Raw genomic sequence first — 143,624 nt, 5'->3', positions numbered from 1 at the left:
TTTAAATCAGGACGACATCTCAGTGGCCCCTGAGCCTGACTCTCCGCTCCTTGACACACAGCGCTCACTGTTTGACCAGCTGCTCTCCCCACCTGACCTGGCTATCTTCACTGACAGCGAGCCCGATATGCAGCAGGAGGCAGAGTTCTCCCCACCTGCCTCTCCTCCTCCACCTCAGGACACGGCTCACAAGCACCAGCCTCAGTTTCCCTACTTCGTCCCCCTGTGGGCAAGACCTCAATTCTCTTATTCTATGCCTGGGCTTCAGTGGTACCCTTGGCTAGCTCCTGCTGCCACTCATCCTTGTGGTTCTTCCACCAGACTGTTCTGTGCCTCTATCTCCAGCTCCATCTACATCAAGAGCGCCTGAACCCGCCCTGAAGAGGTGGACTATGAACCATACCCTAATTCACCAACTCCTAACTATCCATCAGCTCCAGATGGAGCCCTCATGCCTCTGCCTCCACAAAACATGGATGATTTTAAACAATTTCAAGAACTTTTCAAAAGGGTGGCACTCAGCCAGGACATCCCTTTAGAGGAGGTCCAGGAGTCACAACACAGACTCCTCAAAATCCTCCAACCCTCTGCGCCCTCAAAGATCGCATTCCCCATAAATGAAGCACTCCTGGAACCAGCTGACACCCTTTGACAGATCCCAGCCTCTATCCCACCAGCTTGCAAAAAGGCTGAACGTAAATATTATGTTCCTGCTAAGAAGGTACACTTCTTATTTTCTCATCCACAACCTAATTCTTTTGTAGTAGATGCGGTGATACACAGGATGAAACAGCCACAGTGCCGGCCCACCCCGCAGGACGAGGACCTCAAAAGCCTTGACCTCTTGGGCTGCAAGGTTTATACCTCCTCCACTTTGCAATTCAGAATCGCGAACTATTCTGCCCTACTTGCAAGCTACAACTTTGAAAATTACAATAAGCTCTTTGATTTTACCTCCCATATTCCAGAGGACAGGAGAGCAGACTAAGTCAGTCCTGGTCGAGGGCCAATTGGTGTCCAGGACAGCCCTACAAGCATCTATGGACATGGCTGACACAGCAGCCTGCACTATTGCAACTGCAGCGGTTATGTGCAGATCTTCCCGGATGTCTGCATCCGGTATCCCCAAAGACCTGCAGACTAAAGTGGAGGACCTATCTTTTGATAAAGATAAGCTTTTTTCCAAAAACACAGACGAAGTCCTTCACACTATGAAAGACTCTAGAGCAACCCTGCGCATGCTGGGCATATACCCGTCCCTCCCCAAGAGACAATGGTATCAACCTTATTAGAGGCCACGCACACACCAATATCACTGACCCCAGCCCAGATCATGTGATATATCCAGGAATCGTGCTAGACTCTCTAGGCGCAGGCGAAACCAGCTACCTCCCACCCATCGGGAAACAAACAGCAATTTTGAAGTGTTGGTGGAGGGTCTGCGCGACCACCCCTTGACTCCACCGCCTATTTGGCCACCACCTCCAGGTTTTCCATCATGCTTGGCAACAGGTCACACAGGACTGTTGGGTCCTGGAAATAGTTCAGTCAGGTTACTCCATCCCTTTTCTATCCTACCCACCTACCCTTCCCTGTCCCTCTTCAGGGACCCCTCTCACAAGCACCTACTTCGCCTAGAAGGCTCATCTCCTACAGCTAGGTGCAGTAAAAACTGTGCCGACACAATACTGAGGGAAAGGGTTCTACTCCCACTACTTTCTGACCCAAAAGAAGGGCGGGGGATGGAGACCTATATTAGACCTAAACCGACTGAACAAATTCGTACATGTCCAGAAATTCAAGATGGTCACACTGGGCACAATAATACCCATGCTGGAACAAGGGGACTGGTTCACAGCCCTTGACCTACAGGATACCTATTTTCACATATCCATTTACCCAGCACACAGATGCTTCCTGTGATTCACACTCGGATATGACCATTTCCAATACAGAGTACTCCCATTCGGACTCTCCACAGCACCCGAGAGTATTCTCCAAGACCCTAGGTGTAGTTGTGGCCCACCTCCGCAGGCACGGGATTATTCTTTTCCCCTACCTAGACGACTGCCTCATCAAAGGCAGCTCATACAACAAGACATTACGAGCTACCCCTTTTGCCATCTCCCTCTTCCGTAGTTTAGGTCTACAAATAAACTTTCAAAAATCCACCTTGACACCCACACAACAGATCGAATTCATTGGTGCTCACCTGGACTCAATTCAAACCAGAGCCTTGCTCCCACACAACAGATTCCTAGCTATTACACATCTCATACGCACGCTTTCCATTCGCCCCAGGATACAAGCAAGAATTTGCCTATGGCTACTTGGCCACATGGCAGCCACCACCTTCGTGGTCAAGTATGCCAGGCTGCACATGAGATGTCTTTAGGGTTGGCTCAACTCCAACTACAAACCCAGCAGACACAGCCTCTGCATAATGTTGACTCCTCCAGTGAACGTATTAGCCTCCCTCCAATGGTGGACAAAACCAGACAACCTATGCATGGGCGTTCCTTTCCAGCAACACTTCCTGATGTTCATGCTCACCACGGACGCTTCCCTGATCAATTGGGATGCGCACCTCGGGGGACACATGGCACAGGGTCACTGGTCCCTGTCAGAAACACATCTGCATATAAATCTCCTAGAGCTCAGGGCAGTCAGACACACCTGACTTCACTTCCTCCCCCTAAGAGAGAACAAATCCGTCCAGGTCCTAATGGACAATATAGAATGTATCGTTTACATCACCAGATGCGGGGGAGCACAATGGCACTCCCTATGCATGGAGGCCACCCGGTTATGGAATTGGTGCATACACCACCACATAGAAATTACCACTTCATACCTACCTGGATGTCACAACACTACCACCAACACGCTCAGCAGACACTTCTTCGAGGAACACAAATGGAAATTACATCCCACGATACTACGACAGCTCTTCTCCCTCTGGGGGCACTCTGTTGATAGACCTCTTTGCCACAAACCAGAATCACAAATGTCACCTCTTTTGCATCAGAGGAGACACATTCCTCATCCTGTGGAACAACTCCCTCATGTACACTTTTCCACTGATCCCTCTGATACACAGGGTTCTCCACAAGATCAGACGACGGCAAGGCCTGGGTCATACTTATTGCCCCAGCTTGGCCCAGACAGACATGGTACCATTACTTGCTGCTCATGTCCATCCGTCCTCCAAGGACTCTCCCCAACAGACTAGACTTGCTGTCTCAGAACAAGGGACGACTTCTTCATCCGCAGCTCCAGAAACTCCATCTGATGGCGTGGTTCCTTCATGGTTCCAAATCCATGAACTAGCCTGTTCTGAGCAGGTCCAGTATATCCTCCTGCACAGTAGAAGAGACTCCACTCTTAAAACTTACCTGCAAAAGTAGAAACACTTCTCCATCTGGTGCTCCCATAAATGCTTAACGCCCCACGCCGTGACCCTCCCTAACATCTTAGACTACCTTCTGAAACTAAAACAGGATGGGCTCTCACTTAGCTCCATCAGAGTACACCTCGCAGCCCTCACCACCTTCCATGATTTACTGGATGGATATTCACTTTTTGCCCACCCCATAATAAAACACTTTCTCACGAGCCTGCAAAATCTCTACCCCGAGTTTCATCCACTGACAGCCGCCTGGAATCTCAACCTAGTTCTACAACACAAGCTTCCCTGCCCCAGCACCAATAGGAACCATACCTCTGTGGTCCCCAGGGGAAGACTCATCATTGGGTCATACTCCCGTCTGAGGAGTCACCCTTGTAAACCATTCTGTCAACCCTACTCTGCCGTGGACCTGGGCATAAGAGTGCCATTGATTGCTGGGCCCAGTGGTCACGGGCCTATGCATGCGGTAACCCTTTTGGAACCTGTGAGGATTCCCCCCGATCCCAGGATCCCACACAAGACGCTTTTACTTTGGGGCCTTTTAGAGAAGGGCTCCTCTGTCCCATCGGGCAGTGCACGACCAGCACTCTGTATCAAGCCTGGTGCTGACCTTCAGGATCCGGTTCCCATTGGTACAGAAGGAGAGAGAGGCTCCCTGCCGGTGTGGGCGCCTTCCCAGATGAGGTGGTCAAGGGTGGGCGTGTCACCCCCTCAAGATGACTTCAAGGCCTACCAAGAGCTGTTGAAGAGGGTGATCACAAACTTAGGCTTGCAAGCGGAGGTAGTAAAAGAATCCTCTCATATCCTTATCTACCTCCTGGCCACTGCTGGTCCATCGAAAGTGCCCTACCTCTCAATAAGAGCATTACAGGACCCTTTTCAGAGTTGGCCAGAAAGAAGGAACTGAGGTCAACTGGGCCTTTATACTGATGCTTTCAGTATGCAGCACCAGAGTCAACCCAATGAGGGGGAAAATTTCCAGCAACTGTGCTCGGGTCACGCACGCTTCTACAGTGAAATGGACATATGCAGCACATTTCAAAGAACAAGAGTTACAGAAAGGTTACTAACCGTTTGTTCTACACTTTAGAATGACACATACAAAACAGTAGATTATACAACAGTTCTCAGACTTCATTGCACTGTGCCTCCCTTCTGACAACAAGAATTACTACATGACTCCAGTGCCCCTGTTTTATTCTAGAATCAGGGCCAGTGTTAGGGAGTAGCAAGCATGGCAGTTGCCTGAGGCCCCACGCCACAGGGGGCTCCATGAAGCTAAGTTGTTTGGGCTTTGGCTTCACCTTGGGGCAGCATGGCTCAGGCTTCAGCTTTCTGCCCTGGGCCCCAGTGAGTATAATTCCAGCCCTGGCAACCCCATTAAAATGAACTCATGACCCACTTTGGGGTCGTGACCCACAGTTTGAGAACTGCTGGATTATACCAATTATAGTTATCCTAATCAATGAGAATTCTCCAAGTGTCTTGTGAATATGTCATAAAGTGTTGTCAGGACATCAGAGACAAGAGTTGGACAAAAATAAATTAACTGAGAGGGGAAAGGAAGTCATCCAGCACAGCTTTTTTTGTGGTGTTATACAAGTATCCGTTTTTTATCCCTGTTGCAATTTTCTTTTGATTATTAAAGTATTGAAATAAAATTAAAAGCCCCAGGATACATACCAAAAAGACAAGGTGGGGGAGGTCATATCTTTTATTGGACCAACTTCTGTTGGTGAGAGAGACAAGCTTTCGAGCCACACAGCTCTTCTTCAGGCCTCGCCCACCTTGTCTCTCTAATATCCTGTGACCAACACAGCTACAACCACACTGCATACAGGATACACATCAGACTTTAAATGTAGTCCAAGAATTTTGCATTTTGCACTTTTTCATGGGGCATAATATCAACACCATTCTTATTTCAAAAGGGTGCTTACAAGCATATTTATCATACCATGCCTTTTGTCTGGACTGACTGTCTTTGAGGTTAGTTTGTACAATACCCAACATGTCTTTTAATTAGTTTCTGAACCTTTGTACATATTTAGTTACTGGCTCTTACTCTGCTTCAATTTCCCCTTCCCAGGAGTCTCTGAGATCTAGGGGTTCCCTGACTTTCTGGCTTTATAGGAGAACAAATGGAGGAGAACACAGTTGATTCTTGATACCTCCCTATAAGTAAACAGGAAATATATTAATAATTTGTCCCAATCTTGAACCCTCTATTTGCATATTGTAACAGGGTCAGGCCAGATGGCTACAGGAGAGTGATAGAATGCAGATATATTAGCCCCAGGTTAAATAGGTCCCCTTTCCCTGGGTAAGGTAACAGGGAAGGTTCCAGAACAATCAGAACTTTCTGGAAACAAGACAGACAGGCTGATTAGAACACCTGCAGCCAATCAAGAAGCTGCTATCAATCAATTAAGGCAGGCTAATCAGGGCACTTGAGTTTAAAAAGAAGACTCTTTCTTCTTCTACAGGTGTAGAAAGGGTTAATCTCAGCAGGGAGCAGTGGAGGTGAATCCTCTGAGTGGCCCAGAGAGTCTGTGTGAGGTACAGCCAATCAGGGGGGATTTGAAGGGAGCAACGAATCTGGGCCCAGCAGGCCCAGATAAGAGGAGGTGCAGGACAGAGTAGCAGAGTCAGTAGCTGACTGGAGCTTGTGGAGTCAGTGTTGCCAACTTAGAAATTTTGTAATTAGATTTAGCAACTTTTTGGTTTCTATCGTGAGGAAATAAGTGTCAAAGTGACCAGTGACATATCTAGTGACTTTCACTGACAATTACAGTGACATTCAAAAGTTGCCAATTTGTAAATCACAAAATCATTCACAAGCATCTTAATAGTGTTAATAAAATCCATTCCATGCTCTTCTTACTATATTCTGTTGCACACCAAGTCAATGTTGTTATGTCTCACTTGGGCATGTCCTCAGAAGGAAGTTCATTTACTCCTGGGGGAATTTTGCACCAAAAAATTAAAAATTCTGCACGCAATATTTGAAAATTCTGCATATTTTATTGGTCAAAGTAACACAATATAATCATGCCAGGTTCAATTATTTTGGTAATTTATTTCAAAATATCTGTCAGCAAGTATATCTGTAACAATACAGAACACTCCTCCCCACCCCAAAAAAAAGATTTTGGTAATTTTTTTTTTTTTTTACTAATAGATTCCTTACTAGGCATATTAATACAGAACTTTGTGTAATTCATTTAAATTACAATACATAACTGTATTTCCTGCACCTGTCAGAAGCAGTGCAAAGGCTTGGGGGAGTCAGGGGTAACGGAGGAGCTGCGGGAGAGAGAAGGAGCCTAGGAATGAACCTCGAGGTTGCTGGGTGTGGGAGGAAGAAGGTTTTATTGCGGGGGTGGGGGGATGGTTGTTAGGGAGTTAGGAAGCCTCCCCTATGCAGAACCTGACTGACCCAAGCCTCTCCTATTCAGTCAGGCACATCTGCCCCTGTCCCTGAACCCCCCATTCCCATGGGTCTCTGTAACCTCTCTGCCCCATCCCCAGGCTCAATGCCGTCACCCCACTAACTCCTGAGCTCATGCTCCAGTCTGTCCCCCCACTAGCCATTCTAAACCCCAGTCTGTGACCCTCCCAGCAGCCCTGTGTGCCCCACTCTGTTCTAACCTGACTCTGCAAGCAGGGTGCTGTGATGAACTCTATCCTTGGGGGAATGTTGTAGTACAGGGCATAGAATTTGAACTTTCCCGCATAAAAAACATTTTGCTTAAGAAGTGTTGCAGTTCTGTCTTTTCCCCACCAGGCTGCTGTGGCGCAAGAACAGCCGGCTGCATTCACAGGTAGTGCTGTATGAAAATACCTTATTTAGGCTAATCTGAGGCATATCTGGCAGCACATTAAAACATCATATCATAAACACTTATAGTGTGTATCTGAGACATAGTAGGGTACAATCCAGACCCGTGAGCAGTTGTGTCACCCCTCCCCCTAACCCTGGGTACCTTGAAAAGTGACTTCCACATGCACTGCTCACAAACACCCTTTCAGCATGCAAGACACACCCTGAGTCTCTGTGTATACATGCAGCATGCCGCTCACAGCTGGGTTACATTCTGCTTCTCACCAGCCTTGCTCATACTCCAAAGTAAGGCCAGCAGAAACCCAGTCTCAGATTTCCCTCAAAAAATGAGCTCACTATACAGCCCTTAAGAGGCACTGTGTTGAAAGGATCTTCTTTCAAGGAACCTCAGTCCTATCTGGCAGTGCATTGATTAAAAAACCTGACCATGGTGCCAACAGGCATGTCTGAGAAAGCTCTCTGGGCAGGCTGCAGCTGTTTCAGAAAGACCTGAGAGAGGGGAACAAAGAGCAGCCACGCCAGGAAAACCTCTCCCCGTCGGGGAATCGAACTCTGGGGAACTGAGTGACATGCGGGGATACTCACCACTGTACTAGCGAGGAGAACTGGTGGGAAAACAGGGCCTTTTGGCTCACTCACTGTCAAGAGCACCAACTGCAGGCTCAGCATGGCCAAAGGGGGCAGCAGAAAAGGGAAAGGAGGAGACCACTGTACTGGAATGCTAAACTGTATTATCCTCTTCAGTCACTTGTTGGCACTGTCTAAAATGCCTGATTTCAACCAATCTCAGCCATACCTGGCAGAACACGAAACCATCTTATGGTGAACACATCTGCTGTGCATAAGAGAGCTCTGTAGCCAATCCATATATGCTCTGGAAGTAGAGGACATGGTGTCAGGAGTAAAGGGAGAGGAGGAAGAGAAGAGAAACAGCAACAACGGTTGCCAAGAAAAGGAACAAAGCTTACAGGATCTCCTCAGCACGCCACTCTTCAATGCCCCAGAGAACTTCTCAATTGACAAACTTTCCCGATGCTGCTAGCAGTACTTTGCCACGTTTCGAATGGCAAATAAACTCCATAAAGAAACTGGAAACAGACAGCTAGCTTCTTTCCTTTCTGCTGTGGGGAAGCAGGGAGACCAATCAACAGAGGAAACTCTACAGATGGAAGAGGCAGAACAAGAAGGAGAAGACCCAAGGATTCCAAACCCACTGCAGCCCGTCCCCATTGCAACTAATGGAGAGGCGCAGGGAACCCTGGGGAACCACATAACACACGGGGATATTCACCTTTGTAGTAACGAGGAGAACTGGTGGGGAAACATGGCCCCACAGTATGCCAACATTTTTATGGCTGACTTAGAACAACATTTCCTCAGCTCTCATCCCCTAATGCTCCTACTCTACTTGCGCTACATTGATGACATCTTCATCATCTGGACCCATGGAAAAGAAGCCCTTGAGGATTTCCACCATTATTTCAATAGTTTCCATCCCACCATCAACCTCAGCCCGGACCAGTCCACATAAGAGATCCATTTCCTGGACACTACGGTGCTAATAAGCGATGGTCACATAAACACCACCCTATACCAGAAACCTACTGACTGTTATTCCTACCTACATGCCTCCAGCTTTCACCCAGATCACACCACATGATCCATTGTCTACAGCCAAGCTCTACGATACAACCGCATTTGCTCCAACCCCTCAGACAGAGACAAACACCTACAAGATCTCTATCAAGCATTCTTACAACTTCAATACCCAGCTGCTGAAGTGAAGAAACAGACTTACAGAGCCAGAAGAGTACCCAGAAGTCACCTACTATAGGACAGGCCCAACAAAGAAGATAACAGAATGCCACTAGCCATCACCTTTAGCCCCCAACTAAAACCTCTCCAACGCATCATCAAGGGTCTACAATCTATCTTGAAGAATGACCCATCACTCTCAAAGATCTTGGGAGACAGGCCAGTCCTTGCTTACAGACAGCCCCCCAATCTGAAGCAAATACTCACCAGCAACCACACACCACACAACAGAACCACTAACCCAGGAACCTATCCTTGCAACAAAGTCCGTTGCCAACTGTGTCCACATATCTATTCAGGGGACACCATCATAGGGCCTAATCACATCAGCCACACTATCAGAGGCTTGTTCACCTGCGCATCTACCAATGTGATATATGCCATCATGTGCCAGCAATGCCCCTCTGCCATGTACATTGATCAAACTGGACAGTCTCTATGTAAAAGAACAAATGGACACAAATCAGACGTCAAGAATTATAACATTCAAAAACCAGTCAGAGAACACTTCAATCTCTCTGGTCACTCGATTACAGACCTAAGAGTGGCTATTCTTCAACAAAAAAACTTCAAAAACCGACTCCAACAAGAGACTGCTGAATTGGAATTAATTTGCAAACTGGATACAATTAACTTAGGCTTAAATAGAGACTGAGAGTGGATGGATCATTAAACAAAGTAAAACTATTTCCCCATATTATTCCCCCCATCACCCCCACTGTTCCTCAGACATTCTTGTCAACTGCTGGAAATGGCCCATCTTGATTATCACTACTAAAAGTTTTCTTCCTTCCCTCCCCCACCCTTGCTGGTAATAGCTCATCTTAAGTGATCACACTCCTTACAGTGTGTATGATAACACCCATTGTTTCATGTTCTCTGTGTATATAAATCTCCCCACTGTATTTTCCACTCAATGCATCCGATGAAGTGAGCTGTAGTACACGAAAGCTTATGCTCAAATAAATTTGTTAGTCTCTTAGGTGCCACAAGTACTCCTTCACTTCCAAAATGGCCAGCCATGAAGAGAGCAGCCAAGTTGGATTAAAAGGCTCACATTGCTTCCCAAGATTTTCACAAGGGACATCAATCAGTTAGGGAACTGCCAGCTCTAGAACCTGGGGGCCGTCAACTTGCATGGAGGAAAAGGACCATCAACACCAACTCTCGTAAAGAAAAAGAATTCAGCGCCCAGATGATAGGTGAGCGAGATCCACAGTGCAGACATCAACAGAAACCAATGACATCTACAGCTTGTTCTTCAGAAAGACCAGTCAACAGAGCAAACTCTACAGATGGAAGAGGCAGAAAAAGAAGGAGAAGACCCAAAGATTCCAAATCCACCGCAGCCTGTCCCCATTGCAATTAATGGACAGCCAAGGACCAAGTTGTTACGCGCTCAGGTGCTTTAATTAGAAAAGCTCTGCCATTAGGAGACTCTTCACAGACTGATATACAGTGAGCTTCAAAGACAGCATGAGAGTGGGCAGAGCGATGGAATGGAATGCTCAAGCGTACGCTACTGCTGATCCCTTAAGAGGCACTGTGTTGAAAGGACCTACTTTCAAGGAACGTCAGCCCTATCCGGCAGAGCATTGATTAAAGAACTTGACCATGGAGCCAACAGGCATGTCTGATAGAGCCTTGTGGGCAGGCTGCAGCTGTTTCAGAAAGACCTGAGAGGGGAACAAAGAGCAGCCACGCCAGGAAAACCTCTTCCTATCGGGGAATCGAACCTTGGGGAACTGCATGCAGGAGTGTGGAAGCAGGGAGAACCCCTAGATGTATCACACCTTAAGGAAGCAGCGTGCCAGGCCACCAGAGTGGTTGGTCAGCCCAGAGCTGGGGCTCCTCCTTCTGTCGCTGTGGCCACAGCCCCAGCGCCTCAACAAAGGCGCCCCTGATCAGACACCAGTCAGCTACGCACACAGTTGTGGATAGCCTTAAAGGACCATGGGGAATCCATGGGACAGTGGGATGGGAAACCCACAGAGACCCTAGCACTCTGCTGTATTCAGCTGGGGTTGAAGCTCCCGGAGCCAGGAGGCGATATTGGGGCCAAGAAAGTAACTTCAGATTGGGGGGGCCCCAGTGGACTGGGATAGGAAAGCACCCAGGGATGGACCTGGGTGGGACCTCTCCAAGTGGATTTGGGAAGAAGGTTGCGGGTGCGCCTTCGGGTTGGGGGGGGGCCACATGAGTGCTCTGAGACATCTGAACTAGATTTTGTGGTGCTGGTGGACACCGGCACAGCTGTTTCACTGCTTCCCTGTCCTGTGCCATGAGCGCCAATCCAGGGAACCATTGAGATCCAGGGATTTGATGGCAGCTCGGCACAGGAGCAAGTGTTGGGAGGGGAATATTACCCGAAGATGGCCCTGGATTTATATCCCCACAACTATAGAACCAATTTTGGGTAAAGATTGCTTGTGGGAGGAAGAAATAGTGGTTGATTGTGCTAACAAAGGTTTATGGAGGACCCCAAAGAAAGACTGGACCCCTGAAGTAAGGAAGGGAGATACCGGATTGCTGACACATAGTGTGTTGGGAGTGGCAGCAGTGACCGGGGATAGCAAGGAGGAATGGAGGAAGCGTTTTCCCCAGGCATGGGTGGCCCACAAGTTGGACTGCGGTAAATGGACTGGGAAACCAGTGAAAATAGAAGGACCAGCGGTCCCCACCCCCAGAAACAATATCCTATTCCCCACTGCAGCACGCCGGGCTGTAGCAGAGATAGTCAAAGAGCTGGAAGAGCAGGGAGTAGTGAAAAAAATGACTTCCCCCTTTAACTCCCCTATGTGGCCTGGGAGGAAAGCTGATGGTGTCTCATGGAGACTGACTGTTGACTATCGGAGAGTCAATGCGATGACCCCCAGTGGGCTCCAATAGTCATGGACATGACCCAGGTGTTGCAAGACATACCAAGGGAAGCTAAAAGATTTTCTGTATTGGATTTGTCTGTTTCTTTGCTATCCCACTCAAGGAAGGATCACAGGACCGATTTGCATTCCATGTGGATGGGGTACAGTATTGCTTTACCCATGTACACCAGGGATTTCATAGCACCCTTGCTACTGTGCATAAGGTAGTGACCCAAATGTTAGACCATCTCCCTCCAGGGGATAAGGAGTGGGTGGTCTCATATGTGGACGATATCAGATAATGGGAATGGATGATGTGGATGCCTGATGGAGGACTGAACGAGTAGTGGAGTTGATTCAGCTGCATGGTATGAAGGCATCCTTGGAAAAAGCACAATTAATACAACCACAGGTGGAATATCTTGGGGTTACTCTATAGGTCAGTGATCAGGAAATGTATATGAAATGGAACACTAAGCCCCTCCAAGAAAGGTGGGAGGGGGTGTTTACTATTTGTAATAAGGGAAGTGATAGTATTCCAAATTGACTGAGTCCCCTATGGGAAGTGGGTCCATCGGGGACTTGTCAAGCACACAGGGGGAGCCACCCTGACCCCATGTTCCTCTCTATGATAGCCTACAGTTTACAATGTTAGTCTTTTTCACAGCTTCTGTTTTTCAGAGCACCAGAAAGAGCCGGTACCAGCTGAAGAACAATTGAAATGTACCATGGTGCATCGTTGCAACAAAGTCTTATGTTGTCTTATGTTTTGTGTTTCATGATTTAGGTCTCATGTTTGTCTTACAGCGCTTGTCTCATTGCTAGCATTATTGTGTATGGGGTTTGGGAAAAGGGGAGTGTGATGTATTAGATCACAAAAACCCCCTTGGGGCTCCCAACTGATGTGCCAAGATTACTTCTGCCCCTGCTTTTCCTGCCAGCTTGGGACTCCAGAACCCTGTCTGGATGTGCCAGACATGCTTGCCGGCCACAAACACAGACCCAGGTCTGAACCACGTCCCACAAACTGCAAGCTGAACTGAAAGCAGCTTAAGAAGTGTTCCTGTCTCTAATACTCAGATGTCCAACTCCCAATGGGGTCCAAACCCCAAGTAAATCCATTTTACCCTGTATAAAGCTTTTACAGGGTAAACTCATAAATTGTTTGCCCTCTATAACACTGATAGAGAGAGAGATGCACAGCTGTTCCCCCCCCCCAGGTATTAATACATACTCTGGGTTAAATAATAAGTAAAAAGTGATTTTATTAAATACAAAAAGTAGGATTTAAGTGGTTCCAAGTAGTAACAGACAGAACGAAGTGAATTACCAAGCAAAATAAAATAGAACGCACAAGTCTGTCTAATTACAGTAAGAAAACTGAATCCAGATAAAACCTCACCCTCAGAGGTGTTCCAGTAAGCTTCCTTTACAGACTAGTCTCCTTCTAGTCTGGGCAGGGCCAGCCCACAACATTTTGGCACCTGAGGTGGGGAGCTCAAATGACGCCCTCATACCCCTTCGCTTGGGCCAAAATTTTGAAAGGTCTCAATTCTGCCTTCTTCCTGTTCTACTTCTCTCATGGTACTGCTCTACCATCTATTCCCAATAAAGGAGAACTAACAACTTAAAATGTTCAAAAATTTTAAGTAACACTTACATTTGCTGTTCAGGCATTTGAAAGTTAACTTTTCTTGTCTGCATAGTAAACACTGGAATTTTTATCTGTTTGAATAATCACCGTGGTGCTTTCTGTGTCTTCTTGGTTGCAAAGATTTGAACTGTTTCCTGAAGGTCCACAGTCTGGGCCAGCTCACGCTCTATTGAGATGGTTGTAAGGCTGACCAGCCTCTCCTGTGTCATTGTGGAGCGTAGATGTGGTTTTATTAATTTCAGCTTGGAGAAGCTGAGTTCTCCACTGGCAACTGTTGCAGGAAGTGTTAAAAGCATTTGGAAAGAGGGTGGTCATCTTATTTGTGCACATATATTCCAGAACAGCCTTTGGAGTTGATCCTGCTGAAATGTATCTTGAAAGGGCTTTCAGTTCGTCACCTAAATCACTCGCATCAATATCGCGCATGTCATCATGTGTCAACACTGTCTCTAGTGCCCTGCATTGCTGGTATAGTGAGGAGTTTTGGAATATCATACAACATCCCAAATATACTGCTGTGTTCTCTGAGCTGCATGAAATGTTCTTCAACTAACTGTATTGCACAATCTAGCACCTGGTTAAAGAGTTCAACTGTTTGAACAATTGGTTTGAATTGTTGTTTGGGGTCTCTTATGGGATTATCCCGTGCCTTGTAATCAAAATCTTGTCTTCTTAGGTGACTCTTGTATTCTTGAATGGGTGGGAAAACAGCTTCAGTGTGAAGTTCCTCTGCCAACTTCTGTGCACTCTTCAAAACATTTTGAAATCCCTCATCTGACCAGTAAGACTCTAGGTATGACTTTGCTTTGTCCAGTTGTTCCATTGCTTCAGCTATATCAAGGGCAACACCTTGGAGTTTCTTGCTTACAACATTTATTTTAAACAGTATGTCATGCCACAACACTAAGCCACACAGAAATTTGAAGTTATGTATGTTTCTGGTGATTCCATTTCCCTTTGCCACTATTCTCCCACGAACAGTTCCTGTCATAGCATTATCCTCCATAATGACAACTATGGCATCCTCTATCTTCCCAATTTGGTATTTGATAGGCTTTATCGCCTCCATTCGACTTTCCCATCATGTGGCACTCGGTGGTTTCAGTGTCCAGAGAGGATGTTCCCAGATGTTGCTTCAAAATTTTCCATCGAGTTGATGCAGAGGAAAAATACATTAAAAAATTCAGCAGCCTCACTAAAAGCTGATGCTGCATCACTGACCACCAAGCTCAATGAATGAGAACTGCATGGGACAAAAAAAGCTCGAGGGTTTAACTCTCGGATCCAGGTCTGCGCTCCTCTGTTCTTCCCTCTCATGTTGGCACCATTATCGTAGCCCTGACCTCTCATGTCAGCTATCGCAATTCCCATATCTTCCAGCTTTTTAAGAAGCATATTTGTCATACCAGCTCCTGTAGTATCATCAATGTCAATAAATTCTAGAAAATGCTCTCTGACAGTCACCACTGCAGGGATATTTTCACTAGGTTCTGTTATTACAAAAAGCACCATTAAAGTCACTTGTTTGGTATGGCTGATGTCAGGTGTGCAGTCCAGAATAACAGAATAATATCTTGCTGACTTCAGAATTGCCACAATCTTCTGTTTGACTTTTGTTGCCAGTAACTGTATGATCTCATTGTTTTTCCAAGGTAGTGGTGTGTGTACATTTCTTGGGTGGTGACTCTTCTTAGATGCTCCTGGAGTACAGGATCAAACTCAGCCATCAGCTCCACAATTTTAAGGAAGTTTCCATTGTTTGGCACATACAGCTGATCTGAAGTGCCACACAGTGCTAGGTTTTGGGTAGCAAGCATTCTCACAACGGCAATGAGCCTTTTCAGAACACATTGCCAGTAAAGAGACTCTGATGCAATCTTCTCTTGATGCTGATCATCTATAGTGGCCTTAACCTTAGTCTCATCTCAAGCTCTTTCCACCTATGGAATGCTCTCTGGTGATTTGCTGCCTTCTCGGGGCATGCCAGATTTCTAGCCAGAATCTTCCAGTCCTTTCTTCCTGTAGAACCCAATGTGGCTGGAACATTAGACTGGAAGAGTTTCCAACAAAAACAGTATGCAGCTTTCTGGGGTTTTGAGTACATAAGCCATGGCCTCTCCACTTTGTGACCATTGGGGATTTCATGCCAGTAATGTGTTGGATGGACACTTCTACTTTCATTGTGTTTAGGGAACATAAAGTTTTTCATTTGCTGTAGTCCATGCAGTACAAGGAAGTCCCTCAGGCTACTGCTTAAGTGGGTCCACAGTCCTGGATCATCTAGACTTAAAAAACTAAACTCAGCAGCAGCTGTTTCTTGTGCCTCCACCACACTCTTCTCTGATCTACACTTTTCTTCAGGAATGTGCATGGTTACATCCATTTGAGATGGAGATATGGATGCTGCAGTAGCTGCCAGGTCACCTGCACTCTGACTAACTGGAAGATCAGGCATCTCCTCGCCACTCACATCCTCACTGGGGCCGGAAGGCTCATCGTGAACATTTCTGTCTATGTATCTCAGAAGAGCTTCTTCCTGCTTAGATTGAAAAACTTCCTTTGCTTGCTTTCTTTTTCTGAATACTGCTCCAGAGAGAGGTTTTCTTCTTCTTTCACTCATGACTGCTGTTCTGTGTTAGCTATAGTGGCTCTCAACACTCATTTGAATGGTATTGGTGACTGAGAGATTAAGGGGCTGTGAGTGACCAGGGCGTGTCCATGACTGAGGAGTGTGTGGCAGGGTGGCCGGGGAGTGTCAGGAGGGGGGTGTCACTGACTGAGGAGTGGGTCGGAGGGTGGCCGGGGAGTGTCGGGGAGGGTGTGGGTGACTGAGGAGGGGGTGGCCGGGGAGTGTTAGGAGGGGGGGGTCGGTGACTGAGGAGGGGGTGGCCGGGGAGTGTTAGGAGGGGGGGTCGGTGACTGAGGAGTGGGTGGCAGGAGGGGGTGTGGGTGACTAAGCAGTGGACGGGAGGGTGGCCAGGGTGTGTTGGCAGGGGAGTCGGTGACTGAGCAGGAGGTGGCCGGGGAGTGTCAGGACGGGGAGGTCAGTGACTGAGGAGTGGGTGGCAGGGTGGCCGGGGGGCTGTCAGGGGAGATCGGTGACTGAGGAGTGGGTGGCTGGGGAGAGTTAGGAGGGGGGGTCAGTGACTGAGGAGTGGGTGGCAGGGTGGCTGGAGAGTGTTAGGAGGGGGGTATGGGTGACTGAGGAGGGGGTGCCGGGGAGTGTCTGGGGGGGTCGGTGACTGAGGAGTGGGTGGCCGGGGAGTGTTAGGAGGGGGGGTCGGTGAATGAGGAGTGGGTGGCAGGGGAGTGTCAGGAGGGGGGAGTCGGTGACTGAGGAGGGGGTGGCAGGGTGGCCGGGGGCTGTCAGGGGAGATCGGTGACTGAGGAGTGGGTGGCTGGGGAGAGTTAGGAGGGGGGGTCAGTGACTGAGGAGTGGGTGGCAGGGTGGCTGGAGAGTGTTAGGAGGGGGGTATGGGTGACTGAGGAGGGGGTGCCGGGGAGTGTCTGGGGGGGTCGGTGACTGAGGAGTGGGTGGCCGGGGAGTGTTAGGGGGGGGGGGTCGGTGAATGAGGAGTGGGTGGCAGGGGAGTGTCAGGAGGGGGGAGTCGGTGACTGAGGAGGGGGTGGCAGGGTGGCCAGGGTGTGTCAGGACGGGGGTGTGGGTGACTGAGGAGTGGGTGGCAGGGTGGCCGGGGCGTGTCGGGGGGTTTGGTGACTGAGGAGGGGGTGGCCGGGGAGTGTTGGGGGGGGTGGGTGACTGAGGAGTGGGTGGCAGGGTGGCCAGGGTGTGTCGGGGGGGTGTCAGTGACTGAGCAGGAGGTGGCCGGGGAGTGTCAGGAGGGGGAGGTCGGTGACTGAGGAGGGGGTGTCAGGGTGGCCGGGAGGTGGCGGGGGGGGGTCAGTGACTGAGCAGGGGGTGGCCGGGGAGTGTCGGGGGGGTGGATGACTGAGAAGTGGGTGGCAGGGTGGCCAGGGTGTGTCGGGGGGGTGTCAGTGACTGAGCAGGAGGTGGCCGGGGAGTGTCAGGACGGGGAGGTCAGTGACTGAGGAGTGGGTGGCAGGGTGGCCGGGGGGTGTCAGGGGAGGTCGGTGACTGAGGAGTGGGTGGCTTGGGAGAGTTAGGAGGGGGGGTCAGTGACTGAGGAGTGGGTGGCAGGGTGGCTGGGGAGTGTCAGGAGGGGGGTATGGGTGACTGAGGAGGGGGTGGCCGGGGAGTGTCTGGGGGGGTCGGTGACTAAGGAGTGGGTGGCCGGGGAGTGTTAGGAGGGGGGGTTGGTGACTGAGGAGTGGGTGGCAGGGTGGCCGGGGTGTGTCAGGACAGGGGTGTGGGTGACTGAGGAGTGGGTGGCAGGGTGGCCGGGGCGTGTCGGGGGGTTTGGTGACTGAGGAGGGGGTGGCCGGGGAGTGTTGGGGGGGGTGGGTGACTGAGGAGTGGGTAGCAGGGTGGCCAGGGTGTGTCGGGGGGGGTGTCAGTGACTGAGCAGGAGGTGGCCGGGGAGTGTCAGGAGGGGGAGATTGGTGACTGAAGAGGGGGTGTCAGGGTGGCCGGGGGGTGGCGGGGGGGGGTCAGTGACTGTGGGAGATGGAGACTATCAAATGTTCTAAGGAAGAATTTGCCAATGGAAGATATCAGAATTTGGCAGAACATAAAGCTACCCCACGGGTCATGAGAAACGAAGTAAACAAGATTATAAACGTTGGGAATTTGGCTACACTACAAAGCTAATAGCATGAGAAGCGGCTTCTAGGCTCCAGCACAGCAGAATAATGAAACACTAAGATAAGAACATTGGATAATGAATTGTCAAAAAGATAAACAACTATCGTATATATGTGACTGTATAACCAGAAATAAAATACTTTTACCAGCAACTGTCTCAGTTGTGCTGCAAGCCGGCCTGCTAACAGCGACAAGTGACTGAGCAGGGGGTGGCCGGGGAGTGCCGGGGGGGTCGGTGACTGAGCAGGGGGTGGCCGGGGAGTGTCGGGGGGGGGTCGGTGACTGAGGAGGGGGTGGCCGGGGAGTGTCGGGGGGGGGGTCGGTGACTGAGGAGGGGGTGGCCGGGGAGTGTCGGTGACTGAGCAGGGGGTGGCCGGGGAGTGTCGGGGGGGGGGTCGGTGACTGAGGAGGGGGTGGCCGGGGAGTGTCGGTGACTGAGCAGGGGGTGGCCGGGGAGTGTCGGGGGGGGTCGGTGACTGAGGAGGGGGTGGCTGGGGAGAGTTAGGAGGGGGGGTCAGTGACTGAGGAGTGGGTGGCAGGGTGGCTGGGGAGTGTCAGGAGGGGGGTATGGGTGACTGAGCAGGGGGTGGCCGGGGAGTGTCGGGGGGGGTCGGTGACTGAGGAGGGGGTGGCCGGGGAGTGTCGGTGACTGAGGAGGGGGTGGCCGGGGAGTGTCGGGGGGGTTGGTGACTGAGGAGGGGGTGGCCGGGGAGTGTCGGTGACTGAGCAGGGGGTGGCCGGGGAGTGCCGGGGGGGGTCGGTGACTGAGCAGGGGGTGGCCGGGGAGTGTCGGGGGGGGTCAGTGACTGAGGAGGGGGTGGCCGGGGAGTGTCGGGGGGGGGTCGGTGACTGAGGAGTGGGTGGCTGGGGAGAGTTAGGAGGGGGGGTCAGTGACTGAGGAGTGGGTGGCAGGGTGGCTGGGGAGTGTCAGGAGGGGGGTATGGGTGACTGAGCAGGGGGTGGCCGGGGAGTGTCGGGGGGGGTCGGTGACTGAGCAGAGGGTGGCCGGGGAGTGTCGGGGGGGGTGTCGGTGACTGAGGAGGGGGTGGCCGGGGAGTGTCGGGGGGGGGGTCGGTGACTGAGGAGGGGGTGGCCGGGGAGTTTCGGTGACTGAGCAGGGGGTGGCCGGGGAGTGTCGGGGGGGGGTCGGTGACTGAGGAGGGGGTGGCCGGGGGTGGCCGGGGAGTGTCGGTGACTGAGGAGGGGGTGGCCGGGGAGTGTCGGGGGGGGTCGGTGACTGAGCAGGGGGTGGCCGGGGAGTGTCGGTGACTGAGCAGGGGGTGGCCGGGGAGTGTCGGGGGGGGTGTCGGTGACTGAGGAGGGGGTGGCCGGGGAGTGTCGGTGACTGAGGAGGGGGTGGCCGGGGAGTGTCGGGGGGGGTCGGTGACTGAGCAGGGGGTGGCCGGGGAGTGTCGGTGACTGAGCAGGGGGTGGCCGGGGAGTGTCGGGGGGGGTCGGTGACTGAGGAGGGGGTGGCCGGGGGTGGCCGGGGAGTGTCGGTGACTGAGCAGGGGGTGGCCGGGGAGTGTCGGGGGGGGTCGGTGACTGAGGAGGGGGTGGCCGGGGGTGGCCGGGGAGTGTCGGTGACTGAGCAGGGGGTGGCTGGGGAGAGTTAGGAGGGGGGGGTCAGTGACTGAGGAGTGGGTGGCAGGGTGGCTGGGGAGTGTCAGGAGGGGGGTATGGGTGACTGAGCAGGGGGTGGCCGGGGAGTGTCGGGGGGGGTCGGTGACTGAGCAGGGGGTGGCCGGGGAGTGTCGGTGACTGAGCAGGGGGTGGCCGGGGAGTGTTGGGGGGGGTCGGTGACTGAGGAGGGGGTGGCCGGGGGTGGCCGGGGAGTGTCGGTGACTGAGCAGGGGGTGGCCGGGGAGTGTCGGGGGGGGTCGGTGACTGAGGAGGGGGTGGCCGGGGGTGGCCGGGGAGTGTCGGTGACTGAGCAGGGGGTGGCCGGGGAGTGTCGGGGGGGGGTCGGTGACTGAGGAGGGGGTGGCCGGGGAGTGTCGGTGACTGAGCACGGGGTGGCCGGGGAGTGTCGGGGGGGGGGGTCGGTGACTGAGGAGGGGGTGGCCGGGGGTGGCCGGGGAGTGTCGGTGACTGAGGAGGGGGTGGCCGGGGAGTGTCGGGGGGGTCGGTGACTGAGGAGGGGGTGGCCGGGGAGTGTCGGGGGGGGTCGGTGATTGAGGAGGGGGGTGGCCGGGGAGTGTCGGTGACTGAGCAGGGGGTGGCCGGGGAGTGTCGGGGGGGGGTCGGTGACTGAGGAGGGGGTGGCCGGGGGTGGCCGGGGAGTGTCGGTGACTGAGCAGGGGGTGGCCGGGGAGTGTCGGGGGGGGGGGTCGGTGACTGAGGAGGGGGTGGCCGGGGGTGGCCGGGGAGTGTCGGTGACTGAGCAGGGGGTGGCCGGGGAGTGTCTGGGGGGGGTCGGTGACTGAGGAGGGGGTGGCCGGGGGTGGCCGGGGAGTGTCGGTGACTGAGCAGGGGGTGGCCGGGGAGTGTCGGGGGGGGGTGTCGGTGATTGAGGAGGGGGTGGCCGGGGAGTGTCGGGGGGGGTCGGTGACTGAGCAGGGGGTGGCCGGAGAGTGTCGGGGGGGGTCGGTGACTGAGGAGGGGGGTGGCCGGGGAGTGTCGGTGACTGAGCAGGGGGGTGGCCGGGGAGTGTCGGGGGGGGTGTCGGTGACTGAGGAGGGGGTGGCCGGGGAGTGTCGGTGACTGAGCAGGGGGTGCGGGGAGTGTCGGGGGGGGTCGGTGACTGAGGAGGGGGTGGCCGGGAGTGTCGGTGACTGAGGAGGGGTGGCCGGGAGTGTCGGGGGGGTCGGTGACTGAGCAGGGGTGGCCGGGGAGTGTCGGGGGGGTCGGTGACTGAGGAGGGTGGCCGGGAGTGTCGGTGACTGAGCAGAGGGTGGCCGGGGAGTGTCGGGGGGGGGTCGGTGACTGAGGAGGGGGGCCAGGGACTGTCAGTGACCGTGTGGAGTCGGTGCCTGAGAGCTGACGGGGCTGTCACTGACGGGGGGGGGGCGGTGACTGAGGAGGGGGTGGCCGGGGAGTGTCGGGGGGGGTCGGTGACTGAGGAGGGGGTGGCCGGGGAGTGTCGGGGGGGGGTCGGTGACTGAGGAGGGGGTGGCCGGGGAGTGTCGGGGGGTGTCGGTGACTGAGCAGGGGGTGGCCGGGGAGTGTCGGGGGGGGTCGGTGACTGAGGAGGGGGTGGCCGGGGAGTGTCGGTGACTGAGCAGGGGTGGCCGGGGAGTGTCGGGGAGTGTCGGTGACTGAGCAGGGGGTGGCCGGGGAGTGTCGGGGAGTGTCGGTGACTGAGCAGGGGGTGGCCGGGGAGTGTCGGGGAGTGTCGGTGACTGAGCAGAGGGTGGCCGGGGAGTGTCGGGGGGGGTCGGTGACTGAGCAGGGGGTGGCCGGGGAGTGTCGGTGACTGAGCAGGGGGTGGCCGGGGGTGGCCGGGGGGGGTCGGTGACTGAGGAGGGGGTGGCAGGGGAGTGTCGGGGGGGGTCGGTGACTGAGCAGGGGTGGCCGGGGAGTGTCGGGGGGGTCGGTGACTGAGGAGGGGGTGGCCGGGGAGTGTCGGTGACTGAGCAGAGGGTGGCCGGGGAGTGTCGGGGGGGTCGGTGACTGAGGAGGGGGTGGCCGGGGAGTGTCGGGGGGGTCGGTGACTGAGCAGGGGGTGCCGGGGAGTGTCGGGGGGTCGGTGACTGAGGAGGGGTGGCCGGGGAGTGTCGGGGGGGGGTCGGTGACTGAGCAGGGGTGGCCGGGGAGTGTCGGTGACTGAGCAGGGGGTGGCCGGGGAGTGTCGGGGGGGGGTCGGTGACTGAGCAGGGGGTGGCCGGGGAGTGTCGGGGGGTCGGTGACTGAGGAGGGGGTGGCCGGGGGAGTGTCGGTGACTGAGCAGGGGGTGGCCGGGGAGTGTCGGGGGGGGGGGTCGGTGACTGAGGAGGGGGTGGCCGGGGGTGGCCGGGGAGTGTCGGTGACTGAGCAGGGGGTGGCCGGGGAGTGTCGGGGGGGGTGTCGGTGACTGAGGAGGGGGTGGCCGGGGAGTGTCTGGGGGGGTCGGTGACTGAGCAGGGGATGGCCGGGGAGTGTCGGGGGGGGTCGGTGACTGAGCAGGGGGTGGCCGGGGGTGTGTCGGTGACTGAGCAGGGGGTGGCCGGGGAGTGTCGGGGGGGGTCGGTGACTGAGCAGGGGTGGCCGGGGGGTGTCGGTGACTGAGCAGGGGGTGGCCGGGAGTGTCGGGGGGTCGGTGACTGAGGAGGGGGTGGCCGGGTGAGTGTCGGGGGGGGTCGGTGACTGAGCAGGGGGTGGCCGGGAGTGTCGGTGACTGAGCAGGGGGTGGCCGGGGAGTGTCGGGGGGGGTCGGTGACTGAGGAGGGGGTGGCCGGGGGTGTCGGTGACTGAGCAGGGGGTGGCCGGGGAGTGTCGGGGGGGGTCGGTGACTGAGGAGGGGGTGGCCGGGGAGTGTCGGGGGGGGTCGGTGACTGAGCAGGGGGGTGGCCGGGGAGTGTCGGGGGGGGTCGGTGACTGAGGAGGGGGGTGGCCGGGGAGTGTCGGGGGGGGGTCGGTGACTGAGCAGGGGGTGGCCGGGGAGTGTCGGTGACTGAGCAGAGGGTGGCAGGGGAGTGTCGGGGGGGGTCGGTGACTGAGGAGGGGGTGGCCGGGGAGTGTCGGGGGGGGTCGGTGACTGAGCAGGGGGTGGCGGGGGGTGTCGGTGACTGAGCAGGGGTGGCCGGGGTAGTGTCGGGGGGGGGTCGGTGACTGAGCAGGGGGGGGCCGGGGAGTGTCGGGGGGTCGGTGACTGAGCAGGTGACCGGGGAGTGTCGGGGGGGGTGTCGGTGACTGAGCAGGGGTGGCCGGGGAGTGTCGGGGGGGTCGGTGACTGAGCAGGGGTGGCCGGGGAGTGTCGGGGGGGTCGGTGACTGAGCAGGGGTGGCCGGGGAGTGTCGGTGACTGAGCAGGGTGGCCGGGAGTGTCGGGGGGGGGTCGGTGACTGAGCAGGGTGGCCGGGAGTGTCGGGGGGGTCGGTGACTGAGGAGGGGTGCCGGGGAGTGTCGGGGGGGGGTCGGTGACTGAGCAGGGGTGGCCGGGAGTGTCGGTGACTGAGCAGGGGGTGGCCGGGGAGTGTCGGGGGGGTCGGTGACTGAGCAGGGGGTGCCGGGGAGTGTCGGGGGGGGTCGGTGACTGAGCAGGGGGTGGCCGGGGAGTGTCGGGGGGGGTCGGTGACTGAGCAGGGGGTGGCCGGGGGGTCGGTGACTGAGGAGGGGGTGGCCGGGGAGTGTCGGGGGGGTCGGTTGACTGAGGAGGGGTGGCCGGGGAGTGTCGGGGGGGGGTCGGTGACTGAGCAGTGGGTGGCCGGGGAGTGTCGGTGAATGAGCAGGGGGTGGCCGGGGTAGTGTCGGGGGGGGTCGGTGACTGAGCAGGGGTGGCCGGGGAGTGTCAGGAGGGGGGTTGGTGACTGAGCAGGGGGTGGCCGGGGGTGTCGGGGACTGAGGAGGGGGTGGCCGGGGAGTGTCGGGGGGGGTCGGTGACTGAGCAGGGGGTGGCCGGGGAGTGTCGGGGGGGTCGGTGACTGAGGAGGGGGTGGCCGGGGGGGTGTCGGTGACTGAGCAGGGGGTTGGCCGGGGAGTGTCGGGGGGGGTCGGTGACTGAGGAGGGGGTGGCCGGGGAGTGTCGGGGGGGGTCGGTGACTGAGCAGGGGGTGGCCGGGGAGTGTCGGGGGGGGTCGGTGACTGAGGAGGGGGTGGCCGGGGAGTGTCGGTGACTGAGCAGAGGGTGGCCGGGGAGTGTCGGGGGGGGGTCGGTGACTGAGGAGGGGGTGGCCGGGGAGTGTCGGGGGGGGGTCGGTGACTGAGCAGGGGGTGGCCGGGGAGTGTCGGTGACTGAGCAGGGGGTGGCCGGGGGTGTCGGGGGGGGGTCGTGTGACTGAGGAGGGGGGGGCGGGGGAGTGTCGGGGGGGGGTCGGTGACTGAGCAGGGGGTGGCGGGGAGTGTCGGTGACTGAGCAGGGGGTGGCCGGGGAGTGTCGGGGGGGGGTCGGTGACTGAGGAGGGGGTGGCCGGGGAGTGTCGGTGACTGAGGAGGGGGGTGGCCGGGGAGTGTCGGGGGGGGGGTCGGTGACTGAGCAGGGGGTGGCCGGGGAGTGTCGGGGGGGGTCGGTGACTGAGCAGGGGGTGGCCGGGGAGTGTCGGGGGGGGGTCGGTGACTGAGCAGGGGGTGGCCGGGGAGTGTCGGGGGGGGGGTCGGTGACTGAGCAGGGGGTGGCCGGGGAGTGTCGGTGTGACTGAGCAGGGGGTGGCCGGGGGTCCGGGGGGGGGGTCGGTGACTGAGCAGGGGGTGGCCGGGGAGTGTCGGGGGGGGGTCGGTGACTGAGGAGGGGGTGGCCGGGGAGTGTCGGGGAGTGTCGGTGACTGAGCAGGGGGTGGCCGGGGAGTGTCGGTGACTGAGCAGGGGGTGGCCGGGGAGTGTCGGGGGGGGTCGGTGACTGAGCAGGGGGTGGCCGGGGAGTGTCGGGGGGGGGTCGGTGACTGAGGAGGGGGTGGCCGGGGAGTGTCGGTGACTGAGGAGGGGGTGGCCGGGGAGTGTCGGGGGGGGGGTCGGTGACTGAGCAGGGGGTGGCCGGGGAGTGTCGGGGGGGGGGTCGGTGACTGAGCAGGGGGTGGCCGGGGAGTGTCGGTGACTGAGCAGGGGGTGGCCGGGGAGTGTCGGGGGGGGTCGGTGACTGAGCAGGGGGTGGCCGGGGAGTGTCGGTGACTGAGCAGGGGGTGGCCGGGGAGTGTCGGGGGGGTCGGTGACTGAGGAGGGGGGCCAGGGACTGTCAGTGACCGTGTGGAGTCGGTGCCTGAGAGCTGACGGGGGTGTCACTGACGGGGGGGGCGGTGCCGTTGACGCGGGAACGGTCTGTGACGTGGGGGTGTCCATCGACGAACGAGGCGGAGTCGAGCGCAGCGCGCCCTGACGGGCCCCACCCGCACGGTCCCGGCCGCGCTGGCCGCTTTGCCCCGCCCCCGGGCGGAGACAGGCAGAGGTCGCGACCATAGGCTGGGCCCGCCTGCCGACCCCGGTGAGCGCGAGCGAGCGCGCGTTGCGCGCCTGCGCGGGAGCCACTCGGGCTGGAGCCGGCGGCTGTGGCGATGAGCCGGAGCGGGGCTGCCGTGGCCGGAGGCGTCGCCAAGCGTGGTCGGCCCGCCAGCCCTCCCGATGGGTTCTGCACCCCCGAGAAGCGGGTCTCCGCGTGGGGGGCCATGGACCCGGAGGGGCCCCACCCGCGGCACTGGGGCACCGAGCAGGTCTGCGACTTCCTCTGCCGCAACGGCTTTAGCGAGCCCGGCCTGCTGCGCCGCTTCCGAGGTACCGCCCGGGGCGGCTGGACCCTGCGGGGGGGGGGGGGCCGCCTGGCCCGGCCCGGCCCGGCCCGGGCTCGGCTGGTGGTGTGGGCGGAGCAGGGCAGCGGGCGCCGGGCGGGCAGGGTGCTGCGCTGGGCGGAGCTCGCCGCGGCTTGGTGTCTCCGCCTGAGCCCTAGACTGGACACCGGGCAGCGCCGGCCGCGCTCCGTTCCCACCCAGGCACGGTTTGGCTCAGTGCGCCACGCCTGTGCGTTAGCAATGGGGGTCCCGCCCTCTCCGACTTGTTACTTCTTCCTGGGCTGGAGCCCCAGGGAAACCCCCCAGAGAAAACGGCCCATGCCAGATCGTAGCTAGCGCCAGGCCTTCTTTGCATATTGCTATTATACCCCGTATGTATATGTAGGGCTTGATGTTAGCCAGGATTGGGCTCGCTGATGCAGCTATACTGGGCTCCGTTAGTTTCTGTGTGATTTAAACCTACGTTTATAACAAAAAGAAAAGGAGGACTTGTGGCACCTTAGAGACGAACAAATTTATTAGAGCATAAGCTTTCGTGAGCTACAGCTCACTTCATCGGATGCATTTGGTGGAAAAAACAGAGGAGAGATTTATATACACACACACAGAGAACATGAAACAATGGGTTTATCATACACACTGTAAGGAGAGTGATCACTTAAGATAAGCCATCACCAACAGCAGGGGGGGGAAAGGAGGAAAGGAGGAAAACCTTTAGCCTACCTGCTTGTCACCATGAAAGGTTTTCCTCCTTTCCTCCCCCTGTTGTTGGTGATGGCTTATCTTAAGTGATCACTCTCCTTACAGTGTGTATGATAAACCCATTGTTTCATGTTCTCTGTGTGTGTATATAAATCTCTCCCCTGTTTTTTCCACCAAATGCATCCGATGAAGTGAGCTGTAGCTCACGAAAGCTTATGCTCTAATAAATTTGTTAGTCTCTAAGGTGCCACAAGTACTCCTTTTCTTTTTGCGAATACAGACTAACACGGCTGCTACTCTGAAACCTACGTTTATAACCTGTCTAGGACAAGTCTATAGTACAAAATTAAGTCCACCTAACTTATATCCATGTCCAGCCATTACAGTAATGACAAAAAGAAAGGTTTCACAGTAGCAGCCATGTTAGTCTGTATTCGCAAAAAGAAAAGGAGTCCTTGTGGCACCTTAGAGACTAACAAATTTATTAGAGCATAAGCTTTCGTGAGCTACAGCTCACTTCATCGGATGCATTAGCTTATGCTCAAATAAATTTGTTAGTCTCTAAGGTGCCACAAGTACTCCTCTTCTTTTTGCGAATACAGACTAACACGGCTGCTACTCTGAATACAGTAATGACAGGTTTCTGAGTGGTAGCCGTGTTAGTCTGTATCAGCAAAAAGAACGAGGAGTACTTGTGGCACCTTAGAGACTAACCTTTATTTGGGCATACGCTTTTGTGGGCGAAAACCCACTTCATCAGATGCATGGAGTGGAAAATACAGTAGGAAGATATATATACACAGAGAACTCGAAAAGATGGGAGTTGCTGTACCAACTCTAATGAGACAAATCAATTAAAGTGGGCTATTATCAGCAGGAGGAAAAATCACTTTTGTTATGGTAATCAGGATGGCTCATTTCAAACAGTTGACAAGAAGGTGTGAGTAATAAAATGACTTTTGCATGCCCACACTATGCTGTTTCTATCACCACTGTGTGTGTCTTCACCAGGAGTGCTTGTACCAATTTAACACTCGGCATAGGGTATTGTGGGAAGGCTTCTGAAAGGCAGCAACAGTGGATTGCAGCAACACAGTGTCTACACTGACACTGACCTAACTACATCGACCTAAGTGCTTTCCCTCTTGCAGAGGTGGAGTTATTAAGTCAGCATAGTGGGTGAGTTAACATTGGTGAAAGCTACATTTTAGTGTAGACATAGATGCCGAGTTCTGCTGGCGCCGGAGGGTGCTCGACTCCCCTCTGGCCATGCCCCGACTCCACCCCTGCTCCTGCCTCTTCCCGGTCTGGTCCCCACCTGCCCCTATTCGATACCTTTCCCAAATCCCTGCACCCACATTCCCATTCCTCTCACATCCCTCCCGGAGCTTGTTATACTGCGAAACAGCTGTTTTGCGCTAGCAAGCAGTGGGAGGTAGGTCTAGGAGCAATCGGGAGGAGGCTGGGGTGAGGTGAGTGGGGGCGGGGAGGGGATGCTTCCACAGTTAGGTCGATGTAAACTGCTTTATATTGACCTAACTCTGTAGTGTAGATTAGCCCTTAGTAAAATCTTCCAAATGCAGCTAAAGAGTTGTTTTCCTTCTGAGTCTGTATGCTATCTGAGGCAATAGTCTTGAGAAATGTGAACTCCTCCAGTATTTTTGTTGGGGTGTTAAGCCTAATATCAATTTAAATAACTGATTTTTTTTTTTTTTTTTTTTTACATTTAAACACAGCTACATAGGCGCAGCTGTGTCACTTCGTGTAGAGCAGTGGTTCCCAAATTGGGCTAAATGTTTTGGGGGCTCTCGGGGGGGGGGGGGATTTCCTAATGGTGGACAGAGCTATCCCTAGGGACCCCGGGCAGCAGGGGTCCAGCAGCCTGGAGCCCCTGGACTTCTAAGAGACAAGCAGATCAAAGCAAGCATATCTAGCAGACTGAGAAGATTTAAACTTAATTTCTTATAAGGAGTCTTGGAAAGGGAGGTGGATATTTTTTGCTGTTTTTCAAATTAAATAGGCAGCTAGTGTTGTTCTTCATAATAATTTTAAAAACAAGTTTAAGCTTTGTTGTAACATGCGTTGTTTTCCTGGACTGCTCAAGACCTGAATGCTTGTGCAGGAGGAACTCTGAGTTGGCTTCTTAAATACCTTCATGCTGTTTCACATCTGATACTTGTTGATGAAACATAGGAGCCTTGTCTTATAACAGGCTTATTCAAAGTGTTACAAGCTACGAAAGTGAGATCTTGGAAGAGTGATGCTGTTTTCATAATGTAATAAAAATACTGTAATGATGATAAATAATTAATTATGTGTAATAAGCATGTAATAAAAACAAATTTTATATTTCCAAGATCACTGCTTTTATAATTTATACTCAGGTAAAGGAGAAAATCCCTGGAAATTTGTTTTGATGAGAGGGTTCATGAGACTTGACATTTTAGTAAAAGGGGTTCACAGGTTGTTACAGTTTGGGAACCACTGGTATAGAGACTACACATGTTGATGGGAGGGGTTCTGCCGTTGCCATAGGTAATCTGCCTTCCTCAGAGATGGTGGCTAGGTCAGCAGAAGAATTAGTCGGTCAACCTAGTGCTGACGGATTTGTCAGCTTAACTGTGCCATTCGAGGGTGCAGGTTTTTCACACCCCTGAGTGACATGGTTATGACCTAATTTTCTAGATAACTTTAAGAGAAATATCCAGTTACCCTGAGTTTTTGTAGTTTGAGTAGAGTATCAAAGAGTATTTTCTTTCTAAATTGAGGCTCTCTCTTAGCTAGAAATGCTGCAGCCGCAAAGCTGTAGCCCTTCAGTGTAGACACTTACTACAGCAAGAGTCACTGTAGTTAATCTCACTCCTTAAGAAGTGGTAGCTCGGTCGATGGAAGAATTCGTCCATCGACTTACCCCTGTTACACCAGGATTTAAATCAGTTTAACTACATCACTTGGATGTGGATTTTTCTCTCTCTCAACTATGTAGCTGAGTTGATCTAAATTCCTAGTGTAGACCTGGTCTGAGGCAATGTCTGCACTAGGAAGTTGTACCACTTTAACTTCACCGTCCCCCCCCCTTACTCTCCACACACCCCCCGTCCTGGTCTTGGTACAGATATATTGATGGTAAAGTATTTTATCCCAATATAGTTATTCCGATACAGGAAGATGAATAAGTTATACCACTAAAAACAGCTATAAGGGCTTGTCTACACTGGCAATTTTTGTTGCCAAAAACTGCCTTTGGCGACAAAACAGCAAGAGCGTACACGCTACAATGGGACTTTTGTCGCAAAAAACATCCAGTTTTGGCAACAAAAAATTTCCATCCCTACGAGAGACTTTCGTCTTTTTCCCCTCCCTTTATCATTGACAAAGAGCCAGTGTGGACACTGCTGATTGTTTTGGGGACAGAACTGTCTTCCACCAAAAAAAGAACAGGAGGAATTGTGGCACCTTATAGACTAACAAATTTATTAGAGCATAAGCTTTCGTGAGCTACAGCCCACTTCATCGGATCCCACAATACCTGCCCTAATTGCTCTGCTTAGTGTTTTGATCTCTGCTGCCCTGCAGACATGTGCCCCTCTCCTTTCAAAGCTAGGGGAGGTATCTGTGGGCTGCTCCCTTTGGGGAGGAAATCATTGGAATGCTCCTGTTCTGTTCGGCACTAGGATCACAGCAGCAGGCAGACTGCTGCTGCAGGGGGGAGGGTACAGACAGCCGTGCTGCTTTGCCATTCCTCAGCACGGAGAGCTCACAGAGCTACTCATGATGCTGTTCTCGGCAGCTGAGGGGGGCTGTGGGAGAACTTGGGGAGAATCCCAAGATGTGCAGCGATCAGATCTTCCTTCCCACAACACTGCACTGTGGGATGCGTACCCAGGGTGCATTGCTTACCCTGTCGATGATGGTGTCCCCAGTGTGGACGTAGTCTGTTGACGGAGGGAGTAAGTGTGAACACCCTTTGGCGATTTTTGTTTTGTCGACTTTTGGGTGTCGATATAAGTTTTGTCAACAAAACTTGATAGTGTAGACAAGCCCTAAGGGTTGTTCCAGTATTAATCAGTAAAAAAGAATCACCCCCCCAACTGGTGTCATTATACTGGTACAAACTCAGGGTGCAGACTAGGCCTAACCCTTGATGTTTGTGCTGATTTCACCTTCACTGCTTGTTGCTCTGATCACATCAACCTCTTTGAATCCCTTACCAAAAGCTTGTCTCTTTCGCTAACAGAATTTGGTCCCATTAAAAAATATTACCTCGCCCACCTTGTCTCTCTGACAGCCTGGAACCAACACAGCTATATCAACATGCAAACACAATACTCTTCCATTATGTTAGTCAAGCTTCTTGTTCTAACTTTCAAGGCCCTTCATAGCTTTATTCTTACTGTTCTGTTTTAGGGTTTTATATGGTGATCCTTAAACATAGTGTTGAAGAGTTTATCTAATCTTGTAATAATTAATCCTCTCATTGTATGGATCTCCACTCTACCACTTTTCCCAGCCTGGACCATCTACAGTAACTCCCCACTTAATGTCCTTAATGTCGCTTAACATTGTTTCGATCTTGCGTCCCTGCTCCATTACAGAACATGCTCATTTATAGTTGTACAATGCTCCCCTATAACATAGTGTGGCCTCCTGCTTTGTCCATGGCTGGCAGCCCCCCTACGCGCCCGCCCTCCCGCTCGTCAGTGGACCCCGCAGATCAGCGCCTTCCCTCTGCTCCCCCCGCCTCCTGAATTTAGGCTTTGTCTACAGTTGAGGGCCAAATGTTTTGCTAAGTGAATTTTTAAAATAAAGTAACAAATGGGTGAAAAGGATATTGTGTGCTGCATTATAAATGGGGAACCTTTAGAAAATCTCTAATAATTATATTAGAAAATACTTTACAAATCTTACAACTTTGACCTTATCTGGAGTTTTGATTTGACCAAGACTGGACACTATCATTGTCATTTAAATACATATGAATATGATTTTTTTCCCCCCTCAAGAACTTAGAGCTTTAGTAAAATTGAAGTGGATGCACTTGAGTTTCAAATGTCAAGATCTGAAATCTCATCCTACATGTGGTTCATAAATGAGATCTGGATATTTTAGGAGAATCCTATTATAAAGTGGATTATTTAGCTAAATTAAAATAAATGTTAGACAGCAGTGCTTAAATACTTCCATTGTAAAGTATTCCAGAAGCTTAAATACTTACACGAAAGCCTAGAAGTAACAGTTGTTCCTTTAACTCCTCAGAAAATCAAATCACCGGGGCAGTGCTGCCTTACCTCACTAAATCTGAACTTAAAGACCTAGGAGTTGGGTAAGAACAACTTTTACTGATGTAGTAACATGAGCTAAATGAACTTTTGAGACCATTTCCTGTCTGAGAAATTTTGGTCATTTAATAACTCTGGGATCTTTATTTCTCATCATTGGCTTTGTTTAACTGTCCTAAGTTTTGTCTATGCCTTAAAAAAAAACCCGATGGCGGTGGTATAAAGGAACTGTTGGTGCTGATCTTCACTGAAACTAACCAAGGTTTAATACTACATCTTGGGAAGAAAATTCATCAGGTGATTCATTGCAAATGTTGTCCTTTGATTCCTGTGGTATGATATTTCAGTATCTTGTCTTGGTTAGCTCACCTCTTATTTGCTATTGTGTAATTTCGGGTATTCATGTCAAGGCTGACAGCCTGTTAGAAATGAAACACCTTGATATGCTTGGAGTGATGTGTAAAAGTGTGTACATTTTGTAAAATACTTCTTGATTTAAAAATAAGGGTTGTAATTATTTGAAAAGAGATATATAAGCCAATTATTAAACAGAGCTAAAAACTGATTGAGGATGTCATTTTATGTGCAGCTGGCTTTGTTCTGTGACTATTGGGGGTTTTTGGGGGTAATATTGTGCCCTTTGGCAGAATGTATAACTATCACAACTATTATAAAAGAGATGTGAAAAACATTTGCAAGAAGAACAGGTTAAAGATGACAAGGAGATAACTGGAACAGAATTTGGGTTATTAGTTTGTAGTTGTATATTATCAACTGTTATGGATGCTGGCATATTCCATGTGTATGGCTCAGTGGAGAGGGTGCAAACTTTAGGAGGCATGTTTAAATGGGGTGGCTAGTGGATAGTGTTGATTAAATAAATTAGAATTTAACACTAGATTAAATACAAAACTGACTAAAGTTGTTTGTGCATCTGAACACCTTGATATACACTGATGCTACTTTGCATTAATATAACACCTTTGTAATTCCAGGATCTCAAAGCACTTTACAAACTTGAGAGTTTTAGTTATATGATCACATATTATTTTTTTTCCACAGGATCCCTGCTCATTCAGTGAACAGGCAGGATCTGTTCTAGGGATGAATCAGGTTTGTACAGTAAATGAGGCTGATGTCTGTAAGACTCCTATTTCATTTCTTACTGAAGTTGGAAGGTGTGTAGTGAATGAAGCTGAGGATTACAGTAGTGAGATAGTCTCATAGTCAGTTGAAAGAATCCATTCTCCAGGGAAGCAATCTGCCTCTGCCACAGAGTTCCTGTGTGGTGCTGGGCAAGTGACTTAGACCAACTGTTCACAGGTGCTCACTAACTGTATGATCCTCCTCTTCTGGTGCCTGATTTGAGACCCTTGGTCTGATTTGCAGAAGTGCTGAGCACTCGTACCTGAAACTGCTGTCACTGGGAGTTAGGTGTTGAACACACTAATTCCTAGTTCTCTGAAAAATCAGGTCTTGGGTATCTCAAATTGCACACCCAAAATTAGTGGACAGTTTAGACCTTAATCTCTGTGCCCCATCTATAAAATGAGGGATAATACCAACTCTTCACCTCAGCAGAGTGTTGTGAAAATCAATTAATATTTGTGCAGGTCTCAGATACTATAATGATTAAGCACTGAAGAAAAGTCCTTGAGGAAATTAATAATTCTATCTTCAGAGTAAGATTTGAATAGTGTGCAGTAAATAAAGTCTGGAGCCATGCACTGAACAACAAGGAGAAAACCCATGAAATGAGGAAGGCCTTCAGAAAATGAATGTACAGAGTAACCACCTGTAAAAGTGGTCTTGATTAGCATCACATAGGAACTCTGTGGCAGAGGCAGGGATAGAATCCAGGTCTCCAGGGCAGCATGTATCAGCCTTACCAGTGAACACCCTCCATTCTTTACATGGAATGAGGTAGGAGTCCTGTGGAAAAAGTAGTATGTGATTATAATGGTACTGACAGGTTTCAGAGTAGCAGCCGTGTTAGTCTGTATTCGCAAAAAGAAAAGGAGTACTTGTGGCACCTTAGAGACTAACAAATTTATTAGAGCATAAGCTTTCGTGAGCTACAGCTCACTTCATCGGATGCATTTGGTGGAAAAAACAGAGGAGAGATTTATATACACACACACACACACACCCGTTGTTTCATGTTCTCTGTGTGTGTGTATATAAATCTCTCCTCTGTTTTTTCCACCAAATGCATCCGATGAAGTGAACTGTAGCTCACGAAAGCTTATGCTCTAATAAATTTGTTAGTCTCTAAGGTGCCACAAGTACTCCTTTTCTTATAATGGTACTGTAGTTCAAGAAAGGTGAATTAGGTTGCATTAGCACCCTAATTCTGGCATTTCCTAACTTGAGTGCCTGACTTGCAAATTTAACACTGTATTTCTCACAGGTTTTTTGTGTAAAAAATGTGACAAAAACCTGGTTAAACTTTACTATGTAGACAAGTCCTTAATCTCATCTAGGAACGGGAATAGGCTGTATCAGTATAAGCCACTTTATACTGGTATAACTGCCTCAATAGTATGGCTTCTAATGGTATAAGTATTTCTGTTTTAAAAAAAAAAAATCACATTCTTAAACAAATAGTTATGTACAAAACCTATGTGTAGACCAGGCCTCAGTCTCCAATTCAGTGTCGAGGAGAAATGAATCCTATATTATGTTGTTTTATAAGAAGTCTTTTCCTGCTAGGGCACATTGTCCTTATGCTTCTACTTTGTAACTCATGTTTTCTTTTGCTATCAGAAACAAGTCTTAGTAAAGACTTCAAAAGCAGATTTTAAATTCTATTTTCACCTTGGCTTTTGGTGATTAGCCACATCAACACCTTATTTATAATAATTTGTTAAAAACAAACAAACAAAACCAAAAAAAAACCCCTACATTACTGTAGTTAAGGTTGGCTGGTGATAGCTTGTGCCCTCCCAAAATGTCAAATTCAGCAAAAGTCAAACTTGAGAAAACCAAGAAATACATTCCCATGCAACCGTAACTCTGCATCCCCTTGGTTGACAACACACACTGATAATTAGGTGCATGCCCTCCCGCTGCATTTACTGTTTCAGAGGTGGCTGTACTGAATGGTGGAGGAAAGCTCTTTTTCTGTTTCCTTTTACATTATAAACTTTGGTCTTTAGTCCCAAACACTCTGCATGACTGATCTATGCTCTCAGATTTAGTGCGTTTCAGCAGAGAGGCAGTAGTACTGCTGCTATGACTAGTACAGACACGGTTCAGATGTTTCAAAATGATTCAACAAAACAAGGAAAGATTAATTTTGACATTTGTCTTTTTTTTTTTAAAAAAAAAAGACAAAATTAGCAAATGGGGGGAGTAGGGGAGAGAGAAAAACCACATTCTTCTTCCTCAATTCACTTTGACATCCCTGATGCTGTCACGTGTCTTCCCTTCTGTTCCCTATCTCTCCTTTTCAGTCGTTTCCTGCAGTTGGATTAACACATTCTTCAGACTCTGTCATTGTCATAGAACTTTCTGATGCCAATATTCCGCTCCCTTTCTAGGGAATCTCCTTCCCTGGAGGTTTTCCAAAAGAGGTTGGATAGCCATCTGTTTTGGATGGTTTAGACACAACAAATCCAGCATCTTGGCTCTTGCAACCTTATGATTCTAACAGGACATGCAGCTTGTTAAATGGTGATAAGAGTGGGAAAGCATCCTTCCATGTGTACTTCATTGCACAAGGACCAATTAATATATCAGTGTCAGGCTAAAATTGAAAACTGCCCCCATCTTCAATTTCCACAGGCATGCAGAAGTAATGGGTAACTAAAGACACCAAGCCAATCACTTCAATGAACTTTTCTTCCAGCTCTGCTCACCCTTTTGTGCCCATGCTGCACTTTGGGAAGGGTGCAGGTTACTAGTTCTGGATGCTTTTTCTGTAGTATAGTAGAGGTACAGCTGCCTTTCATTGATATTTACAAGAAAATCAAATTCAGAAACCAGCTTTCATTTTTAGTCTTGGGCTGCCTCTGCTGACCAGGCAGTATTTCTAGGATATTTGAATGTGGGTCAGGTCAGATCAGCAGCTTGTTTTGGAAGGAGGGAGCCTATAATTTTTTTAAAATGTGATTATTTTTAAATTCACTTGAGATGCAAGTTGTCCTTGCTCAGACTGCTTGTGGGAGAGGCTAGCCTGTACTGCATGTATGCTGTGAGAAGGAGAAATTCCTGTTCACACTGTAGCATAAAATCCAATTACAACAGTGTAAGCACAGCCATGTCTGAACATAGTCCTCATGCTCAGCTCTTCCAGAACTTTGTTAGTGAGTTGTTTTGAACATGTTTTTATCTAACACATTTTTTTTGCGCTACTGTGGACAGGGCTTGTGAATAGTTATATTTAACTATTGTAGGGTATAGAATGAACCCACAGAATTGCCATGTGGTTCTCCGCCAGCTGGCTTATATGTTCAGTATTTTTGAATTAATGGAGGAAAAATGTTTCAGGCTTTATTTGCTTCATTGTGATGTAAAGGAATGCCAAAGGGTATCCTGCTCCACCCTTTGTCTCCTCTTCAGCATGGGATCCTCTGAGACAGAATATTGGACCTGAAGATTCTATAACAATTGGCAAATCTCAGTTGATAAAATAATAGGTTTGAAACCTTCAGCATCTTCAATCATCCTTATCAAGGAGCCATTAGTTTGTTGACATCGTAACTTTATCTCTGTGCCTGATTTTATTTTCCGAAGTAGCCAGTGCAGTCTGGCACTTCTGACTTTGCTCACTGAACTAGAATATTAATTTCTGTATCAGTTGACTGAGCCTGATGGGAATCATTGGCGCTGGCCTGGGATTGGTAGGTATATATTTTAGTCCTCCCTGTGCATTGTGATGGGATCCTGAACTATTCCTGACAAGTATCAAGTCTCAGCTTTGGGTATTTCTTGTGGTAACTCCACTACTTTCCTTGGTACACTTGGTGACATGAGACAAGCTTTCTTAAATATTACTTAACAGTTACGGGCTTAAACCTAAAGCAAAGACAAGTTATTTCAAGTCTCATTTACAAATCGGATCCTTTAGTTCCTGTCCTCTTTATAGCTGCCCTTTCTGTTGATAGTTATCACGTGTCTTGTCACTGCTATTTTCTCCAGATTAACCTTGCCCAACTCTTAACTTTTTCAGATATAGGCTTATTTTTCCAGTCAATTTTATTGTTCCCTGAATTTTCATGTCATTTTTGATATGCCTCAAACTGAACATACTACACCTCGAGCCACTCCTGGATAGAGCATGTTAATTATTGCCTGTTTCACTCAGTATAGTCTGAGTTTATACACTGCGTTTTAAAAGATAGTGTTGGATAACTCCTTTGTATTCTGTTGTCCTGTATAACCCCCGAGGACCTTCTCACTGACACTATTGTCTAAGCAGAATTACTCTCTCTAAGATGGTGTCGGTGTACTTTTTTGCATTGTTCAAAAGTCTTCTTTAATTTATTATTATACTTTTTGCTATATTTAGATTTAAGACCAGCTTTCTCTTTAAAGCTTGATCCTTCTAAGGGCTTGTCTACACTTAAGACACTACAGTAGCACAGTTGCACCACTGTAGTGCTTCAGTGTAGACACTGCTTGTGCTAACGGGAACGGTTCTGAAGGTAGTCTCTTCACTGAAGAGCTACAGCGGTGCAGCTGCAGTGCTGAAGGGTTTTAAGTGTAGACAAGCCCGCAAATTTCCTTGAAACTTGGTGCCTCTCCTAGGGGCATGGAATTCTGTTATAGCGATTCAGATTTGGGGCCATTCACCCCGGGGCTCCTCAGATACAGCACCTGAAAAAAAAACAATCCAGCTTTTCTTAAAGTTGAGAGATTCCAGAAACCTTTCTTTGGTCACAAGTAGAGATCAGACTAGTGCTGAGATCATTATACTAGGTTTCTAGCAGTTGTAGGTTACTCATGTCATGACATTTCCCTTGTTTTTCCTTTTATCTTTACCCCAAGGCTTTTAACAGGTCTGCCTCTCACTATCTCCACCTCAGTTCAAGTGTATACATCTCTGATGTACAAGACAACACCTCCTCCCCTTTTCCCTGCCTGTCCTTCCTGAACAAGCTGTACTCTTCTATACCAATATTCCAGTCAAATGAATTATTTCCCCCGTAAGTCTCTGTGATGGCACTTGTCATAATTTTGAGTATTCACTAATATTTCTAGTTTGTTTATTCCCCATACTTCTTGTATCAGTATATAGACATCTTAAATTTTCATTAATTTCCCTTCTATTCCTTTTGACTCTTCTTTGCCCTTGCTATGATTGCCCATATTCCGCCGCGCCCTACCCTCCGCCCCCCCAGATTCCATCCTTCACCTACGTGTCCATGTTCTGGACTTCCCTGTGGGCTTTTATCGCTATCCCATATAAAACCTACTTTAAGCCCACCTCACTAAGTTAGCCAGTCGGTATCCGAAGATTCTCTTCCCCTTCCTTGGTAGGTGGAACCCCATGTGTTCTCAGCAATTCTTTTTCCTGGAACGGCATCACATCGTCGAGAAAGCTGAAGCCCTGTGCAGCTCATGAGAAAATTTGTTATAAATTTGTAGTGCCCTTTAAAATACCAGCATTATCTTAGTTAAGGTTTGGGCTAAGCAATAGAAATAAAAGAAATATGGTTAACTGGGTACCAGGTGCACTAAATAATTGATTATATGTTTGCTTAGAAATAAATGCTTAGTTCAGTGGCTAGGGAAAAATATAGCAAAATGAGAAAAGGAAAAAAACCTCGAAGAGAGCAGAGTGTAGCCCTAAACTGCCTCATCCGTCTTTGGCTATTGGACCTTAGCCAATGACATCACTTGTGTATTATAGTGTATACAAAGCAAGGTTTTCTAGGGGTTTCTTTGTCAAAGTTTTCCTTACCCATCTGGAGTTACACAGTGATGGGAATGTACTTCCCAGGCCTGACCCTGTTGTAAGTGTGTTGGACAATGCTTATTGTTGCTAGGATATAGAATATAATAATGCATATTCTTAAATTGATATTTATTTTAGTTGTAACCATCACCAAGTGACCAATGAACTAATATAGTAGTACTGGTGTGGAAACTGAGTCTTGATGATTTTCATAAGTTTATTAATGTTTATTTCAGCGGGGATAAATGGGAATTGGTGACAGGGAAAGGAAGAAGGGTTGTGGGGCTTGGGTAAGAGTAAAGGAGGTAGGAGCTGGGGGAGAAGGAAGGAAGGAAGAAAGACTGAAAGGGTCGGAGAATGCGAGGGGTAGCAGAAGAAGATGGGGGCTTAGGGATAGCAGGACCTGTCAGCGGTGAATTCTTCCCTGTATTTGCTGTGGTCTGGGGAAGCCCTATGCTCTGTTCAGGGTCTGAGTCAATCTCCCTTCTTGCTGTGTGTTCTGGAATTTGCGGGATCCTGCTTCTCTTGAGGTGTCTGAGCTCCTTCCCCTGCCCCTCCATAGGAGCTGGGATCTGGGGTGGGGGAACTAAAGGTAATGCACATTTAAAAACATGAATTCCAGAAAATGAATAGTTAGGATACATCTAACCCCTGTGTAGGAAAAGAGGGGCTTGCGAGAGTGTGGGGGAAGGACCCAGTTTGGAGGAGGGGCGGGCTGTGTGGACCTGGGACATGGCTCTGGAAGCCTGGCTGAAGAGGGGAAGGAGTCCCACCTGGAGCTAGGTAGCAGGAATGAAGGGCCCAGCTTTAGCTACATAAGTAAGTAGAGTGCGGCCCTCCAGTAAGCTGTTGCCTGTGATATGTATAGAGCAGCGTAGGGCAGGAGACAGCAAGGAATAGCTTCTTACAAGCTAATGGTTTCTATGGTGCTAACTAATGGTTTGATGGGAAGGGGTGGGGGAGCTTAAATGTTGGAGTGGAGGGGCCTACATCAGTGGTTCTCAACCCAGGGTATGCGCACCCCTGGGGGTACTCAGAGATGTTCCAAGGGATACATCAACTCATCTAGAGATTTGCCTAATTTTATAACAGGCTACAGACAAAGCACTAGTGAAGTCTGTACAAACTAAAATTTCATACAGACAGTGACTTGTTTATAGTGCTCTATACACTGAAATGTAAGTACAATATTTATATTCCAGTCAATTGCTTTTATAATTATATGGCAAAAATAAGTAAGCAATTTTTCAGTAATGGTATTCTGTGACACTTTTTTGTATTTTTAAGTCTGATTTTTGTAAGCAAGTTGTTTTTAAGTGAGGTGTAGCTTGAGGGTTTGCAAGACAAACCAGACTCCTGAAAGGGATATAGTAGTCTGGAAAGGTAGAGAGCCACTGACCTATGTGTTGTGGGGCAGAGGTGGAGAGTAAGAGAAACACCAGTCATCTCTCATGTGTAAAGTTACTGTGACAACTATGGTTAGGGCCCAACCAAATTCACGGCCACAAAAAACGCGTCACGGTCCGTGAAATGTGGTTCCTCGTGAAATCTGGTGTTGTGTGCTTTTACCCTATACCATACAGATTTCATAGGGGAGACCTCAAATTGGGGGCCCTGACCCAAAAGGGAGTTTGAGGGGTGGCAACGTTATTTTAGGGGGGATCGCAGTGTTGCCACCCTTATTTCTGTGCTGCCTTCAGAGCTGGGTGGCTGGAGAGCAGCAGCTATTGGCCAGGCACCCAGCTCTGAAGGCAGCGCTCCGCAAACAGCAGCACAGAAGTAAGGATGGCAATGCCATACCAGGCCATGCTTACTTCTGTGCTTCTACTGGCAGTGGCTCTGCCTTCAGAGCTGGGCTCCCAGTCAGCAGCTGCTGCTCTCCAGCTGCCTGGCTCTGAAGGCAGTGTCGCAGCCAGCAGCAGCGCAGAAGTAAGGGTAGCAGTACTGCAATCCCTCCTCCCCCCACAATAACCTTGTGACTCCTCCTCCCCCAACTGCTTTTTGGGTCAGGATCCCTACAATTACAACACCCTGGAATTTCAGATTTAATTAGTTGAAATAATGAAATTTATGATTTTTAAAATCCAATGATCATGAAATTGACCAATATGGATGTGAATTTGGTAGGGCCCTAACTGTTATATGGACCATGGATTAGATTTCTCTCACCAGCCCTGTGAGTAACTACAATTTGGAAACATTTCAAAGTATGACCATTATCACCATTCCTCTGCATCAAGCATATAGGAGTGGGAACGAGCACTGAGGACTCGCATCACAACTGTGTGGCCTAGTCAGACTGGAACTATTCCTAGCTCTGTCACTGGCCAGTTGGGTGACCTTGGGCAAGTCATTTTGGCTCTGTGCCACAGTTTCCCAGGTATAAAATGAGGATAATGATGTAAAGTTCTTTGAGATCTGCTGATGGAAATCACTATATAAAAGCTAGGTCTTGTGATTATTGCCTGGCCATAGTAGCATATTGGCTGCAAACCTACATGGGGCCTACAACTGTCTGAATGACCATTAACTCCTTCCAACAAACACTTTTTTTTTTTTTTAACTCTAGGAAATTAAATGGCAAAAAAATTGATTAATGCAGAGGTAAGGTTACCTGGTGATGGCTTGTGCACTTCCCAGACATAAAATTCAGCAAAATTTAGACTTCTGAAAATCAGGAAATATAGTTAATGTGTAAACACTTGGGCAACCTTAACTCTGCCCTCTTTGAGTGATGCCCCGAAACAGCCATAATACATGTACTTGCACTCTGTCTTTTCACTGTAATGGACAGGCATCAACTACTCTTGCCTTATGCTCAAACACTGAGCCTCTTCCCCCAACAGAATACCACACTTATAAAAATTTAATAGCTCCTTCGTACCCTTTTAGAACCCCTTCACTCTAGCAGTATCCTGGGCACAAAACCTATACTTTCCCTCATCTATCGTTAAATCCACAGACTGTTCTCCTGTCCCACCTCATGACTGACAATACCCATGGCAAGAAGACCCCAGTGCCCTGCTACTGATACAATCTACACAATTCTGTATTGAAAAGAAGCAGACTGGAACCCAAGGTACATATGGGCCCCCCACTACAAGAAGGATGTTGAAAAACTGGAAAACATCCAGCGGAGGGCAACAAAAATGATTGGGGGACTGGAACACATGACTTACGAGGAGAGGCTGAGGGAACTGGGATTGTTTAGTCTACGGAAGAGAAGAATGAGGGGGGATTTGATAGCTGCTTTCAACTACCTGAAAGGGGGCTCCAAAGAGGATGGATCTAGACTGTTCTCAGTGGTAGCAGATGACAGAACAAGGAGTAATGGTCTCAAGTTGCAGTGGGGGAGGTTTAGGTTGGATATTAGGAAAAACTTTTTCACTAGGAGGGTGGTGAAACACTGGAATGCATTACCTAGGGAGGTGGTGGAATCTCCTTCCTTTAGAACTTTTTAAGGTCAGGCTTGACAAAGCCGTAGCTGGGATGATTAAGTTGGGGATTGGTCCTGCTTTGAGCAGGGGGTTGGACTAGATGACCTCCTGAGGTCCCTTCCAACCCTGATACTCTACAATTCTCTTTCCTTTAATATGACAAATGAGAGGGACTCAGACCCAGATCTCATATCACAATCACAATTCTAACAAGCTGCTGCAACTAATTCCGCCACCTTCCAGTACAGCTACACCAAACATGGTGAATGCAATTGGAACTCATGCAAATAATTGCCAGTTCCAAGGGGTCAGAATTAAGGTTGCTTGGGTATTTACCTTAACACTATTTCCTGGTTTTTCAGAAATCTGAGGTTTTACTGACCTCCATATTCTGGAGCTATTACCAGGCAACCGTAACTCTGCATTAACAAAGTGTTTTTTCCAATTCAAATTGTACTGTATGTGTGGTGTTGATTGGATTGTCCTCCACTGGGCACATCTGTTTGTATCTGTCATAGTATAGCTGTTCATCACGTACACAGGTAAAGTTTGAATGGCAGCTGTTTTTTTCTTCGGTTCTGGATCCTTCTCTAGGTTAGAGGTTTTTCTCTTTGTCTTCACCCACCCCGACCTTAGCTTTGTTAAAAATGTATATCTTGAGGTTGAATACTGACTCATTAGAAATAAAATGAATGTAGATTGCTGCGAGAATTGTCTCCTGTACTGTGTCCTGTGGCTACTCCCATTCTGGGATGTGTTCCCTGTGGATAGGGGCAGAAGAACTTGTTTAGGCCATGTCAACAGTGCAAACTTTGGTTGATGTAAGTTTCAGTGGCACAAAGTTCCCACAGTTAACATGTAGCTCAGGCACGTGCGTGCTTGGCCGCTTACATCAGCACTTAGCATCAACAAGCACTTCTGGTAAATATGCAAAGTGTAGTGCATCATGGATAGATATTCCAGTGTACTATGCACCACTTGTCGGTGCAGTGCCTTTTGAGAGATTTTCACAATATGTTGTGGAGTAGAAATCACTCTGGGAGCTGGGGTCAAGTTCTCATCATGCAACTGTCTCCAATACATAATGCCATCCCTATCTCATAGCTTTCATTTTTAAAAAAAAAAAAAAAAAATCCCACAAACCTGTGTGGTGCTTGTCGCTTATCTGTGGCAGAAACATGGAGCTCACGCAGCTCTGCACTGTTGTCACAAACATTGCAAACACAAAATGCATGATTCTCTGGTGTTTATAGAACCACAGGAAGTACCCCAACAACAGACATGACAATTTCTTAAGCACACATTTTTAAGGGCCACAGTGAAAAACAATTCCCATTGTTTGCATTCGCAGAGGAGCTACAGATGAAGGACTACCACTTTTGGGCCTGAGAAATGAGTACTGACTGGTGGATTGCATTGTAATGCATGTTTGGGATGATGAGCGGTGGTTTCAGAACTTTCAAATATGAAAGGTCATGTTGCTGAATCTGTGTGCAGAACTTGCGCCAGCCGTCCAGTGCATGGCACCAGAATGAGAGCTGCATTGCCTGCTGAGAAGCAAGTAGTGCAATGCTGGATTGCCATAGGTCAATGTGAAATCATTTTGGAATTGGAAAATCCACAGTGGGGGCTGTTGTCATGCAAGTGTATAGTGTACTAATCGTCTGGTATGCAGGATTCTGACTCTCAGTAATGTGCAGGACATCGTAGATAGATCTGCAGCTATGGGGCTTCTGTACTGTGATGGGGTGATAGATGGCGTACATATCTGTATTTAGGCCCCAGCCCGTCTTGCCACAAAGTACATCAATAGAAAAAGGGCTGCTTTTCAATGGTTATGCAAGTGCTAATGGATCACTGGGGATGCTTCACTGTTACCAGTGGGGGCTGGTCAAGGAAGATGAATGATGCTCGGGTTTTTAAGAACAGAGGACTATTCAGAAAGCTGCAAGCAGAGACAGGTTTTTCCTGACTGCAAATGGTAATCTACCAATGTTGAAAAGCCGATAGCGATCTGGCTCACGAAGCCATACACCGGCCACCTCAACAGTACTAAGAGAGGATTCTGCTACTGTCTCAGCAGGTTCAGAATGAGTGTTTACTCACATAATTAGATTTCAGTGAGAAAAATATCCCAATGGCTATAGCTGCCTGTGTCTTGCATAATATTTGAGAGGCAAAGGGTGAAAAGTTGCTCTCATGGTGGAGGTGGAGTAGCTGTTTGCTGAGTTTGAACAGCTATACATGAGGACTATTAGAAGAGCTGAACACACAGCTGTTCAGCTGATGGAGTCCTTGAAAGCACTTTAATGATCAGATACATTAATGTGCCATACCTGCCCTGAAGTTTTGGGGAGTGTTAGGAATTGTAATGTACATTACTGAATATCACACTGTCTTTTAATTAGCCTATGTATTATGTGGTGCTTACAGTATGTGTATAATTATTATGTATTTTCCACTAAAATTGCGAGTTCTGCAGTCCTGTTCAGTTACAATGAATGTGTGCTTGTGGCAGCACGCTGATTTCTCACTCCTGAGGGTAACAAAGGCATAGCTGCTACTGATGTTCTGAAGCTGTAGGGGCCCGTATGCCACTAGCCCAGTGGTGCCAGCCAAAGTCACTGTGGAGTGGCATGAGAAAGTGTTCTATTATGAAAGAAGAACTAAGGCAGCCATCCCTAGAAAGCTTCAGGAGAGGATTGCAGAGTACCTTCATGAAAGTTTCATGGAGACCTCTCAGGAGAACCCAAGGGACATCCCTCTGTACATGAACTACTCTGCATGTTCCTCTCCCCCTCACCCAACCCTACAGGGAAACGAAAAGCAGATAACACTACCGCTGTTTGTTGGCATCTCCAATCTTGGCTGCAATGTATAAATGAAAAGTTCTTCTTCGAGTGATTGCACATATGCATTCCACAATAGGTGTGCATCCTTGCCACGGGCACCGGTGCTGGAAGTTTTCCCCCTAGCAGTAACCCTAGGGGAGTGCCCCTAGCAACCCCTAGAGTGGCACTTCTATGGCATGGTGTAAGGAATGCTGTGCGCTCCACCCCACCCTCAGTTCTTTCTTGCCGCCAGTGAAGGTGCATCAGAACTGCTCTGCTCCAGCTTGGCTGCAGCTTCCCTCTTGGACTCTGTTAGTTCATAGTTAGTAGTACCTGTAGTTTAGTGTTCGTTTAGCGTCGTGTGACACTTGCAAGCCCAGGACCAGGCTGCCTCCTCCATGCCAACCTAGCGGCACTCCACCTCATGGTGTGGCTGCTCAATGGTTAGGCCAGGAGGAGAGGACTTGCTCAGAAGGGGTTCAGCACATTCTCCTGGAAAGCAGATGGCCCTCCACATGTCTGGCCTACCTGGCAAAGTGGTCTCGGCGGGCAGCTGATCAGGGCTTTTTGCCTGTGGCCGCTCTGATTCAGCTCATTTTGGATTACCTCCTTTACCTTAGAGCCCAAGGCCTATCACCCTTGTCCGTCAAGGTGCACTTGGTGACCATATCAGCCTTCCACCAACCAGTGCAGGGCCACACGGTGTTGTCCCATGCTTTGACTGGCTGATTCCTTAAGGGGTTGGATTGTCTCTTCCCGTATGTTAGGCCCCCCAGTGGGATCTGAACTTGGTGCTGACCAGGTTGACAGGTCCCCTATTTGAATCGCTAGCTACATGCTCCTGGTCGCACCTCTTGTGCAAGGTAGACTTCCTGGTGGCGATCACATCGCTAAACTGGTCTCAGAGCTCCGGGCCCTAACCTCTCAACCCCCATAAACTGTGTTCCATAAGGATAAGGTCCAGCTCCGACCACATCCCTCATTCCTCCCCAAGGTGGTTTCCACCTACCATATGGCTCAGGACGCTTTCCTTCTGGTGCTCTGTCCCAAGCCCCATGGGTCCAGTGAGGAGCGCCGCCTCCACATGCTGGATGTGAGGCGGGCTCTGGCCTTTTACCTAGAACATACAAAGCTGTTCTGGAAGTCCTTGCAGCTATTCATCGCCTCGGCTGAATGCATGAGAGGTCAGCCGATCTCCACTCAGCGGCTCTCCAACTGGATCACCTCGTGTATTCATACCTGTTACAACCTGGTGGGAGTCCCCCCGCCTCTGATTGTAAGGGCGCACTTGTCTAGGGCGCAAGCCTCGTCGGCTGCCTTTCTGGCTCACATCCCCATTCAGGACATTTGTAGGGCTGCCACATGGTCTTTGGTTCATACATTCACCTCGCATTGTGCGATCATCTCCCAAACCAGGGAGGACGTTGGGTTCAGCAAGGCTGTGCTCCATCCCAAGTGTCTGAACTCCTACCCACCTCCAACAGATATAGCTTGGAATCACCTATTGTGGAATGCACATGAGCGATCACTCGAAGAAAAGACAGATACCTTTTCTGTAACTGGTGTTCTTCGAGTTGTGTTGCTCATGTCCATTCCACATCCCGCCCTCTTTCCCCTCTGTCGGAGTTGTCTAGCAAGAAGGAACTGAGGGCGGGGAGAGCACACAGCGCCTCTTATACCGTTCCATAGAGGCTCCACTCTAGGGGTCGCTAGGGGTGCTCCCCTACGGGTACTGCTAGGGGAAAAACTGACACCAGTTGTGGAAAAGATGTCTTTTAGACATCCACCACCGTTAAATTCAACATGCAGTTCAGACTCTGCACTGGTACCAGCATGGCCCCAAAGGGATCAGACAACTACTCTGACCAGGGAAGCACCACTGGTTCATCCTGCACTCTAGAGCAGTCTGAGACTTGCATCTTCCCAGAAGACATCTTTGCTTTCCTTTGTCTTCAATCTCATTTCAAGTCTGACTTTAGAGAGAGACATTGTTCATATCAGAAGAAGATACCCCCTTGAGGACATGGGTCTGCTCTCCTCTTCCATCTGCAAACCTGAGTACCCATCCATTGATACCAGTGGTTCAGCTGGTTGACCAAGAACCAACCTTCTCGTATGGTAAATTGGAGAACTCGGATGAGACTTCAACCCTACATTGGGAAGTGAGTCTGGATGGAAGCTTGAGGTTCCGTTCTCCGCCCAGATATGATTTTTTCTAAGGGATGAGTGTTCCCAATGTCATGGGTTACACCCCAACCAGTTGACCCCTTGGATTGGCATTACTGGGGTCCTGGGACCCTTACTCTTGGCAACCGGTTCCATGTGTGCACCTTATCTACCCTCTCCTAGCCAATACCAGCCAGCTCTCGGACTATGAGGAAGAGGAAATGGAGCTGGATCCAGCGGTTAAGACAGATCTAGCAGCTATTTCATTGTCTTCCTTGAATGATATGGTCACCCCATCTTTGTCTCCACCTGACAATCACAGGTAATATGAGGAGCTCTTGCAAAGAGTGGTGTCCAAGCTCCTGATCCAGCTCGAAGAGGTTCAAGAATCTCAACTTGAACAGTTCACTGCAATCCTGGGGTTCCGGTCAACAAGGCTATTATAGACCCAGTCATGGTAATATGGCACATTCCCACTTCCTGCAGTCCCACCCCAAAAAAGGCTGAGAAGTGCTATTTTTGATCCACCTGTAGGAGTAAAGTTTTTGTTCACACCCAGCACCTAACTTGGTGGTGGTGCAAGCAGCTACTGAGAGATGCAGGCTGCAACACCCCAAACAGCACCTTTAAACAGGGTGCTAAATGCCTCGACCTCATAGGGAGAAAAGTTTTCTTCATGAGAAGCTCCGATTCAGAATTGCTAACCACTAGATCCTATCACAATTGGTGAAATAGTATTTTGCTACGTTGTTGGACTTCAAAGACCTATTCTCTTAGGAGAATAGAGCCCAATTCTGGAACTTAATTGGTAAGGGTGGAATAATTGAAGACAAAGATCCCAAGCATTATTCTGGACAACTGTGAGAAAACTTTTGGGAAACTGGCAGATCACTACATCTCTATCATTTTAGGTTTACGAACTTTGACTCACTCTTTAATGTATTTTACTTTCTTTAATCTCTCAACTTTTATTACTTTTCTTAGCTAGTAAATCTTTAGTTTTACTAGAGAATTGGCTGCCAGCGTTGTCTTTGGTTTGAGATCAAGAATACTAAATGATCTGGGGTAAGTGACAGTTTGGGATTGGGAGTAACCTAATGTAATATGATTTTTGGTTTTAATCATTTATCACAAAGTTCAATTTGTCTGGGTGGCAAGATGGGGTAGGGGGTCTAAGGGGACTGTCTGACTCCATGATAAGACTGGTATAGTGATCCAGGAGTTCACATTTGTTACTGGCATGGTGAAATCTAATGATAGAATATACCAGCTGTTTGGGATGTCTCCCCTTGTTTTCTGACAGTCTGCCCTGAGATAGGCACTCACAGTTGTGAGCCACTCCAGGCAGCATGACAGTGCATATGAACTGTTGAGGTTCTCTTGGACTCCCAGCCCATCTCTAAGGGCTCATTCAGCTGCCCTGGACTGGATTTATAAGAGTCTGTCAGGCTAAGAACTGATGCCAGGATCAGAAGCTCATGGGATAGGAGGGTACTATAGATTTTGAAATTCATGGATCTGAAGACTACTTTGCTACACAGCCTCTGCAGGAGGTATGGTGTCACAGGTTCCATCTGGTTCTCCAATAAGGACTGCCTATAGTCTACAATCTCTCTAACCCTTGAATGCAAAGACAACAGGATACCTGGAATCCTTCAGAGAATTAAAAGGTGCATTGCGGAGAAGATGCAAAGCCTGTATGTCCTGTTTCAGATTTAGAGCTTGTTATGGCAGGCTGTGAGAACCACTTTGATATTCCTTGAATCTGACACCATTAACATGCTGATGGATCTGTGCCTCTGATCTCTCATAGGAGGAAATTTTGTTAGCATATATTTGGACTCTGGGTTACCTACCTTCAATTATAACTAGTTTGTGGTTCTAAGCCAGGAAGGAGACTTTCCAGGTGTGCTTCTGGCTCTACTATGCAAGACAAAGTATCTGGGGTTGGTTAGTGTCTTTGGTAGGCCCTTTTATGTGCAGTAGAAACACAGAGCGGCACCCATCCTTTGCTTTATTAAGCCTGCCTTGGAACCAAGGACCGCATGAGTTCAGTGGAGTGTTTTGCCCAGCATCTCATAAGATCTCAGCACACATACCTTTGATTTCTCTCATCTTGGTAGGAACAGTTGCTCCTAATGATTCAGACAGCATCATCTACACTTAATGGTGTATGAGGTTTGCTTCCTGGCCACAATGTGAATGAGTTTTGCTACCTGTCATATAATCTGGACAGTGAGATTCATTGTATTTGGCTCTGGGATCCAGAGACAGAACTGTTTCTAATTTTCAGAAGTGTAGGAGTCCCCTTCTGTGCCTTAGCCATGTATGTCTCTTTACACATACCTGTGGAGACAAAGCTGGCCTCTCTCAATAAAACTAAACTGTACCTTACCCCTTGGTCTTCCTATGGCAGCAGGTGTTCCATTAAATTCCTAGCTGTCATCATTATTCTCCCTGAATGGTTGGGTGTCTCTTCGTGTGTAGACATGAACCTCCATAGAGTGTCCACATGGCTCTTCCCTAATAATTTGCATAAATGGCTACTTTCCTACTATTTAGAAGACGTGTGGTCGCTGAAGTCTTGATATATTCCAGACCTGAAAACTTTCCTGAAATGGACAGGTTCCTTATTGGTGCAATTACATGATAGCTCTAATACCAGGCCATATCTGAGGCCTCAGCATGGCTCTTCGTTACTTTACCAGCTTTTATTGACATTAGGAACACCGGAGCCACAATGTCTCAGATGCTTTATTTCGTAAGACACAGACCACCAAAGAGGTGTTTGCTCTAGTCCACCAGTTCTCAAACTGTGGGCCCGGGACCTCAAAGTGGGTCAAAATCCCATTTTAATGGGGTCTCCAAGGCTGGCATTAGACTTGCTGGGGCCTGGGGCCGAAGCCCAAGCCCCACTGCCCAGGACTGGAGGTGAAGCCCAGGTTACAGTCCCCCTGTGATGGGGTTGAGACTCACCACTGCAGCGCCTCCTGTTGGTGACTCTCTGGGAATTAGCTCAGTCCATGTGGCGCGCCCTCCGTTGGTGGTGTCCCGTCCATCTCTCACCCTCTGTTGGCGTCCGGACCTGCGTTGCTCCCTTCTCGCAGCGTCCTCTTCGGGACACCACCCCCCAGCAGTACCTCCTAGTCCACACTCACCCCCTTCCAGGCGGGGCGGGAGGGGGAGAGGGCTAAACAGCAGTCCTTCTGCTTTGTCCCAGCTACCATGGCCAACCACACCCCCAAAGTCTAACCCCTTCTGTCGGGGTTGGATGCAGTCTGCTATGGCCACTTCTAATGGCTGGATGTAATACAAGGAGAAAAGGGGGGGACCCAGGCCCACCCTCTACTCTGGGTCCCGGCCCAGGGATCCTCTGGCTGCAGCCTCCCTGCCCTCCTTCACTCCCCTTGTCCACCTCTCCTTCCTGGGCCGTTTCCCCTTTAGCCCCTTTGCACCTTGTGGGCCCTTCTATCAGGGCCTGCAGCCTGGCAAATATCAGGCTGGAGTTCCCTTCTGCTCCCCCAAGCCTGCCCAGCGCTGTGCTGTGCTGTCCCAGGTGCTGGTCTCCTCACTCAGGAGACAGACCTTCCCCTTTGAAGGTCTGGGAGAGACTCCCTGCCTCTTGCCTGGGCAGCCTTTATATAGGGCCTAGCCTGGCCCTGATTGGCTCCCCGCAGGCCCTCTCTGATTGGCTGCCTGTCTGCGCAGCCACTCTGGCCTGCTGTAGCCTAATCTGGCCTAGGGGTGGGGCACCCCCCCACACACACACACGCATGGGGCTGAAGCTCTTTGGTCTCGGTCCCTCCTCCTGGGGTTGGGTAGTAATTTTTGTTCTCGGAAGTGGGTCATAGTGCAGTGAAGTTTGAGAACCTCTGCTCTAGTCAGTGGTATCCAGGAAATTTCCTGTTCATACAGTTCAGTGTCGTCATTGGATGTCTCCAATATCTCATCTACCAAGGAAAGATGATGTATTGATAGCATATTTGAAAAGAGTTTTTCACTCAATAGTACAAGTGCAAGGGATCCATTTTATATTATCTTGTTCTACAAGTGGGGTAAATATCCCTGGGAAAAGTTTTGAGGTACTCTGCTTGTGTATGGTTCTGATCCAAAGACAAGCAAGTTGTAACATCAATATTGCACTCCTTTCCTACACCAAGAGCAGGAACTTGTTACGAGGTTTTTTGAATATTGGTCCAATTGGTACCAAGTTGATGTCATTCGCTATGATTCGAGATGGGCAATTCTGTCATCAGTATCATGGTGTTTGGAAAGCAAGACTTTATGGATATTAATAGCAAACATCTGGGTCCACTGCCTGTGAGATTAAGGCAGAAGTCTTCACGCAGGTTCATAGTTTCCTCTGGTCAACACCTTGACTCTAGATTGCTTGGTTTCTTGATTGTTATGCTGAAGTCCTAACAGAAAAACGAGTTTGTGATCAGTCAAACCTGCTGTGTCTTGAAAGAGATCTCTCATCTGGGCAGTGGACCTGATAAAGTCCTCGGCGGCTGTTTTAGACTGTTTAAATGAAGATGCCATTCTTGATAGCTTAGCCATTAGGCATGTATCTCAGTAACTATCTCCTTCAAGTTGCATTTTTACTGAACAAGTGGTCCTGCTCACATCTCTGTCCCAACAGACTAAAATGTCTGAGATTTCCATATCTTTCAGACTTCTAGAATGTCTGTGTGTTCCTGGGCCTCCTTTACGTTCAGGGAGAACAGGTATCATATTTTTGCATATTCAGAGCTTATCTACAAGTTTCCCCCATCACTTGGAGAAATGGAGCTTAACCAAGGAGCCAATCCATCAAGGTCCAAAGGTCCATTTATCACACTACGTCAATCACAGTTACTATGACCTGACAGGGCCTTTATATTCCTGGAATTGTCAGTCCTCATCTAGGACAAAGACAACATCCATGTCATGTTGTCTTCATCACATCCTGTTGTATGACTGATGCTGCAGATGTGTGTGTTTTGGCAAAAATTTTCCTTCATTAAGATGTCTCTTGGGATAGCAAGATCAGTCACTTCTATTCACTCTTGACCTGGCATCCAGAGCTGATTTTTCTTTGACGGTTTTGCTGTGCTTTTTACCTAAAACTCCTCAGCCCACCTTCCTGAGGGTATACTAGTTAAATTCACTCAAGTGGAAATATACACAAGCCACTTGAAGAAATGAAGGTTGCATACCCTGTAACCACAGTTTTTTGAGATGAGCCTCTGCCTTTTCACAGTCCCTGCCCACCTTCCCTACTTCTTCAGAATTCCCGAATTAGTGGAAGGAACTGACTGGTGGTTGGGGCCACCTCAATTTTGTACACTCAGAACCTTTCAGTATGTGAGGGAATGGGAGGGGGTGAGTGGGCCCCCGATAGTGACTGCTTTTGAGAAGGTTCTAGAAGCTCATGGCATTGGCGCTGTAATCCCAGAAGTGAATGTGAAGAGGCTCGTCTCAAAGAACTCTGTTTACAGGTAAGTAACCTTCATTTTCCTTATGTTCATGGTTTTGAGTTGTAGAACAAGTGGATTTAGCAACCTTCACTGTTTGCAAACAATTTTTTTTATGGGTATACCTGTGATTTTTTTTTTTTCCCCTTGCCTATCTTAACCTCAGTGAGGTGCTAGGTTTTATAAATGAATGTTTTTAAAACTGTTTAAGTTCCTTTCCTGAAAGCCATAATAGAAGTGTATATTGCCATTTCATTTACTGTAGTAATATGAGGTAAAAAACCATGAATTTATATAAGCAGCTTCATAAATGGTTAAATTAGTGTTATTTTGCTTTTCACTTTAGTAATTTTCAAATCTTCTTGATATTTCCAGGCCCTTGGACTTGAGAGTGAAATTGCTTGTTTGCCTGCAAAAATTAGAAAAAAATCATGGTGATATAATGAAGGTAAGTGTAATGTCATGTTGATCTGGAACCAGGATCCTAACTCTCAGGATTTTATTCCTACTTTGAAGATGAGACTCGGGTTTTTTCCCCCCTCCCTCCAGTGTCATGTGAGTAACTGTTTTAAGTGTATTTACATAAAGAATCTCAAGGTAAATGTGTTGGAATAATGATATTTAAGTGATATAAAAGTAGACAAAGGAAGATAAAAATGGCAGCTCTGCCTAACGTTTCTGGGCATGTTTCTGTACTTGAAATGGTCTTGTGCAGCTTTGTCCTCTCCAGTAGGTGAAATAGCTTCTTGCATTTGCAGGTTCCCATTTAGTATTATCATAGAAGGCACATCTAGAGAAAGAGCATTAATACTGAAAAGGTGGTTGTAAAGAGCTACTGAAATTAGATAGTAATAATTTTTGTTGCCTCAGTCTGCTTTACTTAAATATTCATAGTTAAGTCTTTACTGTGTGCTTTGGCAGAATGAATGCCCAGATGTATAAAGTATTTAAATTTGTATCTTTTGTGGGTCATTACCCAAATTTTTCTAAAATGTATAATTTTACTTAAAGGTGACCTACGAGAAACCTGACAAATTGGAGTTGCCTTTTTTTGTTGCTTTGTGTTGTAGAAAGGAAGCCTGGATAATTGTTCCCTGCTTATTGTACTTCCTAACCCTCTGAACTCTGTTTGTATTTCTAAAAGTGAGCAATGCCAAGTCTGCTCTTTCCTGGCACTGCTGGTGGACTCTTGTCTCAGAAATATATCGTGGGCTCTTACTTTAATTGATGGAGTAGGTACATTGACTCTACAATAAACACATCCTTTTTCCATTGTGTTAGGAATTTGAGTTAAATAGGAGTCAACAAGGTTGTAAGCTGGCTGGCTGGAAATCCCTTACGCTCTCAGTTATTTAGCTGTAACTCTTTTAATATCATAACTTCACTATTCTCTAGTACTATGGCATTTTCCAGGATAGACAAGAACTAAATTTTAAAGTTTAAAAAAAAAACTTGACAACTTTTCAGACTTCCTTTATCATAGAAAGTCAAGCCTTTTCCCTTTTGTAGGTCATATTTTTAAACTTTAGTTTCAATGGTGTTTGAAATTTTCTAGGTTTTTAATGATCCTATTCATGGCCATATTGAAATACATCCTCTCCTTGTTCGAATCATTGACACACCTCAGTTTCAACGCCTGCGATATATAAAACAGCTGGGAGGCACTTACTATGTTTTCCCAGGAGCATCGCACAACCGCTTTGAACATTCCTTGGGGTAAGGCAATATTCTCATGCATATAAATCTCCTCCATTTTGATTTCTCTGCCAAGGTTATCTTCCTTTCCACCAGTCTGGAGTGACTGTAGAGCTGGGTTGGTGTATTTTGTCTAGTTGGAACTTAAAACTAGCATTTTAGACAATGAGGATACCACTGTCTGAATTGTTACTTGAGGTTTGTTTCCAGAGGTGGGCAACAAAAATTACGAAAGGCTTTGAGAAACTTCTGTCTGAGAGTGAAAAGATGGTGGTACTTCTCAGTTTAGAGATGAGAGGATTTGATAGAGGTAATAATTTAATAGTGTAGAGAAGGTAAATCATGCATTAATCCTTCCCTTTTTTCATAACAAGAATAAGGGCTCATTCAATGAGATTGAATGACAAATGTAAAGTTGATAACAAGAAATATTCTTATATAATGCATAATTAACCTATGAAACCCATTGCCACAATATATAATTAGGGCCAAGAGGTCAGAAGAATTAAAAAATGCTTAGGTATTCTTGTGGATAATGAGATATTCTTCAGTTGCATAAAACAGGATTCAAAATAAGGGATATAAATTCGTGCTCTAGGCGTAAGCCAATCAATAACTGATTATGTTAGGAAGGAACTTCCATAATCAGGTTATTACCTAGTTGTCCGCAGTGATTTTTTTTGCATCCTCTGAGACATCTGATTACTGGCCACCCTCAGGGTGCTGCATTGGATGGACTGGTGTAGACCATTCCAATGTCTCTGGAGGTTGGAGAAGTTGAAGGAAGTAAGGGCAGAGATCCAAGCAAGAGCAAGCTTGTGCAGGGACGTGGAAAATGAGGATAAGGACTTTGACTATGTGGTAGGTGAAGGAACTCATTGAAAGGGTTTGAATTGGAGTTACAAGAGGAAGATGACTTTGGTAGCAGCAATTTTGACTGACGAGAGTGGGAAGAGGGGAGAATACTGTAATCAGTGTATTCTTGTGAGGTTGGGATGGAATTCTTGAGGAGAGGACTTCTTGGATGTGAAATCTGTTGCTTGTTTCCTTCAAATATATTTTTTTTTCTCATGGTGTAGGTTTTAAAAAAGGAAGTAGCTAGCTTCCATAACTGGACTGAAGTTTAGGTTTTGAGCATCTGTTGCTGTTCTCTACTGTACTAGAGCTATGGTTTGCAATAGCCAAGGCAGAATTGAATTGGCAATTTCTCTTGTTTGTTTACTCAAATTATTAACTTTATCTCATATTTTCTGCCTGGAACAGGGTAGGCTATCTGGCAGGATGTCTGGTCCGGGCATTACATGAAAGACAGCCAGAGTTGGAAATAAACCATCGAGATATTCTCTGTGTTCAGATTGCTGGACTTTGTCACGATTTGGGTAAGCAGCTCTTTAGAACAATTGTTTGGTAGCTTAAGTGGTTGCTGGATGTGACGGAATGCACCCATGTATTCACCCCCTACATGCTATTGTAATAATCTTCGTACAAGGTATGTAGGTATGAATTAAAAACTCATAATTTGTTTCTCAGTATTGTCCTGATAAAATGTGTGGCAATGCAGTATGTGAAGTTATAAGATTCACCTGTATGATAAGGCATGTTCCACACCCCACAGCCCTCCCCAAGCAGAAGATGGCCTAGGTCTGTCCTAAACAAAGGAATATGTGCTTGCCTTAATTTGCATTTAAGCAGTAAACAGAGATTCCAAGTAGGAAGGGAAAACAAAGAAAGCTCAAACAGGTGGGGAAAAAAAAGAGAGCAAGGAACATCATTCCACATCAACATTTTGTCTCTTGGTTCTCGGCTGGAAATGTTTTTCAAGAGTGAGTAGCCAGAACACTGCAGTTTTCCTGACACTTCTTGGAAAGTGGGCTAGGATCTTCGATTTCCACTTGGACAGAAGGGAGAGAGGATGAAGATGGACAGAAGGACCTTTAGTTTAATCTTTTATCTGAAGAACAGTGCCTGTAAAGTTGCTGTGTCCATTTTTACTCCAGTGTCTGCTTTTGTATAGTGTACTTACTGCATTTGAATCTTATTCTCCCATTCTGTGAAGAGCAGTACAATGAAATGAGAGAGTACAAATTCACACAGTTCCTACTTATGTTTTTGCTGACAAACATGTTTCAGTTTAAGCCTGTACACTCTTTATTTTTAAGGTCATGGACCATTTTCACACATGTTTGATGGAAGATTTATTCCACTTGCTCGCCCAGGGCTGAAATGGAAGGTAAGTATTTTACACTGAGAACAATATGCAAGCGAAATATGCCACTTAAATATTTTTTTAAAGGAAAAGGTAATTCACCTTTAAATATATGGGCAGCCAATACTGCCTGCTTTTGTGAGCAGACAGTGGTGTTCTAATCTGAGTGACAAGCATATTTACCATGATTAAATGTCAAAAAAGCTTTCTCTCTTCCAATCATGGTGATACCCTTGTTCTTTTTATTCTGTCTCATAATATCCAAGCTATGGAGGAGCAGAGGGAATTTTTTTCCTTTTCTTTGCACATGCTCCTGGCCATTCTTTCTTCATGTGAGCCTGGGGCAAGAGGGACTGAGAGGAATATTGGGGGTAGCCATTTGTCACCAGCTGTCTCCCTGAGCTGTGTGTAGGAAAGCTCAGAGACCCTGCTGTTCGTGCACATACACCCTGACTCTTGCACAACAGGGGATGAGGAAAGTAAAATAAAATCAATCCTGAAAACTTGGTTAAATGTCATTTTGTTTAAATTGACCAGTTCCAAGTTGGCATAGTCCCTTAATGTATATGGGTAGCTTTGCCCACAACCCAGATTTTATAGGCATAAAACATTAACTGTAGACAGAGTAATGAAAGCAGAAATTGAATATAAAAAGGTAACAGGATGTTCAAAATTTAGGTTTCAATTTTAAAAAAAGGACAGGTTTTCTAGAACTGTTTGGAATTTTTTTTAAATGTAACAAAAATGTTTCCCTATATTCTCTGCAATCCTCATTGTGCTAATACATGAGAAGTGGAAAGAAAACTTTGTTGTGAAGAATATTTTAACCTAATAGAAAATGAAGTTGGTCAATATCAAAGTTACGTTTCTTAGTAGCATAACTTTCCCAGCAGTGAACTTCCTCGATATTAAAATGCATGCTTAACAGCCCAATAGTCAAAATTCTACACACATGCACTGTGGACAAGTTGACATTAGTATGAGAACCGTAACTTTTTGCATTTCCTGAGGACTGCCTGGTCCAGTGGCTAGAACAGGTCCTTGAAATTAGTCTGTTCCCAGCTCAGATGTTGTTTGACTTTGGCTAAGTTTGTTAGCAGCTTGTGTGTTTTGATAAAGTAACATATATAATAAAAAAAATACATATACTTTCTGCAGCATGAAACTGCTTCTGTTCAGATGTTTGAACACCTGATTACTTCCAATGGGCTAGAAAAAGTCATGGAAGATTATGGTTTTGTCCTGAAAGAAGATATGGACTTCATCAAGGAACAAATAGGAGGACCACTAGATACAACCCCATGTCGAGGTTTGGTAAGTCAGTTCACCTCTTCTTTGGAAGTTATTTTAAATGCTCTTCAATGTAAGTGAAATGAAAATATCATTTTTGCTGCTATTCTCGTTTTAAGCTCTATATGTGTAGTTTCTGGGACACTTTCAGGCACTTAAGTTAGGAGGTCAGTGCGAAAAGTTGTTAAACTTTACTTTTGAGATACTTGGATGGAACATGCTCAAACTGCAGAGTGCGTTGTTGTTGTTTGGGTTGTTAGCAGTTGGTGGATTCATTGATATGCTAAGCACTCAAACCTTCAAGAAGTACAATCCTTGCTCCAAGAAGCTCAAAAACTAAGGCCAGGTTGAAAAGTAGACAACTACAGGGAAAGGAAATGAGGCAGTTTTTGTATACAAGTCAACTTGTTCATGACAAACAACTTTGTTGAATTGGGTCTTTAATGGGAACTTACATGTAGACAAGGTAGGGGCCTCGATGGGCTTGGAGTTATATCATGGATAGGGAGCCACAAGGAGGTGATTCAGCACGAGGCTGACCAACAGGTGAACAAGGCTGGAAGTACTGGAGCAGAGGACGCTTGACCCGAACAAGGGACAGAATTGTGTACAATCTTGAAGGGATGACCAAAAGGAAACTTGATAAAATGGTGATTGGGAAGCCAGTGGAGGGATTCAAAGAAGGGAGTGATGTGATTGAATTAGGCAAGGAAGGAGAGTTTACAATTATTAATCTTCATAACCCAGTGAAACAGCCAAATCTTATCCTGTTATGCAGATGAAGAAACAGAAGTACAGATGTTCAGTGACTTGCCCAAAGTTATACATTCAGTCATTGGCAGAGCTGAAACTAGACATCCTACCAGCATGCTTCTCTGATCAGACTGTTCCTTTAAAGGGAAGCTGTTCTAGTAGGGGAGATTCCAATCACTGCAGCAAATTACAAAGGCTTACACAAAAACCATACATAATAAATGGAAAGTCTCTATCTTGACAGCCTGATACAAAATAGAATTCTAAGATTCATCTTTGTTATGACAAACATTGGTGTTTACAGATAATTATTTGTATTACAGTAATTCTTAGAGGCCATCATCAAGATCAGGATCCCCTTGGTACTAGGCAGTATACAGACACTGTTGCCTGCCCCACAGAGCTTGTATTCTGAATAGAAAAGACAGACTGATAAACAGACAGACAACATAAAAGCAAAACTTTTGTTAATTGCATTTCCTTTTTTCAGGATCTTTTTACGGAATTTTAAAGTTGCCATGAAGGATAGTATTTGGTTAAACTCAGAAGAAACACTAATACACATGGAACATGCATCTTACAATAACTGACATTCTCTGATTTTTTCCAGTGCTTGGTAATTGCTGACTTCTTGAGTGCATCTGGCCCTAGACTGAAAGGTGCAAATTTTCCAAAATTGTCATCCCTGGCATTTGAATAGTACAGAGAGAATCTCTCTCCCCTTCTTCTTATGGTTGGCGGCTTGTGTCAGAGCTTGGAGGAGCCAGCAGGGACACAAACTGTCATCACCATAAACTTCAATTGAGTGGCTTAAAGCTGCAGTTTTTCCTTAATTCTGGTATAACTTGCAAATTAAGCACTCTTGTACCCATTTAATCATTTTAGGGGAGTTTGCTGCTTAAACACCAGCTCTAGATACTGATGTCACAAGCTCGGTTTCTGAAAGTTAGTCTTATTTCTTTGTCATATTTTCTTCATTAAATCAGTAGTTTTGATGTATTTATCCATACTGTCATGTGCAAAATCAAAATGTATTTTTGACATCTATAAACACATTCTGAAATTGCTGCTGACCATGAGTTAACCTATTCTGAATAAGCTGTTCTGGTTTTCCAGTGGCCATACCGTGGTCGACCAGAAGAGAAAAGCTTCCTTTATGAGATAGTGGCTAACAAAAGAAATGGCATTGATGTTGACAAATGGGATTACTTTGCCAGGTACAGATCTTATAATCCTAACAAAAAAAAATTGCCCAATGCTGCTGCTTTTACTGTAAGTAAAATTTCGTTATTGAATGCTTTTAACTCATTCTCTCTGGAATACTTTTAGGGATTGCCATCACTTAGGAATCCAGAATAATTTTGATTATAAGCGCTTCCTTAAATTCGCTCGGGTCTGTGAAGTGAAAAACAAGAAGCATATCTGTACCCGTGACAAGGTAAACTGCATGGGGGAGAACAGAGAATGTTAACTGGTGAAGTATTATACTCTTGTAGCAGCAGATTGAAAAGCATAACCTGTAATAAAAATGAACATGAGGTCAGTTCTGCTCAGCTAATGGAGTGCAATCCTGAAGTGGGTTGCATGCGGGAGCCTAGTGGGTTTGCTAACATACTGGTGGAGAAAGGAAAGCAGCAAAAATCCCTGGGTTGATGGGAGCCTGAGGAAGCTGGGCAAGGAATTGAAGAAGCAGTTCATTCTCTCCCCTTTCTCTTGTTGCTGCCAACATTTCCCTGAGAGCCTTTTGTAGTAAAGTGAGTGCACAGACCTGGAGCTGAGCACAAATCAGGGATTGGGGGAGCTGCGTCCAACATTAGCGCCCCCATCCCTGGGGGGGGACACAGTGATGCCACAGTGTGAATTTTTTGGCTGCTTTGAGTCATGGACGAAAAATGGATAAACTGCTGTCTTAGGTAGAGTACTTAGCAGGAATGAGAGGAAGTAGTCGCTGCCCCAGGAGATGCTGTCAAAAGTAATGCAAGGTGGGAGGGATAGGAGCAGTTCCCGCTGCCACTCTTCTCATCGGGGGGGGGGGAAGGGCTGGATGCGTAGCAGTACTATAGAGGTCTGACTGAGAAGCTGGAGCCCTTGGGGTGGTCCGCCTATCTCACACTGCCTGCCAGCCAGCCAGCTAGCTAGTCACCCTTCTCTCTAGTACCAGGGAAAGCGGTTGGTGAGTTGGCTTTTGGATGGGATTAAAATCATAGCCAGCCAGTCTTGAAGATAGAGGGTAGTTTCTACTTTTCTTGTCTCTTTCCCAGCATTGCTACAAGTAGCACAGTTTTGTTTCCCAGTTACTCTTGTTCACAGACATCCCCTTCCCTGCCAAATTATGCCTTGTCTGAGGGGATTGTATTTCTCCTTGACTTTCTAGGTTCAGGGATCCAGCAAGGATTCCAACCTCTCTCAGCAGTTCCTTTCAACTAGTTATTCTCAGGGCCATATGTATTCTACCATGCTTGAGCTGTGTAACTTGCAAAATCTACTTGTGCTACAGAACTTGTTGAATTTAAGATTTCACTTCTAGAAACACAAGTTTTGATTGATCATGGCTGAGAAGAGAACTAGTAGTTCAAGCCCTTCCCTCCCCAAATTTAGTCATCTCCATCTTTGCCAACACGATGAATTCCTTACCAATGCCAAAAACCTCAGCCAGTTCCCTAGTGCCAAAACCCAGCACCCACACATTCCTGGGTGCCCAAAGCCCTAGGCATTTGATACCCAGCCGCTTAAGCCTCTGGCTTCCCAGCAATTTCTCTTGTGCAGCTATGCATTTTCAGTACCAAATTCTGCAGAGCTTTGAAAGTGTATTAATTTTCATGTTCAATTCATCGAAAACCTCTATGTTAGCATTCCTGAAGCTGATGTGGAACTTTAGTTTGCCATCTCTCAGTATTGTAGAAACCAGGGAGCCTTGCCACAGAATTCTAGGTCCAGCTTGTCACCGAGTATGTGGGATGTTGGTCATTCTCTGTACCATACTGTTGACCTTGTCTGCTTCTCACCCCATATCTTCCAAAGCAGAAGGTGTCCCTTCATCTCAGCATGGAGGCTGCCCCGTCTAGTTCTTGATGGCCCCTGTGCAGCTGCCTGGAAACTGGAAGGGCTAGAAAGCTACTGCCACAGGACAAGTGGCAAGTAAATTTAACTTGAAAAGAAGACTTGTCTATGAGTGCTGGTCATATACATTATTTTGTAAGGTGTTGGCAAATGGCTGAGAGTGAAATGATACTTTAAGATACTGTTGTTTGTGTGTTACAGTGGGGAAGGCAGCTTGAGCTAGTGCATTTGAACATAGGACTGGAAGTGAGGAACTTTGCAGTTTATCCGTGCTCCAACTTTGACTCCTTTTGTGATCCTGAACAACTAGTTTACCCTTGCTGCTGTTTTCCAATCTATATAATAGAGAAAATACCCTCCTCACATGGGGAGTTTAGAATTAAGTAGTCAGTGCTACAAGGACTGTGCATGCTTTTACACTTAAAGTGCTAAATATTATTTTTATTTTTAAATACTGCAATACACATCTTACCTTATGGTGATAACACTTGAGAGCTATTTTCCCCTATATCTGGCTATTTTTAGAAGCCCAGATAGACATGGCAATTGTAGGAGCATACTCCCTTTATATGCAGAAGTTTTAATCCACTCTTTAGATTTATATATATAATATTTTGAAAATCAAACTGCTTTGATTACTGAATGGTGGATTAGCAGCTCATAAATAAAATAATTTGTAGTGATATCCAGTGTCAGAGAAGTTTAGACACCTGCTAGCCAGAGACTGGCATAGGCAGCAGTGTGTGTTTGGCCATAGGGTTTAGAGTCCTAACAGGGCTCAAAAGAATTAGAATCCTGATGAGAAGCCCCATCAATACCACTGCCTCTCCCCAGTTACTGGGAGGGGCACGTACTGGGCTTCCTGCCAAGGTGCCACACCTGGAATTTGCTTGTGGAGAGTGGAAAGTATTTTTCGTACAGTCTTAGCTAGTAAATGTCAGGTAATTTGTGAGATTGCTCTACTCCCAAGTCAGCTTCTTCCCATCTATAGTAATCATTCCTCTCACCTTTTCTGCTTTTGAAGTCGAACTCACTGACTTTTGTCCTCCTGATTTTGAGGAATTGAGCCACTGGGCATAATCTTTTGTACAGCCCACACCTTCCTGAGGTTATCAGATGGGAGAGATGCTCGGTGCTAGCTCCTTTGTTGAATAGCCAGTGCTTTCCTTTGATCTAGCATGAAAACAACGTATAGATCAGTACTCCCCAAGTTGGTGGACAGCCACTTCAGGGCAACATTATCTAGTCTATTATTGTATATCTACACTGCAGTTGGGAGTGTGCCTCCAAGCCTGGGTAGACAGACACGTCCTAGCTCTGCTCAAGGTAGCATGCTAAAAAGACCAGTGTGAACATTGCACCATGGGCCATGGCTTTGGCTGGACACCCAACTTCGCACGCAGAGGGTCAGTTGGGCTTGGACATAGGTGGATAGCCTAAGCTGCCACCTGTGCTGCAATGTCCAAACTATTATTTTTCGGTACACTCCGAGGTGCAGTGTAGACATATCCTAAATCTTGGCATAAAACCTAAGTAAAATGAATAGAGTTGGGTGGTGGGGGTGTGTGTTAATGGAGTACAGAGAAGCTGTGTGCTCGCAAAGCTTCATCACTCTTTCTCCCTGCAGAGGTATAGTGGGGATAGATCCCTGAAAGCCAGCTCAGACTTCCCTGTGTGCTTGTATATTGGTTCCTCTTACCGCTGGCTGCATGGGCAGTTTGGATGATACACTACTGCAGACTCAAGCCACAGTCTGCTGGCCAAAGTTTTTCTTCTCTGTTCCTCTGGCACTTGGATCAGCCTCAAATGCACAACCCGTGCAGTCTGACCTGAGTAGCATGTTGGCCTCTGAGTGGATTGGGAGGGGAGCAGAAAAATAGATCCAGAAGAGGAGAGAAAATAAGACATGAGGGAAAACAATGTGAAGGAGTATGTTTAGCAGAGCAGGCACAATGGAGCTAGGGCGTCGGACAAGGAGATATGAAGAAAGAGAGAACTAGAGGTTCAGCGGTGGTGGGGCAATAAAATGGGAGTGCCTCTTTGGGCCAGCTAGATTAGTGCTGCTTTTCTTTGCTACCACTTATTTGGAGCAGGCACACCAGGGCAGAGATGACCAGTTGCTTGCACTCACCAGTTGATACTGGTGAAATGGATTGACATTCATTTTAAAGTTGACACTGGCAAGTATGTCCCCCTCCCCTCCCAAGTCCTCATGAAGGAGAGATTGTGCAATCCTATTAGGTGCTTAAAGGTATTCTCCTTGTGCATCTTTGGGTGCTATGTTGTATTCCTCTGCTCCAGCTGGCTGTCGTATCTTTCCATTGAAAACACTGGTGATCGATGGTGATATGAAGTAAGAGGCACTTCTTTGGTTGGCCAACTAGTAGTAGTACTCCCTGCAAAGTACATCCCCACTGCGTAGTAAGGTTTGAATATTATAAAGTAAAGTCTGGAAAGATGTGTTCTGTGTTTCATGTACCAGATCCACACACTCTTGTCATGTCATGTTTTTGTCAGTTATAACTTGTGCAATTTTCAATTTGCTGAATATGTATCACTTTCTTATTTCTTAATTTATTTTTCTAATTTATTTAAAAACAAATATTAAATCTACTGTGTGACTTCCAGAGAGATGTAAAAGCACATCTTCTAGACCTTAAACAATGAATTTATATTGTGGCCATAATAGCATGATAGTGTCTGTATAATGACTGAATCCAGACTCCTTTTACTAAATATAGTATGTTGCTGTCTTCTAGTTCTTACTGTGTCCAGAAATTCTCATGCATGTGTATCAGGTATTGAAGGCACTGTGCTTGCCTTTCTGTGTTGTCTTCCAGGTTTTGATTTCATAAATGGGACATGACAGTTATGTACACCCAAAAAAAAAAAAGTTTAGCTAGTTTGTCTTTTTCTGTGTACAACTTAGCAGTATTTTGTTGAAACAGTTCTGTATGCTTTCTTACCCATCTAGCCAGAGTGATGTGGATTTTGCTGGACCTTGCTTATGGGTTGTAGTAGTTAAGAAATTGTCCCCATGATACATACAAAGTCTCCTGTCAAAAGCTTTTTGTGTTCCTGGATTGCTAGACTTCCCGGTGATCCTATGTGCCTCATCTCCAGGAACAGTAGATGAAGAGCACCTATTGAGAAAATTAGAGCAGATAAGGATAAGTCTGCAGTCGGTAGACAGGATACTGGGCTGGGTGGACCTTTGGTCTGACCCTGTGTGGACGTTTGTAGGAAAGGATGCTCAGTTTTCCTCATCCTGTGCCAGAATGGAAGGTTACAAATACTATTGTGTAATATGGCGTGTCTCAATTTTAAACTGAGCTCACAGCAAACTTCAGGTTTCTGGCTTCTGAACTGTAGTTATATTTGTAAATTCATGATGATCTTTGAGTGCTGTCCCTGTAGGTGCTCCACTTTTAGGTGTTGCTCGTAGCCTGTGCTTGTAGCCAGAGATTTAAGGTAGCAGTGTCTGGTTGGGCTGCACATGCGCAGACCCTGTCTCGCGTTTCCTCAGGCGGTTAACTGATGCTGTGTGTCCAATCCTCCCCCTCTTCCTTCTCTGCTGCCGTTGGCTCAAGTTGGAGCATTCAGCAGTGCCTCGCAGTTACTATTAATTCTCTCTTCTGTTTCCTTTTTACCTGTAGTTAGTAGTCTTCATTGAAATACTATCTCCTTTTTCTCTTTCCCCGCCTCAAAATAAATAAATCCTCACAGGACCCTAAGTGTCATTTACCCAGCGACTGCAGCAGCTCTACAGTTGTATCTCTCTCCATACAACCGAGAGACTACGCTCCTTCTGGGGCATGCCTGCCCCCCTAGGCTTTAAACGTTGCACTACCTTCCAGCTGTCAATACCCCTCTCAGACAGCCACTCACAGCGCGTCTGGTGTCTTGGTGAGGGACACATACAACAAAAGTGCCTGCACTGCCACAACTTCAAAGCATGCACAAGAAAGGCAAGAGTTTTTTACAGCTGAAGCTTTTCATGGAGAAATCTCTTTGGGAGGTATGAACCCCTCCTGGCCAGAAGTTGCCTATGGCCGGGTTGCACAAAGGCCCCTCTTCAAGGGCAAAGAAGCTCAACCAAACTGCCAAGAAGGCAGCAAAGAGACGGGAGACCACAGCCCTGACCTCGGAGTCATCTAAGAAAAGGCGCTCCGATAGCGGCCAAGCACTCCCAGTACCAGCAGCACTGGCTATATCCACAGCTGACGCACCAGGTCTCCCTGGTACCGACGATGCCAAAAAGCATAGAGCTCCTAAACACTTGAGCTCTGCCACAAGGGGGAAAGTTAAACCACACATCTCGGCACCTGCAACAGCCAGTAAACCCTTGGTACCGAGCATTTCCTTGCTGATGCTGCCACCTACTGTCGGCACTATGAATTTCAGCCAGACACCTGTGAGTACAATGCAGCATATGGTACTGTGTTCCCCTGTCACACCAGTACTGACCTGGCCTCATCACAGCACCTCCTGCACCACAGAGACTTATCTATCTCTTCGGTACCTCAGTCCCCCCTTCTCAGTACTGATGGTGCCTTGATACACAGGGCTCTTTTCCCAGCCCAGCTCTCCACGGTTGTCACCACTCGGCTATAGTGGGGCGGACAAGGGAGAGGAGGATATGATAGGCTCACCTCAACATTCATTTCTTGTAATTTAGTCCAGCCACACGGGCACCACCAGCCACTGGCTTCTTTGCAAACCAACCCTGGTTCAGCCAGCCTTGGATGCTTCCTATGCCATTCTACCCACAATGGCCATTCTGGCAACCGTGGGCACCATACCAACAACAACAGCAGTGAATACCCAACACTGTGCACGCAACTGGTGCACACCAGCCACCTGTGCTGCCTTCACACACACCTCCTAGTGTCCCCGAACAGTGGGCCAAAGGACAGGAGGAATTTTCAGACCCAGGTGACATAGCTGACACTCATTTTTCCTCTTTCTCTCCAAGTGACACAATTATGCCTCCACCTCCCACCACAACAGAGGATTTCAGGCAGTTTCAGGATCTCTACAAGAGAGTGGCGGGTACCCTTGACATTTCTCTGGAAGAGGTCCAGGAATCGCCCCACAAGTTAGTGGACATACTACATAAGTCCACTTCATCCAAAATTGCCCTCCCTGTGAATCAGGTGATTATGGATCCTGTCAATTTACTCTGGCAAACTCCAGCAACGATTCCACCTACCTGTAAAAGATCTGATAAGAAATATTACGTACCAGCCAAAGGCACTGAATTTCTCTTCTCCAAATCCCACACCAAATTTGGTGGTTATAGATGCAATAAATGAAAGGGACAAGCAACAACACTATAGGAATACCTCAAACGATAAATACTGGAAACAACTTGATCTGTTTGGTCGTAAAGCATACTTGGCTACAATGTTACAATTGAGAATTGCCAATTATGAGGTCTTACTGGCAAAATACAATCACAATAACTATGCCAGCCTTTCTGAATTTACAAACTTTATTCCTGAAGACAAAAGAGAGCAGTACAAAGCCATCATTATGGAGGGTCACTTCATCACTAGTACAGTGCTTCAAGCTGCCCTCGACTCTGCTGATTCCACAGCAAAATCCATAGGCATAGCGGTGGTTATGAGGAGACCTTCCTGGCTTCCCCTCTCTGGCTTTCCAAAGCCAATACAGTCCACTGTAGAGTACTTACCATTTGAAAGTGCCAAGCTCTTCGCAGACAAGACCGACGAGTCATTACGCACACTGAAAGACTTCAGGGCCACTTTACGATCCCTAGGTATCCACACACCTAGGAATGTGCGACGACAAACCAATTGCCAACTCAGCAGCAATTCCGAACCCCTTCATATGCTCAATGCAACAGGTTCTAAGACCAGCAGAGCCGCAGACAGAAAACGCCCAGAAGAAGGCAATCTGCCTCATCAACTACTGCTTCCCAGCCATCAACCTCCAGACAGTAGATTTGAAGTCTTGGTCGAGGGCTCAAGGATCCCATCGCTCTCAATGCTGGCACCATCTCCCAATAGCAAAATCTTTGGAGATCGCCTAATCCTGTTTTACCCCATCTGTCATTCTACCATCAAGGTCAGACTGGTATTTGGAAATCATCAAAACTGGTTACTCCATCCCCCTTATTTCCAACCCCCCTACCCACACCCCTTCCCCGTCCCTCTTCAGGGACCCTCCCACAAACAACTATTGCGTGAAGAGGTGAACCATTTTATATTCCTGGGAGCCGGAGAACCCATACCGTCTGAGTACAGAGGGAAAAGGTTCTATTCCCACTACTTCCTCATGCAGAAAAAGACAGGAGGTTGGAGACCTATTCTAGACTTAAGGTGATTCAACAAATTTGTAAAAATACAAAGATTCAAAATAGTCACTCTAAGCACCATAATCCAGCATTAGAGAGGGGGGGACAGGTTCTCAGCCCTTGACCTCCAGGACACGTATTTTCACATATCTATCCGTCCGTCCGTCCGTCCCATCGCATCAGAAATTTCTGCGATTTACAATAGCACAGGACCATTTTCAGTACAAGGTCCTACCCTTCGGTCTTTCCACTGCACCGAGGGTATTTTCCGAAGTACTCGTCGTAGCAGCAGTTCACCTAAGCAGAGAGGGCATAGTGATATTCCTGTACTTGGATGACTGCCTGCTGAAAGCACCAACACTGCAGACAGCCATACAGTCCACCCGACATAGGATCCATTTCTTTACCTCCTTAGGGCTTCAAATAAACTTTCAAAAGTCCACCTTAACAGCAGTCGAGTGCCTCAAATTGGGGTGGGCCTCCACTCTCTCGAAGCAACTGCTTCCCTTCCAGAAAAATGCTTTCAGACTCTAGTCTTAACAGCACGGAACAGCCCGCAGGTTTCTGCCAGGACATGCCTACAGCTTCTGGGATACACATGGCCGCTACAACCTGTGTCGTCCATCGTGCAAGGTTACACATGCGCTATCTTCAAGCCTGGCTACGGGCTCAGTACATCACAGCATGCACAAACTCCTCACCATGCCCAATGCAGTCAAGGATTCCCTGTTATGTTGGACCAACCCAGACAACATCTGCACTGGAGTGCCCTTCATACAGAATCCGCCTACCCTTATCATTACTATGGCTGTGTCCCTCCTAGGCTGGGGGGGCAAACCTACAGATGCATTCTGTACAGGCCTGCTGGTCTACAGCAGAGTCCCAACTTCATATCAATCTGTTGGGACTTTGCATGGTTTGCAATGCCTGCTCACGCTTCCTGCCATTGTTCTGAAACAAAACGATAAAGATCCTCATGGACAATGTCACCAGTATGTTCTACATAAACAAGGGGGAGCACGATCACATTCCCTATGCATGGAAGCCATGCGCCTCTGGCAGTGGTGCATCAAACACGACATCCGTGTGATGGCATCGTACTTACCGGGCTGCCAAAACAATATGGCAGATGCTCTGAGCAGGAGGTTCTATCAAGACCACTAATGGGAGCTGAACACGCGGGCCATCCAAGACATCTTCCAATTGTGAGGGCTCCCAATGATAGACCTCTTCGCAACCTCACAAAACTCCAAATGCCTCCGATTCTGCTCCAGGGCAGGACTTGGCTGTCACTCTCTCAGCGATGCCTTCCTCATTAAGTGGAACACCCCCCTCTATGCCTTCCCCTCATACCTCGAGTACTCTACAAGATAAAACAGGACAGGGCCAGAGTGATCCTAGTAGCCCCCACATGGACATGACAAATGTGGTATCTATATCTTCTCCACATGGTGGTCTGTCTACCATGCAAGCTCCCGCTTCTGCCTCGACTCCTGACACAGACCGCATCATCCATCCGGATCCCCACAAACTTCAACTGAAAGCATTGTTACTCCATGGCTCTTGGGATCTGAAATGACATGTTCTACAGAATTACAGAGCATATTGTTAAACAGCCATAGGAAAACTACCCAGCACACACACACACACACACACACACACACAAGTGGAAACGTTTCAAACCATGGTGCCAACGTAAACAGACCGCACCTGTGTCGACCTCTTTACGCCTTATTCTAGACTACCTACTGGAACTCAAACTAACTGGACTTTCTATACCTTCAATCTGCATCCCCCCATCAGCCGTTACAGCTTTTCATCATAAAATTGACGGATTTCCTATTTTCACACACCCCATCACCAAACATTTCTTAAAGGGCCTCTTGAACTCCCATCCAGATGTGAGAAAACATGCCCCACCATGGGACCTCAGTCTGGTCCTCCACACCCTCACAGAATCCTATTTCAAGCCCTTAGCTACAAGCTCCTTATTAAACCTATCTATGAAGGTTACGTTTCTAGTGGCCATTACATCGGCCAGATGGGTGGGAGAACTAGCGGCTCTCATGGCTGACCCACGCTATACCATCTTTTTTTAAAGATAAAATGTCTCGGACCACATCCTAAATTTTTACCTAAAGTGGTATCATCCTTGCACCTCAACCAAACAATATACTTACCCACATTCTTCCCAAAGCCACATACAGACAGTAGGCAATCCAGACTGCACGCTTTGGACAGCTGGAGGGCTCTCACCTTTCATATCAACAGAATTAAATTGTTTCACAAGTCTCCAAAACTATTTCTTTCCATCACTGATCAATCCAAAGGACACGCCATTTCTAAACCAACACCTGTCCAAATGGATATCGAACTTTGCTATCTCCAGTATGAGCAACACTCCCCTACAGGGATCCGCGCACATTCTACTTGGAGTGTCTCAACATCAGTAGTCTTTCTCAGCAACATCCCTATTGCGGAAATCTGCAGAACCGCAACCTAAACTTCACTGCACACTTTTACACAACACTATGCGTTGCTACAACCCGCATCCTCCGATACCCTGTTTGCTCACACGGTGCTCTCATCCGCTATGACTTCTACTCTGAATCCCCCTCCTTCCTCCGGAGGGCACTGCTCTGAAGTCACCTAAAGTGGCGCACCCACAGGGACAGCACTCGAAGAAGAAGAGGAAGTTGCTCACCTTGTGCAGTAACGAAAGTTCTTCAAGATATATGTCTCTGTGGTTGCTCCACTACCCTCCCTCCTCCCCTCTGCTTCAGAGTTCTATCCTATATGGACTCTGCAGTAGAGAAGGAAGTGCGGGGGGGGGGCTTGAGGGGGGTTGGCTGCACAGCATTAGTTAACAGCCTGAGGCAGTGTGAGACGAGGTCTGTGCATGTGCGGTCCAACTGGGCACTGCTACCTTAAATCTCTAGCTACGAGTGCAGGGGCGCATCCCCTGTATCAACACCTAAAGTGGAGCACCCATAGGGACATACATCTCAAAGAACTTCTGTTACTGCACAAGGTGAGTAACTTCCTCATGTCAGTGTGGCTCCAAAAGTATAACTTTTAGTTGAGCAGTCTGCAAGGTGAGCAAGTAATGGAGCTCTGATCTCCTGGTTGACCCAGAAACCTTATTTATGTGTAGCCTATAATATGGAGATGAAACACTCATTCCTTCTGCCTCCAGAACCTCAGAAATCTTTTAGAGGAAGCAGCGGAGCAGAAAGAAATAAGATTCTACAGTGTTGATCCTTTTTGTTGAAAACTTTCTAGAACAAACAAAGTTACACCTAATAAAACCATAAAACATTTTAAAAGCACAAAACTTACTTGGCCCGCTTCTCCGGTAGGGCTTAGGGCCCAACCAAATTCATGGCCATGAAAAACGTGTCACAGACTCTGAAAATCTCGTCTCCCCTGTGAAATGGTCTTTTGTGTGCTTTTACCCTATACTATACAGATTTCACAGGGTAGACCAGCATTTCTCAAATTAGGGGTCCTGACCCAAAAGGGAGTTGCAGGGGGGTCACAAGGTTATTTTAGGGGATTGGAGTATTGCCACTCTTACTTCTGCACTGCCTTCAGAGCTGGGTGGTTGGAGACTGGCGGCTGTTGCCTGGGAGCCCAGGTCTGAAGGAAGAGCCACCGCCAGCAACAACGCATAAGTAAGGGTGGCAATACCATACCATGCCATCCTTACTTCTGTGTTGCTAGTGGCAGCCGGCCAGCCACTGCCGCTCTCCAGCTGCCCAGCTCTGAAGGCATCACAGCTGCCAGCAGCAGTGCAGAAGTAAAGGTAACAATACTGCAATCCCCCCCCCTACAATAACCTTGCAATACCGTCCCCCAACAATTCCTTTTTGGTTCAAGGCCTCTACAATTATACCAACATGAAATTTCAGATTTAAATAGCTGAAATCATGAAATTTCACGATTTTTAAAATCTTATGACCATGAATTTAGTAGGGCCTTACTTATGCAACATAGAACCTGCAAGGCCTGGGCATCTCCTCACAGGAGTAAGTAGAATTTAGTGGGACTTCTGAGAAAACAAGTTTTTTGGAAGCGAGAAGTTGATTTTTAGTAGGAGAAAAGAGTAGCTGGGTTTTGGAATGTTGGAATAAATCCCGTGAGATGGGTAGTAGGTATGTGATAACTTGTGCCTCTGCAAGTTACCATATGGCTATTTCCTCCATGTATGAGGTTTGTGTGTACGTATATTGTATTATAATGTGTATATCAGCAGCTATTGCAGCATGCCTCTGAATACTAGAATGGTAGCCAAGGAATTCAGAAGTCTGTTCAGAGCTATTAAGTCAGTTTGAATAATAAATTAATCGCCTTTAGTTGAGAGGTTGTTTTCTTTACTGTTTGCATATTTCTAGAAAGGTAGCTGTAAAAAAATAATCACAGATGGTATTTCTGATCTTATTGCTAGCAGTAACCATCTGGCTAAAAAGTAAAATAATGTGAAGGTTTAATGGTGCAGCAGCCAAATGTCCAGGACTGTAACCATTGACTACACTTTATTCTGGATCTAGCATCAGAAAAATGTACTATCTGCTTTGTAAACATGAAACAGTTTGTTGAAAATATTAAAGACTGATAAAAGTAGGGCTTAGACATCAAAGGAATAGCCATAGCTTACAATGGACTACTTCCAGAAGGGAGATTTCACACTTATTGCATGTTCATACTGTCCATTGATTATGGTGCTGATCACTTTGTAAAGCATCAGGCATAAATCTGCAAATACAACTTTCAGCGGCAAGGCTCTTTTCCGTTGCATTGTTTAGAATGTAGTATTTGATACCTTCAAAATTATTTTCAAAATGCATCCTCTTTGTTGATCAGTCACCTTACAATCTCTTTAATCACAACTACAGAAGCAGAGTGGAAAAAACACAGTAAAAATGGGACTGTACCCATATCATTACAAATCCAGGTGTAGAAGCTGCTCGTGATTTCAGAATGGTGAAAATCCCTATTCTGTTGTACAGTGGAAACTGAACTGTGACAGTTACTTTATCTGAATCCTCCGTGCAGTATCCAGTTGACTTGAGTCAATGTACAAATAAAAGGTAACTTTTATCTTTTGTTGCAGGAGGTTGGAAATCTGTATGACATGTTCCATACAAGGAATTGTTTACACCGCAGAGCTTACCAGCACAAGGTTGGCAACATCATTGAAACAATGTAAGTGTCCACTGTGTATTTTGATTGTTCGTGGTTACGGCTAGGATTTTCAGCCTGTGGCGGCTGGGAGCTGCAGGGTCCCTGTAGTGGCCAGGAGCTGCTGGGTACCCCAGGGGGCTCCCCGGAGCTCTGAGTCACTGGAGGTACTGGAAGTACCCTGCATCTCCCAGCTGCCATGAGCAGTGGGGGGCCCCCGGGAGCTCTGAGCAGCCAAGGGCGACAGGGGGACCTTGGAGCTCCGAGTGGGGGGTCCCCCACAGCTGCCAAGCCGCCATGGGTGGTATGGGGACTCCACAGCTCCCCTTTTTGTCATGGATATTTTTAGTAAAAGGGACCGGACAAGGGCTTCCGTGAATAATTTTTTTTTTTTTTCCCCCGTGTCCTGTCCATTACTTTTACTAAAAATATCTGGGACAAAATCTTAGTTTTATTCATGGTGAGTTGCTGAGATGAATGAAAACCTGCTGAGTTGGGATTTCTGTGAAACCAAACACGTATTTGTGCCTCTGTAAAAGGCACATATTAAGTTTTCTATATGCAGTTTTACAGCACTGTGTCTGTACCCTAATCTCTGAGCATGCCTTCGTCCTTCATCACACTAAGGCTATATAGCCAAACTGCCTTCTGCCTTTTTGGTTCTAGATTGATTTTTTTTTTTTTTTTTTTTTTTTAAATTTAGAGACAATCTGAACCCAATAGATTTCCAACTACTAGAAATAGCTTCACTCCTCTGAACTTTACTAGTCTTAAAATGTTATGCTAAATCCATTTTAGAATATATAAATAATCAATAAGGTATAAAGTGGTATAAAATCCAGCTGATTTCCAGTGGGTTACTCAAGACTTAATTTTTAAATAAGCGTTTGAAGTTCTGCAATATGGTGGTGATTGTGCTTTTGTTCATACATATAAACCAAAAAAATGAAGGGAATAAGAACTCTCCCCTGCCACACTGAGAACCAGTTGACAGCAGATTGATCAAGACCAGTAATGTCCTTTTCATACTGTCTTTTTGTCCATAGACGCTGAATGTCTTTAAACTGTTAAAATTTAGGAAAACTATTTTTAAATTTTTTGCCATGTGCAGTGGGTGAATAGCTTACCTGGCAGCTTACCTCAAAAAATGCTTTACAAACGTTCATCCAACTTAGTTTATTAATTCATGGAGCTATTTAGTCACCACCAAGTGTGTTGTGCTGTGCAGTACTTCTACATTATAATAGTCTGAGCGTCGGTCACTGAATTACATACTCCTACTGTCAACCAAACATTAATGTCCAACGTGCAGTCAGAGCACTGCCTACTGGCAGATTTCTAGTTCATTAGAGGTATGGGGGTTTTAAGTGAAAGCTCTCTATTAACTAGTCAAAAGGTCAGTTATTTACTGTTTAGTTGCTTTAGCTTCTGCTTTAACACACTCGGTTACAAGCCCGGTTTAGTCAGTTGGAGACGTGAAATATTATAGGATAACTCGGTGGTTCTCCAACTTTTGTTCTGGTGACCCCTTTCGCACAGCAAGCCTCTGAGTGCGATCTCCCTTGTACATTAAAAACACTTTTTATATATTTAACATCATTATAAATGCTGGAGGCAAAGCGGGACTTGGGGTGGAGGCTGACAGCTCTCGACGCCCAGTTTGAGAACCCCTGGTATAACTGACTTCTTCTGGCTTCATGCTGGGAATGCTTATTCGCTAGTCCTTTATTTGTCAACATTTTGGCTTTTCATTTTCTTTTTTTAAAACACTAAATCCATATCCTGTCTGTCAAAATAGGATTACAGATGCCTTCCTAAAAGCAGATCCCTATATTAAAATAGAGGGCACTGGTGGAAAACACTACAAGATTTCTACAGCAATGGAGGATATGGAAGCTTACACCAAGCTAACGGGTAAGCTTTCACTGATAGTGACATGTTTGTGCCAGCTTACATAGGGTATCAGTTTATAAGTAGGCTAGGCAGAATTTGATTTTTTTTTTTTTTTAAATTTGGACAGATAGATATTTATCTATTTAAAATTTTCACAGCTCACAACTATGGGGGGTGGAGTGTATCAGACATTTAATGACAGTAGACTCGTAGACTTTAGGGCTGGTAGGGACCATCGTGATCATCTATCTGTCTGATCTCCTGCACATTGCAGGCCACGGAACCTCACCCACCCACTCGTGAAATAGGCCTGTAACCTCTGGGTGAGTTACTGAAGTCCTCAGATCTTGATTTAAAGACTTCAAGTTACAGAGAATCCACCATTTGCTCTAATTCAGGTCAGCTAGTGATCTGTGCCCCATATTGCAAAAGAAGGTGAAAAACCTGCAGGGTTTCTTCCTGGCCTGAAGAAAAATTCCTTCCTGACTCCAGATATGGTGATCATTTAGGCCTGGAGCATGTGGGCAAGACCCACCCACTGAACACCTGAAGGAGAATTCTTTGTAGCAACTCGGAGGTTGTCTAGTGTCCTATCTCTGGCCTTTGGAGATATTTGATAGTAGTGACAGATGGGGCGTATGCCATTGCAGGCAGCCTCATCATACCCATCCCCTCCATAAACTTATCAAGCTCAGCCTTGAAGCCAATTAGGTTTTTTCCCCCAATACTCCCCTTGAAAGCTGTTCTAGAACTTCAGTGCTCTGGATGTTAGAAATCTTTGTCTAAATCCAAGCCTACATTTGTTGGTCAGTTTATATCCATTTGTTCTTGTGTCAGCATTGGCCCTTAGCTTAAATAGCTTCTTTCTCTCCCTCCCTATTTATAGTAGGGCTGTCAATTAATCATAGTTAACGCAAGTAATTAACACAAAACAAATTAACTAGATTAACAAAGAAATCACAACTAATCACAGTTTTAATTGCACTGTTAATAATAGAATACCAATTTAAATTTATTCCAAAAATATTTTTGGATGTTCTATATTTTAATATATCGATTTCAGTTACAACACAGAATACAAATTGTACAGAGCTCACTTTATATTTTTTATTACAAATATTTGCACTGTAAAAAGATGAGTATTTTTCACTTCACCTCATTTAAGTACTGTAGTGCTATCTCTTTTTCATGAAAGTGTAACTTCACAAATGTAGAATTTGTTTTGTTTTTTGAGTGCTATGTTAAAAAAAAAAAAATTTAAAAAAAAATTTAAAACTTTAGAGCCTACAGGTCTATTCAGTCCTACTTCTTATTCAGCAAATCGCTAAGACAGACAAGTTTGTTTACATTTACGGGCGATAATGCTGTCTGCCTCTTAATTACAAAGTCACCTGAAAGTAAGAACAGGCATTCCCATGGCACTGTTGTAACCAGTGTTGCAAGGTATTTACGTGCACTGCTAGATATATTAAATGTTCATATGTCCCTTCATGCTTTGACCACAATTCCAAAGGACATGCTTCCATGCTGAATTTAAATTGGTATTTTATTATTGTTTAACAATGTGATTAAAATTGTGATTGTGACTATTTTTGTAATCTCACAATTAATTGCGATTATTTTTTTTAATTGCTTGACAGCCCTAATTTATAAAGTGCAATTGTATCTCCTCTGAGCCTTAATTTTGTTAGGCTAAACAAGCCAAGCTCCTTAAAGTCTGCTCTCATGAGGTAGGTATCCATTCCTCTCAGGATGGTGGACATAGTAGAGATTTCATTGGAAGTTGTCCAGTGCATGTCTTGCAAGCTCCTGGATATTTTACATACCTCCATGCCAGGGCACCTTGTAGTGCCCATCAGGGAGAGCTTTTTGGAGCTAGCCAAATTGCTTTGGCAAATGTCTGCTTCCTTGGTGCCGACACCAAATGGGCAAATCGGTGTTGCCAGGTGCTCCTAGCAGCCTTTGAGCAATTCTGTACTCTGTGTCTGGCTCACTGATTGGAAGAGCAAGTCCATAAGAGGACAAAGCATCAAGGTCTGCCGAAACCAACAACCTGGGACAATGATCCTAAAACATTATTCAGCTGCAAAAATTACTCATCAACCAGGCTGCAGATGAAGATTGCCAGTTATCAGTCTTCACTGATGAAATGGCTAATTACATTGGGACTCTTATCTCCTAATTTTCTGACATAATCCCTCTTGACCTCAGAGGAATTAAAATATTAGTGGCACACCTTCTGATGTGCACTGATCTTCAAGCATCCCACACAGCACCCAGATCTATGGCCACATCAGTTGCGGTGAGAAGGGTCTTCTTTGTTCCAATCTGGCATCCCAAAAGAGGTGCAAACAGTAGATGATCTGCTGTTTGGTGGATGCACCTTTTTAACCCAAGAACTGATCATCCTCTAAAAGACTCTAGAGTAACCCTCAGGTCTCTGGAATACTTGCTTCAAAAAGGAAGCAAATCAGGCCTCAGCCATACTCCAGGCAACCCTACTTTGCACAGCTCAGACCATCTGCATCAGCTGTTTCAAAGGAGGAAATCATCTGTTTCGACTGCATCATCTTCCCATCCTGCAGCAAGTTAATCGAGGCAGCAAATTTGTCTCCTTGGTCAAGAGCAGCATACAGCCTCTGCTGGATCTTTCTTTTATGTCCTTACAGTTAAGGAACTATTTGTTTTGTTTTCCTGGGATCTGGAACACCATCATTATGGACTGCTGGGTCCTAGAAATCATAGAGATGAGATATGCCATCTAATTCCGGACTCTCCCCATCACTCACCACCTTCCTTATCCCTTTTCAGGGATCCCTCTCAGAGAGTATGCTGCATCAAAAAGTGCAGTCACTTCTAAATCTCTGAGCAGTAGAAGTAGTAGCTGAAGAGTACAAGGGGAGAGTTTTTATTCCCATTACTTTAAGGAAAAAAGGGGGATGGTGCCCTCTTCTGGACTTAAGACAGCTGAATGCCTTCATTCAGATTCAAGCTCAGGATGGTTACTCTGGCCTCTCTAATTCCTTCTCTTGATCCACAGGACTGGTACACAAATCTTGACCTCCTGAATACTGACTTTCATATAGCAATCCACCTGACCACAGGAAATACCTAAGGTTCCAGGTGGGCAATTCATGCTACTAGTACAGAATCCTGCTACGTGGTCTATCCATAGTGCCCAGGGTATTTATCAAACGCCTTGTGACAGTGGTAGCTTACCTGATGAATTGAGAAGTCCAGGTTTGCCCCAACTAGACAAGTGGCTTACCTGGGGAAAGTCTCTACAAGAGGTGACCAACTCCATACAGCCGACTCTGTCTTTTTGTCTCTTGAGGACACTGTGTCCTCAAGAAGTCAGTGTTAATTTCTGCTCAAAAGGTAGAATTTATAGGTGTAGTTCTGACATCTATTACAGCAATGGTCTGTCTGCCGTAGGGAAGACTCTAAGCCATAATAAATCTGGTCAACCACCTACAAGTACCTCAGACTTCTGTAAGAACTTCAGACTTCTGGGTCACATGATTTCCTTCATCTACATATCTCAGCATGCCAAACCTCACCTTTGATGCATATAAGGGTGGTTGACAGACACCTAAAGATGAAGGGTGCAGGTCCTTCCAGAAGTTCTGTCATTGAACTGGTGGGAGGACCCCCTAAAAGTATGCAAGGGAGCATCCTTCTCTGCACCATTGCCATAGAAGACTCTGGTAACAGATGCCACCAAGCTGGATGGGGAGCCACCTATGCAATCTTCTGACACCAGGTTTATGATCTCAGGAAGCCTAGTTACATATAAACATCCTAGTGCTAAGGGCTGTTCATCAAGCTTGTACAGCATTCCTACCAGCTCTGAGAGGTTAACCTTTCTGATCATGACTGACAACATTACAGCTGTGTTTTATATCAGTAGGCAAGGGGGAGCAGGATTCACCCCTCTTTGTCGAGAAGCAAATTACCTTTGGAATTGATGCCTGTGACATGAGATTATTCCCTTTTAGCAGGCTGGCAGCATGTTCTGGCAGATCACCTCAGCAGACAGTTTTCAACCAACCATGAATGGTCATTATAGCATATAATCATTCAGGACACGTTCACCAGGTGAGGTCAACCTGCTGTAAATTAATATGCAATAGAACAAAAAAATGTCACAGGTTCTGCTCCAGAGGAGGCCAGGCTCAGGGATGTCTTGTCGGATGCATCCTGATGCCATGGGCTCTGGATCTAACGTATGCATACCCTTCAATTCCACTAATCCCAAGAGTCATTGAGAAACTGAGACAGGACTCCACCAAGATGACTATGCTGGCGTCTGGCTGAAGCAGTTCTGTTTCTCAGACTTGGTGAATCTCTCTGTTCGAGCTCCAGTCCAGTTGCCTCTTCAGCCACAAGTGATATTGCAAAGGGAGGGGCAGATCATCCATCTGGATCAAACTTCCCTGTACCTCACAGCATGGATGCTGGTTGGTTAATATCAGTAGAGAGGAGCTGCTCGTCAGAAGTACAACATATTCTTAACCACAGTAGAGAAGACTCAGTAAGGCATGCTTACTCAGCCAAATGGAAGCTGTAGTAGAAAGAGAGCCTGGAACATGGGGCCTGGTGCAAGACTTGAGGCCTGAACCAAAATCAGCAAGAGTCAGGCCCTGTTAAAAAGCAAATGCCCACTTAAAAGTTTGCTGTCCAGTACATGAACTTTGCAAGAATATGGCTGGCATTGCTAAAACACAGCCATTTCTAAGAAGTACTGGGCACTAGGTATTCACATAAATACATCCCAGAAGGCTAATACAAGCACATCCTGATATAAAGTTATGGTATAAACACACTCCTCGAAGATGGTACACTGACCCCCCCTCCTAAAGATAAGGTCAGGATGACAGGGTAATGAATGGAGATGTTTTGTTTGAACCAACAGGTACAAAGTGTAGGGTGTTAACTAACCACATCAGAAGAGTAATACATAACTTATTTGTATCAGTGTATAAAAGAGAAATCATAGGAGGGGTGTCTTTGTCTGGCCTAGGGGGCAATGGAAAGTCCTGTTGCTGACTGAGCTGAGTCCTTGCCACTGGGCACTCATGTGTTAGTGTCCCCGTAGAGTCTGCCAGGCACTAGGATTGTGTCTTGAGGGCAATAAACCTGCCTGAGCTCCTTGATCACCAAACTGAGTCTGTGGTCTTAAAGTACTGTTAAGATCTGCTGGATCAGCTATCTGCGCAGGGTTGGTACAGCGTATGGAGAGAGCACGCACACGCAGGCCAGACCACAGAAGCTAAGCTTCACTGTTGGACTCATCAACATCAGTTACCTTCATCTCAAGCTCAGATACCTGATATACTGGAATACCTCCTGTCCTTGAGAAATTCAAGGTTGTCTAGAAGTTCCCTTAAGATCCACATAGCAGCCATTTTAGCTTTCCATCCTCTCATGCAGGGTCACTCAACATTCTCACACCCTGCAGTAGCTAGATTCCTGAAGGCACTTATGTGCATATATTCCACTATTTAGGGAGTCTCCCCGTCCTTGGGTCTCAACCTATTGATGGCTCAAGGATGTATTAAACCCCCAGGCTATGTTTCCTCTTCCACTTGTCACTAACCTTCCTAGTGGCAGCAACATCAGCTAGAAGGGTGGGAGATTACAAGCACTCATGGTGGGCCCTCCATACACAATATTTCTTAGGGACAGGGGGACCTTAAGGGCTCACCCAACATTTTTACCAAAGGTTGTCTCTGATTGCCATCGGAATCAAGTAATACACCTATCTGTGTTCTTTCCCCAAGCCACATTCCAACAAGGGAAAAGCTAAACTGTATACCTTAAGTAGGATAGGACCCACAATACATCTCGATAGGACTAAGCCATTCTTGGCTTCACCTCGGTTAATTGTAGCTTTGCACATCTGGCTGTATAACATAGAGATGACTGAATTGGATTTTTACTTGCATTAAATTATGCTATGAAATAGCTTATTTAGACCCACCATTGAGGACTACAGTCCACTCCATCAGGGCTCAAGCAGCTTCTGCAGCTTCTTTGAGAAGTGTTCCGGTAGTGGAATTCTGTGCATACGCTTATGCAACATTACTCCATAGAATCATCAAGATCTGATGCTCACTTTGCCACAGCTGTATTATAAATAGACTCCTAGCACCCACATCCTGTGATCTGGGTCACTGCTTGTGAATCAAACAGTAGAATATGTATGGACAAGCACTTGAAGAAGAAATGGTTACTTAACTTACAGCAACTGTGGTTTTTTGAGATGTATAGTCCATATATTCCACGACCTGCCCTCCTTTTCCTGATACTTTGCTTCCTGTCTGTTAGCTTCAGGATTTTGTATTAGCAAAGGAATTGAAGGGATGGTTGGGGTCACCCACCCTTTAGCAAAAAGAAAAGGAGTACTTGTGGCACCTTGGAGACTAACAAATTTATTTGAGCATAAGCTTTCGTGAGCTACAACTCACTTCATCGGATGCATCCGATGAAGTGAGCTGTAGCTCACGAAAGCTTATGCTCAAATTTTAGTCTCCAAGGTGCCACAAGTACTCCTTCTCTTTTTGCAAATACAGACTAACTCGGCTGCTACTTTGAAACCCACCCTTTAGGACTCTCACGGTACAGGTAGCCTCACAGAGACACTGTTACCTGAAAGAATCCAAGCACAAGTCTGTGGGGTGCATGCTCACCAACAGTGGGGGGCGGGGGGGGGAGAAATACGTTCTACATATAGACAATGCATATAAAAGAACCAGTTATTCCCTTGCTGTTTGGAAAGCATGTCTCAGGTAAAAATGTATCTGGCACTGTTGCACTAGTGTGCAGTTTGGGGGATTAGAAATGGAGTTTGGTTGCCAACATCCATAGTCTGAGACATTGTATCTGTGTGCATAATAAAACTACTTGATCTTAGTTAGTTGGCATACTCAAGTTCCCCCTAACGTGCAGCACTTTTCATACCTTACTTTAGGAAATAGGCTTGTGTTAATTCCGTAATTCTGGGGATTGGCATTTTCCGATGCACGTTGAATGGATGAATTGGGGCGTGCTATGACCTGGAATGAAAGAGGGTTGTTAACTCTGCAGCTGTTAAACTTTCTGTCCTGGGGTTGGGAGGTCAGCAACTCTCTTCTTTCAATCTGATGCTAATAGTAGTGTGAAAAGCCTGTGGCAGCCCACACTATTCCGGAAGGAACTTTTGAAATTGTTAGGTTAGTTCAGTGGTCTCCAAAGTGGGGTGTGCGCACCCAAGACGATCGATTGGGGGGCGCAGCAGGAGGAGCAAAAAAGTGGGGGGAGCGGCCCTGAGTCCTCTGGCACACGGAGGAGCGGGGCAGCCAGCGGCCGGAAAGAAGCGTCACTTTCCCCTTCAAAGCCGGCTGGAGAAAAGTGGCGCTTTGAAGGGGAAAGTGCCGCTTCTCTCTGGCCGTTGGCTGCCCCTGCTCCTCCTGAGTCTTCCGGCCCGTGCTTGCAGGGCTGCATTCCGAAAGGGGCTTTAGAGCTGCAGGCCAGGGCCTCGGGGCCCTCTTAGCCCAGGGCCCTAAAGCCCCTGTATTCTGGGTGGCCCTGCCTGCGGGGTGGGGGCAGCTCCTAGAATCACGGCTCCCAGAATCGTGGCCATGGGGGTGGTGCTGCACTGCACAGAGCCACCTGCACGCCCCATGTACCAAACGGGCTGCCACAGGTAAGTGCTCTGCACCTCCTGCCTGCCCCAGTCCTGATCCGCCTCCTCTCACCCCCCATCCTGAGCGCCCTCCCACACCCTAACTCCCTCCAAGACCCCGCACCCCACCCTGAGCGCCCGCTGTATCACAAAGTGTTAAATCAAGATTTTCAAAAATAATAAAGCATATTCCATCACATTGCTCTCACTAAAAATATTATTAATAATAATTTTTTTAGTGAGAGCAAAAAGGGTTTTTGTACCATTAATAAATAAAATAAAATAAATTATTTAAAAATATTGCTCATTTCATCTTTATCGCCTCGTTTTTTAATTTCTATTTTTGTGTGTTTTATAATTTACATAATACATTAGTACAGTAGTACATGTATGTAATTTATACATAAATATACATATATTGGGGGTGCGTGCTCAAAATTTTTTTACTGATAGGGGTGCATGATCAAAAAAGTTTGGAGACCACTGGGTTAGTGTGCTGGGTAACTCTTTGAAAATGGTGTTTTCATTTCTTGGCACATGGGTTAGGCTCTCTATATAGATGCACATCTCTCTGCTGTAACAATTGGTACATGGCTATGTAAATGAAATGTATTTAACTTTGACAGATAACATCTTTCTGGAGATTCTGTACTCTAGTAATAAAGAGCTGACAGAGGCACGAGAAATTTTGCGTAAAATAGAGCTTCGCGACCTATACAAGTATTTAGGAGAGACTCGGACTGAACCAGGAAAAGAAATTACAGAGGTAAACAGCGTTCTCAATCCAATATCTATTGATAGAGGGCTCCAAATTCTGCTGCCTCTTTTAAATATGCACTTCTCACTATTCTGATGATTTGTCTCTATTCTGCTATCATTCCTAAAACTGCCTGGGCCAATGGTAAATTGCCTGTCTTCTTCAAAACTCAGCCAGTAAGTGTGTGAAGGGCTGTTACATGGAGGAAGCCGGGGGAAGGATAAGAGATTTGGATAAAAAAGATCAACTGCTGAGCTGAGGACTATGTCAGGATATTTTTATTTGAAATAAAATGTGTTCTGCAAAAATATGTGATAAAGCATCACTTCGGCCAAAAAACCAAATGAGAACATTTGAACACAAGGAAACAGTAAAACCGTTCAGCAGAGTAATGAGACTCTAGTGTAGTTTTGGCTCCAAGTTGTTGTCAGAGTGGCTTTAGTGATGTGGCTGAGTTTACATTCATGTGAGATATAACTTCTGAATTTCTTGACTTTCGGGGGTATAAATTCTCAACCTTAGTCACTATCTACTTCTCAGGCTCAGCATAACTGTTTATTTCAAAAACAGTCAATATCAATGTAATATAGTACACTGAAATATTCTAGACTGAGCTGGTAGTGCTGCCAATATTTAAAGTTGCCCAACATGTCCCATTATAAAACACTATTTTCATTTGTTTATAACTTTTCCAAACTTAAACTGTTCGGGCTGAAATTTTGCATGCTGGGTGTCTTGCCACTGTCTGAACTGGTTTAGAAAAGTTCAGCAAAAATGATGTGGTTGTTTCAGAGAATAAGAATAGAGGAAAACGTTTTCTTTCTTTTTTTTTTCAACCCTTCAGCTACTTTATTGATAAGCTCTATTGCACGCATGCTTTGGTGCAGGGATTTGAAAATTGGCAAAGGAGATTCCCTAGAGAAAAACTGCCCAAATTTGGCCAACTTGAAAACCTTTTGAAAAATCTCGACTCTCACATGCTCAATAGAGACTTGCTTGCTTTGACCACAAATTTGTCCAAAGGTTCTACCTCTTCTGAGCATACTCCAGCCCATGACTGCAGGGGTTGAGCAGGATTTTGCCTGCAGTGGCTGCTGCCAGGGGCCTCTGAGCATCAGAACTGAGAGCAAGGAGACTCTCCTGTACTCCTCTTTCTGTCTCCCAGGCAGCATGGAGGAGGAAACAATCTGACTCAAATGCAACTGGGGGACAAGAGCCAGTCCTGAGGAACAGAGAAGAGTGTAGTTTGGAACAAGGAGCCTGTGGGGGGAGACTGACTGAAATATTGGAGGCGGGAGAGACTGGGAGCCAGTGGGTTGGGGAAAAGAATGAAGAGGGAGCCTGAGATTAGGAGAGAGGATGGGGACAAGGATAGGTTGGAGGGGACAGAGTAGAAGGGGTCATGCTTGGAGCCAGAGGGAATGGACAATAGTTTGTGACCATTAAAGCACACTCCCACAGAACCTGGATTTGGACCCAAAATTACAGAGATTCTTCATTCGTCTGCTGTCAGCAAATCTGTGAATCCCACTGAAAAAGTATATATCCCTTAGTGCTGGTCAACATAGAGAATGACAACCTACTACCGCTATCAGTTACTCCATTAGCTCAAGTGGCACAGGTCTGTGTGGTGGATTTAAAAGTTCAAAGCCTGCTGATGAAATGTGTGGCTATCAATGTGATGCTACATGATGACATTTCTTTTACACTTTGCTTTTTTAAACGCCTAGGAAATAACAGATACATTACATTAAAAGATTAAGGTTGCAAAGTCAATCATGTAAGAAATGACCTTTTGTGTGTGTGTTATGATATAATCTTTAATTACATGGTCAAATACTATTTTTTCCATGGGATCACTCCCTCATTCAGTGCATAGAATGGACGATGCTTACTAAATGAGACATTATTTAACATTTTGTTTTCTCATCCATCAGTGTGTGGTTTCCAGGGCTTATTTATTGCACACTGTGTCATAAATATAAAGCAAAAAAGAAAAGGAGTACTTGTGGCACCTTAAAGACTAACAAATTTATTTGAGCATAAGCTTTCGTGAGCTACAGCTCACTTCATCGGATGCATTCGGTGGAAAATACAGTGGGAAGATTTATATACACACACACAGAGAACATGAAACAATGGGTTTTATCATACACACTGTAAGGAGAGTGATCACTTAAGATGAGCTATTACCAGCAGGAAGGGAGGGGGGAAGGAGGAAAACCTTTTGTGGTGATAATCAAGGTGGGCCATTTCCAGCACTTAACAAGAACATCTGAGGAACAGTGGGGGGTGGGGTGGGGGGAGAAATAACATGGGGAAATAGTTTTCCTTTATGTAATGACTCATCCACTCCCAGTCTCTATTCAAGCCTAAGTTAGTTGTATTCAGTTTGCAAATTAATTCCAATTCAGCACTCTCTTGTTGGAGTCTGTTTTTGAAATTTTTTTGTTGAAGGATAGCTACTCTCAGGTCTGTAATCGTGTGACCGGAGAGACTGAAGTGTTCTCCGACTGGTTTTTGAATGTTATAATTCTTGACGTCCGATTTGTGTCCATTTATTCTTTTACGTAGAGACTGTCCAGTTTGACCAATGTACATGGCAGAGGGGCATTGCTGGCACATGATGGCATATATCACATAGGTAGATGCGCAGGTGAACGAGCCTCTGATAGTGTGGCTGATGTGATTAGGCCCTATGATGGTGTCCCCTGAAGAGATATGTGGACAGAGTTGGCAATGGGCTTTGTTGCAAGGATAGGTTCCTGGGTTAGTGGTTCTGTTGCATGGTGTGTGGTTGCTGGTGAGTATTTGCTTCAGATTGGGGGGCTGTCTGTAAGCAAGGACTGGCCTGTCTCCCAAGATCTGTGAGAGTGATGGGTCGTCCTTCAGGATAGGTTGTAGATCCTTGATGATGCATTGGAGAGGTTTTAGTTGGGGGCTGAAGGTGATGGCTAGTGGCGTTCTGTTATTTTCTTTGCTCAAGAAACTCCCTGAAAAAGCACAAGAACAAATCCACACAGACACGCCCCTGGAACCCCGACCTGGGATATTCTATCTGCTACCCAAGATCCATAAACCTGGAAATCCTGGACGCCCCATCATCTCGGGCATTGGCACCCTGACACAGGATTGTCTGGCTATGTAGACTCCCTCCTCAGGCCCTATGCTACCAGCACTCCCAGCTATCTTCGAGACACCACTGGCTTCCTGAGGAAACTACAATCCATCGGTGATCTTCCTAAAAACACCATCCTAGCCACTATGGATGTAGAAGCCCTCTACACCAACATTCCACACAAAAATGGACTATAAGCCATCAGGAACAGTATCCCCGATAATGTCACGGCTAACCTGGTGGCTGAACTTTATGACTTTGTCCTCACCCATAACTATTCCACATTTGGGGACAATGTATACCTTCAAATCGGTGGCACTGCGATGGGTACCCGCATGGCCCCACAGTATGCCAATATTTTTATGGCTGACTTAGAACAACGCTTCCTCAGCTCTCGTCCCCTAATGCCCCTATTCGCGCTTTATTGATGACATCTTCATCATCTGGATCCATGGAAAAGAAGCCCTTGAGGAATTCCACCATGATTTCAACAATTTCCATCCCACCATCAACCTCAGCCTGGACCAGTCCACACAAGAGATCCACTTCCTGGACACTACGGTGCTAATAAGCGATGGTCACATAAACACCACCCTATATCGGAAACCTGCTGACTGCTATTCCTACGTACATGCCTCCAGCTTTCATCCAGATCACACCACACGATCCATTGTCTACAGCCAAGCTCTGCGACACAACAGCATTTGCTCCAATCCCTCAGACAGAGGGATAAGGTGTTTGTCTCTATCATGCATTTTTACAACTACAGTACCCACCTGCTGAAGTGAAGAAACAAATTGACAGAGCCAGAAGAGTACCCAGAAGTCACCTACTACGGGACAGGCCCAACAAAGAAAATAACAGAACGCCACTAGCCATCACCTTCAGCCCCCAACTAAAACCTCTCCAATGCATCATCAAGGATCTACAACCTATCCTGAAGAACGACCCATCACTCTCACAGATCTTGGGAGACAGGCCAGTCCTTGCTTACAGACAGCCCCCCAACCTAAAGCAAATACTCACCAGCATCCACACACCACGCAACAGAACCACTAACCCAGGAACCTATCCTTGCAACAAAGCCCATTGCCAACTCTGTCCACATATCTCTTCAGGGGACACCATCATAAGGCCTAATCACATCAGCCACACTATCAGAGGCTCGTTCACCTGCGCATCTACCAATGTGATATATGCCATCATGTGCCAGCAATGCCCCTCTGCCATGTACATTGGTCAAACTGGACAGTCTCTACGTAAAAGAATAAATGGACACAAATCGGACGTCAAGAATTATAACATTCAAAAACCAGTCGGAGAACACTTCAGTCTCTCCGGTCACACGATTACAGACCTGAGAGTAGCTATCCTTCAACAAAAAAGCTTCAAAAACAGACTCCAACAAGAGACTGCTGAATTGGAATTAATTTGCAAACTGGATACAACTAACTTAGTTTTCCTTTATGTAATGACTCATCCACTCCCAGTCTCTATTCAAGCCTATTTCCCCATGTTATTTCTCCCCCCACCCACCCCCTACTGTTCCTCAGACCTTCTTGTTAACTGCTGGAAATGGCCCACCTTGATTATCACCACAAAAGGTTTTCCTCCTTTCCCCCCCTCCTTCCTGCTGGTAATAGCTCATCTTAAGTGACCACTCTCCTTACAGTGTGTATGATAAAACCCATTGTTTCATGTTCTCTGTGTGTGTGTATATATAAATCTCCCCACTGTATTTTCCACTGAATGCATTTGATGAAGTGAGCTGTAGCTCATGAAAGCTTATGGTCAAATAAATTTGTTAGTCTCTAAGGTGCCACATGTCCTCCTTTTCTTTTTTGTGAATACAGACTAACACAGCTGCTACTCTGAAACCTAAATATAAAGGGAGGGGTAACCACCTTTCTGTATACAGTGCTATAAAATCCCTCCTGGCCAGAGGCAAAATAGTTTCACCTGTAAAGGGTTAAGAAGCTAAGGTAACCTCGCTGGCACCTGACCCAAAATGACCAATGAGGGAACAAGATACTTTCAAATCTGGAGGGGGGGAAAAAAGGTTTTTGTCTGTCTGTGTGATACCTTTGCCGGGAACAGATCAAGGATGCAAGCCTTCCAACTCCTGTAAAGTTAGTTAGTAATCTAGCTAGAAAATGCATTAGGTTTTCTTTGTTTTTTGGCTGGTGAAATTTGCTGTGCTGGAGGAAATGTGTATTCCTGTTTTTGTGTCTTTTTGTAACTTAAGGTTTTGCCTAGAGGGATTCTCTATGTTTTGAATCTGACTGCCTGTAAGATTATCTTCCATTCTGATCTTACAGAGGTGTTCTCATCTTTTTTGTTTGTTTGTTTGTTTGTTCTAATAAAGTTCTGATTTTTAAGAATCTGATTGGGTTTTTTGGGTCTTAAAAATCCAAGGTGTTTGTGTTCATCTCGTTTATTCTCAAGCCTTGCCAGGAAAGGGGGTGTAAGGGCTTGTGGGGATATTTGGGGGAAATAGGAACTACAAGTGGTCCTTTTCCCTGGATCTTTGTTAAAGCACTTGGTGGTGGCAGAGTTTTACCTAATCCAAGGGCAAAGATTTTGTGCCTTGGGGAAGTTTTAACCTAAGCTGGTAAAAAAATAAGCTTAGGGGGTCTTTCATGCAGATCCCCACATTTGTACCCTAGAGTTCAGAGTGGGGAAGGAACCTTGACACACACAGTTCAAACCTTGCCATGAAGACGGAATTACTAATTTCTACCCCTCAGCTGCTTGTCCCAGTTTTCTTGCCCAGCCAGTCCCAGTCTCCTTGTCTGCCCTTGCTACTTTACCAGCTCCCAGTACCAGTATACCCCCTCCATTGCCATGCCCAGGTCAGTGCTTTGTCTTTTCTGCGTTCCAGTCAGGCAGTTTCTACCTCCTCACTGCCTGGGTGCCAGCAGTGGAAGTATTGAGAGCACAGGAGAGAGAATCTCAGCTCTTAGTTCTGATGCCTGGCCCCACAACAGTCCCCTGCAACTGGCAGGAGCAATTGCAAACAAGTCTTGCTTAGCCTCTGCAACTCTGAGCTGGCGTATGCTCAGTACAGACAGAATCTTCATATAATTTAGGTGATAAACTCTAACTAGTCTCTACTAAGCACTTGCAAAGAGATTTTTTTCAGAGGTGGTCAGTTTTTCCACAGGAACAGCAAAAGGCCTATCCTTGACACCAGAGTGCCCCCCCCCACGCATAGGGGGAATGACATTTTTCCCTAGTCTCATTCTCGGTAACAGCTGAACCCTTTTTGCTGAAACCTTCCAAACAAATTCAGTCTGAAGCAGAAACCTGGCAGGGAGAATTTCAGCCCAAATGGTTGGTTTGCCAAAGTTTTATAAACTCCTGAAAACAATGTCTTATAATGGGATGTGTTGGGCAGTCTTAATCATAGGCATTCCTATCAACTCCACTTATAATGGTTCATAAGTTGGAATTTATCTGGTTGGAAAGAAATTCAAATTCCAAACCATTGTCTTTTACTTTTAAAGGATGGCTTTCGTCCTTGAGACACTTGTTTAGATGCTTCTTCAGATGCATCTGAAGAAGTGGCTTTTTACCCACAAAAGCTTATGCCCAAATAAATCTGTTAGTCTTTAAGGTGCCACCGGACTCCTTGTTGTTTTTGTGGATACAGACTAACACGGCTACCCCTCTGATACTTTTTTAAAAAGTGTTATATGTAGCTACCTTTAATAGTTCTGGTATTTAGATTAAGTTTGTTTGGAGAGTAAGAGCTCTCTCTTCAACAGCCTTTTCCTTCATTGTGTGATGACGCCCTGATAGCAGCAGAAACAGGCAGATTCCCAGCAATTATGGAATACATGCTTGTATCCATTGTCAATATTGCAAACAGACTCTGTAAGAAATATTGAGTGTGTCTGTTTTCCTGTTTATAATGAGGAGTTGAGGAAGTTGACCTGTTTAATAGGAACATGGATAATGTGCTTAAAGGCACATGTTCAGGGCACTGTAGTCCCCTCGAGGTCAACTTCTTTCTGTTTGAGGGCTAGTAGATTACCCTAGGCTCTGAAGATTTTTGTGACTCTCTAAGGGACCATTTTAAAATCACCAACATAATAGATTGTATCTCTGGCTAAAAGTCACACAATTATCATGGAAAACGTACATACTTCAAAGTTAGTCTTTCATGCAGGTTTTATTCCCTCTGCTGAGGCACTTTATGTATAGCTTCACCTGGTCATGTGACCAATCTTCAGTTGTAGTCATGGTCTATTAATGCAGGTGAAAATCTTCACTTGAACCTTTCTTTTGAAAGGTAAATTATTTACATTAAAAATGCTGGTATTTTAAATAATAAAGTAATCTAGCCTTATCTCAACCAGCCTTGTTGTATGGCAGCGTTCTCTCCAGATATATGGGTTCAATTGCACAGGTCTGGAACTGGTAGTGCTTGAATAGAATTAAGTGTTCTCTCTTTCTCAGGAGCGGTATGACAGGCTGCCAGCTGACATTGTTGCTTCCAGACCAAAGAATGCACCTCAGGATATTGAATTGAATGCTGAAGACTTTATAGTTGATGTAAGTGTGTCCTTTCAGAGCAAACTTAGTGTAAAACATGCTCTGTCTTCATTTCTGTATCACAAAGGGCCAAGTGTACCATGTAAAAGTTTGCAAATAAAGCTGAGTATACTTTATATTCAAAATAAGAAAGCACTTTGTCCCATTCACACTAATTACACAATTCAGGGACAATATAAGGCATAAGGTAACCCTCTGTGCATTCCCATCCCTGTGTGGAGTATGCAGTTGGTATCTGGTGCCTAGCAGTTTCCCTGTATGTATTACTCCTGAAGCCTATAGATCAAGGGTTCTCAAACTTTTTCATAATGTGGATCATGTTTTAAGATTGTCTTGTGGACACCTCTCTTCCCAGGGATTGCATGGCCCATTTTCTTCTCCAATTTGTCATCATATAACATCCCTGTGGCAATAGAAAAGTAATGTTAGGAAAGCATTTAGTTACTTTTTTAGCTGTTCCATTGCTGGCTCTGCTCCCTGAAAGCACTTCCTATTTCCTCTTCTGTAACATTTGCTACTAGTTTTTGTAAAGAAGAGCCTTGAATGCTTGTAGAAGCAATGAGTGATGGTCCCAGCACCATGTGCCCTGCCAATTTTCTGCAGACTGCTAGCAAGTGTTGACGGATCACAACTTTAAAAACCACTGCAGTAGACTTTTTTGTGAAATATAATAGTTTCTGTAGTGTCCTTCATACAAACTGAGTTTCAAAAGTCATAATGGATTTAAATTATACAGTTAGAAATTATGGCTATGATAAATTCACCTCTTCTGGACCTGGCAGAAAACAATACCTGCTGCTTTCACCTATCAATTGATGTGTGTGGATTTGGATTGTCAGTGATGTCAGTCTTGTTTCCTAGGAATAGTTCGTGCTAACACAGTGCTTCACTCAGGACAAGTTTGTTTCCCCCAGTAGGGGAGGGAGACCAAAACATAGAAGGCAGTTTGACTGCCTTACGAATCTAACTTAACAGCTCAAAGCCTTTCTAAACTAATATTGCTGAAAAAGACAATGGGAAAATGCCATCCAGTCCCTGCAGTGGGGCTGCTGGTGTGTTTAAAGTATGTTAAAGATGACCTCTAAAGTTCTTTTGCATTTATTCCATTTTTCATCTAATGAGGCTTGTGGTCCATGATGGTTCACCTCTATTTTCCTTGGTTCTGGCAAAATCCCTGTTTTCAAAAAGAAAAATGTCTGAGACTTCTCCTCACATGAAAACCCAAGGGAGAGGGATATAGGCTCCTCCCCCTGCTGACATCACAGTTCTTGGCATGCTGAGCATGCCAGCTCTCCCACTTTTATAAATTGCTACCTATTGACTGTAGTAGTTACATTGCTGTCTCACAGCACAGCGTGGGATGAGAAAATCCTCTGACTTGGAATAGTCGGTGATTAACACGTTCCATTGGTTTGCAGTGTGGACTGTTTTTCACAGGAAAGAAAATTATGGGAGCTGCTGAGCACACGGGAATATATCCAAAAGACAATCTTCAAGGAGGAATAAAAGACGGAAGGAATTTTGAAAATAAAATATAATACATATTTAACCATATAAATGATGATTATTCAATTTAGTATTTAATTGTAGTTGACTATTTATGCTAGTGATGAAATACATACACCATATATACTTAGAGAAATAAAATTAGGAGGACTTGAAGACAGACTTGATGATCATTAAATGTAAAAACCTTTGCAGGTCACTTTTTAAGGGCTTGTCTTCACTACCGGGGTATGTCAACCTAAGTTATGCTACTCCAGCTACTTGAATAACGTAGCTGAAGTCACCGTAGCTTAAGTCGACATAACCCAGTGTCTTCACTACATTAAAGGGAGACACTCTCCAGTGGGCTTACCTTACTCTTCTCAGGGAGCTGGAGTTGACCAGAGAGCGCTCTGCTATCAATTTTAGCAGGTCTTCACTAAACCAGCTAAATCGACACCCGCTGCATCGATTGCAGCAGCGTCGATCTCCACGGTAGTGAAGACAAGCCCTAAGTATTGAGAATCAGCCTGCTCTGACAGCAATCTCATTATTACTCGTGTGCTCCTGATACATTAAGGCCCACATGGTGGAAGACTTGCACTTGGGGAGGGGGTTGTGACCTTGAAAATGGATAGCTACCTAAGACTAGCATAAAGAAAATATAACTGAAGTATTACATCTGCAAGTAGAAAGAGACTGAAGCATTCCTTCTCCCTTGGGTTGTGCAATGTCCAGCTACACCTTTGTGACTGGAATATGTTTTCCTATAAACCATTATTCCTGCAGATAGGCAGTGTGACCTTGGTCAAGACCCTTTCAGAGCAGTTCTACTTGAAAAAGTTAACTTTGCTTTAAAAAAAAAAAAAAAAAAATTAGGGTTTAACATTTGTTTTTCCATTTACTGCATCTGCACTTAATGTGTCATGTAATGGCCAGTCCTGCAACCAGAGGTCTTCCTGGTCTATGCGTTCCCATCAATACTAAAGGTTCTGCAAGTCAGTTGCTGCCCTCAGGCACATTGATGTAATCCCATTGTCCTCAAATTATGCCTTCATTTACATCTGAGTCATTGGAAAAAGGGAAATGCTTCTCTGCAAGAGTTTCACTGCTGAAATTGATTTGATCTCTCCCCATTCCCCTCCACCCTAAAAATTCTGTTTTCTTAATTCAGATATTCTGGAAAACAAATAGGAAAATTATATGTATTGGATGGAGGCAGCACTGGTGTGTTAAAATTGTCTTGGTTCAACTGCCAAAAATATTCTAGTGGCAGCACTGTCAAGTTACCAAGGCAAAATTAAAATTTAAGGGCTACCACTACATATAGACAGATCTGAAGCATATCTGAAAGCTAATTTGTAATTCACTTTAGATTTCCCTCAACTCTGTTTGCTGGACGCCTCTCTGTCTGATTGTAGGTCACTTTTAAGGTGATACTTTACAACTTTCTTGAAGCTCATCACATCAGGGAAACTAATTTCATGAAACAATTGAGACAAATTTTAGTTTTTTCATAAAGATTAACTATTTTAGTTAATGCCAAATATTTTAGAATAATCCTTGCTATTTTCTAACTACTAATAATTATAGAGTCTCTTTTGTTAGAATCTTGGTAATCTCAAGTCTAGAAAACTACCCAAAAATATGTATTCTTCTGTGAGTGCTTGCTCGTGTCGATTCCATTCTAGGTTTGTGTGCGCCCATGTGCACGGTCGTTGGAGATTTTTGCTTTAGCAGTGTCCGTATGGTTGGTTGTGGCACCCTCTTGAGTGCCGCGTTCATGCATCGTTATATCAGGTGCTGCCAGCCCTACGCCCTCTCAGTTCCTTCTTACCACCCACCATGGCTAGTCGGAGTGCATTTCCTTGCATAGCAAGGGCTAGCGGTTTCGTCTCTTCTGACTTTGAGCTGTAGGACCTTGTAAATAGTTTGCTTATAGTAGTTACTGTTAAGTGTAGTTAGAAGTTAGAGTCCCTGCAGGGACTTTGCCTCTGGTGGGGCATGCCCCAGTCTCCGAACTGTAACAGGCCTATCCCTATAAGTGACCCCCACAGAAGCTGCTTCAAGTGCTTGGGGGAATCGCATTTGAAGGACAAGTGTCATATTCGTAAAAAATTTTCTACCCAGGACTCAGCGCGGGATATTCATTTGTGGGCTCTCCTCGTGGAGGCTGCTCTTTACCTGGCTTCCGAGTCTTCCTGCAGACTCCCCTAATACCTCTGCCACAGTGCACCCCTGGAACCGGGCTCTGCCCGGCGCCACTTCCTGGTACTGGTGCCCGAAAAGAAAAAAAGCATGGCTCCCTGGCACTGAGCAAGAAGGGCCATGGAACATCGGGCAAAGGACCCAGTTCTGGCCACCCGCCTGCTCTGGAGCCACGTGTACATGCCTCCCCAGTCGGGGCCTTTAGCCCCTTAAAGGATCTACCAGCAACTCCCAGGAGCAGTAGGGGACCCAAACTCCTGACAGCATCGATGCCTTTCCATGCTCCCCCGGCACCAAGAGAGCAGAGGCCTCCGCCCGTGCTGCTGGCACCACATATGCCGCAGGAAACGGCAAACACTCCCTATGAGGACAAGCCAGCCGCTAAGACTCCTCCAGGGGCAGTGGAGCGCCGCCAATCCCCTGAGGCAAGGCACCGCTCTCCTCCTCTTGCCCCAGATCTCTGGAATCACAGCCCAGATCCCTCCAGGGCTCTCCCTCAGTCACCGCAATTGCGGTCTCCACCGTCTCAATGCAGATTGACTAAGGGGAGGTGCCAGTCCCCATGATATTGGCACCATTCGGCCTCCTGCCGATTGTCCTCTTGGCGCAGATCTCAGTCACCTGCCCCGCGGGGAGTGTCCCTGTCACGACACCAGTACCCTCGATACCGGCACTGATGCTCTCACTCGGGGCACCGGTCTCCAGCGGCAACAGTCAGCAGGCAGACGCAGGCGTTGACGGCCCCACCATGGTCACCAGAAGGGGAGTCTTCTGGCACGGAAGAGCAGTTCAGCCCCTCGCCCAGACTCCACCGGCGCAATCGGGCACAAGAGGCCACATCGACATCGGTGCCACATTGGCAGCACAGCCAGTGGCCAGTGCAGTGGCCTTACTGGAGCACATGGGGCGTGCCGGTCATGACGATGCCCCCTTCGCACCACTCACCTTGCAGCAACAGTTCGCAGCACTGACCAGTGTATGACGGGGTCCTCAAAATTGCCACGGTCTCTGGCAAATCCTGTCTTCCATCCTTCCCACCTCTAAAAGGGCTGAAAAGAAGTACTTTGTCCCAGCCAAAGGGTTTGAGTATCTTTATACCCACCCACCCCCGGGCTCGCTGGTTGTCTCTGCGGCCAACAAAAAAGATAAGCAGGGGCACACCAGCTCAACTCCCAGAAATAGAGGCCAAAAGACTGGACCTTTTTGGGAGAAAAATTTATTCCACCTTCAGCCTGCAATTTCGGGTGGCAAACCATCAGGCCCTCTTGGGCAGATACAGTTTTAACTTAAAAAGGAACTGAGAGGCCGTAAGACGAGCGGCTCCTGATATGCCGACGCAGGAGCGCAGCACTCAAGGGGACACCACAGCTGGCGCTGTGAATACTGCTACGGCAAAAATCTTCGACTGTGCATCTGGGTGCACGCACACCTAGAATGGGATGGAGCAACATCTCGAAGAACAACAGTAGGTAAAAGGTGGGTAACCGTGTTTTGTTCATCTGTATCCGTTTCTGAATTGTCTCTATCAAGGTTATCAATATGGACTATGGAATGAAAGAACAGAACCCTATCGATAAAGTTCGCTTCTATTGCAAGTCTGACCCGAGCCAGGCAGTCAAGATTTCGAAAGAACAGGTAGCTATCGCTTTGCCAAAGGCCTTATCAAACATGCCCAGCCTGCTTCTGAAGGAAATTTTCATATAACAGGTTGTGGAAGTACTTCTGTGCAATAATGTGGTGGTGGGGTGCAGTTTTACCACAATCTGGAATCTTAGTATTTAACACAGTCCCTCCAAAATCCATTCCTCGTTATCTTCAGATTGACTAATTTTTCCAGTCAAACTCCCTAACTTTGTGGTACACAGTATGCTTTATAATGAGAACTTACATTTTTCTACCTATATTTGGAAACATTTTGAAGTTCATTGATCGGTTGGCTCTAGATTCCAAGAAACAGTACAATTTATTTTCCTCTATTCAAAAGGTTTCAAGGCTTCTGCCAGAGACATTTGCAGAGCAGCTGATCCGGGTTTATTGCAAGAAAAAGGATGAAAAGAGTTTAGATGCTGCAACAAAGTGTTTTATTCAGTGGTGTATGAACATGGATTTTACTAAACCACAGGTAACGTACTACTTCATAAATACCCCTACACACAGATTCATCCATTCCCAGGCCATAAGGAACCATTGTGATGATCTAGTTTGACCTCCTGTACAACACAGGCCAGAGAGCTTGCCCAAAATAATCCCTACTCCTGGAGCATCTCACCTTTTACATGGACTTGGGACCTTCAAAATTTGTGCATTGTTAGGGATTTTTTACCTGTAAGGCCTTGTCTACACAAGAATGCTGAATGTTCTAACCAAAGCAGTGAACTTAAACCAACGCAAACCCATGTGGACACTCTTATTTCTGTTTAAGGGTAGCTTTTATCAGGTTAACATAAACTGATTGGGAACAGGTTTAAATTGAACTGAAGTGAGACACTTTTATCCTGAAATAAGAGAATCTACCCAAGGGTTTACATCGGTTTTGTTAACTGGTGTAAGTTTTGTTTGTAGACCAGCCCTAAACCACCACGGTGGGGCTCAATGGCATCTCTTTTTAAGGAATCATTCAGACCTGTTCCCAGGCCCGTAAAGTTTTCTGTTTCCCCAGGAGAATTTAATTTAATTTTTTTTTGTTGATCTTTTATGGCTCCTGTTCAGGAGCCCCAATCTCCTGGGGAAACAAGGCAACTTGAACAGGAAGAGGGTAGAGACTCCCCAAACATTCCTGGTTTCGAAGATCCCTGCTGCTGTGTGTGGGTAGAGCCTGTTGCCCCTGCTGCTTGTCAGACCCCAGAGCATAGATACCACAGGACATGATGGGGATGGAGCACACTGTAGGCCCTTTTATGCAGTTGTGGCTTTTGCAATAGGGGCAGGGCCAGAGCCACCTCTGTGGTCCCAGCTCTTGGGGATGTTGAGTCAGTGGGTCAAAAACAGTCCCTGAGAGAGACAGAACCTGATCCTGAAGGAAATAGGAATCTCGGACTCCTGCCAGGGTGGCACCTGTAATATCAATAGAGCTAACTTGGCATTTCTGAGACAGCATCCCCTTCCCTGTGCTGCCCCTTGCCTCCTCTATCATTTCTCCTATAAACTTGTTTTTCAGCTGATAAAATCATTTATGTCCATCACTGTAGCAGAGCAGTTAATATGATGGAAACAAATGACATTTTTGCCATTATAAATAAAATGAGAATGTAAATTAGGTATTTCACATTTATTAAATATGCAAATCATAGCATTGCATAAGGTGCATTGAACCTCTAGTTTTCTGGACAGTAAGCCTTAGTAGGTGTGACTTGTCCATCAAGTTGGGTACAGACAGTGTGATAAGGTGTCTTTTTCCAGCAACTAAAGGTTTTCTCTTAGCAGTTGGTTTTGAATGCTGCTAATTAATCTGTATCTCATATTAAGCTGCCCCTCTTTCTGTATCTGCTCTTTCAGGTCTAGATATTTTCTCAAATACCTTTCCCTGCATGAAATGTAGTCTGGTGGAGCTCTGAGAGAAACGTACTCACATCACAAATTAGTTTCATGTCCTTTAATAAAAAAATGTAGAGCTTTAAATCCCTTCAGTGTGACAAAGCATAATATCTTGTATTGAGCATTTTTAAAACTAGTGTGCTAGGCCTCAGGACTCGTTTTCCAGGGGTGCTGAGCACCCACAGCTAATCTTGGCGGTTGCTCAGTACCTTCAGAAATCCAACCACTGGAGTATGGTTTCCACAGCATGATCTGCAATCATGGGCATGTGAGTCACCTTAGGGCTCATCCTTTTGCAACAGTTCTGGGTTCTGAGAGCAAATCAGAGTTAATTTCTACAATGTGCTTTGCACGTGAGATTGGTAAAAAGCTTTCCCTGCTTCTAACATCCCTGTGTAATATCAATTTTATCATGCAGCCAGCTTTACAACCACCACACCAGTTCATTGAACCATAGTAATGTGTCTTAACAGGTGAAACGTGGCCAAGTCTGTAAAACTGAATGTGGTTAATCCATGCCACAGGTGCTCAACACTTCGTTGTGGCAGTATTGGACAGTTGAATTTGAGATGGACAATGGGATGGTTACTGGGCTCACTTTGTGTGATAATACACTAAGTATTTTCTGGCTCACCTACTTCCTGGATTTATTGGTGACTAAGCTTTGGGAACCAGCTGAACGAACGTTTGTACGTTTGTAGAGAGTTCTCATCTACAAAGTGCTCAGTCATTCATAATGACCCTCTTATGGCTCATTTCTCATCCTTTCTATTTGTAAGTCTAAAATTGTGCTTCTTGTTTTGTTCTGTTTGTACAGCACCTAGCACAATGAGGTCGTGGTTCCTACAGTAAGACAAATAATAAAGTAAGAATGTGCTTGTAAAACTTTAACTTTTTCTCAACTTCCTTTCAATTACTTTCTAGGATGGTGATGTGGTTGCCCCTGAACTAACTCCAATGAAACCGAGCTGGAATGACCCTGATGAGGATGAATTGCAAAGTCCAAATGACTGCCGGGAAGCTTCAAAATCCAGAATCAGACTCTTTCAATAACTGATTTGTTAAATGGAGTTTATTTGCAATATTTAAAGCCTTTCCAGTAACAGTTTTGCGCTGTTCCTTCTATCCCTTTAAAAGATACTTGAAAGGGAACAGCACGTTGTATAAAACCTACTTGAAAAGCTTTACAGAACAAGTTTACAATAATGCAGTTTTTTAAGTTGCTGTATGTTTCCTGTATGTAACATAGTGATTTAAAAGTCCTGCGAGCACTGACATTGAAAGGGGAATTTTATATGTGATCAGTGAGTACTTGCAGCAGAACAAATACTGCTGTTCTAGTGTTTGACTTGAATGTATGGGGGCTGTGTGGCAAGAGTACCTTTAAAAATGAAGGCTTTTGAAATACCCCAAACTGCCATAAAATTCCAAAAGGAAATTAATATTTTACCATTGTTGTAGTGTAGCTAGCATTGCATTTCAACATGATTTTGACTTCCCTAAAATCAGAGAAATGTGAGCAGCAAGTGCCCAGCTTCCGTTACTGGGGCAAATGTCATAGATAGTACAGACCTTTCCAATTTTTTTTCTCTTTTATGTCCCCTACTTCAGATCCCTTTCTTTTAAGATAATTATGATATCACATGTTCTGACAGAGCAAAGCCTATAGCTCAGATTTCTTAAGCCTCACTGAAGTGAAAAGTGCATCAGTGAGGTGTGGCGCTTTTTTTTTTAACACTGTTTTTTAGATTGTGTTTTTGTGGCTTTACAATCACTTTTTCCTGCCATTTAAATGTTCTTTCCTCTGGGTCTTGTCATACAGCACAAATGGGGTGGGGATCCAATTTGACTACTGACAAATGGCAAACAAACTAGGCAGATTTTTCCTCCAGTCTTTCATTTAGAGATTCCTCGAAATGTGGTAAGTAAAAAAAAAAAAAAAAAATCTTCATACAGAAATGAGATTTTTAAGTTGCCTGTGTCCTTTTTTTAAAGTAGTACCTGAAACATGAAGAAAACAACCGTGACCTCTTTTTCTGAACCTTTGACTTTGGAAGTCAGATGTTAATCACCAGTGGGTCTGAGTACAAAATCAGTGTAATAAGTCTTCACTGAGAGACCAGCTCTGTTACATGAAATTAAACTGTCCCTTCTAGAGATGGCATCTGATAATTAGCAGATGGAGGCAAGGGAATTGATCAGGCCATAATTCTGGTCTGCTGTTCTCTTAATGTGTAGAAGCCCAGATGTTCACCAGAGGGGGGTGTTGTACAAACCCCCTTTTCACTGCACTACCAGTGATTTTGATATACAGGTGTATGAAATGGTGGTTGTCAGAAATCTTCACTGACTTGGGAAGCACCTCTCTAACAGTTCTGGAATAAGCCTTTTGTACTTGACTTCATCAAACTGAAAGTGAAGCAATTGTGCTAAAACCCTGTCATTCAAGGCAACTTGAAACATTACATACAGAATAATGTATTCATTTCACAGCTGTCACTTCAAGGTATTGGCTTATTTGAAACTATTTTAAAGGGTGTTCTGTAGAAAATATTCTGCTTGAGAGAGCCATGTTCTTTGCTTTTGAAAGGTGAAACTTTACCTGTGAGCTGGATCTCTTTTTTCTTTTCTTTTTTTTTTTTTAAATAGTCCAAACTGATGGAGCCTGAGTTGACTGAAAATGAATGTATACAAATATTTTAATACAACTTTTTTAATGGCATTGCAGTGTGGATTGTTTGTATTAAATCAATACTACAATTAAGGCACAGTTAAAATGAAAATTTCCAAATGCATTCTTAGAGGACAGACATTCATAGCTAAACCAAGTCTGAGCCCAATTTAGAATGACTTTTTCCATCAATTTGCTGTGATGTCCCTTGTGCTTTGGAAGATCTTCATGCTGGAAGAGAGATATTGGCTCTATTCCCAGTCCCTATAATGGAACAGGAATAATTTTGGATTAGTCAAATTCAGGTTTAAGGCACCATGAAAGATAAGGATTCAGGCCAATTAGAAGGCCAAGGAAGCAATGTCATGTGTTGAGACATCTGGCAGGTTCCCCGAGCAGCCAGATGGGAGACCTGTGCCTAGCATGATGTTACTGAGATGCTGCCACAATGGTCATGATGGCTCAAAGTGACAGCAAATTCTCAGCTATTGTAAGTGAGTAATAAATAAAGAGAGAACCAGCAACATTTTACCATCATATGCTACTGGAAGAGAATGTGATGTTTGGTCTATAGACATGAAGATTGCATTTGAAGACCAGGGGAGGGATGCTAATAGGCAGATAAGATAGTGACCAATAAAAGGGGACTGTGAATCTGCCAGAGGGGATTACATAAGTACCAAAGCTCCTTTTGAGAGTGTTGAATGTATCCAGTAATGGGGCCTCATCACATTTCCTAGGTGTTGCATTCCCTTGCCCAGTAAACCTCTCTATGCTTTCCTTGCTCTGATCCCAGAGGGTTTGATTTGGATTCATCTGCCTATTTCTTCAAGTTTTACAAGCAACTCTGGTGTTCGAATATGTGGAGCCACACAGTCCTTGACAGACTACATCTATGACAGCCACCTCTTCCTAACTCCTCACCTCTTGGGCTTCAGCTTGCTGTGAGGGGATCCAAATGCTGAATCCCATGTGCTTTAAGCCTCCAGAGTCTGAACAGAGTTCACAGCTAGCTCCTAGTCAGCCTGGCTGTGGTGAGAAGTCTGATGCCATATCAAGCCAACTGCTTATCAGTGCTGCAGGCTCTCTGGGTCCACTGTGGCAGTCTCTGGGCTGGGTTTTAACCACCATGCTCTGCTCAGGCCCTGCACTGCCCCATGACTTCATGGGAGGAGGAGTCAGGAGGGATTTTGCTGTGGGATTTGTTTTGGTCTGTTACAGGGACAGGAGGCAGTGGCAGAGTTTGGACCTGAGCTCTCCTGCAACTTGGGCTGCTGGGATCGGGGCTTTGATTCAGGCCCATCTCGTGACAAGCAACAGAAAAAAATGTGTGTTCCTTGTGCCCCTTTCATGTCTAGCTTTTCAGGCTCCACCAATACTGGTCTTGGCCTGACTTCAATAAGCTGTTCTGAGAGTGGAGGGGGGCCTGGCTCTCACATTTCATCGTGCCCCGCTCTCTCTGCCTTGAGGGGACAACACTGCAGACAACAGCTGAGCTCACTTCCCAAACTCACAGCACTGTCTGGCAGGGTGTCCCCCAGCTGGCAGCTCCCCTGCTGCTAACACTCAGTCGCTTCATGTGGGAATTTTATTTTTAAATCATCCAGTTGCTTGTGAGATTCCGTTTGTGTCAAAATCCAGTGCTTGTGGGAGCCAGCCACTGGGGCTGCTCTGATCCCCCACAGGCTGAGCGCACTGATGGGAAAATGGGTGGGAACGCCCCTGGTGCCCTCGCTGGAGCGCGAGTGCTGGCGGGGGAGGAGAAAGGAGCACAGGCTGGCAAAGCCCCATGGGTAAGGGGAAGAGAGGCTGAGCACTGCCCTCTGGAAGGGTTCCAGACACTGCTGGGAACAGCTGCCAAGCACAGCCAGGGTCCATTCGAAAGCAGTCAGTTCCCATGACCCCCGGTGGGGTGGGCTTTGAGGGCTCAGGTCAAGGCCCAAACCTCCAGGTCCCGAATGAAGAATTGCTCCTGGGGCGACAGGATTTCGTTGTCAAATGTCTCACATTGGTGGCTTCCCCCATGGTACATGTCCCCATCCAGCCACAGGCCGAATTTGCCACTGAAAATAGAAGGAAGACCGAGCTGAGTATCAGACAAGGGCTCCAGTCCTGGGGCCATGACAGGCAGAGCAGGGTGCTGAGCACCCTGAAGTCACTGAGAGCAGGGGCCTCTGACTATCAGCTAACAAGGGTTCCCTGCCTCTGTCCCCATGTGTAAGGACAGCTAGTGGGCTTGATCCTGTCAAGCACAAGGCACCCCTGTTCTCAGTGACTTCAGGGTACTCAGCACCTCCCAGAATTGGGTGCAGCATGAAGGCTGCCCTTCTACCACGCTTTGTACTAGGATCTTGATGAGCATTAGAGACGCCTTATTTGGTGCCCAGCCCAGCTGCTCCTGCTGGTGCAGCCCCATGCAGGGTAAGGAGATGCACTGAGGAAGCCGCTGGAGGCTAATGGGCTGTACAGGAGCCCTGTGCTCCTGACTCGCCCTGCAGCACTTGTGTTACTGGTGAGGCTGCAGAAGGGGGAAGAGCCCTGCCTCTGCCTCTCAGACCCTGGGCAGGATGCAGGGATGGTGGAAGAAATAGCTTCTTCCTTCTAGCCGGGCACACATGATAAAGAATCATTCAGAGCCCCACAACACCCCTTGCTACAGCCGCTTCTCAGGGCAGCGGGGCATTTTAATGGGCTTGTTTCACAGCTAGCTGAATAGCGCAGAGAGGCTGCGTAACCTGCAAGGAGCTGGAGCTGGAGCCGGAGCCATGCTCTAGCCAAAGCTTCCTGCAGCCATTGCTGAGCTCCTTGGGCAGGACCAGGAAAGATGAACAGAGCAGGAGGGGCAGTGCCATGCACACAGGGAACTCTGGAGGGAGCATGGCATGGGGCTGCTGAGCAGTTTTGCTTTGAGTTCACTTTCAAGGGTTTTTCTAGGCTAGGGAGGTGGGTGGGGTGAGGTGTCAGCATGGCTAGCCCCAGTCCTCTTCCTGGTGCACAGGCAGGTTCTACCTTGATTTAGCTGGGCAAGGTCAACTCCAGGGGAGCCCTGGTGCAAACTGGTTCTGTCAGGTACATCCCTGTGTTGTTACTGGTTGGAAGATGGCAGCAGGTAGGGGACACGGTCACTCACAAAGCGCTGGGTGGTGGCAGAGGGGAAGGGCTCAGCGCTTCCCAAAGCGCTGGGGCCATGGCCAGGCTGAGCATGTGGTTACCCACACAGGGATTCAGTGTTGACAGAGGGGTTTGCAGTCGTATCAGGGGACACACAGCTTCATATTCTGTGTTACCTGTCCCCCCACTCTTGGATGGGGGGGAGGAGCTGTCCAGCCTTCCCAAGACCCCCTTCCTGTTAATACTGAGTGTCTCCACTCCCAGGGGAATGGCCTTGTCTCCCATACACTTCTAGTGTTAGTGCACCAGCTCCATCACAGCTAGCCCAGGGATGTCGCCTCAAGCTGGAGATTACTCCTCCGGCTCCAAGTGTGGACATACCCTGAGAACAGAGCAACCAGTGCAAACACTTCTGCAACCCTTCGCTCACCTCTGAGCATGGACATTGCAGAGGGGCAATCAGCCAGATCCATTCATTGGTAGGAATCATGCACTCGACTCCCCTGGAGCCTCCTTCCCTAGATTGGGCTGGGCTGAAAGCGCACTAGATGAGCAAAGTCATTTCCACTTCCCAAGGCTACCCAGCACAGCAGATCTCAGAACAGCAGCCAGGGCTGTCTCCAGCCTCCATGAGGGCAGCATGTGTGAGTGGATACATCCACACAGACCCCTGTGACTAGATGGAGGACTCGGCTTGCCTGCTCTGGCTGCTGGCTCAGGATGGACTGTGCTATGCTTGGCTCGGTGTACTGCAGCCCCAGCGTTCCCCTACGCTGTGAGGGCAGAAGGGCCTCAGGAGCATCGAGGCAGAAAAGGCCCCAGAACTCTAGCCATTGAAAGGCAGCTCCATCCGGTAAGCTACATACCTGCCCCCACCAATCACTAGCAAATCTGCATCTCCTTTCATGAAGAAGGTGTTGCTGCCAGTCCACTTAAACACCTGTAAGAAGCAACCATTAGCAATCAGAGCAGGGGTGTAGGAACAGCTAATTACACTCCCTGGGCAGCACCTGGCACAGGAACAGGGAGCCCTGCTGCATGGTGGAGGGAGCTGGTCAGCGGTGGCTTGCCATGACTGCTGGGGTCACCGGTGCAACCCTGCTCACCAGGAGCTACTTGGCCCAAAGTACTGACCAAGACTCAGCCTAGAGCATCATTGATCCTCTCTGCACTATGCATTCACCAGCTCCCCAACCCTGACCAGCTCACTGTGAAACCTGGTGTGATGCTCTGTACCCCAATGCAACACCATGGCACCCCCACATCTACCATGGTGATATAATTATGATATATCTTGTACAAAACATGTTATGAGGTGTCTATGGAAAAGTTATGGTTTGCCGAGTATTATTATCCTATTTGCATGCCTGTTTCATTTTTGTATCTGAAATTATGAATACTGACTATGTATCTGTATTTCAAATGTGTTTGTTTACTCCTGAGTAGCTCCCACACAATAGTTTACATCCAGTCTAGCCAGCACATTGTGAATGAACTATTCAGGTTGATGGCTCATCAGTGAACACAATGGGCCATGGAAGAAGCTTATCCCCACCTGCTGGACTGTCCTGTGAATGTTCTAGCCAGAATATGGGTCATCAAAGCATGCAAGGATATGTGACCTGCTCATGTGACACTGGACTCCATGTTGTGCCTGTACTCTTCCACTAACTGTGCTGGGGGCTTTGTTTGGGAAAATGAAGTTCCCTCCACATGGGAGAAGCTATAAAAGGGGGAAGTGACATTATCACTTGGCCTCACTCCCCCCACAACTCAATACCTGGAAACACCTCAGTGACAGAGACTGGACTGCAGAGGTGGTCCCAAGTGGGAAAGGAGGAATCCCAGCCTGTATATGGCAGATCGGTGAACTCTTTGTACCATCAGGATGAGACACTGCTTGATTCAAATCCTGTCTAGTTTATAGAACTTAGATTGCAATTTTGTTTTATTTCTTAGCTAATCTATGTTGATCTGTAGATTTATTACTTATAATCACTTAAAATCTATTTTTCTCTAGTTAATAAATCTTTTTTATATTTTAACCTAAAAACAGTGTGTTATTTGAAGTGCAAAGGGAAATCTGCTCAGGAACAGAGGCTGGTACATCGTCCTCTCTACACTGAGGGAGGGGGCGGACTGGGTAATAACATACACTGGTCAGGCTTCTGACCAGGGCAAGATGGCACAGCTCTAGGGTCCTAGGCTGGGGAGCTGGGAGGAACTGGCTGAAGCCTCTCTATTGTTGGTTCATGGGTGGCTGGTGAAAGCATTCATGTAACTCAGCTGGGAGTGGCCCAGACTATGAATGTTTGTGGAAGGGCAGGACCGGGAGCGGGTCTGCAGCTTGTCACAGCATCACATTCTGGCTGGTGAGATAGAAGGCTCAGCAGTACCTCAGTTCCAGGCTGTGACCCAGGGAAGTATGTCACACTTGGGGCAGAATCTTTTCTAGCTCTTCCAGCATCCTGGTTAGCAAAATGTAGGCACAGGCTATAAGAAAGGGAGCATGGCTCCCCCTCTGCTCTGAGTGGCTGGGGTAAGCAGCACCCCACAGTGCCCCTCCTCCCTGGCTGGAGTGGTGCAAGCTCCTCCCTGCTGTTCAAGCTACTTTACTCTGCCTGCAGGGGCGCTCTCTGGGGCAGTGCAGTCACCGATGGGGCTGTGCAAAGCCACTACCACAGCAGCAAACACAGGCAGTGCTTTGGGGGAGCTGTGCCAGCCGATAGCCCTGTTCCCGATGAGTCCCACTGCCTGTGAGTTAGCATTAGCCGTGCTGCCATCGCGCATGATTTTATAGTGACTATTGTGATGTTTGATTTCTTCAAGCCCCAGCTCCTGGAGTCACTTCAGCAGCACATCAGCCTCTTGGCTCTCCTTAAAAACCTGTCAGCTTTTGGCCCTTGTGGTAGCAGAGGAAAGCTGTGACCCGAATGCACCCCCAGGTTCAGAAACCAGGGGGCAAAGAATAAGAACTGACCTTTGTTATTTTTCAGCCTCTCGTGATTCCCTGGGGTCTGACTCATGGCTTTGGGTCCCTGGGGCTGGCGATGTGGCAGGATGATGAATGCTACTGCTGGTGAGGAAGGGGGAGAGTCCCACTAGACTGCACCTTTGGCCAGTCAGAAGTGTGCCAGCAGTGCTGGCCAGAGAGCAGATTCTCACACTACCAGCTCATGTTCCAGTCCTGGTGGCACTTTGTGCCAGGAGCCAACATTTCCTGTGCCTTGCTTAGCAGAGGGTGCGCCAGGCCTATAAGGGGTTAAATGAGTAACTGCCCAGGGCTCTTCCTAGTCTGGACAATTCTCCTAAATGTTGGGGTGGATCTGAACTCCACAGACAGGGAGAGGGGGCAGGAAATGAGGCTGATAAGGTGCAGGGTTTGAATTAGCTGTGTCAGGGGCTGATAAATCAGTTCAGTGCTGCGGGTCAAAATGGCTTGTGGGAGGTGATGTGCACGGAGCTCCCCAGCCCCAGAAAAGGAGAAGGACGGAGCGAACTGGGAAGAGGAAAGAGGCCCTAGTGTAAGGAGAGGCTTCTCCTGAAACTTGGCCTGCATTGCCCACACCATCCAGCATTCAGCCCACAATACAGCAGCCTCCCCACCCCAACCCAACCCAACCCAACACAGCCGTGGCTGCTGTACAGGATCACAAACGAAAACTGTCTTTGTATTTGGGTTTCCCAGCACGCGGCCTTAGGAAGTGGAGCTGATTTTGAAGTTAGAGGCAGATCCAGCCCCCACATGCAGGCAAGATTGGACTCCAAGGAGGAATTCACCCCTGTGCCAGAGCTGCATGCCGGAGCGTTCCCCATGGGGGCCTTGCTGCAGTTTATGGCCCTTCACACTGGCTTTCTGGCATAAAGCTGCTGTAATGCAATGGGAATCTCACCAATAGAACTGTCTGTGCCACAGTCGAGATGGGACTCGGTTTGACAGCCCTGTTCCCGGCTGCTTCCGGGTGAGGCAGCAAGTGGGCTTGGCCGTTCCCATGTGTTATGACCCCCACGAGCCCGGCAAGCAGCTGAGTGAGACAGGCTGAAGGCCAAGGGCCTGAGCAGGTTGGGGAGCCAGGAAGTACCTGAACTCTCCACCATCCTACTGCATTTTGTCTAAGCTGCCTTGTTAGATCATTATGAAAACCAAGGGCTTCCCAGTCACTATGTCCCCCTGTCCCAGCAATAGCTGACTTAGCCAGGTGTTTGGGCAGATTCCCCCAAACAAAACACTTGGTTTGCTGAGAATGAGGGTTGCTCCAGTACAGATCCCAGCAGCACACTCACTAAAACACTAGGAAACACCCAGGTATGTTCTTTCTGCTCCTGCCCAGGACACACTGCTCCTTCTTCACCCATCTCTCCAGCCCCCGTCGCATATAGCCTCCATGCCCCACACCAACAAAATGTGCAGCCTGGAGGCCAAGCCCAGCAAGCCAACATGGCAGCCCCCTGGAACACGATTTCCTAACAACACAAAACCTGTGTCACAGATGTTTTTGCTAAGGCTGCTCAAAAATGTCCCATCAAAACTGTTTTTGATAGAAAATTGGATTTTCAAGCAAATGAAGTGTCTGTTGCTGTGGAAAATCTCAATATTTTGTTAGAAAATAGAGGTGAAAATCCAAAACATTCTGGTTCAAAATACCACCACAGTGTCTCATGGGATTAATAGTTCGGGTGCCTTATGCTACCACCTTCTTCCATGGATAGGGCTCTCTGGCTAGACTATATCACCCATGATGCATCACTACCAGGATGTCAATGCACCTCCTCCCATCACCAAGCAGGGAGAAAATAGTGCATCATGGGAGATGTAGTCCATCCAGAAAACCCTGCTCAGAGCATTAGGCAACTGAACTGCAATGCCCATGAGGCACTGCAGCTCCAGTCAGAGTAGAAATTTTCAGTTTTCAGCCAACATTTTTCACCACGAAGTTAAACTTTTCAGTGAGGGGGGGAAAAAGGCTATTTTTCTAAGCAGCTCTAACTCTCACCTTCATGCACCAAACAGTTCCTAAAAATCTTTCCAGTGGTTTCACAGAGCCACATTGGTATGTAACCTGCTCCTAATCTCCCACCACAAAGCCCAAGTCCAACACAGTATGACAACAACAATCCAGCCCAAACTATTGTCCTCCTGCCCCAGAGCTACCACCCATGCCAGGCAATGCCAGCAGCTTGCTCACCATAGCGCAGGCTAAGGTGTGTGTATGCTGGATGGTGAGGTGCTAGCGACAGGGGAGAGGGCATGTACAGTAGGAAAGGGCGAGGAGGAACGTACTTGAGGGTTTCCTAGTATTTTAGCGGGTACTCCAGTAGGATTTGCACCTGGACAACCTTAGCTCTAAAGCACCAAAGGTGTCTTATTTGTGGGACTGGCTTTCCCAGTTCTTAGCATGTACATAACAACAAGAAGTATTCCCACCCCCACCCCCCCGCCCTGCAGCACACACTGGCTATTGCTGTGTCCAGCCATCCTATGGCTGGAAAGGAGAAATATTCACCAAACCCCAGGTTACAGGCAAGCAAGGAGCAAACCTCAGCTCTGATGTTGGTGGGTGCAGCTTACGCCAGGGCTGGAGCTGGCTGCACAAAGGGGTCTTAATGCTTCTGATCTGATCAGTCACCAAACTAGAGTCCCAGGCTGGGGCTCTACTGCAGTATCTCCTGGGGCTGGGCAGCAAGTGTTGTGGGGGAGCGGGGCATGCCTGTCTGGGGGCACCTACCCGGGTGGATTTGTCAGGCCCTGAGAAAAGCATTATGGACTATTGGGATTTCTTAGGGCCTGACCCTGCCCTTCCAGAAGTCAGGCGGAAACACCTCTGAAGCCAGCCAGGCCACAAGCTCTAGGGCGTGGCAGGGGCCCAAGGAGGAGGCTTCTGCCCAGTCCTTCGGAGACTCAGCTTCCAGAGGAGTTGTGCCTCGCAAGCAACGCTTGATTGTGCCCTCAGGAGCGTGGGTTAGTCTGACTCTGCCAGTCACTAGAAGGAACGTCAAGTGATTTTCCATAATCAGATGCTGAATTATTCAGTTACTTAGCTCTGTTGTTACAATTAATTCACTATTTAATGACTAAGGAGAGGAATTACTTTCTGGGAATTATTCCTACTAATTAAACGCTCCTGCTAGGTAAAGGAGCCCTGAGGCTGGATTGGCTTGGGAATGGGGTTACTTAGCCGTTTCTAGAGGCAATGAAGAAGGAACTGGCCGAGCCCTGCTGAGTTCAGGCAGTGCCTGCAGGTTGGGAAGGAAGCTGTCTCTGTGATGCTGTGCAAGGTGTGACTCATGCTGCTTCAATCAGCCACATGCCATGGACTTTGGGCCCACCACACCTCCTCTCACCTAGGCTCCCAGGAGCAGCCCGGTTGAGCAGCCTGCTTGGTTGCAGTGGTGGGCACTGACGGGCATAGCAGGGTGGCCTAGGGCTTGCAGGTTTGTGCGGTGTGCAGCAGGTTACTCAAAGCAGCTGTGCGCATTGCAGGGGGCTCGGCTCAGCCCTGCACACTGAGCCAAGCCCAAAGCCCCTGCATGAGGCAAGAGTGCAGGGTGTGAAGGGGTGGGTGGAGCATGGCTGTCAGAGGAGACATACAGCCAATGGTGGGCAATGCCCATCATGCTAAAGAGGGGCTTAGTGACGTGCTCCCTTCCTCACAGCAGCAGCCTCTAAATCCCCCCATGTGCCCATCCTGCTCAGCACTGAGCAAGAGAAGCACTAAGGACTTGTTTGGATGCCAGGTGGGCGCTCCAGGAGGCATAGGGCCAGCGCAGGCCTGGTGCTCCCAGAAGTGCAGCATGCTCTCCCCAGCACTGGCTCGGCTCCCAGCATGGTTCCCGGTGACACTCTCTGGGGAAGGAAGGTGGGAGCAGCTGACCAGCAGTATGGGGCCTTTAGGGTGGAAGTGGAGAAGGGGAAATCCAGCCCCCCCGCCCCACACACACACATGCACACAGGGCGGCTGAGTGACCCAGAGCTCCTGCTGTAGGGGTGGGGGCAGAGCCACAAGGGCACACTGCTGGCGGGGAGGGGGAAGCAGAAATGCTGTGGACTTGCCCTTCCCCCGCATGATTGCACCCTCACATGCCTCTGGGCCTGCGCTGCACTTGGGCCTTGGCCAGCAGAAGCCCCTGTCTCTGCTCCTGAGAGAGAGAGTCACAGGCTGATTCCAAACCCCCACACCGAGAATGTGAGCATCACTGTTACCTTTAGCTCCGGGGAGAAGGAGAAGAGAAAAGTCTCCCCTGTGCCATAAAAGCAGCTGCTGAGTCGGATGGTGGTGGAGGAGAAGGCCCCAAACATCTGGAATGGAAGCAGAGGAGAGAAGATCAGAGCACTGCCAGCTCTTATGGTTTTAACAAAAGTTTTGCTGTAATTGGGGTTTCCTTAAAGCCCCAGCTCCCGGAGTCCTGGGATTCCAGGGGAATCTCAGCTTGCATTAGATACAAAATGAAACTGGAAGGCAAAGAACCCAAAATGTATTATTTTTAAAAATCTCCTGATTTGTAAACCAGTCATGTGAGTGATTTCTGGAGGCCTCACTTGTGATGTGTGACTGCTGGGGCTGTCAATTCTGCAGTTACTAGCAGCAGCAAGTGACCGGGACAGGTCTGTTACTGGCTTTACCTCTCCCAGCCATTGCAGCTCTCAGGGCAGGCTGTGTGTGCCCTGGCTCCCCTCCCAAACGCAGGGTATCTAGGGCCCTGAGGCTGCTGGAATCTGCACCCAGGCTTTTAGGCACCATTATGAACAGTTACCCCACAGTCACTACCCAGGCCAATCCATGGCGCTGCTGTCCCCCCCACGGTCTCCACATCCCACTCTGGAGGCCCTGTGGGGAGGACCAGTGGCTCCAGGTTGTATCACTCAGTCAGGAGGTTCTGTTGCCTGTAACTGGGGCTCCAGCCAAGCTGGAAAGGGGTCGATCAGACAAGACAAAGCCATCACCATCACATCTGAAAGGTGCCTCACCCCTTGGATCCTCCCTCCAGCCAATGCTGGGCTAATCTCTGACACTGGCAGGTGCTCCCTGAGGACAGGTATCCACGTGCTAGTCAGCTAGGGTCATGCAGGGCTGTGGCTACATGTACAAGCATGCTCTACCCACAGACCATTGCTGCTGGCAGGGCTGACGCGTGGGACCTTGATCACCAGCAGCACAGGCCCTGACCGTGTGAGAAGGAGTCGCTCGGTTGGCTGTGACCAGCAGGCTGTACGGTTACCAGAGCCAGCCACTGCAGGGAGGCACAATCACACCCCAATGCCGGTCGCCAAGGAGCTTTCCAAGCTCCCTTCCAAGGAGCATCTGCGGGGGCCAGACACAGGATGCAAAAGCCTTGGGGAATTCCGGGTGGATTATTTGATCCCCTCCAACAGCTCAGCCTGGCCCAGTTGCACTGCAGGAGTTATTGGCAGAAGGTGAACTACAGAGAGCAGACGTTACCTTAGCACTTCCCCACTCCTGTACCCCACAGGCCCGCAGCCTCAGCACTGCCCCTAGGACCTCTGGCCTCCTACCCCCATACTCCCAGCACAGCATTTGTGCTACCCCACCACTACCGTCATGGGGGCAAGTGAGCTGTGGTGAGGGGCAGGGAGCAGGCAGGGTGCGTGTGCTGTAGCTGTGGGTGTGATACGGTGAGTGGGAGCACACGGGATGAGCTCTCGGGAGTTAATTCCATTTTCTTGCTGGGTTGGGGCTGAGCCAGGTATGCAGAGTACAGAGCTGGTGGGTTGGCATATTAACCAGCATGTGCTCCAGCTCTGCCTGGCTGGACTGTGTGACCCCTGGCTGGCACTGATCTCTGGCTTGCGGGTGCCGAGGTGTAGGGAAGATTTATGCCAGGTTTGGCTAGCCAGGGCTAGATGAGTGGTGTGTGCAGTCACCCCAGCACTACCACCTGTGCGCACCGGAGATGCTGGGCTAATTCCTCTGCTTGTTTAACTCTCCGGTCACCTCTGCTCTCCCTGGTTCAGCTGGGACAAGAAGTGGAAGTGCTGAAAAGGCTGGCATCTGGGGGGGTGGTCTCTCTAGTCTGGACCAGTCAGGGAGGTGCTGAAAGGCCTGGCTGAGCCCTGAGCCAGCCTGGGGCATGTCCCCTTCACTGATTGGCTAAGTTCACTCTGTGCAATAGGCAGACCCAGGGAAACAAGCATCTGGGGAATGGGGACATGCCCGGGGGCAGGGCAGGGCAGGGCTCCCTGCAGCAAGGTGTGGGACTAGCCTAGGAGAAGACCAGGAAGAGAGGTGGGTCAGGGATTAGCACATGCCTAGGGGGCCTGGGAGGGGCGTAGACAGGTCAGGTGGCGAGGGGAGACCAGGGAGGGCAGAGATAGGCCAGACCAGCAGGGATGCACTCTAGGGTCACAATGAATGTGGAAAGGGATGCTGGGGGAACTAGCAGGTGGGACATGTGGGGCTGCAGGAGGCGCACAGGCACCAGGATGCTGTTGCTGGTAGCTAAGAGGCCCACCCTGCAATCTCTGAGACTATGGGAACTGCTTGCCTCCCATCTCTTCCTGCTCCGGCACTAGCTCCCCGGTGCCCAGAGCTGGCTGCAGGATTCTGCTGCAGCGTCTCTCTGAGTGGGACTGGTTCCCATGGCTGTGCAGCCTGGCTGCTAGCCTGGGTCCCTGGGGCAGGATGCTGCTGCTCATTCACTGGCCGGCTTCTTTGTCCTTTTTCTTCTAATAAAAATCCAGAGGAGGAGGGCCCGGTCTGAGACGGAGCAGAGGGCAGCGGGGTGCTCACTAGTGCCTGGCAGGAGAGCCCTGCTGGGAATGCCCGGTTACAAACAGCCCACGTGTTCCCCAGCAGCTGGCCAGCATCTCCCACGCCCCAGGACTCCGAATGCATCCCACAGGCCCCTCGGGCTGGCAGGCTGGAGCCCTGGGGCTGCCACGGACCGTACAGAATGGGGAGAGCCTGGGGTGTGAGCATGCGAGAGAAGTTTAGTGGCCCAAAAGTTCAGGAGGTTTCACTCGCACCTTGGGCCAAGGACGGAGCTTACAGAGAGACAGCGAAGGCAACAACAAACCCTGGCAGAGCTCAGCTACAGCTCCCACTCTCCTCAGCAGTGCCCTGCCTACCTCTGGCCTGCCTCCAGCATCCCAGCCCTGCCCCCTGCTCTGCAGGCCCTAGCCCAGCACCCCCCACCCCCTACTGTAAAGCCCCTCTGTTCCTACCAATGTATTGGCATGGCTGGGTTTCTCTCCCCAGACCAAGCAGAGTGCTACCCAGGGTGTCCTGCCAACCAGCCCCTCCTGCTCTCGTCTCTGCTCCTGAGGGAGCTCTCTCAGCTTTTACCTCTTTATGGAGAGTTTCCTACCAACTCTCTCCCTCACTGACTCAGCACCCCACCTTTCATTGCAGCCTTTGCCATGGCCCATGTGCAGTACTGGGAAATTAGTATGTTTGTGCAGCTGGGTGGCCAGTGCTTCGTACTGGCAGAGACACCAAAAAGCTCTCCAGATCGCCCAGTGTGTTTGAACAGGACAGTTCTGCCTGCCACAGTCAGCAGCATCTGCACTTCTGCTGGTGTTTACTCAGCAGCATGCTGACATAGTCAAATCCCATGTGATTCTGCAGATACCGGGTTACTCACGGAGGCCAGCACAGAGCACACAGCCAGTTCAAAACAATGGCAAGCGCCACTGTAAGGTCGGGGGTTGTGTGCCAGGCTGCACCAAGCATACTCTGCATTTCGGATCTCCAGTCTGGGTACCGGAATTCCTTAACAAATCCTTCTCTTTCCAGACCTGCCGCTGCTCTGCTTAGAAGGGACAGCCCAGAACCGTAACAGATCACACGTTCCTTTTGTTTCAGATCCAGAGGGGCTCCATGGGCTACAGGAGCAGCTCTCAGGCTTTTCAGATTGGCAACCCCTTATTCATAGTCAAAATTTTTCACAACCCACCCCTTTACATTAACTATAAAAGTAGGAGTAAAAAGTGGACCAATGAGAACATGCTAAGAATTTCCTGGGTAGGGGCACATTGTTTCCAGGGGTTGGCAGAGGATATTTCAGCTGGAAGGGTCAGGGTGTGGGGGAGTGAGATTTTGTTGCTTTATCTTACAGTAACAATTTCAGCAATTTGTGACTCGATTTCCTTGTGGCCCTGACTCGCATGTAATGACTTTTTTTCCCCACAATTTCTCATGAAAAGTAATTGCCCCAGTCCACGCCCCCCACCTCCTCCCTGGAACCAGGGCCAGGAGCGGGGCCACTGGGGGATACGCAGACAGGGTAAGGGGGCCAAGGCAGGGCCACAGCTGAGGGTGAGTCTGGGGCTAGGGGCCGAGGCTCGAGGTGGGGGCGGGAGCAGAGCCGCAGCTGGGCCATGGTGGGGGCTGGCAGCCATGCCTATGGCTGGGTGCAGCTCCTTCCCCGACCCCCAGCCTTTGCCCCGGGCTGAGGGCTGGCAGCTGGGTCCCCAGCCAGGTGTGGAGCCACAACAGGGCTGGGGACAGGGTCAGGCACAGGGCCAGGAGCTGGGGCCAAAGCCGGGGGCAGGGCCAGAGTAGATCTGGGGCCAGGGCTGGGTGGCGCTCTCTCCCCACCCCACTGGAGCCCACACCCCACAGTTTGGGAACCTTTGTTATAGAGGTTTCTTTAACTCTCTATTCCTGGGGAAATCTTTTTTGTTGTCCATATTGCCGTAGTGGCTGACAGGTATTTTGAAATAAATTACCAAAATAATTGAAATTGCCATGATTCTATTGTGTTATTTTGACCAATAAAATATGCAGAATTTTGCAGAATTTTACAATATCGTGTGCAGAATTTTTAATTTTTGGTGCAGAATCCCCCAGGAGTCCATCTCCCTGGCTCTCTTCTCCTCAGTCGCCAGCTCACTCACTGAGGTCAGGTAAACACATTTGAAACAGTGTCTCTGCCTGCTTCTTCTGGGAGTCCCAGGGCAAATGCACTGAGAGCTCAGCACCATCCCCTTTAGTGCAGCTTGCTCAGGATAAACCACACAGACCCCAACTCCAGGCCACAAACCCTCTGCCCAGCCAATTTGTCAGGTCACAGAGCAGAACCGGGCTGCAGGTCTTCCACCCAACCTAGGGACCAGGGCAGTAGCTTCCCTGCCTTGTGTTTCTGACATGCCCTGGATAGAATGGGAGCCAGCACAGAGTGTGTGGGGCTGCGGGGTATGCCTGGGCCCAGAAGGGGGCTTACAGCCAGAAAGGGGAGCCAGGCTCCTGGGCCACACCCTGCAGGATGGTCCTAGTGTGCAGGGTCCAGAGCTGTGCTGGCCTGTAGCAGCTGGATGTTTCTCTTGCATGGGAAGCCCAGCTCAATGCAATGTACAATTCCATTTCCCTCATCTCACCTGCCCGTCGGTATCTCGGATGACCAGCAGCACAGGAGAGCTCAGCTTGTTCATACTCCTGTACATGTTCTTCAGGCTAAACCCATCCCTGGTGGTGCAGTAGAGCAGGTTCCAAGGGTACCCCGTCACTCTTGGTGGGAGGTGGGGCACCAGCTGGGAACAAAGCCACAGGAGTCAGTTCCCACCAGGGTCCCTTGCTGCTTCCCAACCTCTGGCAGGAGCCTTTCCCATCAGTCACTTCCATACCCTCCCTCACCCAACCACTCCCTGCTGTCCTCTCCTGGGGGTCTGGCTTTGGGCTGGATGGCACTCTGGGGGCGGCAAGCACAGAGCCCATCCCGTCCTGATTTTTCACACTTGCTATCTGGTTACCCTATTTTAGGGTGAAGAACCCACACAGCTCCAGGGCAGCAGAGATGGTTGGGGTAACATTTGCCAGAGCGTTTGCAGTGTGGGGGTGTGGAACAATCCCAGTGTCCCAGTCCCAGAAGGGGGAACCCCCAGAACGAGGTTTGCCAGGGACGTCACCCCTCTCAGTGAATGTGCACTGTGGTCCAGGCCTACCCTGGAGTTGGTGGAAGGCTATTCACTGAAGGGAGGAATGAGGGATAATGGTCAGGTTGGGTGAATGATTTATTAGATGCATTTATTGCTCATTATTTTTGTTGTTTGGCAACAGGGCTCAGCTCTGCGAGGTGCCTGGATACGTGGCTCTGTGGATTCCACATTCGCTGTCTCTCAGTGTGTCCGTATCAGGTCTTTGCCTCCTTTCACAAGTACCAGGACATTCTCCCCAGCTGCCAGGTCGGCAAACCCCTGGGCCCTGAGCCAGACGGGGCTGGTCCCTGCTCACCCACCCTCTCGAGTGACACACTGTCTCTGGAGCAAATGGTCCTCTGAGTCCCACAGGGCAGAGCTTTGGAGCCATTTGCACTGGGATCCCTGAGGTCCGAGCTGGCCCAGTGCTGGTGCACGAAGTGCCCCTGCGGGCCCTGTGCAGTGAGCCGATCCAAGGTTACAAATCAGAGAAACGACAGCAGGAGCCTACAGCAGCACTGCCCAGCCTGTTTCCAAGCTGGGAGGGCCAGGCCAGCCAGGGGAACGAGTTCCATGCCCTGGGGCGCCCACCAGAATGGCTCAATCCCAGTGAGAAGCTGTCCAGAGGACAGGGTGGAGGGGCCAGCTCCAGGCCAGAGGTGGCTCTAGAACTGCCAAGTACATGGCCACAGCCTAACCCAGTGAGGTTACCTAGCCCTGCAATGGGGTGAGCCCCCAGCCTGCACTGAGCTCACCTGCTGGACCTGCCCTGCACAAAGGATGTTGCTCTCTCCATTCAGCACCTGCTGGTAGGGCTCCTCTGGGGGTGATGCTGTCACCCCCGCGCCTGCCTGGCTTGGCTCCTCCTGCTCAGCAGTCTCGACACACTGCAGGGGCTGGGCTTCCTCCAGGCAGCCAGTCTAGGGGGAGATGACCACGCCGTGTGGGGAAGAGATAAGGGAACCCAGCACAAAGAGCAGCACTTCCCGCTAGGGCCCAGCCACAGTGCTCCTGGACATCACATCCAGAGAACGCTGGTGCACAGAGATGGGGTTAGCACCACCCACGCCCTGCCTGGTGAGCCCTTCAGTAGAAGAGGGCATTTTAAGCCCACTGGGCAGGGTCCAGTCTGAGCCTTTCAAGGGCCCAATGTGTGGGTCAGGCCCTAGGCAGAGGGGGGCAAAGGTGGCTTTTAGCTTCCCAAGTCTGGGGAGCTCCAGGACACAGCACTGCCTTTGGAGTGAGAGAGAGCAACCCCAGGGCTGCTCCACAGCCCAGAACAGCTGAAACACATGTGCCCACCTCCCAGCCCAGCCCCACCCTATGTCACTGCCCTACACTGGGAGCTGTGGGAGTCAGGGGCATAAAGGGCTGTGTGTTGGGCCAGTGCTGCCCATGCCCGGGGTAATTCCCCTTCTGTATGGTCCCTTTCTGTTACTGGCACAGAATAAAGAGGCTGCCAGAACCTCCCCTCAGTCTGGGCCTGGCTGCCATGTACCAACTCCTGGGCTTGCCCCACTATCCATGCTCTGCTTCACTGTGTGCATGGATCCTGAGGGCTCCACACCAACTCTGTCCAGTGCAACAGCTTCGACAGGAGAGATAGAGGGAGCCCCATATGAGAATACCCCATAGCCCTTCTACCCCTCAGGCAGTGAGGGGACTTGAACCAGGAATCTCCCACATTCCAGGTGAGCGCCCTAATCACTGGGCTAAAAGACGTGCTGGAGGCATCTTGCTAACAGCACAGGCACCTACGGCCAAGCGAGGGTTCGCAGCTGGGACCTGCAAGCTGAGATAGGGGCGGTTCTAATTGGCCTCTCCCATTGGCTAGCTTAGGTGGCTTCTCGCCTCCCCTGCTAGCTTTTGTGAATTGCATTGTGAGGCTCCTTTGTCTCCCCATTCGTCACACAGGGAGCCAGGCATATAATTCCCGCTCTGGGAATCTCAGCATTGTTCCTGTGATTTTGTTATGCTCACTGGCACCCTGCACCACAATGCCTAGCTGACTGCCGCCTTCCTGAGAATGGGACACCTGCCCTCACCCCCACACCCCCAGGCTTCAATAAGGGGCTTGCTGCCAGCATTCACCAGGCTTTGTATTGCCACTGGGCAAACTGCCCGCTGCTGCTCAGGTGCTACTGAGTGAAATTCAAATGCAGAATTCGGACACCCGGGGGACCCGGATAAGGGTTGCATGGGCGATCTTGATCCTGGCATTTCCTGGCTTTTCAGTGCCTGACTTGGCAACTTTAACAGTCTTTTAATGTGGTTTTGGGGACATAATTTCCTAATTTTTTGAAGAAAAACCCCCCTGAAAAATGAAAATTCCCTCATATTGACCCCCAGTTTGGGTCAGCAGCAGGGCTTAGGTCTTTTGCTCCACAACACAGACCTCTTCTACTTGAGCTACCAGAGGAACTGGTAGCAGCAGCAGTAGGCTTTAACCTCTATGTGGCCCAGAGGAGGAGAAGTGAGTTTCACAGCTATTTGATGACAGCAAAGGAATTCTGAGACTCCTGGGTTCTATTCTAGGATCTGTAGGGGAGTGTGATCTAGTGGTTGTAGATCCCTCTACTCCTGTTTCCCTAGCCTGTCTCTGCTCCTCCCTCCTCCTCTTATCCACCATTCTAACCCCTGGCTCCTTCTCCTCCCTTCTCCTATCCACTCCCCCTCTGCTCCTGTCCACCCTACCCTTTCCGACTCCTGTCCCCCAGCCACCTGCTCCCAACCCCTGGCTTCTGCTCTCTCTGCACCTATAGAGCCCTTAGCCCCATGCCTTTCCCCTACACTCCGCTCTGCTCCTATCCTACCTGCCCCACCCTAGTTCCCACCCTCAGCATCTATATACTCCCCTTTTCCCTCTCCCTCTGCTCCTCCCATATCCCTGGCTCCTGCTCCTGGCCTCCCCTACCACATTCCAATGTGGCTGGTTCCTCCTCCCCACCCTGCTGCCTGGGCACTGGCAGAGGGAGCATTGAGAGCGCAGGAGACACTGGCTCCCGGCTCAAAGTTCCAGCACTCAGTACCATGGAGGCCTTAACAGCTGTAGGGGAACAATTGCAGGGATAGCCCACCTCAGCCTCTGCAGTCCTGGGATGGCACCTGTGCAGTGGGCACCTAGGCACGTTGAGGGAGTGGAACGTGCTCAGTGGAGACAGAATCTTCAGAGAATTTAGCTGCCAAACTCTAACAAGTGTCTACTAAGCATCTGCAAACTGAGATTTTTTTTCATAGTAGCAGCTCTGCCTATTAAACATTTCTGAGGCTACGTGACCGGCTGTGACAAGTACTTGGACATTGCATAATGTCGGGCATCTGCGGAGTCTAGAAGGGCAAGTTATGAAGGGAGAGTTTGCTCTTTGGTGTAGTTTTCCTGCTTAATATTGCACAAGAGATTTCAGCCCTGACATCTAAAGCCTTTTCACAGCACTCGTGACACATGACTCAGGCAGAAATCACTGCCCAGCCCTGCTTTCCCCCTGCTGGGATAGTTGGTCAGAAACTCACCTTCACTCCCCGACTCAGGGAAGTTCCCATCCCCATAGAAAATGCAAACAAATAAACAAGGGGAAAAGAGCAGGAAGCATGTCAGATCTCCTAGAGTCCACTAATACCTGCTCAAGTAAAGACTCAGGGCCCAGCTGGACTATGCTAAGCCTGAAAGCAGAGTCAGTTGCTTTCCCAACTCATCTTTTCTCCTTGCCTCAGCATTTCTTTCTTGGGCTACTTGCAAAGCAACTCTCTTTCTGCACTATATTAATGAGAACCTGCCTCCCCAGGGCACAGCTCTCTCTCCCCTTGCTTTTGCATGCATGCTAGGAGAAAACACAGTGAATGATGGACAGAAAATCCCACGGGCACCAGGAACAGAAAACAATTAGCAAGCTGCAGCATTTTGCACCCCAGCTGGGGTGCTGAAATCACATTCCTTTCCAGGCAGAGGCCTGAGCCCTGGAGCAGCCAGGCCCTGTGCCTGTCACAGTGAGAAGCCAGCACCCCTGGCTCTGGGACCCTGTCGATCCACGTGCAGGTCAGAACCAGTGCTGATGTTTGGTAAACAGAGCTGGAGCTTGTCAGAGCCACATTGCCCCTGTTTGTTTTGATCGGTCTTGCCCAGCACAGAAGAATCACAATTTAAAAAGAAAACCGATCAGATTACATTGAGCAGCCAGCAGTGACTAAAAAGGCAGGTGGATGCTGCAGGCTGGGCCCTTGGCCAGGGGAGCTGGGCCATGTCTGCATTAAAGACACTGCACAGCTGAAGTGATACTGATAGTGCAAACCCTAATATAGACACATGACATGGATGTGAAGTGGGGTTCAGCCCAGTGCAGGTGAATCTGGTAAATTACCAGGGTCTATGGCACCATCAGCCCCCTTTCCATTGAGGCTGCATCTACACTGAGGCTTGCACCAGATGCAGTGAGAGCAGGACAGATCTCTGTAACTAACAAGCACCCTTCACTTTCCATATTAAAGGAAAGGAAGAACAACTCAAACATATACACCCTGTGTTGGCTGTCAGCCAGGGCACTCTGCCTGTATGCTGTACTGCTTTCACCCCTTTGTCTATTCTTTTCCGTCTGCGAGTGTGTCTCTCACGCGTTTGTACAACACCCAGCCTGCCGCCAGTGCTGCTGTCATATCAGTGATGGAGAGTTGCAGGTTTGCAGGGGCACAGTCCAAAGCCAGCACCGGGATTTAGAAATGGGCTCAACCCTCTAACTCAAGAGTCCCTCAGTTCTCTCAGCTCCTGTAGTCCAGGGGTGTTTGGAGCTGGATTGAGATGACTGGATCTGGTTCCCCCAAATCTGGGGACACTTGGATCCAGGGTTTTTGGTCAGGACTTTCTCCAGTAGGAGTAACACCAATCTGAAGGGTAACAGCCTATGCACACTGGACAAGGTTCCCTTGTTAAAATCAATGAAATCTAGCTGGTAACTGATGCCCCAGTAGCAGTAAATCCAAGCTAGCGTCATTGCACCATCTTACAGCTGGACCTGATCAGCCTGTTTCAGAAAGGAAAGAAGCAAGTTATGGAGCACAGCTGCCTGCAGTTTGTTCTGAGTTTCAACCCCCATCTGTCTCCCCTGGGCACACACGGTGCAGTACAGTACATACCAAGAGAGTGTAGCGGCCCCGGAGAGCTTTCATGGTGTGTGGGCAAGTGCTGCAGCAGGTGCATGGAGCTGTGCTCACTGCTGAGAGCTGCTCAGGGGAAGGGAAAACAGGTGCCTGCCAATGGCCTGTTGAGAACACTCCCATCTAAACAACACAGATTTTATTGCTTCCTTCTAGCTGGGCTCTCCCACCTCCTGGTACAGCAGTCAGGTCATCAACCGTGGGCAGCCTCTACTGCTCAGGGCCCCACTGGATAGCATGTGTCTGTGGAGGGCTTACAAGACAGATCAAACCCCTCCTCTCCAATTGGAAAAAGGAGTTTAAAGGGCTTTGAACTCTTTGTAATTGCACATGAATGTCTTCTTGATGGCGGTCTCAAAGAGCTCTTCACAAGACTGCAGCAAAATTGGGTTCCTAACCACAATGCTTCCTCCCTCTATTTCATGTAGTTGGCTTTGTTATTGTAGGATCTCACCTGGGTACTGAGCTGAGCACCCTGCTTTAGTATTGGAGTACTGGTTACGTGTATTTTCTTACTCAGGTTGCTCATGAATGCTGAAGGTGGGTTTATTTTTTTAAGGAGAAAGAAGAGGTTCAAACACGGGGGTTTGGTTTAATTCTGCTTTTTAAAGGCATAAGAAATACAGCAAGTCCACAAATGGAAATTAGAATGTGAACCTGGGCAAACAAACACTAAGGTGATTAGGACCAAAGTCCTCACACCTGGAGGGCTGTTCTGACAGCAGGATAAATATTGGTTTCAGAGTAGCAGCCGTGTTAGTCTGTATTCGCAAAAAGAAAAGGAGTACCGGTGGCACCTTAGAGACTAACAAATTTATTAGAGCATAAGCTTTCGTGATGAAGTGAGCTGTAGCTCACGAAAGCTTATGCTCTAATAAATTTGTTAGTCTCTAAGGTGCCACCGGTACTCCTTTTCTTTTTTCAGGATAAATATTGTAAGCATCAGCAAAAGCTGCTGACAACTTGCGAGAAAGCTTCAACCCAGAGTCTATTTGAGACAACAAAAACACACACCAGTGCTCACGGAATACAGTCAGTCCCACAAAGAGACCCAGGAAACTGCAGAGCTTCCCAGATTTGTCTGTATAGTGCCCCGCTGCTCTGTAGAGAGATGATCTCGCATACGGCTCCTCTTCCACTTCACACTCACTGAACCTGTCTCCCCTGCCAGTCCCCAGCAGCTGACCCCCCTTTCATTCCCGATCCCTCTCAACCAGACCCCCTGCCTTTCTGCATGGCCCAGCCCACCCCTCATTTCACATTCCCTACCAACTGGCACACTTCCCCATGGCCCCATTCCCCCTGCCTGGCCCTACCTCTCATCCTGTTCCCCATTGGCCATCCGAACCCCCCTCCTATTCTTAATCACACAGAATCCCTATAGTGACTGCCTCACTGGAGCCCCTAGGACAGGAATGCTAGGGCTGTGTGAATGCAGACTAGAAGAGCTCTCTATCTCCTGTTCCTCTTCCTTTCTCCTCCCCATCCCTGTGATAAATGAAGCGGGGGGGGGGGGAGAAGCTCCCTTTTATGGACACCGAGCCAGCCAGTAGCTATAAAATCCCTCTTAGTAGCTATTCTCTAATTGCTCTACCTGTAAAGCATTAAAAAGTCTCACTGCGATGCACAAGTAAAAGGAAGGGAGTGGGCATCTGGCCAAAAGAGCTGATGGGAAGGCTAAAACTTTTTGAAATTGAAAAAGGACTCCTCTTTTGTCAGTCTGTTGTTGTTCTCCTAGGGTGAGGTGGACAGGGCAGCAGCTGTGCAGTGAGAAGCCTGGCCCAGATATGAAAAAATCATCAGTATCATATCTAGAAACTACTCATTTAATACCCCAGATATGTAAGTAGATCAGGAAATGTCTAGGAAGATGTGATTAGGCTTATCCCTTTTATTTTGTTATGGCTTGTGGATTTCTCAGTGCTAACCCCAGGTGCTTTTGTTTTGCTTGTAACCTGTAAGCTGGACCTCAAGAAAGCTATTCTTGGTGCTTAATCCTTGTCGTTGCTCTTTTAAAATCTAGCAGTAGCCTGAGTTCCCAGATGTATTCTTTCTTTTTTCTTATTAATAAAATTGACCTTTTTTAAGAACAGAATTGGATTTTTGTGTCTTAAGAGGTTTATGCACATGTTAAGTAGCTGGTGGCAACAGCTGATTTCCTTTTTTTTTTATTTTCTCAGCTCTTCCCCGGTGAGGGGGTGAAAGGGCTTGAGGGTACCCCACAGGAAGGAATTCCCAAGTGCGCCTTCCTGGGCTCTCAAATGGGTGCTGCACTTGGGTGGTGGCAGCATCTACCAGTCCAAGGTCAGAGAAAAGCTGTAACCTTGGGAGTTTAATACCAGCGTAGAGTGGCCAGGATTCATTTTTAGAATCCTTGTGGGCCCCCTCCTTCTGCACTCTAATTGCCTGAGTGGGGAATTAGCCTTGACAGTCCCTGTCTCTTTTGTGGCTTGAACTGGAAAGGAAGTGAGGCAGCACCGTAGACCTGCCACCTCTGCCGACCACCAGCAGGTGCGCTGCAGGCCATGGTGTGGGGAGCTCGGCTTAGAGCCCTGCCCCTGCCCAAGTGTACAAGGGAGATCCTGAAGGGACAGCTCCTCTCTCCCGTCCCAGGAAGCAGTTCTTGGAACCTGCAGTTCTTCAGCTTCCAAGATTTGTTTCTTCACCTGAGTGAATTCCGTGCTGGTCTATCTGAGCTCCCCAGAGCCCTCAGAGCAGGTACAACACGGGCAGCAGCACTGCCAGCTCCCCACACACCACCCTGCCAATGTGCTTCACACATCTCCTGGAGGGGCCCCGGCTCCATTGCCCAGCAGATGCCCAGCTGCTCTCATGAGGCAGACAGCAAAGGGACAAATTATTGTGCTACTAGTGCTGTGATACAGTTGGCTGGTCACTGGATGGAGACCCCCCCCCTCAACTCATTTCCCACAGGGACTGATGAACCTCTATCAGATGCCATTGGCTTTGGTCATTACGGGTCTGATTTTTAGAGATACTGAGCATCCCCAGTTCTCCCTGAGTCCAAGGGAGCTTAGCACCTCCCAAACCCTGACTACGTTGAGTTAGATGGGAGTCCTATGTGCTCCGCAGCAACAGAGGGCTCTATAGTCAGTCACTAGTGCCATAAGCTATCCAGGCCTCTGAGCTGCTGTCTTGGGTAGCCAACTAAATCTGTTCATGGAGCAAGTTCATGTCTTGTCAGAGTGGGGCTAATGCTAGTTCACCAAGGCCCTTTAAGGTCTAGGGGACTTGGTTGCCAGAGCTAAAGGTATGTTCATGTGATCTCGGCTGTAGCAGGAGTACGCTCATTACTGATCACAATTCCAGTATTTTCTGCCAATATTCAATATCCAATATTCCAATTCCACAAATCCAGTATTTGCTACCATCTCTGATCTATGTGGGAGGGAGAGTCATTATTACAATATGATAGCATCCACAGGAGTGCATTTGCCAGAGAGCATACAGCTGGCAGGACCAGCCCTCCAGAGATTACAGTCGAAGGCCTCCATCCTGCAAAGGCTTATGTCTGGCTTTACACATGCATACCATTAAACACATGCACAAATGATGGGCCTGACAGACCAGTGAGGCAGGAATGTGTGCAAATTGTTCTCTCTTGCCACAGAGGACAGGACAAGAGGCAATGGGTTCAATCTATAGAATAGCAGATTTATATTAAATCTCAGGGAAAACTTCCTACCTGTAATAACATTAGGACAATGGAACAAACTGCCAAGAGAGGTCGTAGAAGCTTCTTCACTGGAGGTTTTCCAAAGGAGGCTGGAGAGCATCTGTCTTGGATGCTTTAGACACAAGTCCTGCATCTTGGCAGGGCTTTAGACTAGATGACCCTTCTTGTCCTTTCTATCCTCTAGTTCTATGATTCTAAGCAAGGGAGGGGCAGGAAAGACACAGGGACAGCAGGACACTTCAGGCATCTGAAGTCTCAGGGCACCACTCCTCTGCAGGGGCTGTATTACTGTTACTTCATAGTAACATTTGTAAATTACCACTGGATAGTTCAGAGTTAATCCATTGCTAAGGATACGATTCGGTTACGGAGGTCAGGGCAGTCATGGATTCTGTGACTTTACCGGACCTCTGTGACTTCTTCGGGCTTCCGCTGTCAGCAGCTGCCGCTGGAGCCAGGGCCTGGGCCAGGGCCATCTGCACCCTGCCTTCCCTGCCAGGGCTGGAGCTGTGCCCCCCCCAGTCCCTTCCAGGGCTGGGGCTGGAGCCGGGACTGTGTGCCCCTGCCCCACAACTGTGGCTGGAGAACTGAGTCCTGCAAGGGGAGGCCAGGTCTGACGGAGCAGCTGGGCTGCTAGAAGTGCACAGATCCACAGGGATAGCATAGGACTCCCCGCGGGATCTGACAGGAGGGATCAGCTCTTCAGCAGCAAACAGCAACCCCAACGGCACATTAACCCTCCCCCCCAGGGGGGTCCCAAATCTCAGGATCCAGCTGCCATTTCCCTTCTTGTCTGTCCTCCCTGTGTCCCTGATACCAAGGGCTGTCCTAGGTGACTGCAGGGGGTTGTCTACGATGGAATTTGTGCGAGGAGAGAACGAGAGGGGGCCGTGGGGTCTGTGTGAGCGGGGAACGGGAGGGGGCTGTGGGGCTTGTGCGAGGGGGGATGGAAGGGCGCTGTGGGGTGTGTGCGGGGGGGGGTGTAGATGGAGGGGTCTGTGGGATCCGTGTGAGTCCAAACTCTGCCTGTTATTGGCAGGATGGGGGAGAATCAGTTGAGTTTCCCCCTTCTCAGGGAAGCGTTTTGCTTCATATGTTAACATTTCTCTACCCAGGCTTCCCCGGGGCCTCTTCTTCAGAGCTGCCCAGGGTGGGTCCATACAGCGCAGCAGAGCTCAAACTCCTCCGGCTGCTCCAGGAGCTGGGAGAGCACCACTACTAGTGTCCCTAGGCTGTGAGGAGGGGAAGGTCGCTGGGTGGTTCCAGAGCCCAGACAGGATGAGCTCATGTGGAGCCTCACCTGAGGATCCAGCCCCAGCCTGCCCGCACTGAGTACCCTTCGGGCGACGGGCTGGAGGAGGCGGGCTGGGGTGGGGAGGCCCAGGGGTGCAGTAGTGCAGCCTTGCTGCAGGCTGTTGTTTTGGGATCAACAGGAAGGTCTGTGTAAGTGTTGCTGTTTGTAACACTGCTGTAGCAATGCTTGTATTCGCTGTAAACCTTTCTGCAGCCCCAGCCAACCCCAGTGCCTTTGAGGAGGTGGCTGCAGCCCTTTGCTGTGTCTCCTGTTTGCTGAACCCGGCAGTGAGTGTCAGCCCTATGCAGAGCTCTGCTGCCTCCCTGCAATGGAATCACAGGCAGCAAGCACCTCGGGGCCAGGGCAGGGGGTGTAAAGAATGAAACCTGCCAGACCAACTGTATCTTTGGTGAGAGGGGGAATGATGGCACAAAAATATTTATAAAAATTACAGATTAAAAGCCCCAGCCCCTTTTCAGCTGACCCTGAGCTGCACCACCCCCTTTCCTTTGCCTTTACATCCTAGTGGAGCTGTCAGTCTATGTTGTCCCCCGTTCAGCCCGTCTCCAGGTGCATATTGTCTCTGCTGCCCTCATAGGCTCACTCTCTCCCAAGGGCCTGGCAGCTCCTTCGCTGGAGATTTTCAAAAGGCGGCTGGAGAGCCATCTGCCTTGGATGGTTTAGACACACCATCTTGGCAGGGGATCAGACTAGATGACCCTTGCAGTCCCGTCTGACCCAATGGTTGCATGATTCTCTCACATGCACATAGAACCAGCGGCGAGACATTCCTAGGGTGACACGTGGTGACACACCAAGAGGCATTTCTGATTAGCCAAGGAACCAGCAGCAACACTCCCCATCTGCTTGCAGCCAGAATTATTTAAATATATGTTACACCCCAAATGACATTAGAGGACCATTGTCCAGGTTGTAAAGGCAAGCCCCCACTAGTTAGAAAATGCCAGAATTAAGGTTCCCTGTGAAATTTTAATTTGCCCCCCTTGTCCATATGTATTATGATACACTTTTAAATCACATGAACACATTCAGTTTCCGCAGAGGACCCTGCTTCCTTCCGTGCACAGGTTGGACAGTGCTCACTGAATGCATAGCGCAGGGGTGGCCAACCTGTGGCTCCAGAGCCACATGCGACTCTTCAGAGGTTACTATGTGGCTCCTTACCTAGGCACAGACTCCGGGTCTGGAGCTACAGGTGCCAACTTTCCAATGTGACGGGGGGAGCTCGCTGCTCAACCCCCTGCTCTGCCCCAAGCCCTGTCCCCACTCCACCCCTTCCCCCAAGGCCCCTGCCCCTTCCCCAGAGCCTTGCATGTCCTCGCTCCTCCCACCTCCCCTCCATAGCCTCCTGTACATGTGAAACAGCTGATTGCAGTGGGGGGGGGAGGGGGGAGTAGGTGCTGATTGTTGGGGGCTGCCGGCAGGCTGGAGGTGCTGGGAGCGGAGGAGCTGATGGGGCAGCTGCTGACGTGTTACTGTGGCTCTTTGGCAATGTACATTGGTAAATTCTGGCTCCTTCTCAGGCTCAGGTTGGCCACCCCTGGCATAGCTAATCAATATTTTGTTTTATGCCCATTGTTCAGTGTGTGTGGTCTGCTCTACCAGGCTTCGACCAAACCTGTCACACAGACAGCTGCAGCAGCACAGGAGCTAGCAAACAGAGCTCTAAACTGGGGAGTTTGAGTGGGAGTTCTGTTGGAGGAGAAGGTAGTTGTACTTGGTTTTGTATTTTTAGTATTTGTGTGTGTGTGTAGGGGCTTTGTGCTGGGAGAGCAGCTGGGCCCTGCTTAGGGGGTGGGGCTTCTGACTAGGGGTCCTATAAAGGTAGCCAGCCAAACAGCTGCAGCGGCACAGGAGCTAGCAAACAGAGCTCTAAATAGGGGAGTTTGAGTGGGAGTTTGGATTGTGGTGCTTGTTTGGGGTTTGCTTTTGCTGGGGTGGTGGTCTTTTTGGTGTGCCTTGTGTTTCCCAGATTAACAGGATTTAGGTGGGAAGGTGATGACAGATATGGAGGCAGCTGTGGGAGTGACTCCTGTAGTGGAAGACACATTGAGGATGACTGGATGTGGAAGCTGTGGTATGTACATGATCCTGGAGGGGGGAACCGGTAAGAGTTTTTTCTGCATGAAATGTCGTCTGATAGAGCTGATGGAGGAAAAGATCCGAGTTTGGAGATGCAGGTGGAAAGTCTGGTTAAGTTTAGGAAGGGGTTTGAGCAGATGATGGAGCAAAGATATGAGGTATCTGAAGGGAAAAGCTCAGACTCACGGATGGAAGCAGGGCTGGGGAATTTTGAGGGGAGACTGGGTGAGGAAAGTGGTCAGTGGAAACATGTGACTCAAAGAACCAGGCAGAGGAAAAGACGGGCTAGTGAAGGAGAAATAGAGCTTAGGAACAGGTTTGCATAGTTGGAAAATGAAGAAGGGGCTCAGCAGGTTCTTGTTGAAGGTGGAAGGGTAAGGAAGAAGAGAAGAGAGGCTAGTCCTATAGGAAAAGCGGAAGAGTCAAGGGAGACTAGACCAAATATGAGCCCCAGGAGGATACAGGATGGGTTGAAGAAGATTATAAGGGAAAATAGGAATGGAAAGAACTTGCAGCCAGAGGGAACAGGGGAGAGACTGGAGAATAGCACTGTCACCAGGAAAAGGCAGGTCTATGTGATCGGGGACTCTTTATTGAGAAGAATAGACCGGCCTGTAACTAGAGCTGATCCAGAGAATAGAAGGGTGTGCTGTCTTCCGGGTGCTAAGATACGGGACGTAGACCTGAGGTTGAAAAGGATCCTAAAGGGAGCGGGAAAGAATCCCCTAATTATCCTTCACGTTGGAACAAATGATACGGCTAGATTCTCGCTGGAAAGTATTAAGGGAGACTATGCTAGGCTGGGGAAGACGCTTAAGGAAATTGAGGCTCAGGTGATCTTTAGCGGGATCCTTCCTGTTCCTAGAGAAGGGCAACAAAGGTGTGACAAGATTATGACTGTCAACAGATGGCTTAGGCAGTGGTGCTATAAGGAGGGCTTTGGGATGTATAGCCACTGAGAGGCATTCATGGACAGAGGACAGTTCTCTCGGGGTGGACTTCATCTGAGTAGGGAAGGAAATAGACTTCTAGGATCGAGGCTGGCACAACTGATAAAGAGAGCTTTAAACTAGGAATTAGGGGGAGATGGATGGGAGATGTCCAGGAAATCTCCACGCCAGATTTTAGCATTGAGAGGGAAGAAGACGAAGTAAGAAAGGATACAGCTGTGGGTAGGAGAATGTATATAAGGAGCAAGGGCGGTGTGGATACTAGTCTAATAGGTTATACTGGCTGTAGAATGACTGTGCCTAATAGGGTACAAAATGTGAGCGAGGCCAAACAGCAAAAATTAAGATGTTTATACACCAATGCGAGAAGCCTAGGTAACAAAATGGAGGAACTAGAGCTACTGGTGCAGGAAGTGAAAACAGATATTATAGGGATAACAGAAACATGGTGGAATAGTAGTCATGACTGGACTACAGGTATTGAAGGGTATGTGCTGTTTAGGAAAGACAGAAATAAAGGTAAAGGTGGTGGAGTAGCATTGTATATCAATTATGAGGTAAAATGTAAAGAAATAAGAAGTAATGCAATGGATAAGACAGAGTCCGTGTGGGCAAAAATTACATTGGGGAAGAAAACTAGTAAAGCCTGTCCTACGATAGTGCTTGGGGTGTGCTATAGACCTCCGGGATCTAATTTGGATATGGATAGAGCCCTTTTTAATGTCTTTAATAAAGTAAATACTAATGGAAACTGCGTGATCATGGGAGACTTTAACTTCCCAGATATAGACTGGAGGACCAGTGCTAGTAATAATAATAGGGCTCAGATTTTCCTAGATGCGATAGCTGATGGATTCCTTCATCAAGTAGTTGCTGAACCGACTAGAGGGGATGCCATTTTAGATTTAATTTTGGTGAGTAGCGAGGACCTCATAGAAGAAATGATTGTAGGGGACAATCTTGGCTCAAGTGATCATGAGCTAATTCAGTTCAAACTAAATGGAAGGATTAACAAAAATAAATCTGCAACTAAGGTTTTTGATTTCAAAAGGGCTGACTTTCAAAAATTAAGGAAATTAGTTAGGGAAGTGGATTGGACTGAAGAACTTGTGGATCTAAAGGTAGAGGAGGCCTGGGATTACTTTAAATCAAAGCTGCAGAAGCTATTGGAAGCCTGTATCCCAAGAAAGGGGAAAAAATTCATAGGAAGGAGTTGTAGACCAAGCTGGATGAGCAAGCATCTTAGAGAGGTGATTAAGAAGAAGCAGAAAGCATACAGGGAGTGGAAGATGGGAGGGATCAGCAAGGAAAGCTACCTAATTGAGGTCAGAACAAGTAGGGATAAAGTGAGACGGGCTAAAAGTCGAGTAGAGTTGGACCTTGCAAAGGGAATTAAAACCAATAGTAAAAGGTTCTATAGCCATATAAATAAGAAGAAAACTAAGAAAGAAGAAGTGGAGCCGCTTAACACTGAGGATGGAGCGGAGGTTAAAGATAATCTAGGCATGGCCCAATATCTAAACAAATACTTTGCCTCAGTCTTTAATAAGGCTAAAGAGGATCTTGGGGATAATGGTAGCATGACAAATGGGAATGAGGATATAGAGGTAGATATTACCATATCTGAGGTAGAAGCGAAACTGAAACAGCTTAATGGGACTAAATCAGAGGGCCCAGATAATCTTCATCCAAGAATATTAAAGGAATTGGCACCTGAAATTGCAAGCCCATTAGCAAGAATTTTTAATGAATCTGTAAACTCAGGAGTAGTACCGAATGATTGGAGAATTGCTAATATAGTTCCTATTTTTAAGAAAGGAAAAAAAAGTGATCCGGGTAACTACAGGCCAGTTAGTTTGACATCTGTAGTATGCAAGGTCCTGGAAAAAATTTTGAAGGAGAAATTAGTTAAGGACATTGAAGTCAATGGTAAATGGGACAAAATACAACATGGTTTTACAAAAGGTAGATCGTGCCAAACTAACCTAATCTCCTTTTTTGAAAAAGTAACAGATTTTTTAGATAAAGGAAATGCAGTGGATCTAATTTACCTAGATTTCAGTAAGGCATTTGATACCGTGCCACATGGGGAATTATTAGTTAAATTGGAGAAGATGGGGATCAATATGAACATCAAAAGGTGGATAAGGAATTGGTTAAAGGGGAGACTGCAACGGGTCCTACTGAAAGGCGAACTGTCAGGTTGGAGGAGGTTACCAGTGGAGTTCCTCAGGGATCGGTTTTGGGACCAATCTTATTTAATCTTTTTATTACTGACCTTGGCACAAAAAGTGGGAGTGTGCTAATAAAGTTTGCAGATGATACAAAGCTGGGAGGTATTGCCAATTCAGAGAATGATCGGGATATTATACAGGAGGATCTGGATTACCTTGTAAACTGGAGTAATAGTAATAGGATGAAATTTAATAGTGAGAAGTGTAAGGTTATGCATTTAGGGATTAATAACAAGAATTTTAGTTATAAATTGGGGACGCATCAATTAGAAGTAATGGAAGAGGAGAAGGACCTTGGAGTATTGGTTGATCATAGGATGACTATGAGCTGCCAATGTGATATGGCTGTGAAAAAAGCTAATGCGGTTTTGGGATGCATCAGGAGAGGCATTTCCAGTAGGGATAAGGAGGTTTTAGTACCATTATACAAGGCTGGTGAGACCTCACCTAGAATACTGTGTGCAGTTCTGGTCTCCCATGTTTAAAAAGGATGAATTCAAGCTGGAGCAGGTACAGAGAAGGGCTACTAGGATGATCCGAGGAATGGAAAACTTGTCTTATGAAAGGAGACTTAAGGAGCTTGGCTTGTTTAGCCTAACTAAAAGAAGGTTGAGGGGAGATATGATTGCTCTCTATAAATATATCAGAGGGATAAATACAGGAGAGGGAGAGGAATTATTTCAGCTCAGCACCAATGTGGACACAAGAACAAATGGGTATAAACTGGCCACCAGGAAGTTTAGACTTGAAATCAGATGAAGGTTTTTAACCATCAGAGGAGTGAAGTTTTGGAATAGTCTTCCAAGGGAAGCAGTGGGGGCAAAAGATCTATCTGATTTTAAGATTCTACTTGATAAGTTTATGGAGGAGATGGTATGATGGGATAATGGGATTTTGGTAAGTATTTGATCTTTAAATATTCAGGGTAAATGGGCCGGATCCCCTGGGATGGGATATTAGATGGATGGGATCTGGGTTGCCCGGGGGGGGAGTTTTCTGTGGTGTGTGGCTGGTGAGTCTTGCCCATGTGCTCAGGGTTTGGCTGGTTGCCGTGTTTGGGGTTAGGAAGGAATTTTCCTCCAGGGCAGATTGGAGAGGCCCTGGAGGTTTTTCGCCTTCCTCTGTAGCATGGGGCATGGGTGACTTGAGGGAGGCTTCTCTGCTCCTTGAAGTCTTTAAACCATGATTTGAGGACTTCAATAGCTCAGACATAGGTGAGGTTTTTTGTAGGAGTGGGTGGGTGAGATTCTGTAGCCTGCGCTGTGCAGGAGTTCGGACTAGATGATCAGAATGGTCCCTTCTGACCTTAGTATCTATGAATCTATGAATCTGTCCCCTGCAGTTGAGGGGTAGGTCAGGGCTGCCCACTGTCCAGCCAGCTCGATACCATTGCTATTGAGCCCTTCTTCTGTCTCTTCAGCAGAAGGAGGATGGGTTTGTGCTGTGGGAGCTGGACTGGCGGGTGGTCCTCATGAGGTGTTCCTCCTGGCCCAGGACCCAGGAGATCTGGCATGGGTGGAGACTTCCCAAGCCATCTATTCAGTGGCCTCCTCCACCTGGCTCAAGATCTCAGGCCTGATGGTCAGGGTTGAGTGACTCCCTCCCACCCATGCCTCATGCCATCTGGCAGGGCATGGGTCCACAGCTCTATCTGGGTATGTACCTTTCTGCCACCAATCCCTCGCCGCTGGAGAACTGGATAGATCTAGAGGCCAGGATGTCTGACCAGCTGCGGAGGTGGATGGGGCTGCTCTGGTGTCTTTCCCTTTGTGGGAGGGCACTGGTGATCAACTACCTGTTCATGCTCTGGCACTGGTTCAACATCCTGAGCTTACCCCCGGGAACCCTGTTCTGCCTCCAGAAGAAGATCCCAGAGTTTTTCTGGCCAGGGCTGCACTGGGTCTCTGCGGGTGTCCTTAGCCTCCCCTTTGGGGAGGACGAATAGGGCTTGGTTTGCATCCACAGCCAGGTCCATACTTCTGCCTTCAGGCCCTGCAGAGGCTCCTTTAGGGTGCAGGTAGTCTGGTGTGGAGTTTGCTGGCATACATCTTCCTCTGCTACCTCCAAGGGGTCCAATATGACAGGCAGCTCTTTTATCTTCACCTGAAAGGCTGCCCCTGAGACCTCTGCGAACTGCCAGTCTCTTACCAGGACCTCCTCAGGACCTGGAAGCTGATCTCAATGACAAGGTCTGTAGCAGCAGCCAAAGGGAGGATCTCCTTGAAGAACCCCTGCTACACCTCCCTCCTCTCCATGTGCAGGTGGTGGAGTCCTCCTTGGTGCACCAGAGGCTGGTCATGGATCTTGGCAGAGGGTTGGACTAGCTGGCTCATCTAACCCTATGGTTCTATGATTCTATGCCTAGTGCCACCAGACTAGGAGATGTCCTGCACAACAATCAAAGGGACCAAACAATCCCCATGGTGCTCACACACCTCATGGGACTGTCCATCCTGTGTGTCCCCCATCCTATGCACCAGGAGGTGAGGGCAGCCTCATCTCCTACTTCTCTCACTTTCCTCAAGCAGGTCCCTGCCCACCCCTCACCCTGGCCCTCCAGAACTCATCTTCAGGCCCCCTGCCATGGGAGCCTCCCTGGCCGTCCCTGACATGTCACCTTAGCTTGCTGCACCATATCCAGCCAGTCTGCCTCTGAACCACACCCAGAGAACATCTGTGTGTGCTGGTACTTCACATCATCCACTTCCTTCCCCCTCGTGTTCCATCCTGATACTGAGTGGTGAGACCTGCTGCCCCCTGAGGAGGGCAAGAAACCCCAGAGGGCCAGCCTGAACTTCACTCTGGTCCCATGGCGCAGCAGGGATATTAGTCTTCAGCTCCTCTGTGGAATCTTGAGCACATTTTGCATTTAATTGCCCTGCTTTGAGAAAAGAGAAGAGAAGAGAAGAAAGGGAAGGGCTAAAGGCCTTTGCTAAGATGCTCAAAGGGCATAAAGTAGCACAAGCACTTAGGCCTTGTCTACACTACCAAGTTTTGTCGCCAAAACTGCCATTTGTTGACCCAAAGAGTGAGTGCGTACACACTGCGAGGTGACTTTTGTTGGGGAAAATGCCTTCTTTTGGTGACGAAATAAATCCACCCTCACAAGAGATTTGTCTTTTTCCTCTACATTGTTGCTGACAAAGTGCAAGTGTAGACACTACGCTTCAATTCATTGCTTTAATTGGCTTCCAGGAGGTGTCCCACAATGCCCATCCTGATTGCTCTGGTCAGCAGTTTGAACTCCATTCCCATGCAGCCGGGTAAACAACCATCTACCCATCCCCCTTAGAAGCCCTGGGAATATTTGAAATTCCTTTTCCTGTTTGCTCGGCATGGAGAGCTCTCATCTCATCTTCCCAGGTGATCATGGTGGGTTATCACACAAAACGCTCTCCCTCTTGGACCTCTGCGGAACTGTTGGATCTGCTCAGTATATGGGGAGAGAAGGTTGTGCAGTCTCAGCTGCGCTTGAGCCATAGAAATTGGGATACCTATGGGCAGATTTCTTGAGGCTTGTGTGAAAAGGGCTGTGATCGATATGCACTGCAGTGCAGAGCAAAGATAAAGGAGCTGAGGCAGGCGTACCAAAAGGCGAGGGAGGCAAACCATCGCTCAGGTGCTTTAAAAACCTGCCAGTTCTATAAGGAGCTGGATGCTATCCTCAGTGGTGACCCCACCTCCATCACCAAGAGCCCCATGGATACTTGGGAGGACACGGAGGCAGTGGAAAGAGGACCTAACCCGGAGGACGAAGTTATTGATGAAGAGGTGGAGTTAGATGAAGATGTGCAGCTCCCGGCAGGAATTGTTCTCCATTCCAGGGCTGTCTAGCCAGTCTCAGCAGTTGCTCTCCAGCGAGCAAGAAGCAGGAGATAAGACTCCTGTTAATTGTGACTTGTGTAGTGCGGAGGTGGATTCAGGGCATAGAACTGTGGGACACTGAATGTGTTTCTGTGAGCTGGACATTTCCCTGCGTAGCTAATCAGTTGGGCAGAACAGGCTGCTAATGCACGCCGAGATCTGACGGGAATCCTCCAGCGAGATCTCCAGGAAGGTTTCCTGGGGGTACTCAGTAATCCTCTGTTGAAGGTTCTGTGGCAGAGCAGCTCTGTTCCTTCCCCCACTGTAGGAAACTTTCCCGCGCTGTTCGGCAATCGCTTGTGCAGGGACCAAGGCGGCACATAGGTGAGCAGCACAAGGAGCAGGGTGGAAGCCACAAGCATGGAGTAGATGTACCCTCTTTTCCCTGCTTACCCTTAGCAGTGAGAGGTCTGCTAGAATTACCCCTGCCTGTGGAAAAGGGTGGGAGAATTTTAGAATTTGTTCCCTAGAATACTGCACCACAACTCTTGCAAATAGTGTGTGCTCTTTTTCCCATGGAGAGCCCACACACCCTGCCAATGCTCACCATGCTTTGGGTGTTCGCAAAGGTGTGTGCCTGGCTAGGGTCAGTGAGAAAGTGATGGCAATGTTGCAAAAGGTGTATTTAACAGAAATGTTTCAATGCTCTGCGTGAATTTAACAATCCCGCTTCTGTGCATTGTCTCCTGTGCTTCATCAGATGTGGCCTTCAGGAACACCCCACACACCCTGGCCGAGCGTCTCCGCCAGATAAGAAACGCCCAAGACGCAGCAAAGAAGACATGTTCTGCGAGGTCCTGCAGTGGTCTAATGCAGAAAAAAGGGAACGAAAGGAGTGCTGGAAAGCCGAATGGCAGGACAGAAAAGAGAATTGGGCGTTTGTTAAGGATGGTGCTGAGTGGATGATTAAAGTAATGGAGGAGCAAACACAGATGCTGAAGTCCTTAATAATGATGGAGACAGAGCATATTGGTGCTCGACCGCCACTGCTTGAAGGGTCAGTCATGTCCCCTTTACTCATGTGGTAAGTGCCCCTGAAGTCAGGGGGCTGTCTTGTTTTAGGGGTGGATTCCTCTTGTGTGCACTGAATGCAAGAACTGGAAAACTTGTACATTTTTTGTGAAATTTGTTTTTCCATTTCTCAACCAGCTCTGCCAGCGGGTATCAATGGCAATTGCTCAGAGATCAAGGGGATCCAGCATTTATGGAGTATGTACATAGGTGCCAACTCCCCTACTTTCCTCTGGGTGCTCGGCCCTCCCCGTCCCTGTCCCTGCCCCTGCCCCCACTCCACCCCTTCCATGAGGCCCCATCCCTTCCCTGCCCCCATTCCAACCCCTTCCCCAAATCCCCACCCCGGCCCTGCCTCTTCTCCACCTCCTCCCCTGAGCGCACCACATTCCTGTGCCTCCACTCCCCCCCCGGAGTGTGCTAACCCCGCAGCAGCCGGGGAAAGCGCTGGGAGGTAGGCAGAGAAGTGGGGACATGGCGCGCTCAGGGCGGGAGGAGGAGGTGGGGCAGGGTGTGAGGGGAGCTTGGCTGCCAGTGGGTGCAGAGCACCCACTAATTTTTCTCCCTGGGTGCTCCAGCCCCGAAGCACCCACGGATTCGGTGCCTATGAGTACGTAAATGCTTGGGTATTTATTGTTTGTTCAATGCCTCCTTATAGATAGATTCATAGATACTAAGGTCAGAAGGGACCATTCTGATCATCTAGTCCGACCTCCTGCACAGCGCTGGCCATAGAATCTCACCCACCCACTCCTATGAAAAACCTCACCTATGTACATCCTTGTTACATTCATCACTCAGTGGGCTCTCTCTGTGGGCCACTGATAATCCTTCCCCTCTCACTTCCTCTGTCTCCCTCCCACTGCTCTGTCTGTGTGAATCTTCTCTAGTCTTCCCTCTGCATTTTCTTTGCTGTAGCAACTCCCAGTTCTCATCTCTCCAAATCCCTGCCCCTTCATCAGCCAGAAATGATCAGCAATGAAGCAGTTTATGATGACACTGAAGTGTCATCACTGGGCTTCAGAGCTGACACTCCAATCAACTAACAGAGGCGTGAACTCCCCTGACTCCCAAGTCACTGTTCCAGGCTGGCTGCAGGCTGAGGCAGCCCACCCTGCACACTGATCAAGTTTGAAGATGATACAAAGCTGGGGGGTTGCCAACACTTGGGAGGATGGAGCTAAGATTCAGAGGGATCTTGATAAATTGGAGAACTGGGCTACTGAAAACAAGATGAAATTCAACAAGGACAAATGTCACGTGCTACACGTAGGGAAGAAAAAGCAAACACACAAATACAGAATGGGAGCTAACTGGCTTGGCAGCAGCACTGCTGAGAAGGAGCTGGGAGTTGTGGTAGATCACAACCTCAACGTGAGTCAGCAATGTGATGCTGTTGCAAAAAAAATTTTTTTTTTAAAAATGCAATTTTGTGTTGCAGTAAGAGAGGCATAGCATGCCAGTCATGGGAGGTGATAGTACCGCTTTACTGGGTTAGGCCTCAACTGGAGTCCTGGGTCCAATTTTGGTCACCACTGTATAGAAAGGATGTAGCAAAACTGGAAAGGATCCAGAGGCAATCAAAGGGATGGAATGCGAGGCAGGTGAGCAAAGGCTGAAGGAACTGGGTCTGTTTAGTTTGGAAACGAGGAGATTAAGGGGGGACATGCTAGTGATCTTCAGATACTTGAAAGGCTGCCATAAAATGGATGGAGAAAAGTTGTTCTCTCTTGCCACAGAGGGTGGGACAAGGGGCAATGGGCTCAAACCACAGCAGAGCCGATTTAGATTAAATCTCAGGAAAAATTTCCTCCCTGGAAGAGCAGTGGAACAATGGAACAAACTGTCTAGGGAGGTTGTGGAAGCTCCTTCACTGGAGATTTTCAAAAAGGAGGCTGGAGAGCACAGGCACTGTCTTTCATTTTTCTGGGTTGGTGCTGCACCCCGCACTTCACCCTGAGATGCCACCCCCACTCTGCCCCTTCCCCCAAGGCCCCACCCTTGCTCCACCTCTTCCCACGCCGCTCCGCCCCTTCCCCGAGGCCCCGCCTTTATTCCACCTCTTCCCGCCCTCGCTCCAACCCCTCTCCCAGCCTCCCTCCAGCCGCCGAACAGCTCATCCGCAGGGCCAGCTGCACAGCTGATTGGCAGGGCTGGCCCAACAGCTGTGGCTGGTGGGTGTTGAGCACCCACTATTTTTTTTCCCTGGGTGCTCCAGCCCAGTAGCTCCCGCGGAGTCAGTGCCTATGCTGCATACTCATCTGTCTCGGATGGTTTAGACACAATAAATCCTGCACTGTGGCAGAGTTAGACAAGGTGACCTTTACAGTCCCTTTTAACCCTACTGCTCTATGATTCTAGGGTTACACTCACTCCACTTTGGAAAGATGTCTGCAGCCATGAGGGTCAGAAACTTGTATTTAAATCAATCAGTAAATAGCAAGCTGAGATTGTGCACAGCCAGGATATGTCATGTGGGCCACATGAATACACCTTGTGGGCTGGCTCTGGCCTGCGGGCTGTTTGCTTGACCAGCTCTACAGCGATATTCAGTGGATCCCAGGGCAATTGGAAATCCATCAGCATCAGAAATAATGAGGCTGCTACAGAACTGGAAAGAGCATTAGGAAACAGCTTTGACTCAAACATGGCCCCACTCACAGAAATATTCTCAGTCACTTGGTTCAAGTCCAATCTGAGGGGCCCCAGAACAGCTGGGGTCCCTGATGGGCTTAAGGCCCCACATCGCTCCCCACACTGCTGAGGTAAAAGCTGAAAGCAAAGAAACAGGACCAGGCAGTCCCTGCAGTACACGTGCTCCGATAACGGGGGAGAGATGTGAACTTAGACAAAGCCATCATGTGCGCTGTGATATGAGGCCACGCAGAGCCAGCTGCCTGCACTACAGGCACACAAGCAGGCAGGCCTTTGGCTCCGAAATGGAGAAGGCTGCTTCTGAAGCAGGTGTTTGCAAACAAACCCACATTGATCTCTCAGCTTCCCACAGTGAGGCTGGCAAAAGAGAACAAGGGAGACACGGCTAGTATCTGTCCCTGCGGACTTGACACCTGGGGCTGTCTGCACTGGGAAAATGCATCGTGTTAGGAAATAAATTCACTAATGTGTCTAATTAACACAGATTGGCACTTAGTGCAGACAAGGACTGATCACGTTTTAAAAGGTAGGTAAATGGATCACTCCAGAGTCAGTCCCCACCAGCTACCATGTTTTTTAAATACAATCTGCCCAGTCTACTTAAAATGCCAAGTCATGTTCAACATGTTAACCCATCATCTAACATTATCATTTTCCCAGGACAGACTGTAGGGGAAGTAAACTCCACTGGATTTAGGTTTCTAGGGGCTCAGACACAAATCTGTAAGCCCTCCTTCAGGGACACTGCATATGAGTTCCCTGCCTTTTAGGTAGGTGCATCTTGGGGCCTGAGCAGGTGGCAGTGTCCCATGACCCAGATATCACTCCTCACTCCCATATCAATCCCAAACAAATCAACATCAGCATCAAACACACGTTGTCTACTGAGGGCCATTGCACCAGCCAGAGTAACCACGTTGATGGCGTCACACCAGGCATCGTACAGTGAAATTCCCAGATCTGGCTCAATCCATGAATCTCTGGGATGTCCCTACAGGTGGCACCAGGCAGGATGAGGACTGAGAGGTCTGCTATGGAGTGATAGTTTTGTGAAAACTGTTCACCCCTGGGTGATAGGGTGTTTTTGTCTTTTCTCATTTTCCTGCATGAGATCATTTGAGAGTGTTGTGATTGTCTGGTTTCACCCGCACAGTTGTTGCTGGGGCATTTAGTGCACTGGATGCGGTATACCTCCTGTTGTGGTAGGCATGTGTAGGACTATGGATCTTGAAAGGTGAATTGTGGGGGTATTGATCATCATACCAGTGGAGAATGTCATGTAGAGAGTACCTGCTTCAATAGTAGGGTGACCAGACAGCAAGTGTGAAAAATCGGGACGGGGTGGAGGGTAATAGGAGCCTATATAAGAAAAAGACCCAAAAATTGGGACTGTCCCGATATAATTGGGACATCTGGTCACCCTATTCAATAGGGACAAAAAAAAACCCTCGATCACAAACTCCTACTTGTCACCTACCATCCCACACTGGAACCCATACAGGCTATCAAATAATTACAACACATATTTGACAGGGACCACATCCAGAAAGAAATCTTTCCTGAACCCCCTCTTCTTGCCGTCATACAACCCTCCAGCCTCTCCAAGCTTGTCAGAAGCAAGATACCCGCAGAACAGGACACAACTCAAAGCAGCTATCATAGACCAGACCCTATCATAACATCAGATGCAAAACCTGCAGACATGTTTCCACTACTACAATGATCAACAGCCCCACAACACATCTTTCAAGATCCATGGTCCGACACATGCCTATTACAAAATGTGGTGTATCTCATCCAGTGCACTAAATGCCCCAATAACAGCTATGTAGGTTAAACCAGATAATCACTACGCTCTGGAATGAACTCACACACAGAAGTAACAAAAGACAAAATCACCCATCAGTGAACACTTTTCACAAAATGATCACTCCATATCTGACCTCTCCGTCCTCATTCTCAAAGGACAACTGCACAACACCTTCAGAAGACAAGCCTGGGAGCTTAAATTCATAACTCTGCTAGACACTAATAATTGTGGACTTAATAAAGACACTGGATTTATGACTTATTACAACCATCTTTAACCCACTAACCTCCCTTTTTTGGCCTATGATTGTTGCAGGGGCATTAACTGACCACTTCACCTTGAATGGTCTCTCACAATATGTGTTAACTACTGATGCTAAACCATCTGTTCCACCTTATATTTAGCTCTGCTACCTATCCCAGACCTGAAGAAGAAAGCTCTGTGCAAGCTCGAAAGCTTGTCTTTCTCCCCAACAGAAGTTGCTCCAATAAGATACATTACGTCACCCATCTTCTCTCTCTAATACCTTAAACTGTCACTAGATGGTGGTGTAGCTAGTCATTTTATACCATTGCATTCCTACAGAATAGGAATGTCTCCAGCCAAAAGGTTACTCTCAAAAAGGGAAACAATACATACACAGAGATGCTATTTGTGTGTTAAATTGCAGAGCAGTGTGATCAGTAATTGTACCCTTCACCTTTGACCTTTTCCTCTGCCATCTACTCACTAACTGTCCACTTGGGACTTAATCTAACCAGAACCCCTAAGCAGCTTCCAACAGCTGCCTAAAAACAAAAAAAACAGCCATCTAGGAAAATACTCCCCTGCCTCCAAATCACGCCTGCCCAAGTCAAGAGTCAGTCCTGGAGTAGGATTTGCTCTTCTGTGTATAAACGTGTCCTGATCTCTCATGGACCTACAGAGCTAGAAACAGGAGTTTTATCTCATTGGAATGGGAAGCTTCCCAAATTCCCAGCACTCTCTTCCAGTGCTGGAAGTGACAGAGATAACACATTGGAAAATCTCATGTGTAGAAAAGCTCTTTTAGGATCATTTCTGAAGTTGTGCAGGGCTCCCTGGCTGTTTACAGGCAGTGGGATGTGAGGAATAGTCCCAAGGCATTTTTCTTAAACTTTCTAAAACTTTTATAAACCGTTTCTCTGTAACACAAGCGAAGCCCGCAGAGTACAAAATGGTGGTCGTGTGCCCTATGGATCCATAGGACACCGTTTTATCTGCACTCAGGTGAGAAGAGATGGCTTAGAATGGTGGATCTGCCACCCAGCAGTAATGGGGGTATGCTAAAACCTCTATACCACAACCACCATATATATGTGCTCTCAATACTGCAGTGATGAGATCCCAATGTAAATATATGGCTAGATAGACAGATGTGTTCTGGATTTTGTGTAACTGAAACAAACTTCAGTTAAGCTTTAAATCCAGGCCAACTCTTTCACCGGACACTGTTGTTCAATAATTGAAGCCCAGCGCATGAGCCATGGCCAGAACATATAAATGTGTATCCTCTCTGTGATGTTTAACAGCCTTTAGGAGCCAGGATGGTCAGGAGGGAATGCACAACGGCATTTTTATGAACTGCATGAACAGCCAGCTCAGACTGAGACTTCTGGAGTGCATCGCGTTCACACTGACTGTGCTGAGGGACCTAACAGTGATCTGCAAGGGGAAAGAGGTATTGAGCCTCAGAATGAGTTTGTGCTCTTGTGGCTTCTTTCTAATGTCCAATGAAAAGACCGTTTTTTTATTTCTTTGTTTGTTAAAAAGGTTTTTATTTTTTTGGCTCATTTTTGACATTTAAAATGTAGGTTTCAATAATTCAGTAATAATCCCTGGCATTTCTAGAGCATCTAGACCCAAATACATATAGAGTCTCCAGGTAGTATGTTTTCTATACACAAAGAACAATCATTGTTAATCAGTCAAAAGATACTTTTATTTTAGATTCAGGAAAACAGCAAAAAGAATAAACAAGAATCCAGTCTGCAGGAGAGAACACAGTGTGCAAGTCTCCTCTGCAACAGGCTGCAGCC

The 143,624-nt window shown here is 47.9% G+C and overlaps 2 protein-coding genes across 5 annotated transcripts; one reads left to right on the top strand and one right to left on the bottom strand.

Annotated features, from left to right (window-relative positions):
- Positions 1-25,230: 25,230 nt before the first annotated feature.
- Positions 25,231-100,869, top strand: SAMHD1 (SAM and HD domain containing deoxynucleoside triphosphate triphosphohydrolase 1). Of its 4 annotated transcripts, XM_038369349.2 has the most exons (16): positions 25,231-25,643; positions 31,616-31,682; positions 52,805-52,877; positions 53,985-54,145; positions 55,388-55,503; positions 56,284-56,354; positions 57,489-57,644; positions 59,490-59,590; positions 59,703-59,811; positions 72,866-72,957; positions 74,732-74,847; positions 83,119-83,258; positions 90,829-90,924; positions 96,148-96,252; positions 96,602-96,739; positions 99,076-100,869. In XM_038369349.2, exons 1-16 carry the CDS (start codon positions 25,427-25,429, stop codon positions 99,202-99,204), a joined length of 1,887 nt encoding a protein of 628 aa, XP_038225277.1. In that variant the 5' UTR covers positions 25,231-25,426; the 3' UTR covers positions 99,205-100,869. The 4 variants fall into 4 exon arrangements, with proteins under 4 accessions (XP_038225277.1, XP_043351595.1, XP_038225279.1 ...); XM_043495660.1 differs by lacking the exon at positions 96,148-96,252 and having other exon boundaries at positions 25,386-25,643; XM_043495661.1 differs by lacking the exons at positions 25,231-25,643; positions 31,616-31,682 and adding an exon at positions 32,723-32,751.
- Positions 100,796-122,152, bottom strand: TLDC2 (TBC/LysM-associated domain containing 2). Its single transcript, XM_043495662.1, has 6 exons — positions 121,929-122,152; positions 117,560-117,724; positions 116,268-116,420; positions 111,135-111,230; positions 104,800-104,873; positions 100,796-102,885 (listed from the first exon to the last, which is right to left on the bottom strand). Exons 1-6 carry the CDS (start codon positions 122,070-122,072, stop codon positions 102,750-102,752), a joined length of 768 nt encoding a protein of 255 aa, XP_043351597.1. The 5' UTR covers positions 122,073-122,152; the 3' UTR covers positions 100,796-102,749.
- Between the last annotated feature and the right edge of the window lie 21,472 nt (positions 122,153-143,624).

This window comes from Dermochelys coriacea, chromosome 13 (assembly GCF_009764565.3).
Source record: "Dermochelys coriacea isolate rDerCor1 chromosome 13, rDerCor1.pri.v4, whole genome shotgun sequence".
Classification (NCBI taxonomy): domain Eukaryota; kingdom Metazoa; phylum Chordata; order Testudines; family Dermochelyidae; genus Dermochelys; species Dermochelys coriacea.
The sequence above is the reverse complement of the archived record's forward strand: the minus strand, read 5'-3'. Positions and strand labels throughout refer to the sequence as shown.

Bases quoted from the DNA above. Each gene is read 5' to 3' on its own strand.
- SAMHD1 (XM_038369349.2), top strand. From the start codon at position 25,427: ATGAGCCGGAGCGGGGCTGCCGTGGCCGGAGGCGTCGCCAAGCGTGGT. The intron at 56,355-57,488 runs GTAAGTATTTTA...TACTTTCTGCAG, and splicing joins GCCCAGGGCTGAAATGGAAG to CATGAAACTGCTTCTGTTCA. The intron at 96,740-99,075 runs GTAACGTACTAC...ATTACTTTCTAG, and splicing joins TGGATTTTACTAAACCACAG to GATGGTGATGTGGTTGCCCC.
- TLDC2 (XM_043495662.1), bottom strand. From the start codon at position 122,072: ATGGGAGTGTTCTCAACAGGCCATTGGCAGGCACCTGTTTTCCCTTCC. The intron at 117,725-121,928 runs GTATGTACTGTA...ATCTCCCCCTAG, and splicing joins GGGGCCGCTACACTCTCTTG to ACTGGCTGCCTGGAGGAAGC. The intron at 102,886-104,799 runs GTATGTAGCTTA...TTCTATTTTCAG, and splicing joins CTAGTGATTGGTGGGGGCAG to TGGCAAATTCGGCCTGTGGC.